Source organism: Tauraco erythrolophus, chromosome 6 (genome assembly GCF_009769465.1).
Source record: "Tauraco erythrolophus isolate bTauEry1 chromosome 6, bTauEry1.pri, whole genome shotgun sequence".
Lineage (NCBI taxonomy): Eukaryota > Metazoa > Chordata > Aves > Musophagiformes > Musophagidae > Tauraco > Tauraco erythrolophus.
This window is the reverse complement of record NC_141470.1, coordinates 62,488,327-62,614,944: the sequence shown is the minus strand read 5'-3', so window position 1 is coordinate 62,614,944 and position 126,618 is coordinate 62,488,327. Positions and strand designations below refer to the sequence as shown.

The 126,618-nt window shown below is 40.5% G+C and overlaps 3 protein-coding genes across 3 annotated transcripts; 2 read left to right on the top strand and 1 right to left on the bottom strand.

The window, feature by feature from the left end:
- Positions 1 to 22,669: 22,669 nt before the first annotated feature.
- TDRD9 (tudor domain containing 9) lies at positions 22,670 to 105,982 on the bottom strand. Its single transcript, XM_086613633.1, has 36 exons — positions 105,834 to 105,982; positions 92,267 to 92,373; positions 83,158 to 83,255; positions 82,485 to 82,706; positions 79,931 to 80,053; positions 77,546 to 77,626; positions 73,806 to 73,970; positions 67,134 to 67,237; positions 66,125 to 66,183; positions 58,506 to 58,560; positions 58,267 to 58,351; positions 57,511 to 57,568; positions 56,779 to 56,883; positions 55,253 to 55,350; positions 54,739 to 54,870; positions 54,304 to 54,466; positions 54,154 to 54,217; positions 53,585 to 53,648; positions 47,682 to 47,726; positions 46,649 to 46,702; positions 44,376 to 44,492; positions 42,676 to 42,783; positions 39,620 to 39,720; positions 38,709 to 38,882; positions 37,324 to 37,435; positions 35,739 to 35,951; positions 33,902 to 33,991; positions 31,680 to 31,940; positions 31,069 to 31,218; positions 29,738 to 29,808; positions 29,224 to 29,333; positions 28,969 to 29,065; positions 28,146 to 28,284; positions 26,954 to 27,063; positions 24,080 to 24,152; positions 22,670 to 22,768 (listed from the first exon to the last, which is right to left on the bottom strand). Exons 1-36 carry the CDS (start codon positions 105,977 to 105,979, stop codon positions 22,670 to 22,672), a joined length of 4,053 nt encoding a protein of 1,350 aa, XP_086469759.1. The 5' UTR covers positions 105,980 to 105,982.
- Positions 105,983 to 112,147: 6,165 nt separating this feature from the next.
- On the top strand, positions 112,148 to 113,594 carry RD3L (RD3 like). The gene is made up of 2 exons (XM_086614036.1): positions 112,148 to 112,446; positions 113,297 to 113,594. Exons 1-2 carry the CDS (start codon positions 112,148 to 112,150, stop codon positions 113,592 to 113,594), a joined length of 597 nt encoding a protein of 198 aa, XP_086470162.1.
- A 7,178-nt stretch (positions 113,595 to 120,772) lies between these two features.
- ATP5MJ (ATP synthase membrane subunit j) lies at positions 120,773 to 125,977 on the top strand. Its single transcript, XM_086613745.1, has 4 exons — positions 120,773 to 120,830; positions 123,091 to 123,214; positions 124,873 to 124,893; positions 125,774 to 125,977. The coding sequence occupies exons 2-4, from the start codon at positions 123,091 to 123,093 to the stop codon at positions 125,797 to 125,799; spliced, it is 171 nt and encodes a 56-aa protein (XP_086469871.1). The 5' UTR covers positions 120,773 to 120,830; the 3' UTR covers positions 125,800 to 125,977.
- The last annotated feature ends 641 nt before the right edge of the window (positions 125,978 to 126,618 follow it).

Below are 126,618 nucleotides of genomic sequence, written 5' to 3'. Positions count from 1 at the left end.
TCGCTCCTACCAGGTGTCTCCAGCACTGCCCTCCATTTCAGATTCCTAATCTAGACCCGTGGTTCATCCTAGTTTTGTCGGGAGAGAGGAAAGAGCTTGGACCTTCAGGCTGTGTATCAAGCCGATGGGGACAACTTGGTACAGTGTTGCCTGCACACAACTGTAGTAGAGAACATAAGGGTTGTGCTGGAAAGGTCTCCTTGGGCAAAGGTGAGAGCTGTGGAATAAGTAACAATCAGCAGCCTGCAAAGCCACAACCTGTCCACACTGATCTCTTGAGTTACATCAAGCATCCCTATACAGTCCTCTTGTGTAGACTATGTGGTAGTATTAGCCCACAAACTCCTTTATTTGAGCTTCTCTGTCCCTTTGAGGACTTTCACCCACAAGAATTGGTATTTCCTGGAAACCTATGACCGCAAAATGGTTCTTGATACTGCCAGATGCAATATGCGATTGTGAAAGTTAGCTTCTGTTTCTCAACAGTCTTGCCAAAAGTGCTGAGCGTAAACCGAACTAATGGTCAACAGAGATGCCCAGTTGTGCATAAGATTATACCACGTAGCTGGGACCTCTGAAAAAGAAATGAGAATAAAGAGCAGGGGGCAGCTTCCTAGCTCAGCCTCGGAAGCCCTGAATATTTGTCTGGTTATCCTCGTGATCATCTCTGCTGTTGTTGGTCGTATCTCAAAAAAAATGGTTATCACCAGGAGCTGGATACCATGATCCTGAAATGGACTTTTTCCATGCAGTAGGGATACTTTGGAGTCTTTACTGATGCAGGGAGGAACATAGAGGAAACAGGTTTAGGAAACAGTGACAAGGTATACACATCTGCCTCATTTCAGTGCTCCATGAGAAATGGCAGCAGTATTATTGCCCATAGCCCTGGTGATGGCAATGCTGTAGTAGAATTGCTCGTGTCATCAGAATAGATGGAGTAATGGTGAAATTTATATGACTTTGGAAAACAGTCATAATATCAGCAGTTTGCAGGTCGAGGGAGGTGATTCTCCTCCTCTACTCTGCTATCCTGAGACCCCACCTGGAATACTGCGTTCAGCTCTGGGGTCCCCAACACAAGAAGGACATAGAGCTGTTGGAGTGAGTCCAGAGGAGGGCCACAAAGATGATCCAAGGGCTGGAGCACTTCTGCTGTGAAGACAGGCTGAGAGAGTTGGGTTTGTTCAGTATGGAGAAGAGAAGGCTCCGAGGTGATCTTAAGCAGCCTTCCAGCACTTAAAGGGGGCCTACAGGAAAGCTGGAGAGGGACTTTTGACAAGGGCATGTAGTGATAGGACAAGGGGCAATGGCTTAAACTGAAAGAGGGCAGATTTCAGTTAGATCTAAGGAAGAAATTTTTTACATTGAGGGTGGTGAGGCACTGGAACAGGTTGCCCAGAGAAGGTGTGGCTGCCCCTTCCCTGGAAGTGTTCAAGGTCAGGTTGGATGAGGCTTTGAGCAACCTGGTGTAGTGGAGGGTGTCACTGCCCATGGCAGGGGGATTGGAACTAGATGATCTTTGAGGTCCTTTCCACCCAAACCATTTTATGATCCTTAGTACCTACAAAGTTGAACTGGTAAGAAAAGAGGTGTTATTTGTGATAAATAACATAACAGAAAGAGAGGTGAATTACCAGTTTAGGGAAAAGAACACTCATCTCCATCCTATTCTAGATTGTAGGCTTAACTGAGCTCCCGTTTATATTTCACCTGTTTGATACCAATGATGTTTTAGGTGTTTCTCAAATTTTCCTTGTAACAGTCTTCCTAACCTTTCAGGCATACAAGTCCCTCTACAACTCAAATACATCATAATAGAAGTATTAAGCTTCAAAACTAAATACAATTTTAGGGTTTAGTATCTAGGTGAAAATAATCGATACATCTGGATTAGAGGGCAGTTTTGCTGGTAACAGAAGTGGGAAGGTGTGATGGAAAAGGTGATGTTACAGGTATTTTACAGAATAAGCTACACACGTGTACCTTATAGACTAGAACTCAAATTGTGGGAAGTGGGGCAGATTAAGGCCTGCAGAAAACCAAATCATTGGTATTTAGCCCCGTATTGGCGTCTAACTCAGATACTGGTTTTACTTCCAAGAGTCTTGTTTGGAAGATATATGGTAGTTTTTTCTGAGGATCAGGTGTGAGGTCAAGTATAAGGACGCTGAAGTTGGTCTCAAGGAGATCTGGTAGGTCTTGAGATTTGTTATTACTGGCCAACTATAAAGCAAAATTAGCAAAGTACGTTGCGAAAAATCCGGGATCCAGTTACTGAGGGCAGTAGCTGCTGAGCAGCACAGTCTGCATGGGCTGGGAGCCAGCTGCCTCACAAGGGCCTGGAGGCACAGCATGTCGCCTAAGTGCCCGAGTTACTCAGTAAGCCGAAGGGAGAACATGCTTCCTGTATGGAAATGGTGGGGATTTTTGGCTCCAGGTCAAATGAACTCAGATTTTACCCTGTGCTGCAACTTCTAAATAAAATTTAACTCAATTTCAAGGTAAAAATATATATTATGGGATGGTCCAAGCAATGCCTTACGCTTCCAATTTCTATGACTTACTATTTGGTTTAAATTCTAAACCAAACTAGGAGCTCCTTAAAGAAACTGTAATTGGTCAAAAGAAAAGATATTAAAAATAAATAATAATCACAGTAGCTAATCTCATTCAGTGTATGATTTCACATGTAATGCTGACTCAGTTAAGCTCTCAGTCCTTACTGGAGCTTAAAGCAGGTAAAAATAAGTCTTTGATAGTTCCTAGCTGAATCCTATTTCCTATTATATGTCCTAACACACCTCATAGTCTGAACAAAATCCCAAGGAGATGTCTTACCAAAATTCTCTAATCAAGACATTAGGTCTTTGGACTGGAAAAAAACAAGCAACGTTCTACTTGAAATACTCAATTAAATGATTAATTTGTCATTTTAATTTTTTTTTCCGTGGACAGTCACGTGCCAAATAATACACCTCAGAGGTAGGATTCATCATCTTACTGAGTTCAGTTATCAAAAAGACAGGCATCTAGTCAACTAATTACTTTAATAATTAGTAGTTAAAAATTTAATAGTAACCAGAATTTCCTGAGAGGCATAGTATACCTCCAGAATTCACAATAGTTGATCATGAGCTAAAAAAATTACTTATTTTTTTTTAGTTTGCTTTTGGTTTTGAGTTCCGCTGTGTTTGATCTGCTGACAGAGAATACTGAGGTGAGAGTACATGCTGTGCCATCAGTTCCTCTCGGCCTGCGGCCCCACAAGTCACCCATTAGAGTGACAAGGGACACAAGGATGGGAAGCAGATGCTGTTAGTTGCATGCAAATGCTGCAGTGGTTACCAGACACTGGACTGTGCAAGTTTAGCTGCCCTTTCTTTGAGGAGTGGATGGGACCAAAACTTTCCTGTCAGAGTGGAGAGCCCACTGAGATGACAATGGCATTGAGGTGTTTCCAGGTTAAAAGATGGTGGTGGTGAATCCACAGGAGTCACGCATCTGCCATAGGTGTCAATTCTCAGAGAAACAGTCAATAATGCTAAAAGCACCAGTGCCAGTGCCAAGAAAAATCCTGTTATGACATGAAATAGTAGCAGAACTAGTAGGTGGACCAGTCTACAAGAGGGGTTGCTCGCCACTGAGATTTTTAGGCTTCAGGTTGTTAATCCTTGCCTGTCTTTTTTAGTTCTGCCAGGAAGCTGAAGGATTGGGTTCTGTGCATCGCCGATCACCGTTTTGAGAACAGGTAAATCGCATCTCAAAGCTGGCTTGTATTGGCCAAGGCAGTGGGTAGGTCTGTGGGCATTTGGCCAAGAAGCTATCCTGTCTCAGCCTTGGAAGCATACCTCTAGAAAAACCACAGATGACACAAAACATGCCAATCCAGACATGCCAAATCCAGCGCAGCCCTCAAATGCCTCAGTAAGGAGAAGTTTCTGCAGTTACCTCTCTTTCACCTGTGGGCTGTAAGTTGGGAACAGATCCTGCACCTGGTACTCAAGAGTACCAGCTGGCATGAGGCTGTAGGCGCTGGCAAGGGTGCAGGCTGAATATGGCTTTAGGCAGAGCAGGACAAGTGGTTTGGCATCGAGCTAAAATACGATTGGAAGAAGGCAGACAGGGTACATGAGCACCAAAGTGCAGCATGAGTCCCAGGCCTCACAGAGACTGCAAGCAACATGAGCTACTTTTTGACAGCTTTAGAAAATGAAACAAAATTAATAATAAAAAACAAAATGACATACAAGTGGGAAAAGGAAACAAATATTTGCCAGGATAATTTCATAAAGCATGTACGTGCCATCAGCCCCACTGAGGACATGGAGCGTGCTGTAACCAATACACCAGGTCGTTGGCAGGAGGTGAAGGCCAGGGACAAGGGCTGTGTGCTGATGAGGTTAAAACAGTTCTCCATTCTTGAGTACTGTGGCTCAAGATAAAAGTCCGAAGGGATACCCAGAGTCATAGAATGGTTTGAGTTGGAAGGGACCTTCAAGATCATCTAGTTCCAGTCACCCTGCCGTGGGCAGGGACACCTTCCACTAGATCAGACTGTAAGTCGAAGAGAAAAAACGTCTGTGAACTATAACATAGTTTTTGAATAACAAGTCAGATATACCTTTCTTATATTTTTCTTAACTGTCCTGTCGCCCAAGCTGCATGAGCAAACATACCTGCATTGAGGTGGTTTGAAAAAGATGCCACCCTCTCCAGGAGTCGTTTTTGGTCCACTGAGGTGTACAGCACTGGTCCTCTTCTGCTGATCCCACCTTCATGATTTTTGGGGTTATCTTCTATCCCCACCCCTCTCCCCCCAATACTGTAGCCTGTGGCTTGTTTCCTTGGTTCTGCAGTCTGCCCAGCCCACATTTCACCGAGTCTCATCAGCTCCATAGAGCCCTGGCTGCTGTGGCCTTGGGCATGGTGATCTCATCTTGCAGATGTTCTTCCTCCCTGCTCTGGGGAAATCACTTCCAAGGAACTGATTGAAAGGCATTGTTCCTCTTCTTCTATTCATAGTTGTCTTAATCACACCACTATCGCTTTATTTTTTCCTATGCAGTGTTCGTTATGCTGGCTCAGTAGTTTCATAGCTCATCAATTCTGCATTCTGCTCAAACTCAGTCAAAGCGCCAACATAAATGACTCAAAGTACTGGCTGAGTTTAAGTTACAATAACAATTATTAGAACAATACGACAGTCATCACACCAAGGTGTTACCACGATGAGGTTACAGCATTGATGGATAAGGGAAGAGCAACTGATATCATCTACCTGGACTTGTCCAAAGCATTTGACACTGTCCCACACGACATACTTGTCTCTAAACTGGAGAGACATAGATTTGACAGATGAACCACTCGGGGGATAAGGAATTGGCTGGATGGTCACACTCAAAGAGTTGTGGTCAACGGTTCAATGTCCAACTGGAGACCAGTGACGAGTGGTGTTCCTCAGGGGTCAGTACTGGGGCCAGTGCTATTTAACGTCTTTGTCGGCAACACGGACAGTGGGATTGAGTGCACCCTCAGCAAGTTTGCAGATGACACCAAGTTGTGTGGTGTTGTGGACAAGCTAGAGGGAAGGGATGCCAACCAGAGGGACCCTGACAGGCTGGAGAGGTGGGCTTGTGAGAACCTCATGAAGTTCAACAAGGCCAAGTGCAAGGTCCTGCACGTGGGTCAGGGCAATCCTAAGCACAAGTACAGGCTGGGCAGAGAATGGATTGAGAGCATCCTGGAGGAAAAGGACTTGGGAGTGCTGGTGGATGAGAAGCTCAACATGAGCCAGCAATGTGCACTGGCAGCCCAGAAAGCCAATCGTATCCTGGGCTGCATCAAAAGAAGCGTGGCCAGCAGGTCGAGAGAGGTGATTCTGCCCCCCTACTCTGCTCTCCTGAGACCCCATCTGGAATACTGCATTCAGCTCCGGAGTCCCCAACACAAGAAGGACATGGAGCTGCTGGAGCAAGTCCAGAGGAGGGCCATGAAGATGATCTGAGGGCTGGAGCACTTCTCCTATGAAGACAGGCTGTGAGAGTTGGGGCTGTTCAGCCTGGAGAAGAGAAGGCTCCGGGGTGATGTTATTGCAGCCTTCCAGCACTTAAAGGGGCCCTACAGGAAAGCTGGAGAGGGACTTTTGACAAGGGCATGCAGTGATAGGACAAGGAGCAATGGCTGAAACTGAAAGAGGGGAGATTTAGATTGGATATAAGGAAGAAATTTTTTACATTGAGGGTGGTGAGGCACTGGAACAGGTTGCCCAGAGAAGCTGTGGATGCCCCATTCCTGGAAGTGTTCAAGGCCAGGTTGGATGAGACTTTGGGCAACCTGGTGTAGTGGAGAGTGTCCCTGCCCATGGCAGGGGGCTTGGAACTAGATGATCTTTGAGGTCCCTTCCAACCCAAACCATTCTATGATTCTACGAACAGTGGAGGAGGGTGGGAAATGTGGAAACGCATCTTTCTCCACTTGAAGATCAGCGCAGTTTCATCTCAGTAAGTCGGTTTTCCCTTCTTGTTGCTTTAAGTTTTTGTTTGTTTAACAAGTCATTTTTCAAGTTCATTGTATCTCAGAAATTCTCTGGAACCTACTATTTTTGATGATTATGCAGTTACAAAGCATGTTTCACTAATTGTTATTGTCGTTTCTGCAAACAACACGAGGAGGCGAGAAACAGGAGTGGTGGGTTGTGAAACATTGCGTTTCCCTTTCTCTTGCCTTCCTGAGCCTGGCTTCTTTGCTGTATCCAAGGAAATAAGATCCTAAGAACTGCAATAAAAGCAACATTGTTAAATTCAAGTTCCCTTCTACTTTTATGAGAAGTAAGACCTACTGTTAAGTTCAAGTTCCCTTCTACTTTTTCGAGAAGTAATTAGTGAAGGAGAGAAATATGTGAGAGTGCCAGTTAGCGCAACCTGCGTTCTTAGCGGCTGACAGTGTCCGACGGTGTCCCAGCCTTACGCAGCATCAAAGACAGCCTTGAGCGTGCGGCCAGGTATCCTGGGGAAGCTCGCAATTCCTTCTTTTGTTGAGGGTTAGAAAGAACCATCCTACTTTTCACAGGGGCCCTTAAAGTACTGCACTTTAAAAACTAGCTGGGTTCTAGATTGGCTGGAGCTCCTAAAAATTACGTTCGGTTGCAACTGTTGGGGTACTTGCTACAGTCCTCAATATTGGGTGTGTCTAGTTGGAATTCGATCTTTTTATTAACTGATATTTACTAGCTACTGACACAATTCCGAGTTGCATGAATAGAAGACCAGAACCCTTGTTGGTGGATCCTCATATCCTTCTGTCAGATGACACACTGCTGCCCACTCCTGCTTGAATCACGAAAATTCCTGCCTCGCATCTCTGTTTCCCAACACTAAAAGGTGAAAAACCCCATGGCAGCTGCCCCTTCCTACTGTAGGCCTGTACAAATTTCCCCAAGCCTCTAAGTTTCTTTATAATAACCAAGAGAGAACAAGACAACGTCAAAGGCCGTTTTTCTGTAGATGCCTGCTAGCACTAACAGCTTCTCCAGCCCAAAAGTTGTTTTATTCCAATCCCATAAATCCCAGTGTATTTTCTACCTCCTTATCCTCAACTTCATAAATAAAATCCAAGAAATTCCTACAGGGAAGAAGAGCAGAAGAAGAGGAAGAGGTGTTACTCTCTATGTCGAAGACCAGCTGGAGTGCATGGAGCTGCACCTAGGGACGGAAGAAGAGCTGACGGAGAGCTTATGGGTCAGGATTAAAGGAAGTGCAGGGACGGGGACAGGGACATGGTAGTGAGGGTCTGATACAGATCACCTGACCTGGAGGACCGAGTGGATGAGGCCCTCTACAGACAGATAGGAGCAGCCTCATGTTCACGAGACCTGGTCCTAATGGGGGACTTCAACCACCCTGATATCTGTTGGAGGGACAACACAGCAGGGCATAGGCAATCCAGGAGGTTCCTGGAATGCATGGATGATAACTTCCTTCTCCAAGTGGTAGAGGAACCAATGAGGAGAGGTGCTTTGCTGGACCTTGTTCTCACCAACAAAGAGGGGCTGGTGGGGAATGTGATGCTCAAGGACAGCCTTGACTGCAGTGACCATGAAATAGTGGAGTTCAAGATTCTTAGGGAGGCAAGGAGAGTGCTCAGCAAGCTCACTACCGTGGATTTCAGGAGAGCAGACTTTGGCCTCTTCAGGGATCTCCTCGGTAGAGTACAATGGGATGAAGCCCTGGAGGGAAGAGGGGCCCAAGAAAGCTAGTTAATATTCAAGGATCACCTCCTCCAAGCTCAGGAGCAGTGCATCTCAAGAAAGGGGAAGTCAGGTAGGAACACCAGGAGGCCTGCATGGATGAACAAGGAGCTCCTGGACCAACTGAAACACAAAAAGGCCTACAGAGGATGGAAGCAAGGACAGGTAGCCTGGGAAGAATACAAAGAGATTGTCCGAGCAACCAGAGATCAGGTTAGGAAAGCTAAAGCCCTGATAGAGTTAAATCTGGCCAGGGACATCAAGGGCAACAAGAAAAACTTCTATAGATATGTCAGTGATAAAAAGAGATCTAGGGAAAATGTAGGCCCTCTCCAGAAAGAAACGGGGGACCTGGCCACCCAGGATATGGAGAAGGCTGAGGTTGTCAATGACTTTTCTGGCTCAGTCTTCACTGGCAAGAGCTCCAGCTGCACAGCCCAAGTCACAGAAGGCAAAGGAAGGGACTGTGAGAATGTAGAACCACCCACTGTAGGAGACGATCAGGTTCAAGACCATCTAAAGAACCTGAAGGTGGACAAGTCGATGGGACCTGATGAGGTGCATCCGTGGGTCCTGAGGGAACTGGCTGAAGAAGTTGCTAAGCCACTATGGATCATATTTCAGAAGTCGTGTCAGTCTGGTGAAGTTCCCACTGACTGGAAAAGGGGAAACATAGCCCCCATCTTTAAAAAGGGAAAAAAAGAAGACCCAGGGAACTACAGGCCAGTTAGTCTCACCTCTGTGCCTAGCAAGATCATGGAGCAGATCCTCCTGGCGACTATGCTAAGGCACATGGAAAATAAGGAGGTGATTGGTGACAGCCAACATGGCTTCACTAAGGACAAATCCTGCCTGACTAATTTGGTGGCCTTCTATGATGAGGTTACAGCATTGATGGATAAGGGAAGAGCAACTGACATCGTCTACCTGGACTTAACCAAAGCATTTGATACTGTCCCACACTATGGCAACCAGTCATTATTACCCAGCTGGACTGAGTTGAGATAATGAACTAATTACTAATCAACTCAAGGTACCGACCCTGCCTACAAGAGGCAGGCCATTTCCTCCTGGCTGTGGAAGATTTAACAGTATCCTTGGTGCTGCAGCCCAGGCTGGTGAGCAACAACTGGTGACCCCGATGTGATACATCCATGAGACCCTGGGAAGCCCTGACTCCCTTGCCTGAGCCAAAAGAGCCGGAGCCGGGAGCCTGAGTGAGAGTCCTTCGGAGAAGAAGGTAAAGCCGCAAGCCCCGACGTGGTATTCGTGGGGGGGAAGCGTGCTGGAGTTGGATGAATGGGCCGGGTCTCTGCTCACCTTAAAGCCTTTGTGAAAACAAAAAATGGTAAAACAAAAAGGGGGAATTATGGCAACCAGTCATTATTACCCAGCTGGACTGAGTTGAGATAATGAACTAATTACTAATCAACTCAAGGTACTGACCCTGCCTACAAGAGGCAGGCCATTTCCTCCTGGCTGTGGAAGATGCAACAGTGTCCTTGGTGCCGCAGCCCAGGCTGGTGAGCAACACCACACGAAATCCTTGTCTCTAAACTGGAGAGACATGGATTTGGAAGGATGGACCACTCAGTGGATAAGGAATTGGCTGGATGGTCGCGCTCAAAGAGTTGTGGTCAACGGTTCAATGTCCAACAGGAGACCAGTGACGAGTGGTGTTCCTCAGGGGTCAGTACTGGGGCCAGTGCTATTTAACGTCTTTGTCGGCAACACAGACAGTGGGATTGAGTGCACCCTCAGCAAGTTTGCAGATGACACCAAGTTATGTGGTGTTGTGGACACGCTGAAGGGAAGGGACGCCATCCAGAGGGACCTTGACAGACTGGAGAGATGGGCCTGTGAGAACCTCAAGAAGTTCAACAAGGCCAAGTGCAAGGTCCTGCACGTGGATCGGGGCAATCCCAAGCACAAGTACAGGCTGGGCAGATAATGGACTGAGAGCAGCCCTGAGGAAAAGGACTTGGGAGTGCTGGTGGATGAGAAGCTCAACATGAGCCGGCAATGTGCGCTGGCAGCCCAGAAAGCCAATCGTATCCTGGGCCGCATCCAAAGAAGGGTGGCCAGCAGGTTGAGAGACGTGATTCTGCCCCTCTACGCTGCTCTGGTGATCTTATTGCAGCCTTCCAGTACTTAAAGGGGGCCTACAGGAAAGCTGGAGAGGGACTTTTTACAACGGCGTGTAGTGATAGGACAAGGGGCAACAGATTTAAACTGAAAGAGGGCAGATTTAGGTTATATCTAAGGAAGAAATTTTTCACTCAGAGGGTGGTGAGGCACTGGAACAGGTTGCCTAGAGAGGGTGTGGCTGCCCAATCCCTGCAGGTGTTCAAGGCCAGGTTGGATGAGGCTTTGAGCAACCTGGTGTAGTGGAGGGTTTCCTTGCCCATGGCAGGGGGCTTGGAACTAGATGATCTTTGAGGTCCCTTCCAACCCAAACCATTCTATGATTCTACGAACAGTGGAGGAGGGTGGGAAATGTGGAAACGCATCTTTCTACAGTTCTAGCATCAGCACAGTTTCATCTCAGTCGGTTTTCCCTTCTTGTTGCTTTAAGTTTTTGTTTACCAAGTCATTTTTCAAGCTCGTTGTATCTCAGAAATTCTCTGGAACCTACTATTTTTGATGATTATGCAGTTACAAAGCATGTTTCACTAATTGTTATTGTCGTTTCTGCAAACAACAACACGAGGAGGCGAGAAACAGGAGTGGTGGGTTGTGAAACATTGCGTTTCCCTTTCTCTTGCCTTCCTGAGCCTGGCTTCTTTGCTGTATCCAAGGAAATAAGATCCTAAGAACTGCAATAAAAGCAACATTGTTAAATTCAAGTTCCCTTCTACTTTTCCGAGAAGTAATTAATGAAGGAGAGAAAATATGTGAGAGTGCCAGTTAGCGCAACCTGCGTTCTTAGCGGCTGACAGTGTCCGACGGTGTCCCAGCCTTACGCAGCATCAAAGACAGCCTTGAGCGTGCGGCCAGGTATCCTGGGGAAGCTCGCAATTCCTTCTTTTGTTGAGGGTTAGAAAGAACCATCCTACTTTTCACAGGGGCCCTTAAAGTACTGCACTTTAAAAACTAGCTGGGTTCTAGATTGGCTGGAGCTCCTAAAAATTACGTTCGGTTGCAACTGTTGGGGTACTTGCTACAGTCCTCAATATTGGGTGTGTCTAGTTGGAATTCGATCTTTTTATTAACTGATATTTACTAGCTACTGACACAATTCCGAGTTGCATGAATAGAAGACCAGAACCCTTGTTGGTGGATCCTCATATCCTTCTGTCAGATGACAGACTGCTGCCCACTCCTGCTCGAATCACGAAAATTCCTGCCTCGCATCTCTGTTTCCCAACGCTAAAAGGTGGAAAACCCCATGGCAGCTGCCCCTTCCTACTGTAGGCCTGTACAAATTTCCCCAAGCCTCTAAGTTTCTTTATAATAACCAAGAGAGAACAAGACAATGTCAAAGGCCGTTTTCCTGTAGATGCCTGCTAGCACTAACAGCTTCTCCAGCCCAAAAGTTGTTTTATTCCAATCCCATAAATCCCAGTGTATTATCTACCTCCTTATCTTCAACTTCATAAATAAAATCCAAGAAATACCTACAGGGGAGAAGAGCAGAAGAAGAGGAAGAGGTGTTACTCTCTATGTCGAAGACCAGCTGGAGTGCATGGAGCTGCACCTAGGGACGGAAGAAGAGCTGACGGAGAGCTTATGGGTCAGGATTAAAGGAAGTGCAGGGACGGGGACATAGTAGTGAGGGTCTGATACAGACCACCTGACCTAGAGGACCGAGTGGATGAGGCCCTCTACAGACAGATAGGAGCAGTCTCATGTTCATGAGACCTGGTCCTAATGGGGGACTTCAACCACCCCGATATCTGTTGGAGGGACAACACAGCAGGGCATAGGCAATCCAGGAGGTTCCTGGAATGCATGGATGATAACTTCCTTCTCCAAGTGGTAGAGGAACCAATGAGGAGAGGTGCTTTGCTGGACCTTGTTCTCACCAACAAAGAGGGGCTGGTGGGGAATGTGATGCTCAAGGACAGCCTTGACTGCAGTGACCATGAAATAGTGGAGTTCAAGATTCTTAGGGAGGCAAGGAGAGTGCTCAGCAAGCTCACTACCGTGGATTTCAGGAGAGCAGACTTTGGCCTCTTCAGGGATCTCCTCAGTAGAGTACAATGGGATGAAGCCCTGGAGGGAAGAGGGGCCCAAGAAAGCTAGTTAATATTCAAGGATCACCTCCTCCAAGCTCAGGAGCAGTGCATCTCAAGAAAGAGGAAGTCAGGTAGGAACACCAGGAGGCCTGCATGGATGAACAAGGAGCTCCTGGACCAACTGAAACACAAAAAGGCCTACAGAGGATGGAAGCAAGGACAGGTAGCCTGGGAAGAATACAAAGAGATTGTCCGAGCAACCAGAGATCAGGTTAGGAAAGCTAAAGCCCTGACAGAGTTAAATCTGGCCAGAGACGTCAAGGGCAACAAGAAAAACTTCTATAGATATGTCAGTGATAAAAAGAGATCTAGGGAAAATGTAGGCCCTCTCCAGAAAGAAACGGGGGACCTGGCCACCCAGGATATGGAGAAGGCTGAGGTTGTCAATGACTTTTCTGGCTCAGTCTTCACTGGCAAGAGCTCCAGCTGCACAGCCCAAGTCACAGAAGGCAAAGGAAGGGACTGTGAGAATGTAGAACCACCCACTGTAGGAGAAGATCAGGTTCAAGACCATCTAAAGAACCTGAAGGTGGACAAGTCGATGGGACCTGATGAGGTGCATCCGTGGGTCCTGAGGGAACTGGCTGAAGAAGTTGCTAAGCCACTATGGATCATATTTCAGAAGTCGTGTCAGTCTGGTGAAGTTCCCACTGACTGGAAAAGGGGAAACATAGCCCCCATCTTTAAAAAGGGAAAAAAAGAAGACCCAGGGAACTACAGGCCAGTTAGTCTCACCTCTGTGCCTGGCAAGATCATGGAGCAGATCCTCCTGGCGACTATGCTAAGGCACATGGAAAATAAGGAGGTGATTGGTGACAGCCAACATGGCTTCACTAAGGACAAATCCTGCCTGACTAATTTGGTGGCCTTCTATAATGAGGTTACAGCATTGATGGATAAGGGAAGAGCAACTGACATCGTCTACCTGGACTTATCCAAAGCATTTGATACTGTCCCACACTATGGCAACCAATCATTATTACCCAGCTGGACTGAGTTGAGATAATGAACTAATTACTAATCAACTCAAGGTACTGACCCTGCCTACAAGAGGCAGGCCATTTCCTCCTGGCTGTGGAAGATGCAACAGCGTCCTTGGTGCCGCAGCCCAGGCTGGTGAGCAACACCACACGAAATCCTTGTCTCTAAACTGGAGAGACATGGATTTGGAAGGATGGACCACTCAGTGGATAAGGAATTGGCTGGATGGTTGCGCTCAAAGAGTTGTGGTCAACGGTTCAATGTCCAACAGGAGACCAGTGACGAGTGGTGTTCCTCAGGGGTCAGTACTGGGGCCAGTGCTATTTAACGTCTTTGTCGGCAACACGGACAGTGGGATTGAGTGCACCCTCAGCAAGTTTGCAGATGACACCAAGTTATGTGGTGTTGTGGACACGCTGAAGGGAAGGGACGCCATCCAGAGGGACCTTGACAGACTGGAGAGATGGGCCTGTGAGAACCTCATTAAGTTCAACAAGGCCAAGTGCAAGGTCCTGCACGTGGATCAGGGCAATCCCAAGCACAAGTACATGCTGGGCGGAGGATGGATTGAGAGCGTCCTGGAGGAAAAGGACTTGGGAGTGCTGGTGGATGAGAAGCTCAACATGAGCCGGCAATGTGCACTGGCAGCCCAGAAAGCCAATCGTATCCTGGGCTGCATCAGAAGGGTGGCCAGCAGGTTGAGAGAGGTGATTCTGCCCCTCTACTCTGCTCTGGTGATCTTATTGCAGCCTTCCAGTACTTAAAGGGGGCCTACAGGAAAGCTGGAGAGGGACTTTTTACAACAGCGTGTAGTGATAGGACAAGGGGCAACAGATTTAAACTGAAAGAGGGCAGATTTAGGTTAGATCTAAGGAAGAAATTTTTCACTCAGAGGGTGGTGAGGCACTGGAACAGGTTGCCTAGAGAGGGTGTGGCTGCCCAATCCCTGCAGGTGTTCAAGGCCAGGTTGGATGAGGCTTTGAGCAACCTGGTGTAGTGGAGGGTTTCCCTGCCCATGGCAGGGGGCTTGGAACTAGATGATCTTTGAGGTCCCTTCCAACCCAAACCATTCTATGATTCTACGAACAGTGGAGGAGGGTGGGAAATGTGGAAACGCATCTTTCTACAGTTCTAGCATCAGCACAGTTTCATCTCAGTCGGTTTTCCCTTCTTGTTGCTTTAAGTTTTTATTTAGCAAGTAATTTTTGCAAGCTTGTTGTATCTCAGAAATTCTCTGGAACCTACTATTTTTGATGATTATGCAGTTACAAAGCATGTTTCACTAATTGTTATTGTCGTTTCTGCAAACAACAACACGAGGAGGCGAGAAACAGGAGTGGTGGGTTGTGAAACATTGCGTTTCCCTTTCTCTTGCCTTCCTGAGCCAGGCTTCTTTGCTGTATCCAAGGAAATAAGATCCTAAGAACTGCAATAAAAGCAACATTGTTAAATTCAAGTTCCCTTCTACTTTTCCGAGAAGTAATTAGTGAAGGAGAGAAAATATGTGAGAGTGCCAGTTAGCGCAACCTGCGTTCTTAGCGGCTGACAGTGTCCGACGGTGTCCCAGCCTTACGCAGCATCAAAGACAGCCTTGAGCGTGCGGCCAGGTATCCTGGGGAAGCTCGCAATTCCTTCTTTTGTTGAGGGTTAGAAAGAACCATCCTACTTTTCACAGGGGCCCTTAAAGTACTGCACTTTAAAAACTAGCTGGGTTCTAGATTGGCTGGAGCTCCTAAAAATTACGTTCGGTTGCAACTGTTGGGGTACTTGCTACAGTCCTCAATATTGGGTGTGTCTAGTTGGAATTCGATCTTTTTATTAACTGATATTTACTAGCTACTGACACAATTCCGAGTTGCATGAATAGAAGACCAGAACCCTTGTTGGTGGATCCTCATATCCTTCTGTCAGATGACAGACTGCTGCCCACTCCTGCTTGAATCACGAAAATTCCTGCCTTGCATCTCTGTTTCCCAACGCTAAAAGGTGGAAAACCCCATGGCAGCTGCCCCTTCCTACTGTAGGCCTGTACAAATTTCCCCAAGCCTCTAAGTTTCTTTATAATAACCAAGAGAGAACAAGACAACGTCAAAGGCCGTTTTTCTGTAGATGCCTGCTAGCACTAACAGCTTCTCCAGCCCAAAAGTTCTGTTCTATTCCAATCCCATAAATCACTAATCCACAAAAGGATATAATATACAACACATCCGCTATTCACCTCCAGCACTAAATAAAAGAGAATAAGAGAACAGAAGACCATGTCCAGTAGCTCAGGATACTTGGCTGTTTTGGCCAAGTCTTCCATTGTCACGTTACATGAATTGAGCAGTGGTGCATATTCTGGGATGTCATAGATAATCCTTTGTGTCTTCAGAGAGACGATAAAGAACAAAATTATATCATTTAAAAAAAAAAACTTATCGTAAACTATAGCCCTTTAGCTACTTCTTACATCAAGTAATGTGGCCCTAACTCATTATCTCCCCATGTTTCAGAACAGTTTGCGGTAGCTTTGCATTTACTGCAGACAAAAATGACTTCAGATTACATTAAAACTAGTTATTGAAATGATTCTGAGCTGGGAAAATTTTTATCAAAAAGCAGCCAGCTAAAGTTGAGTGGACAATACTCAGTGTGAGGTAAATACAAGAATTATGTAATAGCACGCGAGAAAATCTGAATTGAGATCAACTGGATTTACACTTGTCGAGCAATCACATGAGACTATATTGTAGCAGAAAAGTACAGAGGAAGAAAAAGTAAGGACTGTCTCCATTCAAATAAATTGACAAACAGTAACTTGAAATCTGGCAGCAATAAAATTAAGACAAAACCTTACGTTTTAACGTGAAAATAATACTCATAGCATTATCAGTGAATGCTTTCAGAAGCACGACACGTAGTTTTGAGTTGAACTGCTATCTTGCACGTACGCATAGAGGACGCATGCAAGAAGTCCTGTCCCTTCTGATTCTAGTCTGCAATACAAAGGTTTACAACATAGTATTACAAAACGTCCGTCTCCAGAAGCATTTTGATATCGTTCATATACCTCAGCTGAAAACATCCATTTAGCAAGCGTGAAATCTGACTTGCAGCAGCACTCGTGTATTCTCTGGAAGCTCACGAGTATGGCAGACCGTGCTTCCCTGTGTAGATTCCTCATCCCGTGGCACTGGCATCCCAAGGAGGGGTCTCTACTAATGCATCAGCTTCAGTCACTAGTCCGATTTTAGGACTTCCCATCAGCCGTGATCACGTTTTTTTCCCGCAGTGTATTTTCTACCTCCTTATCTTCTACTTCATTAATAAAATCCAATAAATACCTATCCCTTATCGAACATGTGAAGTAGTCAGATTTAAAATGTGCCTGCTCAACTCCCAACTGAACTGGTGATTGGGCAGGAGGAGTCTGTTTGCACATGACTGCAATCCAGACCAAGTAAAACTAGTTCAGGAGAGAGCTAATGTTTTAAACTAGAGAAAGCAGAGGAGCTCCCTACAACTATTTTCTGTGATGTCTTTAAATATGTGCTGTGGAAGATACTGCCCATATCAAGAATCCTAATCAAATCCTATCTACTTTCCTGTCTTTTAAATGTAGCCTTTCTGTCCTTCTTAAAGACATAGACCAGAAAAGCCCCAGAGATGTATTTGCAGCCTCTGTGCTGTGCATTTACTGATTATGCTGTCTATATTTTCACTACTAACAGACCAAAAAAAAAAGAGCTTTGTCAATGTTGAAGTATTGCTGACAGCTGTACCATTCTTTTTTAAAACACAAAAGTATTCAGGGAGAAGGTTACCCCTGGGTGTTTTATTCTCTGTTTATGAAGAAAACAAAATGAGAGAAGTGAAAGACTTAAAAATCCTCCATGGAGTGCAGGAAGACCAAATACAGGAGGGAGAGAGAAAATCATCACAGTGGTGTTTGTGGAACATCTGGGGCTTATCACTTTGACCAGCAAGGAGAGAGGAGACAGTTTTCGTAAGCCTTGAATTGTGTGAAAAGGACATGAACTCATCCACCTGTGGGAGAAGATTTGATGGCAGTTTTTTGGAAGAGAAAGCAGTCTCGGCAGTTTTTGGAGGGTAAGAGGAAATGGATACCTGCATTTGGAGCAGACTGTTTACATCAATCCTCCCCCTCAACCAAGTGACAACCCTGATTCTCTCTGTCCTCAGGTGACTCACTAGGAGGGAGGGACCACTGTACCCTCTGCTTCCCCAAGGGATTTAAGCCATAGCATCTACCAGACTAGACATTTCTGGAGCTTGAGTGAAAGCTAAATTCAGGAGCACCAGATGGAGATGAGAGAAACACCTACCCACGTGGCTGTGCGCTGTGCCAAAGAGTAATCTACCTTTCTGCAGAGTCACCAGGTAATCTCAAAGGTTGCCTCTTCCCTCAGCCATCCTTTGGATGATTAATAGATACCTTTCTGCTCCCTCAGATACATCCTCTTTGCCTCAGGTTTCTTTCATTTATTATTAGCCTCTTTGGCATTCCATCTGCTTTTCTCCAGGTTCTTTTACAGAAACTCCAAATCAAACTATACATGGATGCTGTTTTTTTTTTTTGTTGTTTATTTTTCTGTTCAATTCTATCCCTTTCTACAGGCTAAGGTAGACAAAAAGTCCCCTGTTACTACGCCCCTTGAAAATGTGCTAATTATTTTCCCAAATCAGTATAACTCCTGGCACACTCTATGCCAACACTTGTATCCTGGTTTAAACTGTGATTCTACCATTTATCCTAATCCATGTGGCCTTTTTCTAACATTTGTATGTAGAATGGTGTCTTGATCTGTTTTAAGGATTGTGGCAGAGGTACATAATCCTCAGCACGGCATGATGTTTCTGTTGGAAAGATATATGGGAGAATGGAGCCCTAAGAATAGGCTCTCTCGTGTAAAACTTAAATGGTTCAACAGTTTCAAGGACCGACCCAGAGCTACAGCTCTAAATTTATCCAGAGAGGCTCCCTTTTCTCCATCTGCATTTCAGTGAAGGCTAATTACTTCTTATTCAATAAAATAAAACTGGGGGAGGAGGAAGCCCTGAAAATCTCACTATTGATTGCACACAATGGTGTGTTTTTCCCAAGATTATACCAGATTTCGCAAGATTATACAAATTCTCCAGAAATCTGTTTTAGACAGAAGTCACACCTTTGGTAAGCAAGCTGCAGCATTTCTGTAGTTTCTCCAACGCAATTCTTTTCCCTGGACTATTATCTCTGTGACTGTTTGAACAGTCCTTTGTCTCACCAAGTTCTCATTCTGGGTGTGTCAGTTCAGCAGAAGGGAGGTGGTTAGTGTAAATAAACCTGAGACATCAGACCATGGGCTGCATCAAAAAAAGCGTGGCCAGCCGGTCAAGGGAGGTGATTCTGCCCCTCTGTTCTGTTGGTCAGACTCCACCTGGAACACTGCGTTCAGCTCTGGAGTCCCCAACACAAGAAGGACATGGAGCTGCTGGAGCGGGTCCAGAGGAGGGCCACGAAGATGATCCAAGGGCTGGAACACCTCTCCTATGAAGACAGGCTGAGAGAGTTGGGGCTGTTCAGCCTGGAGAAGAGAAGGCTCTGAGGTCATCTTACAGCAGCCTTCCAGTACTTAAAGGGGGCCTACAGGAAAGCTGGAGAGGGACTTTTTACAAAGGCATGTAGTGATAGGACAAGGAGTAATGGCTTTAAACTGGAAGAGGGCAGATTTAGGTCAGAACTTCTTCACTGTGAGGGTGGTGAGGCACTGGAACAGGTTGCCCAGAGAAGCTGGGCAAGGCCAGGTTGGATGAGGCTTTGAGCAACGTGGTGTAGAGGAGGGTGTCCCTGCCCATGGCAGAGGGCAGCAATATTCTCCACCCTTATCTGACAAAAGGAAACACTTGGGAAAGGATAAAAATAGGCATTCTTTCTGTGTATTTTCTTGAGTTCTGGAATGTGGTAGAGAGTTCAAGTTGCTTTTGAAGGATCTGCCTTCCCTGGAGTTCCAGTTCCTTTTTGTATTTCTGTATGTATTTGGTTTCTAGAATAGCCTGGTGTAATAAATAAATTCCAAAATTAATGACATGCAATAGGAAAAAAAAAATCCTTTTAGTTTGAAGCTGCTACCTGATTTCACTGTAGCTATGGGAAAAATTATGAATAATAGTGAATGCACCTGTTTTCAGTCTTGAGAAGCACCTGTCAATACAATTTGTCACTTTATCATTACTATTGGAGGCATTCAAGAGGGATAATCTGACCATTTATAGATGGAAATATTTCTACCTTGGACTCAGTGATGGAAGAAATACATAAATGTGGATGATGACTAATAAACCGTGGTAAGTGAAATCTCATTCTGCTGCATATTGGTGAGCACTTGGGGATAAAAGGAATCTTGACAAGCAGTTATGGCCTTTTTCTTATGGAAGTAACCCATAAAAGACAGAAGGTTGACTGGGATCAGCTTTAATAAGGCCAAGTGCAGAGTCCTTCACTTGGGGTATAAAAACCCCAAGCATCGCTATAGGCTCGGGGAGGAGTGGCTGGAGAGCTGCCTGGCGGAAAAGGACCTGGGGGTCTTGGTTGACTACCGGCTTGATATGAGCCAGCAGTGTGCCCAGGTGGCCAAAAAGGCCAATGGGATACTGGCGTGTATCAAGAATAGTGTGACCAGCAGGAGCAGGGAAGTGATCCTGCCCCTGTACTCGGCACTGGTGAGGCCGCACCTGGAATATTGTGTCCAGTTTTGGGCCCCTCGCTTTAAGAGAGATATTGAGCTCCTGGAGCGAGTCCAAAGAAGGGCAACTAAACTGGTCAAGGGGCTGGAAAATAAAACTTATGAGGAGCAGCTGAGGGAGTTGGGGCTGTTTAGCCTGGAGAAGAGGAGGCTGAGGGGAGACCTGATTACGGCCTATAAATACTTGAGAAAAGATGGTGGGGAGGTAGGGGAAGGGCTCTTTACATTAGTGATGGGAGGTAGAACAAGAGGAAATGGGCATAAGCTTAGTCAGGGGAGATTCAGGTTGGATGTTAGGAAGTATTTCTTCTCTGAAAGGGTTGTCAGCCACTGGAATAAGCTGCCCAGGGAAGTGGTTGAGTCCCCATCCCTGGATGTGTTTAAGAATAGGGTGGATGAGCTACTTGAGGATATGGTTTAATGGGGATTAGGGATGGTTGGACTCGATGATCTCTAAGGTCTTTTCCAACCTAGAAATCTATGAAATCAGGTCTACAGCCACACAAAGGCACTACTATTTTACAATACTTCTTTCTCCAGTGCTACATACTATTAACCTTGAAAGGAGATACTCTGAAGCTTTTTACCTTAAACTTGTTTAATCGAGTTTGCAATGCTGTTGAAACCCATATCAAACAATAAAATACAACTGCTGCTTTTTAAATTTTAGTACTACATTTTCATCTGGCAATAAACATTTCCCAGCAAGGCTAACTTGTAAGATGTTCTGTTTCCTTCAAGGATAATCTGTCATGTATCACGTCTGCAGGCGTATTGTGTACCCAGGACGAAATCAGAAGCTCTGAAGAGTTAATATACAGCTGTCATTTTCTCAATGGACCAACGGCAGGTTAGGGGTTACTGGACAGTGAGGGAGCTGGCATTGTCTACTCCTCGAATCAGAAGGACAAGAGTAGAAACCTTTCACTTTTATTAGGACATGAGGCTTTACAGAGCACCTCTTCTCTACCGAAAGCATTACAACACGCAGCGGAGGCGTGAAGGGGAAGGAGGCGCACATCAGTAACTCTCACCAGATGGCAGCACGGGCACGCAGACAGACCAGGACACGGCTGCCATAAAATTTAACAAAACAAAAAAAAAAATAATCCCAAACAAACAAAAAAGCAAGCATATGGAAAATACATCCTGTTCCTCTCAACTCTCAATTTCGGTGTTGCTGACGAGGAATCATGGTAAGTTACATTATTTATATCATGCCTTTTGGTACTACCAAGTTACCTTTTCCTACAGAAATTCCCATCATTAATCGGCAAAGAAAAGATTTGACATTCTGCCTGTTTCATTTGCCCCCAAAGGTGTTTAACTGCAACACTTCACTTGCATACGGCACTCAGCTGAGGAATACTGTTGTCTAAGCCACACGAGATGCAATTTTCTATTAAATCTCTCACTATATAAAGTATGATGGTTTATAATTCACAAGGATTAGTAAAACGGGTCTAAGGAAGTATTGCTTATAATAAGCCACCAAAATTGCCCATTATACAGTTGCCCCTCTATTTAAGTACAGCTTAAAATAATTTCTTAGTTTAAGCATTCCCTTATTTTTCCCAAATTTGCCAGTTTTTTTATGGTTACCATTGACTCTGTCTATTCTTCAGAGGATGACTGGATATTACATGATCTTCAGCTCACTGAGAGAATATTGAAAAGATTAGTACTTTTCCATATACTGTTTTTATATTGTATTTAATGAATGCAATCACATACCATTAGTAACTACATTTACCTTTTATTAAGCATGACCGCACAACGGAAGAGACAAATACATTTTATTTAACTCCTGAATTTTATTCTGAAACCACTGACCTCATTTTTAGGACTTAAGATCTCAACAGTAAAAATAAGAGGAAAGGATGGAAAAAAAGGTGCCATAAATCAGTAATTCAAAAGCATTCTTCTGCCATACAGGAAAAGAAATCATATATTTTTCTGTATGAAAAATTAATGAAAAAATTGTATCCAGTAGGCAATGTTCTATTTTGGATCAGAACATAGTCCAGATCATCAGTTTCCCTTGACTTCTAGTTTTTGGTTAGGAAAAACCTCAAACACCTTTGTTGTACAGCTTTTTGAAAAACTAATGACAAAGAAAACAGGAAAATGCAACTTGCAGTTAAAGACAAGAAATCATGCCCCATGGCTTATGAGCTTTTAGGCAGGAAGTGAACAACTAAACCTGGATTTGCTTTGTCTTTCACGTATCTTATGATAAACCTGCTCAGAAGTATTACTAAAATAGAAATTGCATCCTGCTTTAAGTCAGTTTGTTTTATGAATAAACTCGCCTGCCCTAGGGCAGCAAACCTTAGATTTTTCAAAAAACGTTAACAGATTACAAACTGTACGTACACTTACACTAATCGTACCGAACAGTCGTGCAAAACAAACATCCAAGGGTTATACAGAAGACAAAAGTACTTTTCAGACTAGTTGTTATACCTCTTCCTCTAACAATCATTCAACACAACAAGCTTATGTAGCTGATAAAGACCGTCTCGTCTTTCATGCTGCTCTTCAGACTGGTGAATGATATGTTGAGAATCCCCCTAATCAAAAGCAGCAAGATGAAAGTCAGAACATATTCTTAATACTGTTTTCCAATACAACATAGTTAAGGAAGAGTTTTGACAGCTACAAATCACACTGACATTTCAGTTCCATGCCACACATTTCAACAGAAGAGCCAGTACTACAAAACGCTGTATCTCACGGTTTGCCCGAGTCAGAATACTATTCCACAACCAATTCCAAAGCATTACAGGTGGTATTTTACACGACAATGTAAGAAAGATGTCCTGAGATTCTTCAGACTTCAGATGCAGTGAGGGAAAATCCTGATCCAAGGCCTAGACATTAACTTGTTATAAAAAGCTAAGCACCAATATAACAGAATAGGATATTATCTTCATAGTACCAAGGATAACTGAATTTGCAACATGAAAATAGGAACACTTTGGCTTAAGGCAGTGTATCAAGACACGCTCTAACCCCTCAGTGAACACCTCCTAAAAACCCGTGCCCCCTTGGTGCTCACTCACTGTTGTCAATCTCTTCAAGGAGAGACCTAAACTCCTCATTTATATGCCTCAGGGTGGGAGAGGCACAGGGAGGGTGCGTGCAGAAATCTTACTGCTGCACTCAGGAACTCCTTGCCTCCTTTTAATTAACAAAATGCATTTGTCCATCAGGAAATCTAGTGGTCTGCAGAGGCCCTTACAGAAAGCAAGGTAAGACTTCTAGCAGTAGGAAGCTAGACTTTTCAGCTGTATGAAGCCTTTTCAGATTTCGAGAAAACTGCCCTTCTATCTGATCCCACCACATTCACTCTAAAGCAAGCCGTACTGCTGTCTGCTTAAAAGGGAAAAGCCACTTGAAAGCACAGCAACCCAAAGCAAAACGAAAATGCGCTGCATTCAGATAAATACTAAACAAGGAAAACGGATCAACCTTTTTCTTTTAGGCCATGGCTGCTTAATAGAAAGAAGAACACAAAATTTTACCTTCCAACAAACGTAAAGTTGCCTTTAAAATCTCTCTCAGCTTAAAAATCATGAAGTGCTCTGTATGAAAAGGCTAAATATTTGTATACACAAAATTAAAAATCAAAACAAAACACCTAATAAACTAAATAGACTCTACAAAAATAGGATATCAACAGAGACTGATGGATACATAACAGTTCTCATACCTTAAATTTGACTCTACAGTGCTTTCAGTATCTTTAAATTCAATACTCAAAAAAGGACATCCTTCCAAAGGAAATTCTCCCTTTGATGACTCTTAACTAACTGCACTGGGATACTCTAACTACTCATTTTAAGGAAAAAAAAAATAAAAATAAATCTTTATGCTCTTACCTGATTCCATTCATATGATTTCTCATACCATTTAGGAACAATTCTATCTCGGGGTTTTGATTTGCAGATTAAACTGAAATTACATAAAAATAGCCTTAAGAAATACACTTTTATTTGATTAGTTAAAAACACAATGGAACTTTTATATGAGATACAACTAGGCATTTATGAGGTGGCTGTGCTGAAGGGAATCTTAAATTTCCTTGTTAATCTAGTCTGATTTGTTCCCTTGCCTGTACTTTGTCCCTCTAGTCTAAGAAGTCAAAATACAAATTTTCACAGGGACGTTAGTGTATCAGAATGTATTTTCTTTTAATGAATACAATGATATATTTTTTGTTTAATTTACAAAGTACTAGAATTCACAACAGTCATTGATTCCTTCAGTTTTATGCATGCTTATTCACTAGAATGTATAATACAGCTATTTTTAGAGTATTTTGTTTTGCATGACAACTCAATTACTATATATTGTCTGTCTGCTCCAGTTATTTCCTCAAGCTGTGCAAAGTACAACAGTAGTAGACATTAATTAATTCTGTCTAGATGTGTTTTTCAAACACTGATTTTAGTCTTAAGTAGTGGTGACATGTTGTAAATACAATTAGCTTTCAAAAAATGGAAAAAAGTTCTGAAAGACTGTTCAGGCTGAATTTTTACATATTTACTCTTATTAATGAAAGGTTAGGGTTTTTTTCCAACACATAAACCAAAGTACAATTGGAAAAAAAATATTCAAAACGAAGAAAGATTTTACACAGAGGACAAGAAGACATCACAACAATAAATAAAAAAAAAAAAAAGAAAAAAAGAAAAATTAGCTGTAGGATTGCTGGAACAGAGCACAAAGACTCCAAGAGACAAAACGCTACTGCAGAAAGGTATAAAATCCTAAAGAAAAATAAGCCCAGAAGGCTGCCAGCCAGTCAGCCAACTGGCTGGAGATGTCTGAACAATCAACCCCAAAAAAGGTGCCGAAACAGCAGTAAGGATTCTCATGTCTAAAGAGATAACAGTGACATTTCTGTGCTTTGAATTTAGCATGTAAGTGTTGATATCCATGCATGAGCTCCTGTCACTGTCACAGTCACCTCCAGAGAGGTTTTATGGTTCTGCTTCCTTCTGCCTATCCGCTTCCCTTGACTTCTCCCTACACTTATGGCCACATGGATCACGCAAGCCGCCTTCATTCAGCTCTGAGGTCTAAACATGGTACTGCATGGCAGAGTTCAAAGGCAATGAGGACACCCACTGGCCTGAGGTACTGGCACACAGATAGGAAATGAAATATTGCATCAGCGGGATGCTCGTCGGCTGGTATTTTACCAAGGCTTTTGCGGACGCGAAGCGCAAACGGCTTGCCAGCAGGCTGCCCTGGCGCTCCTTAAGCTGAATGCAGAAGCAGCGTGCACGCCTGAGGCACAGCCTTTGTGCAACTGTACCACCCCGTGTGCGTTCTGGAGGCACACACAGCCCCTGCAACACCTGGCTGGAAGCTGCCGTGTCTCAGCGAGAAGAGCAGCTGAGCTGCTGGCAGCACACACAACGTAGTGCCCGAAACAAAAATAATCACCTCGCTTCCTTGTCATAGCCAACATGTCTGCTGGTCAGCTAACATTAACAGGTATCTCCACATCTTCTGGCAATTGTTTATGCTTTTTAAATTTAATTGCCAGTGCCTCGAAGGTAGGGCTCTCTCCCCCCACACCTGGCAATTTATTATAAAATGCACCACACTAAATTTTCTTTCAAATTTTGGAAGTGAGAAGTATGGGCACTTGCTTTCAACTAAAGGCATTGTAATAGTCTTTTCACAGCTGGGAAAAAAATAAATCAACTGAGCAGGTACATTCAAAAACAAGAAACACCTGAAAACTCAGCATAAACAGCTGCTCTGATAATCATTTTGATAACCTTGGGTAAGGGCAGCTAAGCTTAAAAGCTTCTGATCTTTATCAGCATGAGGCTGATACACGACTGTGTTGCCTCACTTTGGTACACAGTTACTTTAGAAAAGCTCCATTCACGAAAAAGGTCACACTTCTAGCCAAGAGGCCAATAATATAACTCTTAATTCACAGCTGAGCCAGACCTCTTTGAAATCTGTCCAGTACAGAGCCAGGTAAGGATGAGAAAAATCTACTGATGACACAGAGAGCATCAAAAGGCACACAACATTTACAAACAAGGGAAGATTTTTCACAGCATGCTCAGCAGTGGCTGACATTAGAAGGAGCTGCTGCAGGGACACTTCATTGAACTGCCCCTCCTTCAACACTTCTCACACACCACAAGCTGAAAAAATTCTCAAGGCTGGCTGTACTGACTCACAAAAGTCTTTTCAGAACCACTGCTTCAGTTAGGAGAAGCAGGGAGGCCTGCTGGAAAAAAAGGCAGGTGGCTTCACTTCAATTCATAAATTAACCAGGGACTTCCAGTATTTAACTTGGCCAACACCTATCCCACACAGGTCTGTTGAGGGAGGAAAGGCAGCACACACAATTCGAATTTAATGTACAGGGAGAATGAATTCTAAATCCTTCTACGCTCTCATGCTGTCAGACTTTATTAGCTTTGTCCTGGGTGCACAAAGCAAAGACACATCAGAACTGGTATCCTGTAGAACAGGTTTTACAGTCTAAGTTTCATGACTCTTAAACGATCAGGCTTCCCTGAAGAACCAGTGCTTCCACAAGAAGTCTAAAGTTGTTGAGTATACCACTTTATAAATAAACAAAGTAAATGAAATGCATCATTAAATGAGAACATACATTATTTCCCCAAAGCCTAATATGAGCTACGCTTCAAGCAATCATTTACTTTGTTTTTGCTGAGACTATGAAACAGAAGATCTTATTTCTACAAAATTATTACCGCAGAAGTTTCTGACGAATGTTTTCCTGCAGCTGTGTCATTCTCTCTTGTCCAGAACACATGGCACATTCGCAGAGCAGCTCATTAATGGCTGTCCTTAGGTTGTTTATCTGTAAAAATACCAGTGACAAAAGATAAAGCACTCTAGACCAGCACTAGTTCTGCACTGTATTACACTGACATGGAACTGGTTGTGGCACCCACACCACCGAACTTCAGCTGGAATATTACTAACATAAGCAAAAACAACTGAAGCTTTAGAAACACTCCTTCCTCCAGATGCATTTCTGCTAGTCAAAATGTTCATGTTCAGCCACTTGATACCGCAATCTTCAAGGTTACTCGGATATACCACTTGCCTGGATTTTTTCCAGCACGGAATTCCTTCCATAAAAATGTTAAGGATTTTCTCTATTTGTCCATAATTTTCACAGGCACAACAGCTTGGTGTTACCATCCTGGCTAAGGTGTGACGAATATAGACATTACACACACCAAGTTCGTGCTTTCAGAAAACAAAAGCTACAGGTATGTGCACCAGCATGTCCACTGTGTCCTTAAAAAGCCTCCGGAAACCACTGGTTATCACCTACTCTACCTGCTCTGTACACAGAACCAGTAAGGGCATGTGAGGTCCTTCACTGTCTAAAGCACATGTCAGATCTGAAGCAGAGGTCAAATACAGCTTCCTGCACCAGAGTACGTGTACATACTTCACTCTGACAAAATCTCCGTCTACAAGTTGCAAAAAAAGCTGTAATGAGGAATACGGGGGGTTTTATTGTTTGGTTGGTTGATCTGCTCTGGGAGGAGTAGCTTGATACAGATGACTTATCAGAGCTGTAAGATCAAACTGCAGACTGCAAAGCAGTAATGCTAGGCTGATCGGTAAAAACCACAATAATCCTAAGAAGATAACTAACAAGTATTGACATCTGATGAGTGCAAAATTGATGCTTTTGTTTTGAAAAGTGAACAATGTATTGTTTGTAATATTTTGTTTTATTCAGAACGTAAGGATGGGGTAACTTTTTTCTGATAAGAATCCAAGGATATAAACAGGTAGCACACTAAAACAAAACCCAGAACCACGGACTAAAACAAGTTTTATGAACTCTAAGAGTTAACAAGCTCTGATGCATTGAATTATACTTAATTCCCACTACAGTGAAAATTCTTATACATGTTTTACCTCTGATATGTCTTCCACTCCAAAACGCACATCAAATATCAGCTCCATGTCATTTTCTGGAAACAGTGGAGCCCCACAAGTCTGATTCCAACCCAAACCACACAGAACACCAGTAAAACATTTTCCACTTTCATCAACCCTATATGAAAAAGAAAGAAAAGTCTTGCCTACAGATGGCGAGACTAAACTTACATGAAGACAGACTTAACTGAATTTGTCTAAGCTATGCCAAGCAAGATATATATGTGCTTTAAAGAAGCTAAAACAATTGAGAGGCATTCACATCTAGTCATACTGTTTTTTTAAATACAGCAATGAAACAAAACTAAAGTTCTGGTTACGAAAACACATACTTACAAAACTTAAAAATATAATCACACATATGCAAAATGAAACTCTAATCAGGGAAAGCTAGCTTCACTATGTTGAAATTATAGTCTACAGATAGCAGAATTTAAACAAAACACAACATTAATGCCACTGCCACAACTCAGCTTTTACAAAAATCACGCAAGTTCCTCTCCTCACGTAGATTTAAAGCTTGCTCAGTTCTACAGTTTATCTTCCTAGGCTTCCAGCACAATTGCAGGAACTGTATTGCCTTATCGTGAGGGTAGAGCCTGCAGCACCAATTAACAAGTACACGAAACAAGTTATCTTAGCTACATACTATACTAGAACTGACAAAAAATACAAGAATTGCACAAGCAGGAAGAGAATATATTAAATGCTGAAAGAAGAGCAAAAAAAAAGACATCTGTCACCAATTTCCAAGAGTCCTTAAAAAAAAAACCCCACACCACTTTTTAAAACGCATGAATACCTGAGTTCTATAGCAGGAGCAAACAGCATGCAGAGGAGCGCAGGCAGGCCAGGAATAGGAGGCATCAAAGATGTTTCCTCTAAAATCACAGTGGATCCTGTCACCAAAAGAAAAAAAAATTTGAAGGAATATCTAATGAAAATGAAACCTCAGAAAGATGTAACATAGAGCTACAGTGACATATTTGCTCGTAGAACTGTTCATATAAAAACAAAAGTCTACGGAAACTGTCCAAACATTTTTAATAAGCATTACCAGTTGCACTTGATGATAAAGAAGCAGCAACCAACAATTGCTGAAAGGGATCTTCTGGAGCATCATGGACAACAACAGAGTTTATGCTGTCCTTTTGTACGAAAGCACGTCTGAGGAGGAAATAACATTAAACATTTCAATATTAAAAAACCAAAACATAACAATAACATTTTCAACATTAAAAAACCAAAAACCATACAAACATGTAAAAAAATAATTATTTTGAATTCACAGTTACTGGCTGAAGATTATCTGAATACCACTTAGCAGATGTATACAATTGTTAATAAAAAATCTCTCTAAGACCTTAAAGCACCTTTAACAAAACTATTAGTAAAATTTTACATAGCAGTAGTATGCATATTAATGCAATTCAGGTTGGACTGACTACATTTTATTCAATGAATAAAAATTCTGTAAAAATCTGTAAGAGTAACTAGGATGGTTTTTGCATATTTATTGAAAATAACAGCTGAGAATGTGCTTATTCTTCACAGGAAAAGTCTTCTCATACCTGAACTGGGACACTCTAGTCATACCGTAGCATTTCGCCTCATAAGGACTGAATGGGCCAAAAATTCTGACCTTCGAAAAGAGAGAGAACACACGATATTCTAGTTAGCCAGCACCTAGATCTCTTCAAACCAAAATCCTTTATAAATTAAAACCAAAACACATTTCAGCAAGTATTGAGCAACACTGAATTGATAAATCGATAAACAGTATTTTCATAGAATCATAGAATCGTTAGGGCTGGAAGGGACCTTCAAAGGTCATCTAGTCCAACCCCCCTGCAAGGAACAGGGATATCTCCAACTAGATCAGGTTGCTCAGGGCCCCATCCAACCTGGCCTTGAACGTCTCCAGGGATGGAGCATCCACCACCTCTCTGGGCAACCTGTTCCAGGTTCCATTTCACTCATCTAAACCAAACTTTCCTTGTTGAGGCACCTAAAGAAAAATAATGTATTTTCACAGGTGCTAGGGATTCATGACTTTCCTCTGGCTTAAAAACCTCAAGTTCAGGCTTAATAGAGCACCTAACAAGATCATGTCACTTTGGTTTACATGAGCAGATCTTTAATCTTGAAAATATCTCACTTTATGAAAGTGAGCAGTTAAACGGGATTGCTCCTGCAGGTAAACGAGCATGATTAGGTCCTTGAAAGCCTGAAATTTTGTCAGGTCTGGAATTGGAAAAGAATTATAATGCAGAGGCTTAACTTGTAATCAGAACACAGAACAGGACACACATTTTCCTTTTTTATATTCCAGCTTAGTAGTGGTATCTCAAAACACGTAAGCAAGAATAATTTCTGAGTTTGGAATTGGCAGTGGATGAAACACTCCCTGTTTTATTATTATCAGCTACTGGAGTGTTCACTGCATCACCTATCCTAGCTGCTTACCTATTGCTAGCTGAGGAAAAACGAAACACTGTGTATAGCAAAAAACATATCTAAATTTTCTGGAAAACTGATAGGGCCGTAATCTTACTTTTTCATGTAGCTTGTACAATGAAGACTACCACGTATGGAAACACTGTGTTCAGTTTTTCAATTTTATCTGTGTTCTGCAGTGGTTCAAAGCACTGCCTTAGAATGCGTTAGCAGAGTTGGTTCACGCAGCTCTTAGGCTATACTTCAAAACTTTGTTAAAAGCTGCAATTAGACTAGTCTGCAGTAGCGATCGCATTACAGCTTTCTGCCAACAGAAGGAAGAATGCACTATGAAAGGCATCACGTATGGTTTGGTTACTAAAGGTACTTTCAGTCTTCATCTCCATTCCAACAACGTGAGAAGCAAGGTCATGTGATGACGTATCAAAACCACTGCTCGAGTCACCTTATCGGTTGGTGCACCGGACTTCTTGTCAGAAACCAAGTTTAACAATCGCTCAATGAGATGCTTTTCTTCCTCTCCTGGAGATACAGGCGTTCTCTCTTCTTTGTTTACTTGGTCCAAAAACGGTCCCTCCAGCAAATCATGGCTTCGCTACATGGTAACGGAAGAGCGTTAAAACCATGAAACACCTATATTTTTTAAAAATTTTACAAAAAAAAAGGTCCTAAACAAAGAACATGTGCACTCGCATATGAACACAAAGAACATTCTTATATTTCAGATTATATAAAACATAAAAGAGGAAGACGGTTAAAACTATAAAACATTTACATATTTTCCAAGTTTCAGAAAACACTGGAGCAGTTCAATTGATGCCATGATCTCCTAGGAAACTTCTCTTTCAAAAGGTGTCTCAAAGCAGCAATGCTTTTGGCCAACAGCTCAATATGAATTACCCACACACATAAAAATATCTTGTCCCATTCAAGTATTAATCTTGCCTAATTCCATGGCATCAGTCAAGACTTCAGCTCAACTTCTCAGGACTTCTGACAGCTTGAGCTGAAATAAATTAGTGCAGGAAATGTAGAAGCAGCTTACTCAATACTTACTTGTGATTTGGATGATTCTTCTGCTAGTTCAGCATAACATTCTTCAATAAGCACATCTCGAATATTGACAAGATATTTGCACCTCGAGTAACGGAAAAGGTCCACATGAAGAACACTATGCACAAGTGAATACACCTTCACGAGAAGAGTGTAGCCATCTACTAGTGAGGAAAATCTCTGGGTAGCACTGTAACTCCACTGTTCCCCACATACAAGAGATTTTGCAGATGGACGCATCTTGCATATCTTGAATTCTAAAGCCTAGAGCAAACACATTGAAAACAACACTTGCTTGAGTAGAGAATCAACACAAAAACCTTTCATTTTCTCAATAAACTGTTTGAATTAATAACTATAAATGACTTTTTAATTATTGTAGTGTCTTATGTTAATTCCTAGGACTGCTGTAAAGCCACTGGTGTAATTCCTATTCCGTCATTGCCAATGCAGCTACACATTACATCTCGCATCACTTCAATATTGTGTGTAGGTGCTAATGAATGAAAGCAAACAGAGCATAAATAAAAGATAATTCAGTATTAATTCACCATCCACATTAAAATCTTAGGAGTGTAGAGATGTCTCCTCTGGAAAAAACTTTACAATCCACAGTTCTTTTCAACTAAGGTAAGAGAAGACTTGGCAAGACCACTGGAGCTATTCAGTCCCTGGCAGGCAAGAGTAATTAAGTTCTCATTTAACCCCTTTCCATAATCACTATCTGTAATTATGTCTTCAAATGAATTTACAACAGAAACCCTATTTTTTTCTAGCCAGTCATTAAAACTGGTCATTAAAAGATTAGACCTGAAGCAGAAAAACATTTCCCTTTAATATATCTGAAGAAAACACAAAAAAGGATGCTTCTTGCCAAAATTAAGTCACTCATTTTTAAAATCAATTATAAAAGAAAACCAAACAAAATTAACCCTGTCAAGGTATAATACTAAGATAAATAAATAAAACCATACTTCTGCTGGTTCATTTCTCATTTTCATCACTAAATGCTTTGGAGAATAAAGTCTGTCAATCAGCTGAAAAAGATCTCAATGACAACCAAAAAGCTGAATTTCATCTTAAGTCTCTAGTTATTTTATTTGTAAATATAAAGCTCAAGAGAATTATTTTTCTGAAAAAGTAGCTATAAAGTCCCTCAGATTTGTTTTACAGATCACTACTTAATTATCAAGAGAGTTCTGTCTGAAAAGATCCAAGTAAAGCCAGTAGTTCAAAGAACAGCAAAGCAGCACAAAGCAAAACCAGAGACTTTTAGCTTTACGAGATTTAAATCAGGTACCTCCTGTGTATTCTGTCTTGTAACTAACAGTGGAGCAGAGCAGGAGCTTTGATAGAGCAAAAACACCCTGCACAGTAACTGTACACAAGACACTTGCCACTGCAGACAAGAACAGACACTGTGCTGCCGCTCACCTGCAGCGGGAGCAGCGAGGTTTAAGCAGAGGACAAGAGATGAAACCAGTCACGGATAGTTTCTCCTCTCCAGGCTGCTCTCTAGGCTCCATAAACCTGTCATTTGCTCAGAGGGTTCTTTAGATTAGAGCAAAGCTGCTGCTCAGCCTGTTACTCTCCTGAGCTTTGCACATAAGCAGCGATAGAGGAACCAGAACAATATTCTCCTCCCAGAGAGAAATTCTACTTCTCACAGAGCTGATGGACAGCAAAGAAACTGGTAACAAAAAGCAATAAGCAGCAAAAGGCAGCTGTTAGAGCAATTTCCTCTCTCCTGCCACTGTTTTTCTGATTATAGGTGAGAAATAGATCCTACTATGTTGTCCCCACACATACAGGACTAGTTCAAACATTCAGTTAAAAAAAAATTAATACAAAAAATGTTTTTTACATCCAGTCAGGCAGCAAGTTCAGGCTTTTTGGTTGTGGGGATTTTTGTTTATTTATTTTGTTATTTTTTCCCCTCTTCTGTTTTTTCTTTCTCTAGCAAATGCCCCTGAAAAAAAATAGGCTGGATAACATTTATCTACAATTTAATACAATGCAATTCAGTTACTCACAAGAATTACTGCTCTGTATGTACACATCTATGGAAAACCTGTTAGTGGAAGTGATTTGTAGGTACTCCCATTAGCAAAATACAAGTTACGTCATTATTATTCTGAAAAGCATTATGATTTGAAGTACACTTCTATTTGCCAGACCAGACATGAAAATATCTATTAAGCAGCAGCAAATAGCACCACCCTTACCTGGAAAGGAAGCTCTTGAAGACCTCTGGGAATCTCTTTTAATTTCTTTAAAGGCACTTTTGATCTATTGCCATAATCTACAAAAAAAACCTGGAAACAGAAATCAAGAGCATCTGCAGAGATTCTACAACATTAAAAGTGCTACTTTTAGTGGCAAGGAAAGTGACAATCGAAGTTTAATAATTACAGTACAACACAATTTTATCAAGTGGAACGGAAGCAAATACAGAGTCTAGAAAAAGTGCAAATGAAGTAATGTCAAAAATAATTGGTCAAATTTTATCACGTCTATTATTTGATCCCTTGGCTTAAATATCCATTGGTAATGCAAATAATCTGCTAAACCTAGAAAAGGCAAATTTCTCTGAAAGGCTCTAATTATCCCCCTGCAATTAAATCAATATAACCTTATGTCTTAACAGTGAGTGACACTACCTAATTGCTTTTAGATAAGCAAATGCTAACAAGGATCCAGTGACTGTTTATAAATGCAAAAGAGAGAGTCATGAGATTAGCACTTTCATTCACTAGTTTTCCATGACTTTAAACAGGTGACATGTTCAGTATTAACTCTATAGTGGTGACACCCAGCTGTGTTAAGAAGTCAAGAAATTCAAAGGAGGAATAAGCTGTGCAAAGGCCTGTCTTACAAAAATAAAAAAAAACGTCTTTAACTGCTGAAAAGTATTGGCCTGAAAAATGAATACCAATCTCGAACTGTGGCACTAATTTCCACTACTCATCTCGGCACAAAAAGCCAAAACGTTCTGATGAATTTGCTGATGACATAGAACTCAGCAACATAAACACTGATACAAAGAAAAGATCACACTGAATGGCCCTGAGAACTAAAAAAGGAACAGGGAAAACCAAATGGTATGAAGTAAAAGATCATATCCCTTGGAATTTTTAACATTTTCTACTATAAATGCTCCACTATTATTTATAAATTCTAATTAGTTGGAAATTACCAAGGAGACAGAACTGAGTAATAGATGCCAAGAGGCAGTCTATGCAAAAAAGCTATGAAAAAGCAAATGTGGCATGCACCACAGGAAGTACTTTTGAATGCAGCGGAGAAACACACTGTTGGAAGAGGAATACTAGCATCATTGCACTAGCAAAGGTGGAACTGGAAGTACGGGGGCACATATAATTCTGCATCAGAAAACTGAGGTCAAAACAAAACAGTGAGATGGAGACCAGGTGAACAGTCAATGTAGTATGTGAGATGAAAAAGAGTGCAGCTTGCTTCAATTAGCAAAACAAAGTCCGGGAAGAAAAAGATAAACAAAAACTGGAGGGGAGGGACAAGAGGAGGAAAAGAAGAAAATCTACAAAAAACAGGGGAAGAAACACTGGCAGAAGAACAAGCTTAGACGAACTGTCCATGAATGACTGAAAACTGCCAATACAGTGGAGACAAGAAACCTACTTTTCAGATGGATCTCAATATATTTATGAAAAGGAAATGATGGGGTTCCTGCCAGCAATGCAGCACTGGACTCTGGTCTAGGCATTTTCTACCGTGTTTTCAAAGTTATTAGAGGTTTTAGTCTTTATTTTGCTCCGCTCTGCCTTCAGCACACAAGATGCTTTACTGTATCAGCAGCCTCTCAATTTAATACTAAAATATTCCTGTATTCTGGAAAAAAAAACTTAATGCATCTATTCTGGTAACATTCTATTAAGGTTTTACTTTAGTTCTAGTTCTATATATTTCTTTACTGGAACATTTATAATTAACGTAGCGCTTTGTAAAAAATAAAGCACAGCTCCAAGATTGTTAACCCAATTACATCCTACCAACTCAGTATGACGTAACGGATTATTGTACCTCAGCAAAATCTCCACAAACATACAGAATACGAGCTCTATAGTATTCTCTGTTTTCCAGATCAGGGAATGGTGCCAGACAGACCAACTCTGGATGTGGAGACACTGTCAAATCCATCAGGTTCTGGTAATTAATTTCAGCAGCTAGATTCTGGAGTAGAGTCCTATTTTTTTCATCTATCCTGTAACCCCAGAAGTGTCCAGCTTCTACTATCTGCAAGTATAAAAATCAGACAATATCAGATTTCGTATTATTTTATTCTTCTACATCAAATACAAAACACATCTGAGCAAAATAAATGAAAGCATTGCTACTCCTGACACAGAGAAATGTTCTCATACTGCAATAACACAGGGAAACATTTCTCTCTCATAATTACATGGTATTTAAAATGTCTATTTGCTGTGCAACTGCAATACGCTTTTCATCTAAAAAGGCTCTGATTTAAGCATTACTAAAATACCGAAAATTAAGAAAAGACTGCTTCCATTTTTCTAAACTAAATTAAGATATAGAAAATATAAGGTATACAGTGGATTAGATACATACAGATATGGAGCATTTCTCTCATTAGTGAAAGAATACCAGTTCGCTACATCTATCAGCAGATCAGCACTGTTACTGCTATCATTAGCCATCCTTTAAGAAACTGAAAAGAACACACCACCATATAAATCAAATTGGATAAAATAAGTCATCTTTTCAAATGGCTTACTGAGGTCATATACCATTTCTGATCTTACATCAAACGCTTGGGATAAAAAAAGCATCTTTATTTACAACACATATGATCATTAAAGTTGATGTATTAAGTAGAAGTAGTACAGACAGCTAAATGATTGGGATGTGTCTTATCAAATCCATTAGCATTTTTGATTCAAGAGATTTAGTTGAAAAAAATGAAGAAAAAATTCTTTTCTGCACTTGCAAAACACGTCACTACTATCAAGAGCTGTTTTAATACTCCAGCCTATAATTTCCACTAGCTCAGTGGATTTTTTTAATTATTATTTTTATTTCAGCAGCATATACATTGCTTGCTATTACTAAATTGGTTGGAAGACAATAAATGACACAAGATTTAAAAATTCTCAGCTTCAGAATTCAGAAACATATATACATGTAATTTTCCCCTAACACATCATCTTTTAGGCATGCAGCATTCTTCCGAATGAGCACGCATGACCATTAATTCACCTCCTTTCTCACATCTACAGTTTCCGAAGGAAACTGCCAGTTAATAATAACCCGGTAAATGGCCCAAAGACCTACTGATTCTCATTTCTGTAGTGTACACAAATATTTTACGTCTCCCATCAATCTTTACACTTATGCCTACTTCCAGCTAACATCTTCTGTCAGCGAATGCCACAAATTCTGTCAAGTGACACGTGAGTACTGTTTAACACAGAACAACTGAAAACTAGACCAAGAATATTCTCCGTACCCATCACAGACATCGCTGTGCTAAAAACATTACTGGCACCCGTTCTTTTAATTTAAGCTTGTCAAATATTCACCTCTGCAAAGTTATCTAGGTATCAATTATTAGATATGACCTACTTCATATGTAGAACATTCCTACCTCTGATATCTTGATGGGCAGAAAATCATTTGGGATCATCTTCAACTGGTGTAAAGTATCAAATGAGATTTTCACAGGCTCCACTGTCTGCTTCTGACAGTCCACATTTACTCTAAATACGGAATAAAGATGCTAAATACTTCACTCACAAGGGAAAACTCAAGAGCTCAATTTTTTTTTGCTTTCATTGGCTTCCCAAGGTGTCCCTAGGGCAAATTTATGTACTCAATGGACTTTTATTTAAAAATACATGAAGTTGGTTAGAACATAAAATGACCACGCGGAACCAAAATACCACAGAGAAACTGTCTGAATTCTGTTATGACCAAACACAGGAAGATACATTCCAAGAAGCAACTGTGCCATGAATTTATTAGAAACCCAAAGAATTAAGGTTAAATAGTGAGGCTTTTTGCTATGGCATGCCTTCTAAGCTTATTTTTTTTAAATAAATTGAGTGCATTACAGTACAAAGATAAATTCAGCATGTTTTTTTATACACATATAATATTCTTTTTACTTGACAAAAGTTAAGAACTCTCATTTTAATCTTCCAGCCTAGGAGACTTCTTTCTTGAGTTCCTCAAGAATTAATTTTCACGAAGATTCTAAGGGCTGTTTTGGGCACAGTGAAACCGCTAAAATGCTTTATTAAAAACTAAGTACAATCAACTTCACCCGCATTTTAACCTTTCCAGTTGATTCCTGCCTTCTTATTTTAGATTTCTTATTTTAAAATACCAAAGTGGATACAGACCAATCAGGAGCTAGGCAGATTACCATTTCAGCAAGTCACTTGTATGACCTGAAGCTGAGAATCACAGACAGCACATAATAACAATGAAATCCACGTGCTGGATTTTTCTAGTAAAAGCAGGTGTGGATCAAAGAGACTCCCTACATTGCGTTCCTCATCAGTATTTTCTATTATGGCTCCCCACCTTATGTTGCTACATTTCCCCCTAGTTTCTGTTGTTATATGCCTCCTCCCTCCCTTTCTTGTATGTCCCCAAATGCCACTCCTTACATATTTTGGTTCTAGTAATCCCCACATTGTCTCTAGCATGAACACAAACTACTGTGTACATCCATATTTCCATATGCCAAAGGCAAATGGACGAGAATCTTTAAAAAAAACCCAACAGTGTATACTTGGAATTCTCTTAAGCAGTAAGTCACCTTTAACTATAAAGAAATATTTAAGACAATCATGTTATTTCTAGTCCTGCAAAAACATTCTGCTTACGCAAAGTTTACACATCTGGTTTTTGAACCTAAAACGTCTTCCTTGGTGACACTTCCAAGGAAATTCTCACTGAATCCTACAGACTTCGTTTCAGCTTTACACTGCAAAGAAATCCATTTTCCATATGCAATAAAATTACCTTAGAGATTTCACACTTGCAGCTCTCTCATCTCGCAATTGCCTTTCAATATGATCCGGGCAATGAACATTCAGCTCAAGAGGAATTTTCAGCTGTGACATCTTGAGTGACAGGTACACTGCAGGAAGAATCTTAAAGCCCTCCAATGGGTTACGGGCAAACTCCACGAAAGCCCTGTTCAAAACAACCCACCAAATAAAACCGCAATAAATACCTGATGAGGAATCAAAACCCAACAAAAACCCCACAACAGCCATTGTTTCTTCTCCGTGTCTTTATCTTAGCAGGCCAGTAAACAGTAAAAAGTAGGTTCCTCACAAGCTTTGCCTACTGCTGTTATGCACCTTAAAACATTAATTATGATGATGGTTATAAGAAAACTTTATAACAGTCTCATAAGCACATACCAAATATACCAAGTATATTTAATACGAATAGAAAGGATGTGAAAATATAAGTGAATAAGAAAAGAATTAAAAATTGGAAAAGGCATAAGAAGGGCTACACGAATTCAGCTTTGGGCAGCTGCAGTCCGAGGTTAGCCAGAAGATTAGCTAAACCAGACAGTCACGCATTTTGTGCAAAGCCATCTGACTGTACACATGAGCTAAATTCAGCGTACAGCTTAGAAATAAATACAGACAGATCAGCTGCAGTTAAGGTCCACTGTTAGACAACAGAAGAGACAAAACGGAAGGCGGTCTCTAACTCAGCTAGTTCATCTAATGTTATTCCAACCAATGTATATCAAAATTCAAAACCACCTTTCTTATTCTAGCCAATGCATTAAAAATAAATTACTGATTGCAAAGAGACGAGAAGAAATAAAGTCATTTTGTCAGTGCACCACTGATAAAGAACTTGATTACTACATCCATAACTGAGAATGTGTTGAAGTATTTTATACTTACTTTGATCCCTCATAGGCAATAGATTTTACTTGCCCACACTGTTTAAACAGTGACTGCAACTGTTTATGGTATAAATATCCATAGGGAGGAATTTTCTTCAGCTGTTAAGAAAAAGAAGTTAAATTTGGATGCATTCAATTATTTTAATGCATTATTAAGTTCACCTAAATAGTTGGCTTCCTCCTGGAGCTGCAATAGTGCTATACAACCTAAACCCCAACAAATTAAAAAATGCTATATACTGTATTAAATTTAAAAAATCTCAAAAGACAATAAAATCAGAGTTCTGCTGCTAATGCTGTCCTACTGCCTCAAACCAGTAGATAAATGTTTTCTTTAACTACAAACGAAGCAGCTTTGATTGTAATTAGATATATTTATTTGATATTTTCCTAGAAGCTTCTAGTATCGCTCTTTTTGCTTGCAACAGAAAAACAATGGATTGCTATGCTTCCTTGTCCATCACTGGGAACTATATCCTAGGCAGCACACGTAGCCTGGGATACACGGGGAGCTACAGACCTCCACGTCCTGGCAGAACTACCATGTACTGAATTACTGAGGTATGCTGGGACAGCTTGCACAACTGGAGAGCACTTACGGATGGATACACACTTCTTAGTTGTGACAGACAAAAACCAACCTCCTGGTCTTCCCTGTGCGGAGGAGTAGGTCAAACGTAAGGTGCTCTTAGATGAAGACGACAGTGGGACAACCCAGTTCTTGTGGGTCAGGTTAAGAAAAGAGGTCAATAAGGGTAACGCTGAGATGGGAATTTGTAACAGAGCATCAGTCGGGATGAAGCAGACAATCTTTAGGCAACTTGCAGAGGTCTCCAGATCACAGATCCCGCGTCTTAAAGGGAGTCAATAAGCTCCCTGATAACCTGCTAGAAAGACACAAGTTCCTAGATTTCTGAAGGATGTTGAAAGTAACTTCTTAACACTGGTGATGTGTCAAACAGGGCTCTTCTGGATCTGCTGTTAGCAAACAATGTAGAACTTGTTATAGAAGTGATAATCAACCACAGCCTGGGCCAGAGGAACCAGGAAAGAAGGGAGCTCAAGATCTGAGGAGTATGAGGAAGACAACTAGCAGAATACACATCCTGAAGTCTAGGACAGCACAGTTTGGTTTATTCAGGGAACTTGTAGGTGGGATCCCATGGGAAGTTGCAGAATATCCATCCTCAGAGCTTTTAAAAACCTCAAGTGGATGAAGGCCTAAGCCACACGGTCTGAATTCACTGTTAATCTTGCTTTGACTTTATCACTGGACTAGATGACTTCATGAGGTCTCTTCCAAATAGAATTATGAAGCAATTTCCTTATTCTTGGGTTTTAATCTTGAAACCACTACCAATTGCCAAAGTTTCTGGAGTTGCAACACCTTTTCAAAGGCGTTCTGTTAAGAACAACAATTTAGTTAAGTATATCAGATTGCATAATGCTAAGTATAGTGAATTCCATAGATTGTATATAGTTGAGTATTATGGATTATGACTTTACCATGTATGACCAAGGCAACAAGAGAGAGAGTCATGCATTTCACAAATTCTGTGAGCTAAACTAGCTTGAAAACTAACTCTACAAAACAACAGAATAGCTTTCTCCCACTTTAAACACCTGACTGACTCAGGCGGCAGATGAGATCCAACATAAGAAAAGGGCGTGTGCAGTCAAAAGCAAAGCAAGACTCCCGCAGCACTGGTTTACATCAGTTTAAGGCTGTAGTTCCACAACTGCTCATATGCCACTGTAGCCAGATATCTATTTCTCTACCTTTTTCTTACTCAATAATCTCTTATAGGAGATCTTGCTTTAATACAGAATTACGGAACTCCTAACTACCAAGTTCAAACTTCTGGACTTTGAACTGTTTTTCAGGGGCTATGCAACTGTCTCTTCTCTTTGGTTGTTACAACCTTAGACAGGAAAGAACACATTATGTTTAGGAAATCTTCATATGCCTTGAAGTTACAGTACTAAATCAGCTGCTGGTCAAAACCACGGTCTAGGTCAGACTGCCTCAAGACAAGATAATTTAGAGAGACCAGGGAGCGGGAGGAATAATTACCTTTTATATCTTTGACACACACCATTAGGAGCATCATATGGCTATAAGAAGAGTCTCTCAAATTGAGAGCTCGAGGAACTTGCAGCACTTGTGCCCAGGAAGATCATTCACACTGATGAAGATAGAGCAGCTACTTCTTTCTTCTTCAAGATAACAAGCAGTTGACATACGAGCCGATCAAGAGTTACATACATTAAAAGTAAGCAGCTCCCTAGATCTAACAGTTTAATCTTAATCAGTGCTGCTGTGGCAAGACTAATCTTGCCTTTATTACACAACATTGTGTTTAGTCTGTTAAGCAGGACTTTTTTTTTTTTCCTTCAATATCCTAAAACAATATGTTAAAAACTTCAAAAACACACACAAATGCGTTTGTGCACATATATTGCCATGCCAGCATCTCCTCAGTATAGAACTAGCCTCCCTTCTTGGGTAAGCAGTAAAGCACAAAAAAATTCCTTGTCAGCAAGCTTCTATGAGTTTTTCTCCTACCATTTCATCTAACTATTTTCTCTTGTGTCAATACACGTCTATTGTTTGAGGCTTACTGGTTTGTAAGTTGTTTTGTTTCAAGCGTAGCTCATAGTTATTTTGCAGTATTATACTAGTTCAGATACAACAAACATTTTCCTAGTTTAGATTGTGTACTGTTTCGCTAAATCAACAAAGCCATTTCAAACTTGCACTTACTCAATCAGATAAATCTTTTATTAGTTTAATGAAAGTTGTTTGCCTGTGCAAGACAAGCAATCAAATGCATAGGGGCAGTTCTCAGAAGGAATTCTTCCAAAATTGCCCACCCACACAATGTTTATTATATTGTTAGAAAGGGAGATGGGAGAGAAGACGACTTTCCAAGTATGGATCACAGTAGATAATTATTTCTATCTTTGCCCAAAACAGAACAAAATTTGAAAATACCGCCCGAACACTACACGTTTTTATTACTTGATTCTTTATTGTCATTCACCTTAACATACCATTACAGTTGTTTTTGGATCTTTATCAGCAAGGTCTCTCTCAGCAATTTTTTCAACACATTCTCCAAAAGTAAAGTAGTTTGGATAGAAAGCACCAGCTATTACAACCTGAAATCAAGAAAATATTTTGCAAAATACAGCAGATTATATTCAGTCTATTGAAGAGAGATACACTAGCAACTTAAAGAGATACTGACAGATCTTCATAGGAAGATCATCTTTCATCTCTTTCTAGGAATTACTGTCATTTTGGACTAAACATTAACTCATGTAAATCCTTAAAAACATACTTCTCATGAAAAGAGCTCAACTTCTGGAACAATTTTACAACATTTTAATATTTTTGTACACAGAATTGCTCTATGAAAATTGTAGTTGTTAGCTCTGATTTCAAGAAAACCTTCAATTTTAAATAAATTCACATAAAATAGCTACATGAAACTTGTTCAGTTTTCATGTTACATTTTACAGTATTTAATAATTCAGCTTTGAAAGGTTCGCTGCTTTCACAGTTAAACTAATCGCCACTGAAACAATCAATAGGTCTGTGAAAATAAAATCACTACTCATCAGTCCAAATAGGACAAGAAATGTAATCGGAAATTTGACAAAGTTACAATAGCTGAAAGGTATCTAATTTCCAGCCCCCCAATAACTAACCAAACCAGTGGTGGCCCAAATAGGGCAGTCAAAACAAGTAAAAACATCATTTTCAAAAGTATCAGTTCTTAGCCTTCCAACACAAACCATCCTACTCTAGAGTATTTTTATGACTTTAAGAAAGATTAGTCTAGATACGCAGCTTAAATAATCTCAGTATGACGCGGTTTTATTTTGATGAACTGTCAGAAGGGAAGGTGTAGATGCAAAGACGTAGTAGACTTTGTTTCCTCTTAAGATAATGAGGGGTAGCAGAGGAGACTTAAAACATTCAGTCAAGAGGACGACACATGTCCTTGTATATCTAAAACATCCTGCAAGTGTTAATGACTCCGTTAGCTGTTCATCTCTACAGGAGGAGCCAAAGCAAGGACTTCAAAGACTGATAAGGAAAACATCTTGCTATGAGGAAGGTTAATGAGATTGGAAGAATATCACAAGCATAAAGTCAGCAAGAGTCAGCAGTAACTCGGTGAAAGGTGAAGGCGGCAGGGGGAAATCACAACCACTGACTCACAGACAACCTACCCTAAACTTACCCAGACTCAAAAGGAAGGGGCAGAGGCAACGGATTGAGCACACAAGCTAATTTACATCCTAGGCGAGAGAAAACTAACCAATCATTTAAGGGAGTAACAGTGAATATGTAAATATGCTAATACATACTGGATAAATGCTCCCTGAGTCTTGGAAGGGGCATGCTCTCTTGGGACTGGCACTCATCTTTGCGCAAAAATGCAAAAAATACCTCGACTCTGTGTATATATTGGTATTTCACACACTGGGTAAACAAACCCCGGATTTGGGACAACAAATGGACAGCTGGAGGACCAACTTAGTGTCAATTCCAAACAACTAAAAATAACATTAGTTGTTTAAGTTGTCAAAAAGAATTACTTTTCTCTCCCTGCTGTAATCTCCAAATCTACAGAGAATTTTGAAAGACAAGTGTAATACTAGTCCATCAGTACTCGTATATAAAATCCAGTTATAAATTCTGTAAACGATGGCTCTCCCCTGAAGAGTCAGTGAAGCATTACCTGCAAAATGAAGAGCTGTCTGTATTCACATTCCTGATCCATAGCAGATGGTTGAGCATTAATACACATGTTAAATGCTCCGACTCGCATTTTCAACTTCTGAAATAACTCCGCCACCTGAAATGTGAACTCTAAGTTACATATGAAACAGATCAAAACCATCCGCAAACTAAAAATACCAATCTAATAGTAAAAGTCTAAATAAGCGGGCAAACTCACTTTCATTTTTAGGTGACACTAGTATGCATTTCACCTAATACATCATCTGTACTTCAGAAAATAATTTCAGTATTGACTCAAGCAGTTTTCTTGACACCTCTTTATAAAAAGTAGAATTTTGAAGTTGCAAAGCATATTATGTGCATGCGATACAGAACAAAATTAGAAAAAGAACTGAAGTAACTTTTTACAAGATGATGTACTGATTCTCCATTTAAAACATCTTGGGTTTTTATCTTAAAAAGTAAAAAAGATGCTAACATGAACCTAACTGTAGCAGTGACCACACACTGTACCCTCAGTTCAGCAGACTGTGTTGACTGAGAGAGACCAAACTCATGCCCCACAGCAGAACATGCCGTAGTAAGCTTTCAGTCCTGACCATTTCCAAGAAGCTTCCATAAGTAGCCACCGGCCCTCTGATCACACAGTGAATGCCTTCATTGTCCCAACTGATTTTGGAGCAAACGTAGAGAAGTACAGTCTGCTCAACTGCTTCATATCTACGTTTTGCTTTCTGCTGCTGGCAGTTTTAGGATACTAAAACTCCTGTTATTTTCCTCATAGAACAACTGCCATAATCAGAAACCAGCCTGTGTCACTGCCTCAGTTCTGCAAATCCACTTCCACACAAGGAATTATAAAATTAGTATCTGAAAGCATGGCAAATAAAAAACTCCAAATCTTCTTACTAAGTGTTAGCGCAGGTGTCCATTCTAAACTCCTGAACCATTATGTCGTGCACAACCTCTTCCTGAATTACCTGAAATCAGGCCAAGAGAACACCAAGTACCCAGAAGGCTATCACAAAGGACTGATACTTCAGCTCTCCATTTTTACACAATTTGCCTTTTTCTCTTCTTTTTTTCCTTCATATCAGATCTACAAGCTAAAAAACTATTGAAAACTATTGGCATTCTTAGCTGGAAGGTTGCTTACTGTGAAAAGCTTTTATTTTTCCTGTGCTTTTCGAACACAGGCCCTACATTACTCATGCCAAAGGTATGAATTGCTGTAATAATCGGCAAGGCCACGCTCTGCCAGCCAGTTATTCAGGAGTTTTACTTATTTCTGCTCTCAGTATATAACATTAAGTTTGAAACCTGTTGTTGATACAGTTTTCATTAACTGCTGCAGTAATGTCAGCAACAAAGCCCCACAAATTTTCAAGTCCAGTCCGCATTATATAACTGTATTTGCTTAAAATTGTCCTAACTATAAGATAAAAGCTATGTAACAACAAATGGCAGTCATACTCCAACCAGTGTATCTGAAGGATCTATAGAATGAGCAAATAATACTGGAGGTCTCTTAAAAAAAATGTTAAAAATACATTGAACAGTTAACAATTTAGCACCACTTTGTGGTGGAAAATTATTATTCAGTATTTGAGAGGTCTGGCTAAGAAATTTATATCCTAACAAAAGGAAAATTCCTTTTGTCTAAAGCTAGTGGTCTGTGACTGTTTCCAACCCTCATTTCTGAGCTAAAATGATACTGGATGTGCCAATCCTACAAGCTCCACCAAGAGTCATCTTCATGGTGCCAATTCTGGCTGGCAATTGACAAGTCCATCCCTCCCAGGCATGGGTATTTGCCTTATTAACATCTCAACGATTATCTGAAGTCCATTCTTCACAAGAATACACACCGGGCTTTGTTAACGTTAAAATGATTTTCCTCACTGCTTTGCTTTCTTTGAAACCGTATGTAAATGGGTTCTCTGCATCCACTGGAGAGAAAAGAGAGGAGCAGAGGGGGAAATGTTGCCCGAATGTTCCCTTCTTATGAGCATAGCTAATAAAGCTTCTGTCTGATCTGTTAAGTTGTACTTGGGAGTCCCAATATTCTCCGACAACTTTAAATACTACCATTTCTCCTCCGAAGAAGAAACAAAACCTAAAAATTCACAGTTCATTTAAAGAAAATATGCATCTATAGATATTGATAGATACCTAATAACACAGTAGGCTTATCCAAGATTTCAACATTTGTAGAAAATAAGGAAAGTTACATCATTATGCTTTTAAAAAATATTATCTATTTCATCTTACCGCTCTGATTCTACCGACATTAATACAATTTGATCGACCCCACTCAAGCTCTTCCTGGAAAAGAAAGTGAAAAACGCAAACATGAAAATTGTTAGAAACTAGTTTCTTCTACTGCTAGTAAGCTTTCTCTCATATTCTTCTGCATAGACACAAATAATATTTACACACAGCGATGGAGGAATTTGATTGGACTTCACAGCTTTCTTCGCATCCGTATCAATCGAGTATTATGACATGTATGAAAACATAAGGCAATTATATATTTGAGTAATAAACTATACTTTGGTTACCACCAGGGCAGCTGTGGGTCATCTAAATTCTTCATATAAACCCACAAGTCCAACTCTTCTGTGTTGCTACTACAGAATCTACTTTAAGATGCATGTTCCTTCCAAAAAAACCAGAACTTCTTTATCTGGATGCATAACTATCAGACAGATTCTGGCCATCTTGGCTACTCATTACAACTCATTGTATGTTCCACACTGGAGTTCATAAAGCATCTTATGCTCTGAAAGACGTAGAGAAATAAAAAGGGGTTTATCTTATTAAAAAAAAAAAAAGACTGGACAGTTATTTCAATCCTACTCTTTTTTTGTGACTAATGCACATAAAGATCTTCCATCTTTCAGGGTGGGGGTTTGTTTTTAGTTGTTTGGGTGTTGTGGTTTTTTTTTTTTTTGGGGGGGGGGGGCGGGGAGATTTGTGTTTTCTTTAAAAAGACAGAAAGAGACACTTATGCATACTAAAAATACTTTTTTCAACTACAGCTCGATTTCCATTTTCAGCTTGGATTTCAAACCCTCTAGCCACTGTTGATCCATCTGTTAAAGGGATGATACAAGGGATTGCCTTCAAATTCTCAGGACTGGATTCAAAGACTCATAAAAGCCTACACTTTTATTTACTTATGAAAAATCTTAACTATTATAAAGGAGGATTGCTAGCAAAAATTCCTTACTACAAATACAAAAAACTCCAGCACTGAAGCCACCGACCTTGAATAGAACAGCAGAAATAAAGTTTAACCAACCTTGGGATGCCTCAGCTCCCCTTTCTGTTTGCAGGTCTGCCATGCCTAACAAAGAAGCAGAGCAGTGGTCAGGCACAAACTGCAGTGCTTTAGTAATAATTACTACAAGTATTTATGTGACATTTAAAAGTATTGTTTTTTCCATACCTATACTGAAGATGATTTTTAATACCAATTTAAAAACCAGAGGTGCCCCTGAGCTAACACAGACTACAAGTCTTTGAGCACAAAAGAGTATAAGGAAATCTGAATCACAGTAATTTAGGCTGAAGGAGACTTCTTCAGATCAATTGTTCCAACATCCCACACAGCAGGGCCAACTTAGATCAGGTTTTTGAGGATCTTGTCTATAAAACCCTGAGTCACCTTGACTAACCTCATGGCTGAACCTGCTCTGAGCAGGAGACTCGACTACAGACCTCCTGAGGTCCTTTCCAGCCTTAATTATTTAATGATTCAAGTCCAATATTACGCTTGCCTGGTTGGTTCTTAAGCAGATATAAATACTTCTCACTCTTATGAATAGTCTTACTCTACCTTGTTGAGAATGGGTAAGAACTCACAGATATGAACTCACAGAATGATTCATAGAATAGAATCTATGATTCTATATGTGAGCACACAAAGTGTGTGGCTGCAAAATGTAATTCTAAGAATGCATTAACGGAAGGCTAAAAGTGTGGCAGGGTTAAAAATACTGTACCACACACACTGAAGAACAAGAATTGCTGTAGGAAGACAATTATTCTGCCTTCAGCTTAGAGGTTACGGCATGCAATGACACATCTACAGACTGAAAAGGAGTATAAGCACTATTGGATGAACTGCAGTTACACATACTGCCTCAAACCGGCCATCAGGTCCTGCAACTAAATTGCAAACACAGCATCTAGGGCACTGAATTTCTGGACATAGCTTAGAGATTCTGGATCTGGGTGTATTCCAAAACCAGACCGAGCATGTCACATTCCAAGGCTTTAAAGGAGTAAGTCCTGATTTGTGCTGGGAGAGGTACATTAGCCACCTACTAACACAGCAACATAAAACAGGCTATCCACCTAGTTTTCTGAGAGAAGATGGACTGAGTATTAAAAATAATCAACATTCATAAATAAATAGAACAACTTGGATGCTTTGATTTGATGCTGTAATAAAGCAGGCTACTTTCAGAACCCTTCTTTACTTTTGTCTCAAAGCAAGGAGAAAGTGAACTGATTCGGATGAAATTCTGACATGGATGCATCCAGAAAACAGGGTTGGAAGAGAAATTAACATACCCAGGATATGGATGAAAATAATTTTATTAGGCAACAAATCTGTGACAGATGCCTGCAGAATCAACAACTTCTAGTATGACAGCATGCCACCTCACAGTGCAATTTTCCAGCTTCCTGTGGGCACTATCAGCATAGCTAAATAGTCAGACTGCATTTCCCTACCTTGACTGAAGCTGTCTGATGTATTGATTTAAAATAATGCTTTTGACATCCACCACTTTGTGCTGGTTTTGGCTAGAGTAGAGTTAATTTTCTTCATAGCAACTAGTATGAGGCTATGTTTTGGATTTGTGATGAAGCCCATTGATAATATGGGGATGTTTTAGTTACTGCTGAGCAGTGCTTACACAGAGTCTTAAGGCCTTTTCTGCTCCTCAGGCTGCCCCACCGGTGAGAAGGCTGGGGGTGCACAAGAAGTTGGGAGGGGACACAGCTGGGACAGCTGAACCCAACTGACCAAAGGGATAGTCCATATCACGTGGCATCATGCTCAGCATATAAAGCTGGAGGAATAAGGAAGAGGAGGACGTTTGGAGTGATGGTGTTTGTCTTCCCAAGGAACCGTTAAGTGTGGTGGAGCCCTGCTTTCCTGGAGATGGCTGAACACCTGCCCACTGATGTGAAGTGGTGAATGAATTCCTTTTTCTGCTTTGCTTGCGTGTGCGGCTTTTGCTTTCCCTATTAAACTGTCTTTATCTCAACCCAGGAGTCTTCTCACTCTTACTCTTCTGATTCTCTGCTCCATCCCTCCAGGGCAGGGTGTGAGCAAGTGGCTGTGTGGTGCTTGGTTGTCAGCTGGGGTTAAACCACAAAACACTTCCATATCCAAGCCTTATAATACATCAGAAAAATAAACTCCACTTATTTGACATAATTTTTTCTTTTAAAACTTTCCCTTTTTAAAATTGTATCACTTAAACCAGGCTGATTAGGCTTTACTTCCCTGGATTCTCCTCTTTCCACTACCAAAGCTTTTGACCTTTTTAATTCCCTGCAACCTTTTCATAAGCAAGGGCTTAAAAAAAGATGTGTCAATCATTCACAGAACTTCAGCCTATCCTGAAGAAATTCTAATCTGAACCATGGAGTTTGAAAACAAGTTCTTTCCCTGTTCTTTTCTGATACTCAGCCATCCAAAATGTAAAGCTGTCATATCACTCACACATAGAGATACTGCACAGGAAGCTCTGTTTGAATGCTTGCGTTCATTCTCCAGGACAACAAACTGGTTTGTAGAAATACCACCTTCAGATTAGCAGGACACACAGGAAATACAATATACAGCAGAATAAAAGGAACTCAGAAAAGATTTCATAGATTTCATAGATTTCATAGATTTCTAGGTTGGAAAAGACCTTAGAGATCATCGAGTCCAACCATCCCTAATCCCCATTAAACCATATCCTCAAGTAGCTCATCCATCCTTTTCTTAAACACATCCAGGGATGGGGACTCAACCACCTCCCTGGGTAGCCTATTCCAGTGGCTGACAACCCTTTCAGAGAAGAAATACTTTCTAACATCCAACCTGAATCTCCCCTGACTAAGCTTATACCCATTTCCTCTTGTCCTATCACCCATCACTAATGTAAAGAGCCCTTCCCCCACCTCCTCACCATCCCTTCTCAAGTATTTGTAGGCTGTAATCAGGTCTCCCCTCAGCCTCCTCTTCTCCAGGCTAAACAGCCCCAACTCCCTCAGCCGCTCCCCATAAGTTTTATTTTCCAACCCCTTCACCAGTTTAGTCGCCCTTCTCTGGACCCGCTCCAGGAGCTCAATATCTCTCTTAAAGTGAGGGGCCCAAAACTGGACACAATATTCCAGGTGCGGCCTCACCAGTGCCGAGTACAGGGGCAGGATCACTTCCCTGCTCCTGCTGGTCACACTGTTCTTGATACACGCCAGTATCCCATTGGCCTTTTTGGCCACCTGGGCACACTGTTGGCTCATATCAAGCCGGTAGTCAACCAACACCCCCAGGTCCTTCTCCACCAGGCAGCTCTCCAGCCACTCTTCCCCGAGCCTATAGTTGGGGTTTTTATACCCCAAGTGAAGGACTCTGCACTTGGCCTTATTAAAGCTCATGCCATTGGCCTCAGCCCAACGATTCAGTCTGTTCAAATCCCTCTGAAGGGCCTCCCTACCCTCGAGCAGATCGACACAGCCTCCCAGCTTGGTGTCGTCCGCAAATTTACTGAGGGTACATTCAATCCCCTCATCCAGGTCATTGATAAAGATGTTAAACAGAACCGGACCCAGCACTGAGCCCTGGGTAACCCCACTGGTGACCGGCCTCCAGCCGGATTTAGCCCCATTTACCACCACTCTTTGGGTCCAGCCATCCAGCCAGTTTTTAACCCCACAAGATGATGCTTGATACTTAGGATCAGTGGCTACAAGTGGCATACGTGCCTGCGTAGGCTTCATAAAATTCTGACACTAGAGTACAGAAAAATGTCAGCTTTCGCCAAAGTGAAAAAAGGCCAACATACACAAAAGGGAATAAATTAAATCTGCGGCTAATGATTCTGGAGTCTCCAAAAGATTACAGAACCTGTCAAATCATCCACAGTGTGAACCATTGGATTTTGAATAGTACATTCCTCCAGCAGAAGTTTTTCCTAAGCTGCACCTGCTCCGCTTTTAGCTGCAGGGATCAACCTCTGTCCATGGCACTGGGCTCCAGAGCTGCCAAACGTACCAAAAAATCCCATTTGAACAGAATGAAATATCACAAAGTCAAAGCTATGAAGCCTGGAGAAAGGACACAAAACTCATTCTGTACCAGAATTTACCAGCTCAAACTTCCCTCAGCCAAAAGGGAGCTACCAATATCACCGTGTCTCTGGCATTTTATTTTTGATTATTACAATAAAGAGAGAAACGTCACAAAAAAGCTGTACATTTTTCAGCCCTGACTAAAGTGGATTTACGATAAACCAGAATTTCCTTTGATCATCAGTGGATTGCCTACACAAAAGTACAGTAGCAGGAAAGCCACAGCCACGTTGGAAAAGATGGCAAGTCACTGGGTCATAAATATTCACAGCCTGAGAAAAAACACCTCGGTCCTGCTTTAGGTTGACTCTAACGACCATTTACAAAGACCGCAAGCCGATGTGAATAAATAAGCTGACCTGCACCAAAACAGCATAGGTAAAAGAGGTAACTTGCTCTCACCTGTAGTGCAACTTGGTAGCTAGCAGAATGGAATGAGTTCACACCAGGACAACTCAGCGTGATTTTGTATCTATCAGTATTTGCATCAAAAATGTTCATGTGTACATCTGCTCTTATTGAGCTGAAATGGAACACTGTCCACATGACTATCATCTGGTGAAAGATGAGACTGCTCTGCAGGACAAATAAGGAACATTCTGGAAAACCTAAAACATACTCCTTACTGGAATTCTATCCCAATTACTGATAATTGCGCAAATTACAGGAGACAAGCTTACCTGTCTAGATAAATTAATAAATGCTTTATGAGATTTATTTTTTTTAAATTAATCATCTTTTAATTCAATAGTATTCAAGCACCTCCAAGGTTGATGAAAAACATCTTGCCCCCCAAAATGGTATTCTCCTAAAAAATTCTGGTTTATTAGGAAGCAGAACTCAGTGTGATTAAAGACTTTCCTGAACCACTAAAGCCTGTATGTTCTTGGTATGTGTAATTTGGAAGACAAGTGTGCAGCACATACAAATTTCTTGCTGCCCATGACAGGGGTTTTTATCTTTGCCTCCTAGAAAGGCTCGGATACAATTTGGAAAGAAGTCTTGAAGCAGCGCAGATGTAGACAAACTATTAAGACATAGGAAAATAAACCAAGCAGACCTTCAAGAGAAGCATGAGAAGGCACAGCATCAGTATTACAGCTCAGAAGACTTCAATCTCATAACAAGATTTGTAACAGCTGCAGTGGGATCCTCAGCAGCACACAAAGAGCAGACTGGCTACATTAGAAACTTCTTCAGCACCTCCAGTTACTAATTCCAGAAGCTTCATTCTGCGTACTGGTTAGCCACCACTTGTTCTGTTGGGGGCAATGAGGTATCAGTTTTATAGTAGCTGGAATGACACAGGTAAACCTTCACGGACTGGAAAGAATCTGTCGTCCCATGTAAAACAGCTCCTTTATTGAAAGGATCACAGGCAGTCAAGAGAATCTAAGCCTCTGATTCCCATCTTGTTCAAAATCTGCTCCTACTTCTAGCACACAGAAGACTGACATAAGCAGCATGCTCTCATTCTTTCTCCACTCTTTGTGCTGTTTTCCATGTGCTTAGTAGAACAAATACCTCAAAAGCCATAAGAGACTGAAAAGTAGGGAACATACCCAGAAACTGAGCCTTGCAACCCATTTTTACCCATTTCTTGCCACCTTACTTTGGTGCAAACTTGTGCAGCTCCTTCACAGTGGTAAAAATGAACTCCTCAGAACTAACAGTGTTATACAGTAGGACACAGCCTTCAAGAAGTATCACTCAGTAACTAGGAGTAATGTGAAAGTTTTCACAACTTTTAACTCCAAAGCACAAACGCTGCACTGATCCTACACAGGTGAGAAGCTCCATCTTGGTCTATCAGATTTCACTGGAAGATAAACCAGAAAAAAGACTTACCTTGAATGCATTCACAATTGCAATACAGTCACTCTTACTACTCCCAGCAAAAAACAGTTTGCTCCTAGAAATGCAAACAAAAAGAACTATCAACAGGGTTGGTTTTTTTTTCCAAATATTGAATGCATTATACAGCTCAGAATGCTCCACTACTAACACTTTCCAGGACTTCAATAAATAAGGTCAATACATTTATTGTAATTATTTGTTCTTATTCACATTTCCTTGCTGAAGGTAAACCTCTGTGAGCAGCAGAGCAAAAATTTTTTTTATTACTATTTTAAAAATGCATTTTAACAGACACTGTCACATGTTCACATCAGAAAGGCAAAGCTGAAGAATCAGGACTTGCACTCACAAAAGGATCAGTTAGCTCTGTGATACTAAAATATATTTCTATGTGAACTAACTAGTATCTCAGCTGCCCTGGAAAAGCTTTTTTTTTTTTTTGCACTGCTTGGCACTTCGACAGAAAATCAGACTCATGACATGAAACATTACATTTAGTGGTCAACTTAGTCCTCTGTCCCCAAATGTAGTCAGGAGTTGTAAAACATCTAGGGTAATACCTGTATTCATTGACACGCTGTTTGAAAGGTAATGCAAAAAAATTCCGCAAAGAGAGTGCTGCAGCTGTAACAAAAACAAATCAAAATGAAAACGTGCAAATCACTTGTTTTTGCAAAAATGTTGTTCTCACATGTTGTTCTTTCAGTTACCTATAATGAGGCATTCTTCTAAGCACCCGAAGACATGCCCAAGGACTATCAGTTTTCCAAGATGCAGATCCACTGGCAAGTGGACCAATACTCGCCCTAAGAAAGTCAGCTCACCATCATGTGGATCTTCGTCTGTTTCTGCACAAGTTGTAAGTGCTCCCAGCTAGAGAAATAAAAATTTATTCAGTTGTAAAAGTTGATGAAGTAAATATAAGACCAGTTTGTAAGAAAAGAAGACAAAAAGCAAGCAATTATCTCAAAGCAACATCAATTAGTATAAAAAAATCAAAGTTCTTAAATAAATTTTCAAAGCCTAGTATTTTGAAAGCAAAGCTTCTACTAGATATAATGGGTATAAAAGCAAGCTACTGTCCACAAATATAATTTCTCATGCACTTAATACTTTGATTTTAACACCATTAATAGAATGCCTACCTCTTTCAACTGACGTATGGCACGTTCAATGCCACTTGCGCTGGGTGGAGAAAGAGCTGTTGCCAGTAAGTCTTTTGGTCTCCCCATATCAAGCTGTTTTATTTTTAAGACTGTAGGTCCCAATGGACAACACTGAAGGGAAGACAACATTATTGTTACTTTCCTCCCCCATGGGAAGTGTGACACAGTGTTTCATAAGAAAAATAAGTTAAAGTTTACAATTTAGTAAAACCTGAAATTCATTTTGTGTAACTAAGGATATCTTTCTTTTGAACAGATTGCTTATTTCTAATCCACATCCATTTCACTGCTATAATGCATCTCTTTCTATGAAGAAAACCATGTGGAATGGTCTTTGTCAATTACTTCTCGAGTTCTATTCAGTGTTACAGTTATTAGTAACTACTAAAATTGTACACTGTCTTCAGGAAAAGTAAAGCAAAACTTCTTTTTATTGTCTCTGCTATGACCACATACACTAAAAAAACCTCCTAATGTTCCCCAGAAGTCTTACCAGTATCCCAGGTACTGACTTCTCTGGAATAAAGTCTGTCCAGAAGTCCTTGTGTACAAGCCTGTAACAATACCCTTGGGAAACACGTCCAGCACGACCTTTACACAAAAGAACAAATCGCCCATTTGTAAACTGCCCAAGTTTCAGGCTGTTCAAAACCCATCTATCTACAAGCCTTCGGAGCAGCTGAGCAGCATGCAACAGCTGATGCTGCAGGCTGACCTGTATTTTGCTCTCTTGCAGCAGACAGGCTCGGTGGAGACATTCTCTCCATCCTTCCCTACACAAGAATGAGATGAAATAATTTTCCTTTCGAAGCAGCAGCAACTAACAAAAGTTACTGAAGCATTTCACCCAAATACCTTTCACATAACTGCCCTCAAATTAGCATCCATCTTTCTCAGTTGAAAAGACATGACAAATCCTGGGCTAAAACACACTTCCTCAAAACCAGGAAAAGGCAAGTCCTACCAAATCTAAATTGAATATAGATAAATAAGGCTAAATAAAAAAGTTTTAGCATATATCCAAACTGAAGATTCTATATGCACAGTAAATATGCTTTGAGTTTGTATGCCTTTACACAATGAATATACTCAGATTTCCTATTTGACTCTATAGCTATCAAAGATCTTCTATATAATCAACTTCTAAGATACCACAATGAACAGCAAAACATCTTTATGATCCACTATTTATAGAAAACACACTGATTCAGAAAGTCTACCTTCACAAATCCAAACACCATTCACTTCGACAAACTAAAGGATACTCCACTGGAGAATTGGGCCATATTTTAAAATCATATGCATAACAAGTCCAAGTCTGCTATTCAAAATACCGGTTCTGTATTGGCTGGTTGTCATAACCTACACCGACCCAGAACCAAATAGAAATAAAGCTGTAATGGTGAAGTCCTCATAATATTTAAAAATGATGGTATTTTTATATCTAAAGAGATCGTTATTAATTTATTTAGTACTCTTTGACTGAAACAAAAATATTTTAGTATTTAATAAGAATACTGTCTTACTAGAAGAGCTGATACGAAATCTTATCCAACCTTGTGCTAGAAACTCTGGTCTACACTAGGGACACTGTCGTGAATATTTCACCTGATTTAAGAGTGACAAATAGACATGAAAGTTTCTTTTACTGCTGAAATTCACAAGCAGTTAATAAATACCTATCAGTACCTGTCTCTTTTTAAAAACAGCTCATGATAAAAAAAAATAACTAGTAAATAACAAAGAATTCTCTTAAGTTTTATGGTCAATAATTTTAATATTTTTCAAAAAAGTACAAAACATTTCTCTGGAAAAATACTTGAACAAAATAAAACAGCCAGGCATAGTTGTTTAATCACATTTTAATATCCTGACACAGTAAGGAATTATGTTTTTGTATAAACTATTCATGGCAAAAATAATCCATGCTTTTTATTGTTAATAAAATGAAAAGTAACGTAGAACTCTCCATGAAGTTTAGCTTCTAAAATTCCCTTCCATTACTTACTGTCATCTTACCTTTTCTTTGATTACAGTTTGTTTTAGGTGCCCAGCAAAGTCTCAAACTTTGGTAATTCGTTTCCTCATCACAAACCAAAGTTCTAGTCAAGCAGAAATCTATCACTGCAAGTAAGAAAAAAAACCTAGTAGTATTACCAAACAATTTATCCTCATGGCACTGGAAATAATACTGGTTGATTCTGTGTTATCACAAAAGGAAAGTTTCAATTATTTGAAAACCAATAAGGAGAACACTAGATTATTATAAGCAACCAGACCTTGGATACTCTGAATTCTAATGAGCTGTAAATAGATTTTAACATAACTATAATAAACAGCGCAGATTACAAGCATTAAAAGGCACTCATTTCTGCATTTAGGCATTCTATATCAGAATTAGATTAATCCGATGCAATTATTTCAAAATACAGTCAGAATGTGAATAAGAAGCTTAAGGTACTTGTAACATGAGGTCTGATTCTGCTCGTTACTGCATTTAAAATTATTTTCCCCCCTCCAGTAAAGATTAAAATCAACATCCCACTCAGCAGCTCTACTATTTGTTTATATATTCAGATTTAAAACTGCTCCCTATTGTGAAAAAAATAAATTCATCAACAACTGTCAAAATTAAACTTCAACAGCAATGCTCTGTAAAACAGTGACATGTTATGCAGATTTAGGCTAGCACAAGTAAGGAAAACATTACAAATGCAGTGTATAAACAACAACAAGATTTAGATGACTTACCATATTTAACGTCAGGAACTGTTACAGAGCTCTCAGCTATATTTGTAGACAGAATAACCTGAGTTTTGAAGCAAAAAAATGAGCAACAAACACATAAAGAAAAATTACTCAGATTAATGTTTCTACATGAAAACACCAACTTGCTATGAAGAAATATAAATGTAATGGCAACATAGTATTTCTGCTCTGCATATAAAGAAAGCAATACAACACAAGAAAACTTGTATTTTCTTTTCCTAAGATCAGAAAAGAAAAATAAAATAGTATAATACATGACAACGTAGAGAAAGAAAGGAAGTATTTCTTTATTCCTTTGTCATAACAAAACATCACATTATTAGCAGAGATAAAGAAAACCAAGACAGTAGCCAAAATGCGGGGGTACAAAGCAAGTGAGACTCTCCCATACTGGAGGACCACTTTGCCATGCAGTACCACGAGCAGCACACTACTGTCACGCGGATGCAAGACTCGACATGCACAAACTGCTGTGAAGGATAAAACCAGAGTTACACAAGAACTTAAGGATAACTTCCTGTTATTGCACTTCTCGAGGTTTAAACGCCAGTTAAAGCAACAGCTTGGTTAAGAAAAGCAATCAGTTTACATCTTGAAAAAACGAAAGTGCTTTGCCTTCAAACACTGGTTTGAGTTGGCACAGCTAATATTCATTTACATACATTATTATTTGCTATTATTACTCTAGCAAAAGGTTTCACACACTTAATAAAAAAGTAATGATTAAACGATATTTACTTTTCTGTAGCCAGGAGCTGTAGTCAAAAACACACTACTTTGTTCCTCTAATGACAAAGTTGAGTGAAGTGGGTACACTTGCCACCTAAAGAAAATATATTGGTGAAATATTTACTGGTGCAAGAACATAAAAATCAGTTACACCTCTGTGCTGAATCGTATTATGTACTTAGAACTCATACAGCTGAAGGATTCATGTTCAAGTTTAACTGAACTGAAACAAGTGTGGTCTAACTTACCTTTTGTTAAACATATTTGAAAGACATGAATGCATGTAGCTTATCTCACTCAAACCTATGGAGAAAAAAGTAATCAAGAGTTTGCTTTCTTTTTAGTAATCACTACCAATTTTAAAAGCGATTCTCACGTCTACTTAAATTCTTAATTGACTTTCATTACTACCTCCTTTTCACCACATAATAAAAGAGTAGAAGAGTTAAACAGTAGCTGTAATAATGAGTCATTGAAACACTAAGAGTAATTAATTTTCCAAGAGTAATTTTGCATAATTTTACAGTTACTAAAGTGGCAATATCAGATATAAAGGCCATCTGCAAGCATCCCATTATCAGCCCTTCTTTCAGTTCCTTACACCTGCCAACACTGACCACATGCTGAATATCTGGTATTTCAGAGTAAACTGGGTATTTCAGCCTGTTGTGGTTTAGGTGGCTCCGGCAATTAAACTCCACACAGCCGCTTGCTCACCCGCCCCACCCCCCCGGGATGGGGAAGAGAATTAAAGGAGAAAAAGGAGAGAGACCCGTGGGTTGAGATAAGAACAATTTAATACTACTACTACTTATATATTAATACACGCATATATGTACAATGATAAATATATACGAACGAGTGATGCACGGTGTAATTGCTCACCACTCCTTGACCAAGGCCTGTCTCATCCGGAACTACTGATCCCGAAACAGTTAAGTCCTGATACCACAATCCCAGAGGAGTGAGAGGCCCGAAAATAGAGAGCGAGAAAGACAGAGCACTCCAAGAGTCCAAGAGTGAGAGTCTCGGAAGAGCAAAGGCTTGTCGTTGGTCATACAAAATAATTCTTCTTCCAGGTCACTTGATAGAGAGGGTTAACAATGACAGAGAGGGTTAACAATCTGGCTATAATCTGGAATATGCATTCTCCAGAAACCCACACCACCTAAGAAAAGCTTGTGCTTCCTTTTTGTTGGTTGGTGGAGACAGCTGTTATTTTATTAATCACATCCATTGGAATCCGACGGCACTTGTCTTACCATTTGATTCCTAAAAAAAAAAAAATCAATCTCCCGGGTAGGTCCCTTGACCTTACTTTGTTTTATGGCAAAACCAGCTTTCAGAAGGATCTCAACTGTTTTCTCACCTTTCTTGAAAACTTCTTCTGCTGTGTTGCCCCGGACAATGATATGGAATACTTACTGGTCAGTTTGACCCTCAATCCTAAGTCTAAGTACAAATCACAAGGAGAGTCATGGACCCCCTGTCCCGGCCGTGCTCCCCCCTATCCTGTTGTGCTCCTGCACACTGGCAAGAACACGGCAGCTGAAAAGTCCTTGAGACCTCAATGCCAACTACAAACATCAGTGCGCTGTCAGCGTTCTTCTCAGAGCAAGTCCCAGACTAAAATCAAAACATGAAGCTCTTCTAGCTGCTAAAAAGAAGAGCTGACTCTGTCCCAGCTGAAACCAGGACACAGCCAAAACATGCCCTTTTCAAGAGCAGGGCCAAGGAAAAAAAAAAAAAGTTATTTCTGCCTTACCCTTACTTTGGCAGTTCCAGTGCCCATTCTTTGGGGCATGGATTTCACATCTGCCAGGGAAAATTGTACAATTAAGGGATTTTTGCTGTCTTCTTGAATACTTCCAGAAGTGTAAACCTTTCTGAGAAGCCTAGTTTACTTCTCACTGAGACTTCAACTCCAAAAGTCCCATTTTCAAAACTCTGTTCAACACTGAGCTTCCCCAGTTGGATATTAAAAATGAAATTATTCTGTAACTGCAGTACAGGATTGCTGCAATTTTCAGTGAGGCTAAATGCAGTCTGAATGCCTGGATGTGAAAATTCTTGCACTCTTTAGTTGACTATTACTTGACTTCAGAAGTGAGAAGGAAGGACGACAAATATAAGTGGAGAAAGAGAGGTATTTTCAGGAAAGATATGAGAGAAGAATAACTTAAATGAGAGGAAAGAAGGATATGTGATAGGTGGGAAGGCATGATCAAGTTAAGGTAAGCAAGGAAAAAAGGCCAGAAAGCAAGAAACTGGGGCAAGAAAAGGTGAAACAGATTCAACAAGAAATCAACATGGTAATAATACAAGGTCAGCTAGGAAAAGAAATCTCCAGAGAACGCGGAGATTATTCAACTGCTAATCAAGACTGAAACTGGAAAATGAGGGGAAGTGATTATAGGTAAGGGAAATAAAAGAAGTCAGGGTTGTTGAGAGAACAGGTGAGTTGGAGGAGTCAGAAAAAAAAAAACGCGGTGAGGCAATCAGAGGGAAATTTAAAAGTTTCAGAGATGTGTTTTGTGTGAGGCTACTACAGGGGAAAGCAATGTCATTAAACCTAAAAAAAGACAGCTAGGAAGCCTAATTTACATCACAGCTCATAATGAAGTAAGAGTACTTGAGAATGCAAATAACTGGCCAAATAACAAAATAGTGACTAGCACAATAATGAAGCAATTAACAAAGCTCGAAGTGAAACACCTTTGCACTGTAGAGAAAAACATGCAGACTGGGAAATGTAAAAACAGTACCACTTTTTAAGATTATTATAACACAGAAAAAAAAGGTGTCTGTTCATGAATTAATTGGTATGTAATTAAAGAAAGAGCGAAAACACCATGATATGGTCTGTTTGGACACGGCCTGCCAGATCTGCTCGATCCCACTAGGTGCTGGTCGACTATCTCGCTGTCTACTGCTTCATACTTGCCATACTGCCTGGTGACATATCTGAGTAAGATATCAAAGCTGTAATTCGATTTAAGTGTTAAAAACAATTAAAAGAAGCTTGACACATGGTTGGCAGAAGCTAACTCTGCATAACCAATACTAATATTATTAATCAGTCTAGTAATTATTGACTAGACACAGCAAGTAGTTATCTGCTGCCCAGTTCTAGAAGTGACAAGAGCTGATCACGTCACCTGCAGAACAAAAGGATACAACCAGGAGAAATAGATCTTGGAATGAAAAAGTAACTAGCAACTAAATCTGTTTGGCAAACCTACCAGGACAATAAGGAGAGTGGGGCATGGGGAAGTGCGAAACAAAACACAAAACAGAGATTGACACAAGTAGAACAGATAAGAGCTTAGGACAGTAACAGCAGAATCCCTTTGAAAGAAAACCCTAAAGCTTTAAGCTATGCACTTCCTGCCATCAGCAAGCCCACACCAAGCACAGAGAAATCAGGCTACCACCATCTTCTGCAAGCTCCTGAAGTGGATGACAACCTACTGTTGCTTTCATGTAGCCCGTCAGCTAGTCTGGCAGAAACACATCTTATACTTGAAGGCGTAGTTCAGTGATGATTCAGTCAACATAGTCTGACCTCTTTTTCCAATCTGTCCTTTAGAAAGTCTGAAGAATTACACATCAATGTAACACTAAGGCTGCCACATCAAGCACTCAAACAGAAAACCGCCATCATTAAGACTGGTTATGCAAACTTAATGCAGCCCACTGGGAACATATTTCTGCATAAATGTTAAAAATAAATAAATCACCGTACAGTTTAACATGGCACTTTATATCACCTAGTACCTAAGGACGGACTAGCTCTGGTATCAAAGGAGAGCTGAGTATCGAAGAATATTTCATAGAATAGTTAGGGTTGGAAGGGACCTTTAAAGATCATCTAGTCCAACCCCGCTGCAGTGAGCAGGGACACACACCTTCAACTAGACCAGGTTCCTCAGAGCCCTGTCCAACCCGACCTTGAAAACTTCCAGGGATGGAGCATCTACCACCTCTTTGGGCAACCTGTGTCAGTGTTTCACCACTCTCACTGTAAAAAATTTCTTCCTTATATCTAGTCTGAATCTACTGTCTTTCAGTTTAAAACCATTGACTCTTGGTCCTATCGCAACAGGACAGGTGCTAAAAAGTTTGTCCCCAACTTTCTTATAAGCCCCCTTTAAATACTGGAAGGCTGCTACAAGGTCTCTGTGGAGCCTTCTCTTCTCCAGGCTGAACAAACCCAACTCTCTCAGCCTGTCTTCATAGGAGAGGTGTTCCACTCCCTGATCATTTTTGTGGCCTTCCTCTGAACCTGCTCCATGTCTTTTCTGTGCTGAGAAAGCCAGAGCTGAACGCAGTATTCCAGGTGGGGTCTCACAAGAGCAGAGTAGAGGGGCAGGATCACCTCCCTTGACCTGCTGGCCACGCTTCTTTGGATGCAGCCCAGGATGCAGTTGGCTTTCTGGGCTGCAAGTGCACATTGCTGGCTCATGTCCAGCTTTTCATCCACCTGCACCCCGAAGTCCTTCTCTTCAGGGCTGCTTGCAATCCCTTCATCCCGCAGCCTGAACTGATACCAGGGATTGTCGCGACTCAGGTGCAGGACCTTGCACTTGGCCTTGTTGAACCTCATGAGGTTAACAAGGGCCCACTTCTTCAGCTTGTCCAGGTCCCTCTGGATGGCTTCCCATCCCTCAGGCATGTCAACTGGACCACTCAGCTTGGCGTCATCTGCAAACCTGCTGAGAGTACACTTGAGCCCACTGCCCATGTCATTGATGAAGATATTAAACAGTACTGGTCCCAGTATGGACCCCTGAGGAACACCATTTGTCACTGATCTTCATCTAGGCATCGAGCTGTTGACCACTACCTTCTGGACGTGACCATCCATCCAATTCCTCATCCACCAAACAGTCCATCCATCAAATCCGTATCTCTCAAATTTAGAGAGAAGGATGTTGTGGGGGACCGTGTCAAAGGCCTTACAGAAGCCCAGACAGACGACATCAGTAGCCTTTCCACTGTCCACTGATGTAGTCACTCCATCACAGAAGGCCACTAGGCTGGCCAGGCAGGACTTACCCTTGGTGAAGCCATGCTAGCTGTCTCAAACCACCTCCCTGCCCTCCAGGTGCCTTAGCGTAGTTTCTAGGAGAATCTGTCCCATGATTTTCCCAGACAGAGAGGTAAGGCTGATAGGTCGGTAGTTCCCAAGGTCGTCCTTTCTATCTTTTTTAAAAATAGGTGCAATGCTTCCCTTTTTCCCGTCACCAGAACTTCATCTGACTGCCATGACTTTTCAAATATCATGGAGAGTGTCTTGACAACTGCATCAGCCAATTCCCTTAGGACTCCAGGATGCATCTTGTCAGGTCTTAGACTGACTTAGTCATACACAGACTTAGATATGTTCAGGCTCCTCAGATCATGAACCTGATCTTCTTTTACAGTGGGAGGGACTTTGCTCTCCCAGTCTCTGCCTTTCAGTCCATCCATTCAAGAGGTCAAGGAAGAGAGGTTGTCAGCAAAGACTGAGGCAAAAAATGTTGCTGAGTACTTCAGCCTTCTCCTCATCCGTTGTTACCAGTTTGACCGTCTTGTTCATCGGGGGGAGTCCACTTTCTTTGACCTCCCTTTTCCGGCTGACATACCTACAGAAGTCCTTCTATTTATTCTTTGCATCCCTTGCCAAGTTCAGCTCCAGTCATGCCTTGGTCTCCCTGACCCCATCTCTACACAAACAGGCAGTGTCCCTGTACTCTTCTCAGAATACATGTTCCTGCTTCCACTGCCTGTGCATTTCCTTCTCGCCCTTTAGTTTGACCAGTGAGTCTTGACTCAGCCATGCAGGTCTCTTGCCTTCCTTGCCTGATTTCTTACACCCGAGGATTGAAAGCTCTTGTGCCCTACGGAAAGCATCCTTAAAGATCTGCCAGCTCTGTTCTGCTCCCTTGTCCCTGAGGGTAGCTTCCCAGGAGGTCCTATTTACTAACTCCTTGAAGAGCAGATTTTAATCCTTAAAGAATTAAACTCAGTAACAAAAAAAATTAAGCACTGAACAAGACATGCAGTTACAACAGGAAGGGAAAATATGGCATCCTACTCGAGACAGCTGCAGCTGCTCTATGGAAGTGGATTCTGCCCCATCACAGAGATCCACAAAAACAGTGGGCAAAACTCGCTTAACAGTACTCCTCAGCATGGCACTACTCTTTCTAGCTCCTGATGCCTACTCAGCTTGAAATGTCAATGGGAGTGTTATTTTGAATGTACAAAATGCTATGTAATTGTAAGCGCTCAAAAAATCCAGGCATCTCAAATCAGTGTCCTAAATGTGGAGGTTATTTTTATCCAAATCTCTGTCTCAGCTGCCCTCTTGTAAACTGAGGGCTCTCTTCTTTTTTTCTCCACTTCTGTATAAAGATTATTTGTGAAGAAAATTTCAAGAGGCGTTTGCTAATCCGGTGTTCAAGATCAGTCTTGAGTATCAAGTTATAAAACAGGCTGAGGTCAAACACTGAACAACAACAATAAAAACCCAACATGAGTACCAGCTCATTCAGAAAGCACTATCTGCACAGGCTTTCATAAATTTACTGAATGTATTTAAACAAAATTTTTTGTTTTATCAGTTGCAGTTATAAGCCATCAGGGATAGCAGCATAGTTTTAAAAAAAAATAATATTTGGGGAACTGGAAGTGTTAAAGAGTAATTTCAGTCTGAAACAAAGACTCAGAGGGCCTGAGGAAGTCTGAAAGCACACCAGATAAACACCAATACGAGAGGCCAGAGGCAACAGAGTTGGACTCCCTACTTTATTCATGGCAAACTGGAATGGGTCCTACACTGACACGATGAAGTAATTCCTTCTACCCATTGATTTCATAGAGAAGGTAACTGCAAGAAAGGCAGCACTAATGCCTTTTAGGTGGTGGGGAGCACCCACCACTGAAAGCTACCCTGCAAGTGCAGTAAATATTTGTGCTGGTATGCTGCATTTTCAGCCCTAGCACTAGCACATCTACTGCTAAGCTCAACACAACAGAGAAATACATTCATAAAGATTTTATACAGAGTTAGAAATTCCTGGTAGGGACAGACCTCACTATGCCCAAGGAAATAGCTGCTCCTGACTCCAAGGTGACTCTCCACTAGAACATGTCCAAGTCTTTTCAAAGTTTTCAACTAGCAAACTTTCAAGTCCATGAGGTCAAAGAATAAATGACAGCATCAGGTAGTAGGTTTGTGATGCTCGAGAAACCTAGGCTGCAACCTAGTTACACAAAAATTATTGTATGCTTTTGCTTTGGTATTCTTAGTTGAACCCCTTCGCTGGATTTTAGAGGCAGTGTAAGAGTGGTTTAGACATTAGGTTTACTGTTTAAAGACGACTAAAACTATGTATAACCAGTTCTCTGACCATTACACATGACGTCACCCTGTGTGCTTTTGAGCATTCTTACAACACCAATCAATGCACACGGAAACAAAAAAAAAGTGAATTTTAACTTTTACTACAAGAAACTAAATAAAATCCAGGGAAGATACTACATCACAGGCATATAAGAAAACGTCTCTAAAAGCATCCTAGGAACTTCATAAAATATTTAATAACTAATCTAAAAAAACTGAGCAACTGAATTTCTGTGGATTAACTGTAGAATTAATTTTATTACTCTAACTTCGTTTCTAAAACATATGAAGTCTTGATTTTTTACTCACTGCTCTTCCTATTATTGCCATATTTAAACAGGTTTGCAAGAAAAATACTCAAATAGACCAACATACCCCAGTTAAATATGTGTTTAGCAAATCCTTGGAAGAAGCACCAGAATAAAGTTTGTTAGATGATAAACAAGGAAGAAGAAAATTATTAAGGTATATACTCACCTGGTAAAAATACTAGCACACTTCCATGTTCTGATGTAACATTCAAGGTTTTTTTCTTCCTAACAAGCATATGCAGTTTCATTAGTTTTACAACCTCAGCCTACTTCATTATCCCAAGATATTTTATTTTGAAAGAACAAGCAAAACTGCACCTTTTTTTTAAACATGTAGTATTTAAACTTCCCGAAGAAATGGAATTTAAAACACTATTTTGCAACTATGCTTTCTGAAAAACACAGTATATAAAAATCAGAAGTAGATCATTAGGTTTAGTTTTGTCTTCAAAATTATGGCAAAACAGAAACAGTCTTATTTACCAGTGAAATTAATCAAATTTAAGTTAATAAAGATCTAAAATTAAAAGGTAGTAGACTACTGCAGAACTCTATGCAAACTTAGTCAGTAATTTCTCAAGTATATGTAATACCTCTCGCATTCTAAAAAGATCACTTGACACCTTTAACAAAAGCCTAGCATGTTTAGACCAAAGTTGTAGAAGCAACTTTACTACATTTTCAGATACTAAACATCAATTTACAAAACGCAGAGTAACAGAAACTAATAGTTACTTATTTCAAAAGACAGTATGGCATTAGTTAAACAGCCAGTAAAAATTAATCCCTAGTTTGTATTCTTTTTCATGGGTCAATGTATATTTTAGTTTACAATACAAAACGGTGTTTCTGGTTTTACTCTTCATGCAAGTAATATTCAGCTCTGGTCTGCAGCACATAATCTAGTTTCCATATGACATGGCTGGCTTGAATGGTCACTTACACTCCAGGGCATGAGGTGTATTTCAAGAACACAGGGCATTCGGTAAGACCTACAAGCAGTCTCAGTATGACTAACCTGAGTAGAAATCACATGAATATATAAAATAAAAGCAGCGGTGCCCAGAAAATTAAGTTACCACTAATAACTACAATACATGGGCTGCTGCTGTTTCTTAATTAGTTTCTAATTTCCCCAAAGAATCACTGATTCCGGATCTTGAACTGTATCTTACCTATCGCTCTTCATCTCCAACTCATCAAATGACTCAATCAAAGACACTGCTACTTCATACATTTGCCTCAGTATCACTGGTTCCTCAATTCTTTGAGAAGGAAGCTGAGCAGAGAAGAAAGTACTGAGGTTAACACAACATAAGAGGCTAAAAGATTGCAGATCATGTATGTGTGTTGCTTGGTCAAATACTTTTTGATTACAACTGATTCAGCACAAAAGCTGTACAAAGAAGTAAGTTAATCTGGAGCATTCATTACCTCCTAAACAGACATTTTCCTTCGAGCATCCTACCACGCTAATGCTGAAGAAATGCTTCCGATATTTACCTACTTAAGATAAGCACTAGCCCACGCTAGCACACATCCCCTAACGCCTGAAGGACATAGTCCTTATCCAGGACTGTTAAGCAAGTGAGACTAAGCACAACCCATGGGAACAGAATGGGAATTTGTATAAGGCAAGCCCAATCCTTCTCACAGGTCCTATAATGCAGGCCTCTATCTGATTGCCAAATAAATCATGTACCTTTCTCATTTAAATTTTCTTTGCATTTAATGGATCTTGTGTTTTCGGTCATATCCTGTCAAAGAACTATTGTTCTGTTGTACACACATAACCATGATGAGTCACATCTACACTGTTTTCTAGTATTCTGTCACAAACTCAGGGCTTTAATATTTAAGAACACAAACCATCAAGTCTTCAGAGCAAAGACAGTAACTTAATTGCATTTCAGTTTTAAAAAGAAAATGCTTAACAAACTAGAAATACCCTGAGAACGCTCTATGTTATTCCAACTTTTTTCCTTGTAGGGAAAACTGCTTTTGATCATAGCTCACCTTTCACTCTCAGGGTTTCTCCTCATTCTAGCAGAAACTCTCTACTGGACTAACCTTTGTCTCTAACTTTTCTAGAATTCTATTAGAGTGTAATCTGCCCTCCCCATACTTCACATAATTAGAAATCCCACAGTCAAACTGTGCTTCTCTCCCTCATATATGAGGGAGAGAAATTATGCCTTCGACTAATGCCTTTGAAGTTTTTTCCTTTTCTCCCTGCACTCTCAAGTGAAATATTTTATTTACTTTTATGCTGAAATCTCACAGTTTAAGCCATCCAAGATTTTCCCAAGAGAAACAATAGGCCCAAGTGATCAGCCTCTGCATTCTTTCTCTGCAGGTTGTGTGCGTATGCTTTACGAAATCCCGTATTTTCTCACCAGCTAACAAACTTCCATTTTTACATTTATGATCAACCAAGTATTTCTCCTATTCTACAAGCTGCCTTCACCTTCTGCTTGATACACTGCAATAGCATTTTAGCATTCAAATACATCCTTATTTGGGCTTGGACTTCTCACTTTTACTGTTAAGGAATGGTAGTCTAATTTAAGTGACAGTGAAAACAGAGCATTTATCCTTTAAGCCTAAGTAACACTCCATAAGAACTGGACTGCATGATGACAATAAAAATGCAGTAATCAGTAGTAACTGCTAAATACATGCAGGTAAATACCAATGTAGGACAAGATGAAGCTGTAGCCAGGGACATTTAGCAAGAATAAAAAGTGTAAGTAAAAAGCGTCTCCTGGAAAGAAATTCAAAATGGAAGCTGAATGATCAAAAGTAATACTTAAAAAGTTTCTACACACAAAACTAATATATACCAGGTTTCCCTGTAAAAAAAACCCAGAACGTATTTACCAGCTGTCCACGTTTCACAGGGCTTTGATTTTATTCAAGCACAAAATTAGGATTACACATTTATTCCAATTTAGTTATTATATAAGCAAAAGAGGATTCTGCAAAAGTTTTCAATGAGCAAAAAAAGCAATTGAAAGATATACTGGTAAAGTTGGAATGCATTGTACTGATAAGACTAGAATTCATCCAACGTGTCCTTCAATTGCCTGAAGTGAGACAAAATCCACTAAGACAATGTAAACCTATGCATCCGAGTTCATACATTTTGGATACAAGCAGATGGTGTATTGGTTGAAAATAAAGAACCACCTGGACCAGCTATTTTGGTCATAAGAAAATAGCTATCTTCCAACGTAATGCAGCTGAATCAAAGGCAAACATGACCCTAGGATGAATCAGGAAAGGTTATTCTAAGAGCACAATGTGCTAGCGACATTGTCCAAAACTGCTCCTCGCTTTCAAGTAAATCAAGTTTGCTACAGTTTTCAGCTAACAAACTTGCAGCCACCACGTTTATCAGCCCTTGAAGTAAAAGAACACTAGAAGTCAACAAGAATTCAGTCTGTGATGCTGGGGAAACTGATGGGCACTGACAATGTAGCCACAATTCTTAGCAGCTTTTAAGGGGATCAGCTGAAATTTAAACAGATGCCAATTATGACAATTCCAATGACACGAAAAATCAAGAATGGTCTAGCAAAAGGAGAATGGCAAAGACTTACCTTATGTAATAAGCAATTTTTTATTTTTATAGTATTTTTATATTATTTGTGTATTTCCTTACATAATAGCAAAGACTTACCAAAGCAGAATGAAAGACAGAAAGAGGTATTACTGCTACCTATAAACCTATCCAAGAGTAAGTAAGAATGTGAAAAGGAAAAGTTATTTTAAGCTAAAAAACCCAAACCCTCAGTGTTGGCTCTAATCTGTCACAGTCTCCTAAGGTGTTCTTGGGAGAAGAGGCAGTAGGAAGCAGAAGTGTCCATTCACTTGCTCCTCTCTCAGCTCCAGTACTGGGATTGCATATCCCCATCAAGTTCAAGGTTCAGTGTCGAGACTGTTTTAACCTGATCTGAAATCCTTTCCCTGAAACTGTACTCATGTGACCTGGTAGGGATGTTTCAGAGAGCTAAAACCACAGAAAACTGAACTACCTGAACTAACTATCAAAATGAAGTTAGTTATTTTTCTACCAGTTTCCCTTTCTGAAGCAACTCGTGATCACAAAAATCGCAAAAGCTCCACTGCTAACATTAATTTGGCAACAGTGATTTAGACCATTTTCTGCTACTGCAACCTCGGTCCTTGGCTTTCCGACCCTTTACTGGAACATCTAACTTGTAACACCACATCATGTCAACCCTAGGTCACCTTCGTGCCTGCATAAAGATTCCTTTCTGAAAACCCTGAGAAAGTTATCCTACTTTGTTCTGGTAGAAGATTGATGGGAGGATCAAAAAAAGCCATCTGTAAGAACCTGACGATACTCTTTTCACTTCTCTGACCTCCTTGAATCAACCAGCCAGGGATAATTTTCAGGTGTATGATTCTGTCAATCCCAGAGCCTTTTAACTGCATTTTACATGAACTATAGTACCGCTTTTCCAATGAAGCTTGATTAGTCCATGAGAAATCACAGACAACGTTCCAGTAGTTTTGGTACGTAGTACTTTTTTTCCCCAATATAAGTGATAAGCTAAGGAATTTCTTTTCCGGGCCACATGAACGTAAGATTTTCAGTTTTAGATTATCTCTTCTTAAGTAACTGTCAAATTTGTCTTTTCAATTTTGCTACCAATTGTACCTTTAGTGTTCTTTAACAGGACAAGGCTGCCACATCACTCCTAATAAAAGGTAACGATGTGACAAACAGCAAGTCCAAAAGCCCAGTCAGAGCTGACTGAAATCATACTACATAATCACAATAGCTTCTGACAGCAGTTCACTACCTTTCATCTGGACTCTGAATTCAGTTCTAGGGATATGAAGGAATTTTTACATTTGCAAGTCAAAACCAGGACTCTCTTTTTTTGCCTTAGGTAAGAAGCAAAGACACGGAATTTCACAGATCTACTGCCAAAGACTAACATCTAGACCCTCTAGTTGCTTACTTTTTTTAAATCTCACAGTATTAACTAATGATCCTGTTAAATATCCAGAACGATGTGCTTACATTGTTATTATGTCAAAAGAAAAAGAAACTACTTTCTCTAAACCTATACTCAAAAATTAAACAGTAGCACCTATAAACAGCCCAATATCACAGAATCACAGAATGCTGGGGATTGGAAGGGACAATATCTGGTGTTTCTCCCTTCCTTACCTCTTATTTTTATTCTTGCCTACAAATGAAGCAATTAAAGTGGAAAGCTTTATCTCTGATCCAGCTGTTTACTGCAAACAGGTATACAGAAGACAAGAATAATGACTTGCATTTCTATTTATCTTCCGAATCACAATTGGTATCAGTGGATTCCCAAATTAACCAGGTCAGAACTGCTCATGTTTTCAAGCATAGTTTTAAAATATTATCACCTACAGAAATGAGTAACATATTCCAGCCAAGAACTCTGCAGAATTCATAAAAGAATTATACATTTATAGAGTAATATTCAATTATTATAAGATTTTTTGAGACGGGACAAAGATTCATACTTCACAGCAAACAAGACAGTTACAAAGGACTAAACTGATTCCAATCAAGATGCTTTAAGGAATAAGTTAGGATTTATGTAATCTGATTTTACAGTTTCTAATTTTAAAATCAAAAGGCAACTGGGAAAAATTCTGTTTATGTAAAAAGCAAAGACTTTATTCTTTTAAATTCTGTATTCTTTTATGTGAATTTTACAGGCAAAACCCAAAATATTAAGAACTAAAGCCTTAAGCTTGTACCTCAGGCAGCTATCTAACTGATTTTGATTTTAGCATGATGAAAGATGTGCCCCTGCTTCCATATGGCAGTGTTAACGCATTAACTGCCTTAACGCTCCCACCCTGCTTTCATTTTTATTAGGATGTTACATAAATCTTCTTAGACCTTCTATATTTTTAAGTAATTTTTGAAATAAAACTACTATTCAGAGAAAATCTCCACACATTGCAGTGTAAGAAACAAAATGTAAGACCAAACATCAGTGCTTTCTAATTCAATTTCTTCTTTTTTAATACATTGAAAAAAAAAAAAAAATCAAGAGCACTTATGTGCTTCTATTTTTGCCCTAAGGTACAAATAACTTCCTGGACAATTATACTCTTCTTCTAAACAACAGAATGGCTATGGCTAGGACAATACAACATAAAGAAACAGATGAAAACTTCAAAAAAAATCAAAGCTAAATGCTTATATACACAGAGAAAATAAAAAATATAAAAAGGCTTAAGTACTGAAAGCAGTTCCTTTTGTTCGTGATCTTTGAGGTGAAAGGTGTGGCAGCTGACATTCAGCTCCAAGTGCAGCTATGACAAATGCAGCTTGACTGAAGTAGACTTCTTACTGAATTTCTTGGTTATCTTTTTGTTGTCGTCTATCATCAAAAATCTTTTACAAAAATCATATATTACATAATCCCCTCCGTATTATCTATCTGAGCTGTCATACTGATGCATAAAAACTGATGGGCCAACTGCTACATGCATTTAGTTTATTTTTTTGACTGCATTAAAACTTCAACAGCTGACAGCCTTTTATTTTAGCTTGCCTGTGTTCAAGCATAACCAATACCTGTGCTGTGTACAGCATAAGCAATTATTTTCTTCTGGGCTTCCTAGAAACTACACGTGTTTTATTTCTTTAATTTAGTTTCTGCAGAATTGAGGGATGAAATCTAAAGAATAATAGCATGTTCACGTACTGCTACTTTTTAAGTGCATCCCCTGTTTTCTTCATTGTATTAACATTGTAACAGTGTTCTGAATTATCAAAATTGACCCATCACTATTCCCACACCCCAGTTATTTTTAGAGTGGTTGTCACTATTAAAGCCTGAGTGCATTTGTTCTACTTTGCTTTAACCTGTTAATTTGCCTCAGACCACAACACTGAAAGAGTTCAGACACTCAAGTAAATTCCTACACAGCTGTTTTTCAACTGTAAACCAAACACCTATTCTAAAATCAGAGATACCAGATTAATTCAGAATTAAATTTATTCCTTCATCATCTGTTGTCTATGCAGACACATGCTATACAACAGCATGTCAGGAGCTCTACAAACAAATACACTGTGCGGTTTATAAGCTAAAGATTGGCACAGCAAATTAATTTTCAGCCATTACTACCCTCCTCAGGTATTAGAGCAGCAACTCTCCAGTGCAACCACACAGGCTGTTACACGGCCACCAGAGATTTGGTGAGTATCTGTTATACTAACACATTCTTCCTACTCAGAAGTATGTATTTGCCACAGTGGCCTATGTGGCTACAAGAGAAATATGTTCAAAAACTAATGCAGAACAGCTCTGGGACCAAAAAAAAAAAGAAAAAAGAACAAAAGAAAAGGAAGGAAAAAAGCCTCAGCTAACAGAGAAGTCATCTTGATAACATCAAACTTCTAATCACAAATGCTTCTTTTCTAATGACTCTCTTGATTTCCTAGCTCTTTTTGCCTTTGATATATAACAGCAACATGAACCAATCAAGGAAATATTCCCCGAGTTTGTCAGCTGTATTCAAAGAGATCTGTAAGCCCTCATATGTTCCTTTCTGCACAGACTTTGACATTGGTCATCTTGGATGCAAACTACCAAACAAAATGCCACACACTACTTAAAATTCCCAGTGCTTTCATTCCGTTTCTGTTACATGTAAGAAAAATGAGGCTGCTGGTAAGGAGACTCCTATTAATTCTTATCTAAATTTGTAATGTAAAATTGGTTATTTTTAATTTTATTACACAGCTTTCAATTGACTATTACAATTTCTTTCTTACTGTGTCTAAAGAAATAAAGTTATATTTACAATACCTTGAAATGAACAATGTGCTTCAAATCATCAAGATAATATTCTTTGATTGCATAAGGTTTGCCTTCCACCTTAAGTATACAGGTTGGATTCAGACCATTACAATCTGGAAGTGCAAAATAATCAGCAAATTCTTTACAGTTGATGGAAGCAGACATCAATATTACCTGTTAAAAAAAAATTGCACAGAAAACCAATAATGTTAACACAAAATGCCATGCTACACTGGAATCACCACCTATTCTTTACACTAAAATGGTCTAATTTTGGTTACTACAGGCATGTATCCTAGGCACATTTAAGATAATCAAAGCTAAACACTTAAGATTCCCTAGGTATCATGTGGAGAAGGGTAAGCACCTGTCAGAGAACAGATCAGGCCAGATGCCTAGGGCAGGCAATGTAAAAAACTTTTTCCTGTGGTAAAAGTTCAACCTAAAAACATATAATACTCCTCCTTAAGCTTATGATCTCCACATAGTCCAAAAAAGAAAAAAGTATACTTGCAGTAACTAATTATAATCCAGCCTTAAAAACATTATTATAATGATTTTGAAATATGTCAAATAAGTTTTATCTCAGTTTCAAATAATTTATGCAACTCAAAACTCTCAAGAATCACACTAAACTCCTCGCTCTCTTTGCGGACTCTGCCAAGATTCTTCATCTGTGTTCACCTAAATAGAAGAGCAGAAATCACATTTGCTACCAGGTGAAACCTTTTCTTCCAATTATTATGAAGCTGTGTTGTTTTCTCCTCAGACAGACAGCATGATATGTGCAGAAGTGAAGAAGAATGAAATAAATTAGTGGCTATGGCTATTTACACTCTAACCTCTCTATTTGGAATGTGTTCCCACTGCTCACCACAGCCAGCTGGAATAAACCAGCTTCAACTTGAAAAAGGATGAAGGAGTTATAATCAACTGTGTACCGTACAGCTTCTTTATCTTCAGGTCTCCCGAGCCACTCTAAGCAATATTTGTAAAATGGGACACAGTCAGTCCTCTTTTGCTTTCCCGACACCTTGCATGAATTCAAAAACGAATGAAATGAAAGGCATCAACACCAAAAAGAATGAAATACATGAGCATTCTCCTTCTGAAGCGACAGGCAGGCAAGATAACGCAGTGGGCATTGTACCACTGTGCTCAGCTCCAAAGCATATGTGAAGGCACGTGGAGTATGTGCAGAAGGCCAACTAAATCATGAACTCATTTACCATGATCCTGAAAGGAGAATTCTGCAAATATATGAAACCTGTCCCACTACAGCATGAACTGCCTCATGGCTCAATAGATAGTGGCTCACCTATGCTAAGAAAATAGGCTAAATGTAACCTTGCCTGAAGGCTATTGAAACAAAACCCAATATAAATTATCCTAACTGCAGTTACAGGCAAGGAATATTAAGTTACCTCTTCTTCTAGACAACCTTTGTAACTTGCACTCTGTAATCCATAAGAAGTCCTTCCAAACTAGAAGGAAAACCATAGGTTCCTAACAGAGTGCCCGAAGGATCACATTACTAAAACAAGAGTTTAGTAAGATCTACTCCCAAAGCAGAAACTCAACAAGCATGTATCACCAGCAGGGCAGAGGAACACATTGGAAAAGAGGGTAATCAAAGAAGAGAGTTCTTCAAGTCAAGATCAAGCACTCTAACAACACTTGTGTGGTGTGGATATGTCTAAAGCCCCACCATATGATACCGAAAATATGCACATTGAGAACAACTTCTCACTTCAGTTGTCCCTGAATGGCAATTGGCTAGAACCTGGAAGTACGACTATATCCTGTTCTTATTTTCCTACCTAAGCAGCTGTTGCTAGTCACTACTGGGAATTGCGCTGTTTGGTTTGACCCAATAGAGCCATTCTTATAGTCAACAACTCCACCCCAGCAAGACCAGCCTTAGAACAGTCAATCAAATGTCTGCTCTGTGATCTAAAGCAATAATCTGCACCAGCCATCTGTCAGGAAACTCAGCATAGCTGGTAGGTGAACCACAACAGGTACATCTTGTCCTCCATATGTTGGAATCACTCCTGCCATCCTGTTAGTTGATGCAACGTTGAATTACCTGCTACTTCTGCGGCCAGCAATGTCCAGGATAGGAGACAAACACCTCGCATACTTCTATCACTCTGAACTATAAATACATTTTTTTCCCCCTTAAACAGGCCCTCCTTGCACCCTTTTGTTTCATGAATCCAAGAGGGCTGGGAGGAGAATCTTGCATTTTCTGAATGAATTTGCCATATGATCAATGCTCCCTTTCGAGTGTTTCAAAAAGGGCTAAAAAGGGATGAAGTAGGAGACATTCGACTCAGTGTATAGATTCAAACTGAATTAACAGTTCCACTCTGCTAAAACCCAGCAACTGCGATCAAGAGTTCCCCCCTCTCCATCACAGAAAATTCAAAGGGACACACACATCCCTCCATAAAATGTAAGATGGTCACAGATTTATGCAATACGAAACCGTCATCTGAAGAAACAACTGCAGAGAAGGATATAAACCAGACAAAGTTTTCCCGTGACAACTTTCAGAGATTTAATCAGAATTACAGAAGTAAAAAAAAAAAAAAAATAAATCTTTCATGAACCGATAAAAGAAAAATGTTTCACAAAAGATGACAGGACCTGTAGGGATTCCTGCCATGGACAACAACCAGACAATCAGCATCAAGGGCAAGTTTTTCACAAATTGAGTATGACCAAATTACTTGGTATTCTTGGTAAGCAGAGCCAAGTGCTAAGAAAGGTTGAATAGCTCCACGGTACTGTGTCTGAATTTAAATTTAGTTTTCTTATTGGGAAGAAAAGGGATAAAAAGTAAAAGATGTGAAGTGCACAGACAAGCACGCTCTATGACACTGGAAGGGCACTTTCAGTGAGTGAGAGTATGCTTAGAGCACCTAAAGACCAAGTTATCTGAGTTTGAATCAATGCAGTGGATTGTACAGAAGAAAACTGATTCCCTTCCCACAGCAACAAAAACAGCCAGTGTAGATTCAAGTTACATCTGTTTTGAACAGAATAGTTTGCCTTAACTGAACAACTAACTGAAGCACTTAAGAGATGTACAGTCTCACAAAATTTCTGCAGCCCCAAATAGTTTCACAGAATTATACCTAGTTAGCCTAACTCCATCACCTGAATGTCATTTCTTGCAATACAAGAGTCCATTACTTTGAGACCACAAAGACTAAATAGGTCATGCTAAATCTCTGCAAACTCTGCTTTAGTACAAAGCACAGTTACCTAACAGGCAGAGAAAAATCTCAGTGGTCTTTTGCTAGCAGTTCTGCCTAGAAATTACAATACAGCATTTCTGGCTTTTGCTGCTTTTCTAAAAATGATGTCCCATTTGAAAAGCAGCTCAGTATTTCCAAGAGTTAATGCTACCGTATTTAACCAAGGATAAGCACTGCCCTCAATACCCAATACGTAATTCTAGTCAAATATGCATCTTGCATTTTTTAGCCTTAAGCAGACTTTAGTAACTAATGCATTCTAACATGAGGAAAGAAAAAGTCTCTCACAACACACTCTAGCAGCCAGGAAAAGAATGCCTTTTAGCTTGCTTATTTATGAAGAGCTGCAAACTGTATAATATTTTAATAAAAACATAACAATGTATTTTAAAGTAAGTTTTTAAAAATACGTTCTTTGTAGATCAGAAACATGTAAAAATTTATTATTGCAAGAAAAAGTAGTAAAATATACTTTGAACCTACCTTTACAGATTGCGAATTTGAACGCAACAGTTTACGGATCACCAAGAGCAAGAAATCCATTTCTTCTGTACGTTCATGCACCTGGAAGACATTATCCACAATTTAATTTTCATTAATTCATGCTCTTCTTTTGACAATCTCTTCCTTTACTACTCACTTTCATGCTTTATTTTCGTAACTCGGAACAACAATACATTTTCATAGAAGAAAACACATCTTTTAACACTATGCATGTTAATCATGTTTTAAAATCCCAACACAGCTTTTCAAATGACTACAGCAGCCTTTGGGAAAACCATACGCCACTACTAAGTCATGAAAATTGTAGAATGACTAGAAAACCAATTGTGAGCTCTAGCCAGTAGTTCTACTGGAGCTGACAATAGCAGCTGAAGTGATACTGAAGATGGATAAGGTAATTGTACTAGTAAATTCACAAACGATCCAGGCAAGGACTAAGTCAGCTTGTCTAAAAGCTAAGCAAATTGAATAGATTCCCCATATTCCCAATGGCTTCTAGCTATGATCAAAACACACAACTGTGTTCTAAAACATTCTTTTCTACCTGATTCTTTATATATCCTAGCACCTGACTTTTCTGGTTGCTCCTTGTAGTTCAATAAATACTTCTCAACATTACTGACGATGATAGTTATCACTTTCTAGAACTATTGCAGTTTAAACATATTAAGTGCAGCAGCTTTTTCCAGAGCTTAACCTTCAAAGGTCAACATTCACCCCCTGTAAGGTAATCAGCATATTCTAACATAACATAAAGATATATTCAATATTGCCCCCTTACAAAAAAGATCTGGCTACAGCAGTTTTCAGGCTGACAGCAAGATCTTGCTGTAAGAAGTCATGGTTTTCAGACAGCTTTGCTCAGCTACGTTCCTAAATGCCTGCAGTATTCTGACAGGGCCGAGATCTGCAATTAAGAATGAAGTGGAGAGCACGTGGTTGCTAAAATCATAGAATGGTTCGGGTTGGAAGGGACCATTAAAGGTCATCTAGTCCAATACCCCTGCAATGAGCAGGGACACCTTCAAAAAATGGTTACTATTGGGTCAAGATCACAGCATATGGGGGAAAAAGTGACATATTTGGAACAGCAGGAATGGGAATTTTGGCTGAGGAAGAAGCAAAAAACCCACATACAGTCTTGAAAGCTAAGAGCTGCTGAAAGAAGCGGTACAAGCTGAAATCATTAGTTCAAATTACAGCACCCAAGCAAACAAGGTTTTTAAAACCTCTGAATAAATCTGTTCTGCATAAGGGGTCACAAAACTCTACTCGTTCATTTTCGTACTTCAAAAAGGAACAATCTAATATTTCTCTGTGTAAGCAGCTGCTATTAAACTTTTGCATCTTACACGTAATCTGCATTTCCTTATTTTAGGCTTAAAAACGTTAAGATTTGCAAGAGCCTGCTGATGCATTAGATTCTTTCCCACAAAGACAACTGGTACAATTCTTTAGGATTTAGGTTTTTTGGTTATTTTTTTCTGTTTGAATGAAGTCCTAAAGTTTCTTCATACAAAAGCCTAACTATTTGCTTAATCTTTCCCAGTTTTTCAATGTGCCATCTCATGCACAGCCACAACAGCTTTTATCATTACTGTAATGGTCTAATGGTGTACCAAGTACTGCCTCCCTGCTCCCCAAATACCTATATCTGGATACAATACCATAAAGAAATAAAAATTAAAACCAACATAAAAAAGTCTTCTTCTGTGCCACCACCTCCCAAGATTTAGTCCTACACCTTACATGTGATTTATATTCATGGTTTGTGAAAGCACAATTTCACATCTGACTATATTTAACAGTCAAATACCATTTACCTCAGAAAATAAGCAGAAAACCACATAAAAATATATAAATTACAAAAAATCCCACAGGTATATTTTCTTTAGCTTTTTAGTGAAGTGACAGCAATAATTATGAATCCACACAAGTGGACTGTAAATCCACCCAGAGGACAGAGAATATTCAGACGGCTATTTTATTTTTCAGGACATCTGTGAAGGGTAAAGACTCTTTTTAAGGGCAGTCACAGCCAAGAGAGTAAAAACTAGCTGCCTCCTTCTCATAGGCCTAGTCAGAAACCTTCTTGGTATCCAGGCAGTGGATTTCAGAAAACATCTCAAGGTGTTCATATCAAAAGCTAAGCACTCTCAAACATCCCTCTCACACCCTCAGTTCTAAACTTCATTGCTCAAAGGAACATCGAGACAAGTCTATTTGAAGAAGGGTTAGCTCGGACAACTTATATGAAGCACCTCCACAAGCAAATGTCTGCATTTTTCTCTCTCTAGCATGGTAAGAGAGACAAAGAAGAAGGTTTTCTTAATACGAAATTCAAATTTATTTCCATCAACTTACTTCATCAATGAAAATGTGTGTGAATTCATCTAGACTTTTGGCACAAACTGCTTTCTGAAGAAGAACTCCAGTTGTCATGTACAGCAATCTTGTCTCCTTTGAGGAAATGTTCTCTAAACTTACCTAACACAATGAGAAAAATATAGATGTGAACACACAGTTAACGTATTTACAAGAATTATGTATCTGAAAGAACTCTAAAATGAAATACAGTGTAAACCCATGAGAATTATTAATTCAAAATTGTAAAAGTCTCTGTACAAATGCGTTTTTAAAGCTCAGAATCAGTTAATTCAGGAAGCAAAAATTTTCTTTGAGATAAACTAAAAAACCCATAAGTTTATTTTATAAAGGATCAAAATTTCTTCCTGGGGGCTATAGCCTGAGAAGAATTCTTCAAAGGTTTTCAAAGGTACACACATGGATCTTTCCACTAAGAAAGAAAAAGATTTTGTCAAAATATAATTTGCTTACTGGACAGGAGAAAAGTAAAGAGGTATAAGATATCAGTAAGACCAGGCAACTTATTCTTGAGAGGAAAGTTCTACAACCCTATGTTAAACAATAGAATTATGATTTCTAAAATACTTCTGCGACTTTAGCTATCTCAGCTGCTGCCTACCCAGGCAGGTTGGCAGAGTCATGACCATCTTGTCACTTTCTGCTTTTAAAACAGCCTAAAGCAGACAGGCCTACACTCAACTGTTGTTCTACTTCCATTTCTGCTCAGTTCACACAAGTACTTGTAAAACAAACATGGCACATCCACATCCACTGTCCTGAAGACAGTTTGGAAGCGCGCCACCGTTTAACATCTTTAAGACTCACTACCCTAATGAATGAATTTTGCCATTTTATGATTATTTAATTCAAGGTATCGAGTCATATCAAACGCTTTGTTTAGAAACTACCTCAGGGAAAAAACCCACATATATAACCCCCAGTAATTCTACAAAGCAATAACTGGAAGTTATTAGTATTGGCTTAGTTAAGATTTGAGATAATGCCAGATCATAATTCCCACATAGTTATTTAGAACGTTCACCTCTCAGAACTGAAACTTCTTTGGTAAGTGACTGAAGGTGAAGAAAATTTTTACTTCATCTTCCAATCTACCTGTGGAAAAATTAAACTTCAAAGTAGTGTTAAAAAAAAAGAAAAAGGCAGAAGTAATTTTTCCTACTACAGCATTTGCTGTACATATATAACAAGAAGCTGCCAAGATTTGACACTTAGACAAAGAACAAGCAGTATTCAGTAGGGATGACAATAAAGATCCTTTTGATGTGAAAATGAAGCTGATGTACCTGTGTAACCCTGTAATATGGTATTGTTAACACCAGTAGCAGGCCATAAGCTTTGTGCCGAGTATACCTGCCCTCGTGACTAAGGCATGTCCGTCCTGCTCTCTCTGAACCTTCCTTCACCTGCCTCTACCTGTGCTTCACTTGGTTTAGCTGTGACATCAATTTAGTGCAGCACAGAGATATACAGGCCTAGTACAGTAGTGGAGACCTTGGGAAGTAAAGACACAGGATGCGGAACAGAAGAAAGCAGACACGGGATAAGAGACGAAGGAGAAAGCTTGCCACTGTAGGCCCCATGCCAGAAACAATTCTAATGGTCTGTTAAAACCAAAACTCCTCAGGCCTGGAACTGGGCAAAACTATTTTTATGGGTAACAAAGGGAAAGCGTCTAACATACATAAACGGCACCACACGTAGTACATTCAGATGTAACCCAGAGCTGCAGACCAGTGAAGAAAAAGAAAGATGTAAATGCATTTTAGCAAACATATATGACCTTAAGTGGAAGAGGAAGACAAAACCAGCATGTATTCCTCTCAGCAAAGGATTCCAGAAGCAGACAACTCTCTGTAAACATCCTCCCACTCCAGAGAAGCTAGTCCAGAGACAGCCATTGTCATGCTACCAGTGAAACAACAATCACAGCAGTTTATTGTGTTTACTGACAAAGAGCTGATTAAAGCACCAGTATCTCTGCCAAAAGAAGAAAGTGGTATCAAGTTTATAAATGGAGCATAGAACTGAGTTTGAGGCTGTTTGACAAAATGATGGGAGGAGGTAGATTTAAGAGGAAAAAACGGTTCTTCACGTGTTAAGAAGTGACTGGACATTCATGAAACAGTCTGGTCATAAACGTGCAAAAGTTTTCACATAGCTGACAGGTAAATGTAGTTAAGTCAAACATATCAAGTATGTTAATTAAGGAGTTTAATGGAAAAGTGACAGAATATAGTTCTCCTGCAAACAATTTTCAATGATTAATAATATAGATGTTTCCAATTACCAGAACACAGACATTTAAATATTTATGTTGAAGTCTCACTAGCATTTATAGTTGTTCAACCTTAAAAGCCTAAAAATTGAATTATGAACGTTTAACAAAAGACAGCTAAAAATCTGCAATTCCACTTCAAAAGCAGATTCTCTAACATTTGTTCAGTATGCTAGAAATACTTAAAAGTAATCGAGAAAGAGAATGTAGTACTTTTTAGTGTATTTTTAAATACGTTTTGAAATGTTCTTATACCTGGTATCCTACAAGTTGACCTAGCGTACATGATCGTTCCTTGCAAATCCACCTGGCAATGCTGCTGGCACAAATTTTCCGAGGCTGGGTAACAGCAATGTTGCAGTAGATCGACTTCTCAGTGCAATAATCCAAAATATATTGTGGAATCTGCGTACTCTTACCACTGCCAGTTGCTCCTTGTACAATCACAACTGAACTGCTTTCTATCAGAGACACTATCTGAAACAATTTTTCAAGAAAACTTGTAAGTCTACAAAACAACTCAAAACAGATTTCAAAATGATTTGAAATATGTGGCTTGCAAGATATTAATATCAAAGCTCTGTAAATCATTGTGCTATATTTTCTATCATCTCCTAGGCACTTGTAGATAACTAGATTCCTAAAATGCATTAGAATATCACAGAAAAGAACATGGGCACACACTCACATATTTTACAAAAACACCTATAAACAGAGAGTATAACAGCAACGTTTCTCCCACTAAGAATTTTCATACAATGGTTTTGTATGAAAAATTTTTGTACAATGCTTAAAACAGGAACAGAAGTTTCCTTCAAAAAAAACCCAAAACTAACAAACAAAAAAACCCCCACACTACAAAAAGAAAAGAAAACAAAACATGATTTTCAGATTTATTCCATAATGAGAGAAAGTACAATGAAATTACCTCTTCCCTGTGTTTGGCTATAGGCATATCCACACATTTATAGTTAGATGCTGGTACAGAAGTCAAATCACTTGATTCACACTGAGACAATGAAGTATCTAGGCATAAAAATAACCAAGAGTGAGTTGATTCAGGAGAGAAAGGCAAAGACCAGCAGGAGAACATGATTACAGTATTTGGAAACCTAACTTCTACCAATTTTGAATCACGTACTTAGGAGTATTAATAGAATTAATGGTTTTTAATATTAATAGATTGACGGGATAGTATCTGCTTATGCAGCTGCTGTTTTACTGACAGCAGCTCTGAAAGAAATTACTTTTGCTTATAAGTCACTGTCAGTGTCAAGGATGTACACAATTCTGTAATTCTGTATGTTTTTCTCTTAATTACAAAAAATGGCATTTTTGCACAGTTTGCATTACAAGTGTCAAACCTACTCCTGTTCCCAAGATCTTTTTTGACAATATTGAAAAAATATGCCTTATTCATGTACCTATGTGTTGTTTCCCTTAGAGCCTACTGGATTCACAGTACAAAATAACTCACACTTTGTATAAAAGACCACTATATTTCTACCACTGGGGCTGTTGAGCCAGGAGAAGAGAAGGCTCTGGGGTGATCTTATAGCAGCCTTCCAGTACCTAAAGGGGGCCTACAGGAAAGCTGGAGAGGCATTTTTACAAGGGTATATAGTGATAAGACAAGGGGCAACAGCTTTTAACTGAGAGAGGGCAGATTTAGATTAGATATAAGGAAGAAATTTTTCACTCTGAGGGTGGTGAGGCACTGGAACAGGTTGCCCAGAGAAGCTGTGAATGCCCCATCCCTGGAAGTGTTCAAGGCCAAGTTGGATGAGGCTTTGAGCAACCTGGTGTAGTGGAGGGTGTCCCTGCCCATGGCAGGGGGCTTGGAACTAGATGATCTTTGAGGTCCCTTCCAACCCAAACCCTTCTATGACTCTACGATTTAAAACAAGTCTGGTTAAGCATCATGATGATCTTTCAATGCGATCAGACTACATTTTGCAGTCTCTTGGCAGGAGTTAAGTCAGTGTTAGCAATGGGAAATACAGGACAAAAATCTTACAGTGCTACCATGAATTTCTGCTCAGCAGCCTGCTGTCAGTTTGAACATCAAAAACAACTAAAAAGGTGTGGAGGCAGGTGTAGAAGGTGAAAACCAGGACAAGACTTTGTTAAGTGATGATTTTGCAAGTTACATTTAAACGATTCGGCTAAAACAACCCACTATACTGAAATCAAAAGTGGACATGCTTTCTATTTCAAATGGGTTTCACCAGGTCCTATGGTGAAATTTACTTATTTATTTGCAGAAAAATAATAAAAACTTTAAGAAATACATACAGTACAGGGAAAGAAATCTAGTATACTTTTTACAAAGGAAACAGTTTCTGTAAAATAAAGGCTATAAACTAAATAAATAACTACACAGTTACAGCTTCCCTTCTTTGGAAGGGTTACTAACAGTTTAACACAGCAGTGAAGCAGAAGCAGGCCGAATAACTTCTTTTGTCTCTGTGCCATACCTGAATCATAGAATCATAGAATGGTTTGGGTTGGAAGGGACCTCAAAGATCATCTAGTTCCAACCCCCCTGCCATGGGCAGGGAAAACCTCCACTACACCAGGTTGCCCAAAGCCTCATCCAACTTGGCCTTGAACACTTCCAGGGATAGGGCAACCACTTCTCTGGGCAACCTGTTCCACTGCCTCACCACCCTCCGAGTGAAAAATTTCTTCCTTCTATTTAATCAAAATCTGCCCTCTTTCAGTTTAAAGCCATTGTCCCTTGTCCTATCACTACACACCCTTGTAAAAAGTCCCTCTCCAGCTTTCCTGTAGGCCCCCTTTAGGTACTGGAAAGCTGCTATAAGATCACCCCGGAGCCTTCTCTTGTCCAGGCTGAACAGCCCCAACTCTCTCAGCCTGTCTTCATAGCAGAGATGCTCCGGCCCTTGGATCATCTTCGTGGCCCTCCTCTGGACTTGCTCCAGTAGCTCCATGTCCTTCTTATGTTGGGGACTCCAGAGCTCAACACAGTATTCTAGGTGGGGTCTCAACCTGCTGGCCACGCTCCTTTTGATACAGCCCAGGAAACAATTTGCTTTGTGGGCTGCCAGTGCACATTGTTGGCTCATGTTGAGCTTCTCATCCACCAGCACTCCCAAGTCCTTTTCCTCAGGGCTGCTCTCAATCCATTCTCCGCCCAGCCTGTACTTGTGCTTGGGATTGCCCCGACCCACGTGCAGGACCTTGCACTTGGCCTTGTTTTACTTCATGAGGTTCTCACAGGCCCACCCACCTCTCCAGCCTGTCAAGGTCCCTCTGGATGGATGTGCTCCAACCCCCCAAATTGTCTTCAAGTCTCAAGGAATACAAAATGAGTTATTCCCACATTGAAACAAATCCCCCAAAGCTGGACAGTTCATTAAGACAGTTCCATAAAGGACTAAAAATCAGACTTCTCCTGAAGTCACACTGGCCAACAAGAAAGGTTCTTTACCTAGATTCTGTGTAACACAGCAGTTATAGATGACCATTGCACAGTGATTTACTTAGCACTACTAAACACATATGAAACAGAATTTAATATCAGCATCCCTGGAAAACATTGTCTGTCCTCTTTAAAATACTTTTGATCAAGTTTCTAAATATATTCTCCCGGAAAACTCATATATAGTGTCCTGTCACAGCAACACTGTACAAAGGCTGACTGACTTCCCTCTGGCACAAACATGTCACTACTGAGACATCAAAAGCTCTGCATGATTTGACCACTGCTGGAAGAAATCTCAAGCTGCTAGGGAAAAGATCCCAGTGTCAGCATAACCCTGCTAAAGCAACATTGCCTTCCCACCTCTATCGGGTTTTCCACGTAACAATTGCAATTTTTAAAAATGTGTTAAAAGTATACAACAGAAGACAGCAGAGTTCTATAATAGTACTTACAAAAAAGAAGGGAGGGACAAAAAAATTTAAATGGTAGGATTCACATTATAAGCTTCTCTAACTCAGTAAAAACCCAGTGTATTAATAAATCATGAGCTTAAAATTAAATTAAGAATTTTATTTTAAAAATACAAAGGAACAAACCAGAAACAAACAAACAACGACCAGTATGCATGTACCTACTGAATAATCAGACAAATCTAATCAATTTTGAATATCTCGTTTTTCTCACTGATGAAACGTAGATTCTTTTTATATGACAATTCTATGACAGCAATATCTTACCTTCTCCTAAGCACAGAAGTTTAGAAAAAAATCCTACCAAAAGTAAATGATGATCCAATGTTAGTCACCAATGATACACAGAGTTTGAGAACTAGCAGCCATTTCACCGTTTAGTTGATGTTGCAAGTACTAAAAACTGTATGGTTTGGGTTTTTCTCTTCAAGACACGTACTCTGTGCTTAAACTGAAAGAAATATTACTGAGTTTGCCTGGGGAACTAATACCATGACAACTGTGAGACTCCTGTCTAAAGCAGACAGTACAGTCCTGGGCCTCAGAGTAAACTGGCAACTTCATATGAACACCGACATGCCCAAGCAGCCATCAAAAGCTCACTCTAACAAGCTGAGGATACAAACTTTTTCTCAAAATCCAGTATGATCATTAGCGAAAAAACAAAACTGGGACTGGGAACTTGGGCAACCATCTTAGAAGTCATTAAACTTTTGCTTCTTTTTTTTTTTTTTCAACTGAAAGGTGGTGGCCTGAACAATGAAGTCTTGCTGCAGAACAGAAATATTGAATATACACCCCTATGAAAGTTCCTGCTCATTTAAAGGTTATTTATTCTGCTCATTTAAATAACCATTCAACTGTGGACTCTGTATCACACAGTGTAATTACTTTCAAATGTTGTTTAGTTTTGGATTTTTCTTTACATCTATTTATGTAATAAATCCCAACACGAGAACTGGTCTTTAGAAAAATAGATCACTTCAGCAAATACAGAGGCATCTACAGACTAAAGGATGTACAGGATTACAGACTTATCAGCAAGAAAGGCACAAAGTTTCACTTTTTCAATTGCTTGTACTTACTGGAAAACATTATTAAGACTGGGAAAACTAACCAGTGCACACCTTTGTAAGACATCATGCTCAGACGCACACCTTGGATTCTGACAAACAGAGAATGCAGGACACTTCCAGTCTGTAAACTGAAGCAGCATGCCACTGCCCACCATGCTGTTTTACAACAAGCAAAATATTTTTCTGTATAAGAAGCATTAATGCTAATCCAGAATAAAAAGTGATATTAATTTCTCTATTCAGTGCCAGCGCATAAAGAAACCAAAAACTCAGTTAGGGGAAAGATGAATTTGCCTGCTCACTTCCTTTTCCATTATTATTAAAGATCTGTAGAGGTACATTGACTGCCATGACTAAAACAGCCTACTGCCCATGCAAACAGAAATTTTCCAACATCTCAGTTATTGTAGCTCATAGGGCAGACGTATTCCTTCTGGTACATGTCTCCTGAATTGAATTTGAAGAGATCCTTTAATATGAGATAGGTTTTTTTATTCATCGGTTCTGGGAGAAGAGACTGTACAGCTGGGTCTTGGTATCTGCCACTAATGAAATTAATGATACACATAAAAAAATACATACTTTGTAAGTACGTATTTAATAAGCACTGGTTAGGTGAGTCAAATGAGAGGCTTACTATGTCACTGACCATTCTTCCACTGAGCTACAAACACACAAAGGGACTACAGTTAGCAAGCGAGCTCAAGGGAAAGGAAAGCCATAGGAAACCACCAGGCTCCTACGCTGAGCCACAAAGTGTAAGGACTTCACAGTAAGTCATGCTACTGCAGTAACAACGCAAAGCACATGAAGTTGCTGCTAAATGAGCCCTGAAGAGCTCAATCCAGAGCCATGTCAAAGCTATGATCTTTCCCGACTGGGGAAAACAGGCTCACAGTTTTCTGTCTTGAAGTCTTGACTGCTGAAGGATGCCCCCAGGTAACATTAAAATTTCTAAGAAAACACCACAAATGATTAGTAGTTGCCTTTCATTCTCCGTTGCAACCCTCTTCAACTTGTGCATATTTTTAATATAAGAGGATTTGGGATGAACATTTGTGCTATGATTAATTTTCCTGGCATGCACCTGTTCTGAATCCAAAACATTTAAGGAACTCTGAAACTTAAGTTTTTTATATTTCAAAACCAATGTTTAAATTGCTTCTTCTCTGTAAGCAGTTACTTCACCTGGAACCTACAAGATCCACAGAAGAGATCCATTTAATGGTGTGAAAATAATGAAGCTAAAAGAGGAAAAAAACCTGCCATCCACAAAGCTGCATGAAAATAATGATACAGGCATCCTTTAAAATTAAAAAAAAAAAAAGGAATTCATTAAGGATTTTAGAAACTTTAAGAGTAAAACTCTTAGTGCATACAGTTTAGAATACCCAGATTTGGGAAAATAAAAATAAAAATCTGTTTTTCCATAGGATGCTTAAAGTGGGAAAGTGTCCCATATCCATAGCTCTGGAAGGTTTCCCTCTGCACAACATCCTGTGACCTCACTGCATTAAGTGTGTGTGACTCAGAAACAGCCAGTACTACCTGTGAAACTAGCCGGCTGTGCCAGCAAAGAACTCCTAATACTCTACTTGCTTCGGCTAACAGTTGTGACAAAGTATTTTCTTCTGCTTTTATTTAATCACTTCAACTTCCTTTTCACAGCAGTGTAATTCCTACCATGTTCTGCAGAAGTCAGAACTCTAGGTGCAGTTCCCTGACCATCTCAGTTTTCCCGACAGAGAAGCAGATTAGGCATTTATATTTGTCCTCTCAGTATAAAAGCATACGTTCTTTCAAAGCAACTGGAAAGCACAAAATTTAAACTCAACAGAACTTCGTAAAACACCAAGGCACAAGCAAACACCACAACAGTTTCAGTAACTGCAACATTTAAAATAGGCTGTCAATTTATAAGGAAGGTATCATCTACGGTTAGAGCAGCAATTCAGAAGGAAAGCAAGCAGCAACAGAAGTGGTACCAACTCCGAAACCTCCAGGGCAAATCAGCTTCTCATTTCTGTGTTGTGCTGCTTAGTTCTTGAGTACATTTGTACTCAACACAGCCAGAGTGGCAGGGCCTAGATAAATCCTTGATCATTTATGTCAATTTTTCATGTTCTTAAATAGAACATGCACTTCCAGATGTAGCTGATAGTTACATGTGGGTCTTGGAGCTCTTGAAATCTGCGTGATTAACACAGTATCATTTGAGAACAGCATTCTCATTAATGAAATACACGTTTATAAAGCATAAAATTAACATTACAAATCTCACTCTCACTCACTGAGCTTTTTTATCATACTATTTTAACATAACATCGCCAAATCTGTCTGTAAGTCAAAGTTCACAGCAATAACAAACGGGATTTTCTGAAGTTTTTGTGTTATTTTACATCTAGGTGGTATTTGGCAGCTCTGTCTCAGAATGCTGCAGGAATCTTCCAGTCCTGTTCCTATCCAGTTTGCTGAGAGTCCCACCCTGGAATGCATACAGCTGGGAGCAGAGCACTGACCAGAGGAGGCGGACATCAACTTCCCATGGAGCAGCTCCTGAAGCAGCTGAGACTCTAGACCATGACACAGACAAAGAGTAGAAAGAGAGAGAAAAAAAGGGACAGAGAAAATATCTAATAGATAAATAATAGCAGAGTACGCATATGCTACTAATAATATAGTAATATTTTAAAGGTTGTTTGCTAACTAGATGCTGTTTAAGTAAGTTACAACTAGATGGTGAGAGTAAGTATTAGAAAGTATAAATTTCAAGGACAAACATTTTAGGGTAGACCAAAAGAAAACAGGTATTTATAAAATAAAGTTCTGGGATGACTATGCAGAAATATTTCCTAATTAGCTTAAATTATAACCCTGTTTCTTTTACAGCAGGAACATTGCTAGCATCAGTTCCATTCAAAATTAAGCAGGCCACCAGTGCTGCTAAACTAAGTTGCTAGCTTACCTTAGGCAGAATTCTGATTTAGTAGCTAAAGGACATTAAATTTTATGGTATTTCCTTGAATTAATCAATACCATTATACTTTTAAAGAAACATCTAAGGAAATTCTGCTTACTGCAGCTCATTGCTGTCTTTCTTTCACTAGGAAAGCACATGAAAAAGTAGGGAACACCACATCCCTGAATTACATTCAAAGCTTCTTCCAGTCCCTTTATTCTGACCTCAGGGGTCAGTACTGGGACCAGTGCTATTTAACATTTTTGTTGGAGATATGGACAGCGGGATTGAGTGCACCCTCAGCAAGTTTGCAGATGACACCAAGTTATGTGGTGTTGTGGACACGCTGGAGAGAAGGGATGCCATCCAGAGGGACCTTGACAGGCTGGAGAGATGGGTGAGCCTGTGAGAACCTCATGAAGTAAAACAAGGCCAAGTGCAAGGTTCTGCACGTGAGTCGGGGCAATTCCAAGCACAAGTACAGGCTGGGCGGAGAATGGATTGAGAGGAGCCCTGAGGAAAAGGACTTGGGAGTGCTTGTGGATGAGAAGCTCAACATGAGCCAGCAATGTGCGCTAGCAGCCCAGAAAGCCAACCGTATCCTGGGCTGTATCAAAAGGGCCAGCAGGTTGAGGGAAGTGATTCTGCCCCTCTACTCAGCTCTCGTGAGACCCCACCTAGTATACTGTGTTGAGCTCTGGAGTCCCCAACACAAGAAGGATGTGGAGCTACTGGAACGAGTCCAGAGGAGGGCCACGAAGATGATCCAAGGGCTGGAGCACCTCTGCTATGAAGACAGGCTGAGAGAGTTGGGGCTGTTCAGCCTGGACAAGAGAAGGCTCCGGGGTGATCTTATAGCAGCTTTCCAGTACCTAAAGGGGGCCTACAGGAAAGCTGGAGAGGGACTTCTTACAAGGGCATGGAGTGATAGGACAAGGGGCAATGGATTTAAACTGAAAGAGGGCAGATTTAGGTTAGATATAAGGAAGAAATTTTTTACATTGAGGGTGGTGAGGTACTGGAACAGGTTGCCCAAAGAAGTTGTGGATGCCCCATCCCTGGAAGTGTTCAAGGCCAGGTTGGATGAGGCTTTGGGCAACCTGGTGTAGTGGAGGTTTTCCCTGCCCATGGCAGGGCGGTTGGAACTAGATGATCTTTGAGGTCCCTTCCAACCCTAACCATTCTATCATTCCTTCATTTTCACCTTTCAATACCTCCTCCTCTCCTACAAATTTTATGCAATGTCAAGTGAACAAGAGACAATATTTTGCGGTTAGGACCAGACGGTCAGATGTGCTGCACGTGCTTGACAGACCAACTGCACCTACTGCCTCTCAGCTGATTATGGACCAAACACGTGGCTTCAGAACCTACTCACGTTCCAGAGGTCATACGATTTGCAAAAGCACTGAAGGACAGTAATTTCTAGAAAATGTCTCAATTTGTCAGATTTCGGTATATCAGCAAAGGGATACAAAAGGTATTACAGAGAATGACAGACAGAACAGACAAAACACATAAATGTCCTTTTCTTGGGAAATCAGCTACATTAACAAATTTGGAAATTAAGAAGCACAGTAAGAGTTTGAAGCTGAGCTTTCCTGACAAGTGAATCAGCCTCATACTGCTTTTACCAGAGCTCCTAGGAAAGACGTGCAATCAAATTTCTCTCTAAAGGCAGTTGGAAGCAACAATCAAGTATACACAGAAATAACATGGATAGAAAAGGGGAAAACAGAATAAAGACATTAATTCGATGAGAGGTATCTTTTCCTTGCAAATATATTTCAACCATATATCTACATTTATCAACACAATAAACCAGATGTGTCCACCTATACCTGTGTAACTGCATTACACATTGTGGTTTCCAAAAGTAAGGTGTTTACTTTTTATTACCATGCCTTATACAAACAAAGAAATGCACATACAGCATTAAAAAAAAACAAACAAAACAACAAGAAATACACAGTAAGGTTTCATAGTTTTCTTTAGGGGAGGAGATAAGAGGAAAGACCACAGGGAGGAAAAAGACAGGTATATATGAGTATATATATAGGAACCAAATATATTTTTTTTTTTACCTGGTTTATAGACAAACTGATAATTTCCTACTACATCTAGCTCTTGTGCCTCTGCTTCTCTGTATTTTTCAGCATATTCAGTTCCAACATTCTCTGTGATAGGCAGCCTGAAGAAGAAAGAAATGACAAATCAATAAATGCTTCGTAATCTATCAATCATGAGTATCTCTGGGAATAACAGCATCATACAGTAAGTTCAGAGTCTCCATGTCATGCAGGAACCACTTCAATGAACAAACTTCAGAAATAAATTTTGTCTCTGCAGTTAGATACTAGCCTGAGGAAAGTGCCACATTAGATCTTTTTGTTTAGATTTAAAATGAGCTCCCAAAACAACATCCTTTAAGTTTTTAATACCTAGGAATTTCTCTCCTAATGAAAGCCTACAGTTTCTTCTGAACAAAGATGAAATACCTCTGTTTCACTAATTCTTGACCCCGTACAATTAAGAAAATACATGTTATTCTTGCATGATTCTCTAGAGACAGGGGAAGTAGACAGGAGTAAACACAATCATCTCACTGATTTAAGGAAAGAACTTTTGTCTTTGAGCCAAGAAAGCCAGAGAGGGCCTAATTTTACAAGGGCATGTACTGATAGAACAAGGGGCAATGGATTTAAACTGAAAGAGGGTACATTTAGATTAGATAAAAGGAAGAAAATCTTTACAATGAGGGTGGTGAGGCACTGGAACAGGTTGCCCAGAGAAGATGTGGATGTCCCATTCCTGGAAGTGTTCAAGGCCAGGGTGGATGAGGGTCTGAGCAACCTGATCCAGTGGAAGGCGTCCCCGCCTGTGGCCGGGGGGTTGGAACTAGAGGATCTTCCAACCTAAACCAGTCTATGATCTGACGGCAGCCAGGCAAAAAATAATTAATGTAATCGCTCAACCAGTGAATTTTACAGAAATTTTACAGAAATTTATTACACACAAGACAAAGTCTATCCATGATATAAATAGAATTAAATGGGATTAAAAAAAAATTATTCTACATAAACTGTGTGAAGAAAACCACATGGATTTCACTAGAGAATAAAGTAGCATATATACAATGACTGTATGATTATTAAATCATAAACGAATTTGAATGTAGAAGAGTTTTGGACACATCAAAAGCTCCCTCTTTTTGTCTTTTTTTTTTTTTTTTTTTTTTTAACCAAAATACAATCTGGAAGCCCAAATATGGTTTTTGCACTCTAACTTAAGCTCTGGGCCCAGTGCAACCTTTTGCTATGCAGTGCATAGCGAACCTGCTTCTCAGTAGCTATATCTTTGAGACATTTTATAAAAGGATACTGCTGCAGAAGAACCTATTTCTTAACCCATAGAATAAGCAACACTGACTCCAAAAACAATTAAGCTAAAAACAAGAGATTTTTAACATGGCACTGTGTCTCACAGTTCTCATCAGAGTAATTTACAATATCTTGATTCACCTTCTCGATTGTCACCTTCTCTGACAAGGCAAACCCTGTGTCAACTGGGCTTTGCTAACAGACTGCTCATTCAGATCAGTCATCATTTCCTCCTACAGGAAACACCCAGTATTTATCACTTACTGCTGTCAACAAACCAAGAAATGGCTTCTTACCCTATCTTAAAAATGTTTCAGGCGCAGAGCAAAGGCAATTTTTCCCTGGATCTCAAGTATCTCTTAATGCAGGGTTCAACAGGATTGCATGCATCTGCACGACGGCTATGTGCGGAACAGCTGCCTACTTTCAGCAAGCAAACTACATCACTTTCACCACTCTTAACTCTTCTGAAACAGCTGGGACAGGGAGCACTCCACAATAGGTCTGAATCCAAGCTACCATTTGGGAAAGTTCATCCTCATCACATCAGACTGCTTGTTAAGTAGGTTATTCCACTGAACATATACTAAACTCAAGTAAAACCCCAAAATACAATGAAGTTAAAGTCAAGCATTCAGTAATTGAAAATAACATAATTAAGCTTGGCCGCACAATCTCAATTCAGCAGCATTGTCTGCACATGCTATACAGATTGTAGTGATATTCTTAAATTATTTTTCATTTCTGTAGGACTGAGGCCTCACCAAGTGCGCTGGACACACATCGTCTGACAACAGAACCTGGTTCTATAGTGACTACAGCCTGCCCTTCAGTCCTCCACAAGAAAAGAAAGCCATCTGATTAGACAGTAAATGCTGTCATGGAGGGGCACCTATTACTTGACTGTCAGAGCCCTGAGCAATTGCAAGCAAATCACTTCAACAGAAAACTTCCACGGAGGCGCAGGGGCTGAGGGTGAGAAAGGCAGGAGTGTGTTCCTCATTTGCTGTAAAAACCTCACAGAAGCACCAGTATTTAAGCAGCAGCTGAAGTCAGGTAAGAAAGAGTTTTATGTAACACCAAATATATTCGACTAAATGCTTTTGGAGATGGAGGACTAAGCATTTCAAAATGAGTTCACAGAAGTATGTATGTGCCTTTAACCTTTGCCTGTACAGCTCCAGGAAAACAAAGACAGTATGACCTCAGTGATTTGTGAGAATACATTCTTTTTTTTTTTGTTGTTTGGATATCTGGATATTTTCTTTCAGGAACTAGGTTTTCTGTCTTCAGAAAACAGTATGCAGTAAATAAACCTCAGGCTACACAATGAATAAAGAAAATATTTAATAGTCATTAAGAATGAACATTGCTCACTCAATGCACTGAATCAGGCTACAGTCTAGAGGAAAATCATATGCAATTGGGAAATTGCCTATGGGCACATGAAATGAACAAATAACCTTCATTACGTCATTTCTCAATGCTGAACTTTGCAGGTTTAATAAAATTAAAAGCTTACAAAATAATGTCATTTTTTAAGCAAAATGGAAAAAAAAAATGCCCTCTGGCGCTCTCCTGAGTCATCAGAATGCCAAAATCCTTTCAAGTAATCGTTAATAAGCCATCACCAGGAGGTATCATCCTATACATACCTGGACAAACAGAAAGGGATGGAAGATTTTTCTAATGAGTTTGAACAAACATTTGCTGACAGCAGAAGAACGACAAGATTCAGAAAATTCAAACCCATTCCAGGCTAGGACAGGACAACACTAATGAATGGATTTTTCTGATTCTACTCATAAAGCATGCGTCTATCCGATACACCAGTTATGTCTTCCCCATTTCTATCTCCTCTGACACAGTGAAAACTCACATGTCAGTAACACCTGCTCCTTAGGCTTTCCAGATTCCAGTCTTGGCGCTCACCTACTTTTAGACTCCGCCAGGTCTTTTGTTCCCCCAAATACATTAAAGCATTGGCAGATGACAACTTTTCAGCTGCATATATGACACACATTCAGAATTTTACCAAATTAAGAGGCAATAAAAAGCATTTTTTTGACTCTAAAACAACTACTGAAAATTTAAAGTCATCAATTTAAGGAAAGGTAGGAGACTTCAGATGTTGTGTTTTTTCTTCCTTCCTCCTCAATTAAGAAAAGAAGGCAAGAGTTTGAGCTTACTCAAATCGAGGGCCTATTTCATCCTCTAAAGCAGCCAGATTTCTGTGGCTGAACCTGCAAACAGATGACACTACGTCCACCCTAAGTGGACAAAGGCAGACAAAATTTTAAAGCATTAAGAACATGACCAGTCAGTAACGTTACTCAACAAGAAGTAACTCTTGGTATGTCCTAGCATCTGTAAAACATAACATGTCAGCTACCTACACAGGTGTACATATCTCAAGACCTACCTATTTCAGAAAGTACTCTCAGAAGTAGCAGACATGGGAACTTTGAGCCTGACAAGCAACGGCCAGTGGGAGGCTTTCTATCCAGGTAAAAAGGCAGTACACAGGATGTTTCTTTTTGGAAGAGAATTAAAAGTTTCTTATGAGATAACGGGATACTTTCCTTATTCATCACCATGTGGTTTAACTGCCACAACATTTTTCTGAAATGTGACCAATCCTGGTACATATCATACATACCCCCTGGCTCTGTGGTGATCTTATGGCAGCCTTCCAGTACTTAAAGGGGCCTACAGGAAAGCTGGAGAGGGACTTTTTACAAGGGCATATAGTGATAGGACAAGGGGCAACGGATTTAAACTGAAAGAGGGCAGATTTAGATTAGATATAAGGAAGAAATTTTTCACTCTGAGGGTGGTGAGGCACTGGAACAGGTTGCCCAGAGACGTTGTAGATGCCCCATCCCTGGAAGCGTTCAAGGCCAGGTTGGATGAGGCTTTGAGCAACCTGGCGTAGTGGAGGGTTTCCCTGCCCAAGGTAGGGGGTTGGATCTAGATGATCTTTGAGGTCCCTTCCCACCCAAACCATTCTATGATTCTATATGACTAGTTAAACTAGTTTGGAGCATTTGATTGGGACAAAATCTTTTGAAGTATTTCTTATTTGGGTTTAAAGGAAAATTCAGTGTCATAAACATAAAATTAAACACAGCTGTCACTTCAGAGGAATTACTAGAAGGGAAACACAGTTTAACACCAGAAATTGTTGCCACATCCAACTGTAAATGCTTTCAAATACACTGAGGGTGCCTTTCGTTAAATAAATTTAGCTAGAGAAAGGTCTTCCTTTTCTTCAAGCTATAGAATAACCTCTAATAAGTCAATAAGGCCATCATAAAAGAGTACACTCGCTGAATTTTTGTATTTGAACATTTGAAATATTAACCAAAGCATTTTTGCATACACCAAGTTATCAAAAACAGAATCAATTGCCCAATCTCAACCGTAACTGTGACAGGTAAATTGTTTGGCTCTTTTAAGTGACATATACTACAACACCAATGCATACACGGAACATAGTTTATGTCTCTAGAAGCAATGCTTAAAAAACCCCAACTTTATTAAATGAATAGATACATACAGTCTTATGCTCTGAAAAAAATAACACTGCTTATGCAGCAGACTTGATTGTATAAAGAAAATACTGAAGCTTCTAACACACACAAGCTGTCCATCTAGTTAGGATATCTTTGGAGGAGAATCACTTGAAAAAACACTTAGTCTTATAGCATACAGAGCAATATTTTGCTGTACAATTTTAGTATGATATATACAGTAGACTGTTTCAAAGCTTCTTTTTTGAAACTAAAATAATGTGACACTTTACATAACTGAACATTTGCCATGACAGTAAATAACCTTCCACTGGGTTTACTGAAGGACATACTAAAAATTACTTTCCTTTTAACTGGCAGTTGGCATTCCATATTTTTAGAAGACTGGTCTTACCTGCAGACATACACTAACTTTAAAGAAATAATGTACTGTCATTCAAAAACTATAATGTTCCAGTTGCAAAACCAGAAGATTATTGACAGAATTAGGGATGAGTGAAATCTATTAAATACTAAATTACAGATTTTACAATGTGATTTTCAGATATTTTAAGAATCTAAGAATCAATAAAGTGCATGGGTTTTTTCCACCCGAGAGAGCTGTTATAAATGTAATTAGCTAGATTTAGTGATAAAGTCTTCATAAATAGGCATCTTAAAGGCTTGCATTGCTCTTCCTCACAGCAGTTATTGAGAGCTCCTGTTTTAAAAGCTTAACTGGCTGGGGAGATTGGGGGTGGGGTGGTGGGGGAGAGACGGTGCACTAAAACTACTGTGCAAAATCCTGAAAAACTCAAATGCAAGCATTTGGATTTGGATAGACTATATAAACTAAACATCTCAGAAACACTTCTTATACGTCAAACTAATAGCTCTGTAAGACCTCCCATCTTCCATTCTACCCACAGTTAAAATCCAAGAAAAACAACAACAAATGCCAGGATGAAACAGCCCAAATCCTCAAATTTACTGTCCGCTGCTCTGGGATTTTATGTCAGCAGGGGACACTGGAATGAACTGCTGGCCTTCAAAGAACTGAACTCTTCTTGGAGATGAGCTGTTGATGAGCTCCCCTTTCTGCAGCCATAGCTCAAACAGATGTTCGGAAGAGCATAGCTATTACCTGTTGTAGATGGGGACAAGCCACACAGCAACTACCTCTATACCACACGAAACAGTTAATTTTGTAAACAAATGTTGTTATAATTAGCTATTAATTATAAGTTAGATGGGTGTTCATATTTATTAACTTAAATCAAAAGCACAGTTCCTCTGTCAAACGTTGTTTCTGATCCTTTAGGAACATTCACAAAGCATCTACACTCCTTAAAACTTCAAAATTCATCCCTTCCCTCTAACCACAAAGGCAAGGAACTTGGCCAAATAGAAAAAAAAAAAAATCCCCATAAGAAGAAAATTAGAACAAAAGTATTTGATTATCAACTCGGTAAAACCCAGCTTAAATAAAACTCTGAATAAAATCCGATGCAAGTAAGAGACTGCACTGAATTAAAAAAACCCTGGGAAGACTAGTATCAAATGCAAGATCCCCTCAGTTTCACCCTGACACCTGTAACTCTGCCTATTAGTGAAGTCACCAGCACCAGAGACATTAATGCTACAGTCCAAGTGGAAGAAATCAGCTTCAAACATGTCCTGATTTTATTCATCACAGCAACAGAAGTACAATAATAGCTTACACAACCTTCTGTCAGTTAGCACTGTTAAAAGAGAATTATTACTTTTGTTAGCTGTCACAGCAAAGGACCAAACAAGGAGTCTTACCAAGAGGCCTCTCATTTAGGCTCATGGCAAGTTTCGTTCATAGCTGTTAAAAAGTGAAAGCAGTAGTCAAACGCTGTCCGAAGCGATCAGAGGAGGTAGACTCACCACCTGTCTGCAGCCCGAAACAGCTACAGCAAGTTGTTCTGTCAAATGAAATAAAAATACACTGCCAAGTTGATCAGTAAATCCAAAGAGTGGGGCTGCGTCTATAAACGGAGCAAATCAGCCGACCCTCAGCTACGGATACCTACAAAAAGAAAATCTCACTTTTCTCAGGTGACTTAGTGGTAGCATTAGTGACCTTTCTGTGTACCTGTTCTGGGGCTGGCTGGGATAACGCTCTTCAGAGAAGCTCTACTATGCTGTGCTTTGGATTTGTGACCAAAACAATATTCCTAAACCACAAATGTTTTAGTTATTGCTGAGCAGTGTTTGCACAGCACCAAGGCCTTCTCTGTTTCTCATATCGCCCCTCCCTGTGAATAAACTGGGGGGGGGGTGAGGGGTGGTGCAAGAGGTTGGGAGGGGGCATAAACAGGCAGATAATCCAAATGAGCCAAGCAGATATTCCGTCCTATATACTGTCATGCACAACAATAAAAAGGGAAAAGAGAGAGGTTTCAGTTAGGTTCGCCATCTATTGCTTGGGAACTGGCTGGGCATTGGTTTGCCCATGGTGGCGGTGCAGCATTGCCTCTGCATCACTTGTTTTGTTTTCCTTCTCTCTGCTTCCACTTCTTCACTTATTAAACAGTTTTTATCTTGACCCAAAGTTTTCTTGCTTTTGCTCTTCCATTCCTCTTCCCCCATCTCACTAGGGGTGAGCAAAGGGCTGTGTGGTGCTTAGCTGCCTACTGGGCTTAACCTACAGCAGTAAAGTATCAGCCTGTGCTGGGTTTATGGGAGGGGCTGCAGAAATGGCCCCTGTAAGTAGCTGTGAAAAGCTTTACATGATGGGGTTTGGCAGCCCGGGAGGGGCTGTGGAAATGGCCCCTGTAAGTAGCTGTGAAAAGCTTCCCCGGCTCCAAAACCAGTCGGACAGGTGAGATCCTCCTCATCCTTGGGCTGAGCCAATCAGCGCCTCTGCAAATGCCCTATTTAAGGGACGAAGGAGCCCAAAGGGAGGCTGGACCTACACTGAAGAGAGGAAAGGCGGGAGGCTGGCCCAGCGGGCAGGCGGCTGCCCACACTGGGCCAGCACTAACCGACTGGAGACGGCTGCAACAAAGAGAGGACTGAGACCTGAGAGAAACAGCCACGCAAACACCAAGGAAAGTGAAGATGGAACAGGAAGAGGTGTGCTGGAGCTGAAATTCCCCTGCAACCCATAGTGAGAAGGCAGGTGGTCCCCTTGCCGCCCGTGGAGATTAACAGTGGAGCAGAGACCCACCTGCAGTTCTTGGAGAATGCCACGCTGGAGCAGAGATGTCTGTGCCCAAAGGGAGTCTCAGAGAATGATCTCCGTGAGCTGCTGGAGACTGACAATGAGGCAGAGAGGCATCTCAAGCCCATGGAGAACTCCATGCCGGACTGGGTGGCAGCTCCTAAGAAGCCACGCCTCCATGGGGAAGAAGCCCACGCTGGAGCAATCTGATGGGTAAGGATTGCATCCTGCGGGAAGGACTCACGTTGGAGAAGTCTGTGGACTGTCCTGTGAGGAGGGGATCCACTGGAGCAGGGGAAAAGAGTGTCAGGAGTCCTCCTCCTTTAAGACGGAAGCGGCAGAAACAACATGTGATGAACTGGCCTGCAACTCCCCATTCCCCGTCCCCCTGCGCTGCTGGGGGAGGAGGTAGAGCTGGGAAGAAATGAAAGGTGGGAGGTGTTGTTTTTTAGGATCTGGCTTTGTCTCTTCTTATCAAGTAACTGTTAATAAACTGAATTGATTTTGTCTCCAATCTGAGTCTGTTTTGCCCAGGATCATGCTTGGTGGTGATCTCTCTCTGTTCTTATCTCAACCCTTAGTCCTTCTATTGCATTTTTCTCCTCCGCCTCCCTGAGGGAGAAGGGTGAGTGAGTGACCTCATGGTGGCTGAGCTGCTGGCTGGGCTAAACCACAACACAGCCCTTCACACAAAATCCAAGGCAGCAAAATGTAGCATGACTGTATTACCCACAGATGCTAACGGAGAAATATGGAACATATATCACTATGCCAATGTGTTGAAATGTTAGCTAGCTAGCAATGGTTATGACTTGCTATCAACACTTTTAGTCAAATAAGAATTATGATAATTTCTCAGTGTGCCATTATGAGCCTTATTCACCAAGACAGATATACCTGCCTCTTTCAATTGCAAGAGTCAGTAGCAACTCAGCTGATACACATGCCATAAAATCTTCCAAAGTAAAGAATAAGAAGCTTCTCCACAACCTGTTCTCACCATTTGTCACTTTTTTGCTCCATCAGCGCAATATTTGGTTAAATGGAAGCATTTTTGAAAGGCTGGTTTCATTCTTACCTCCAATCACTTGAGTGAGGCAGTTCAAAAGCACAGCCCCATGGCACAAGCGAACTAAATGCTATGCAGCACCAACAACTTCTCAAACTGGCTCTCAAAAAAAAGAGTGCTGTGCAACAGCACACTCAATCAGCTCAACTAAGTACTGAATTTGTAGTTCTTAACAGATAGGCATAACAGCAGCTTCAGGTTCAGCATGACTGCTTTTTTATTATAGGGCCTGGCTGTCAGTTTGGGAAGTTCTTTGCATACGTGATGTTAAGACACATACATTAAGACTAAAGTCTTCTAGCTCTACTCAGAGCTGCCTTGGATTTGCAGCTTTTTCTCTCCCAGAACAGTTACAGAACAATACTTGTTCACAAATGCGCCGATTCTTGCTGCCATAGAGTTATTTTTTTTCATAGCAGCTCGTATGGGGCTACATCCTGGATTTGTGATGAAAACAGTGCTGGTAATACGGCGATGTTTTAGTTACTGCTGAGCAGTGCTTACACAGAGTCAAGGCCTTTTCTGCTCCTCACACTGCCCCACCAGTGAGGAGGCTGGGGGTGCACAAGAAGTTGGGAGGGGACACAGCTGGGACAGCTGATCCCAGCTGACCAAAGGGATAGTCCATAACATATGACATCATGCTCAGCATAAAGCGGGAGGAAGAAGGAATGGGGGGACTTTGGGAGTGACGGCATTTGTCTTCTCAGATAACTGTTAGGCATGATGGAGCCCTGCTTTCCATTTACTCTTCTGATTCTCTCCTCCATCTCACTCTGAGGGAGCGAGCGAGCAGCTGTGTGGTGCTTAGTTGTCGGCTGGGGTTAAATCAAGACAACAAGAAAACACTACACTGGAAAAACAGCTGATCCCTAGACAACTTTTATTCTTTGTGAGAATTTCAGATTTTGCAAGAGTGCTAAGTTCCAAGCATATGTCTTCTGCATTCCAGCAATCTATTACAGTAGCACTGAAAGGTCATAATGAGAATGTAGAAGTTATTTAACCACACGTCATGCACATATGAGACGTTTACTGTGCTAAAGAGATTGGTTTACCTAGTTTTTTTAAAAAAAACTTTCAAGAGATTTCACAAAACATCAGACAGGATAAAATAAACATCTTCTGTCACCCTTTTTTAGCTAAGAAATATTACCTTGCTATAAACAGTCCCATCTCCTAAAGTAGCTGGTATTAAGGTCGGTTATAGATGATTTTCAAGTAAGAATCCACTTTTCTCCAATGCCACTCCTTATACTAGAGGAAGTTTTCTGTAAACATCCACAAATCAGCTCACTCTTATTCTTCAAGTACTGCTTTCAAGTTATGCTTTGCCATTGTATTAACAAAACTAAAATCCAGGTACATTCATCACCCTCGGAACATGCATCCCACGTTGACTCATTCTGTTTCCCTGTGTCAAGTTTCACCTACTTAAATCCTACAGTTGTCTGTTGTACTATACCACAAGTGTATGTAAATACTCTTACTCTATAATTGTGCTGTGCCTTCAACACAGAGCTGAGGGCTCCTAGTTGGTAACAAACAAAGCTGTAAGAGTATTGACAAGGAGCGATTCAGAGGTTTTAACTCTGACAAACTTCAAAATCAAACAAAATTTCTACTGAAGTAAACGCTAAATCTTTGCAGTCTCACACCAGTTATTTGATATCTGAATATCTTAATCGTCAAGTTCCTCCTTTCAATTGTGATGTCAAACAGAAAGAGGTAAAAGAGGAAATCCTAGAACAGATGAGACGTTTTGAGTATCAGTTCTTTTCAGGTTAAACATTAGAGCCATGAACTGAACTTCAACACCTTCACACTGAGCCACACACACGGATGAAAAATTACTTCAAAACTGAGGGTTCTCACAGCAAGAATTGGGTTTAGAGGCATCTCAAGTACAAAACATACCCAGAACATAACAACCACCACGGATGCAGTGCTGTCTTAGGAGGAATTCTTTAAAGATGACACATACTAATACTACGCCAGATTGATGCCCCTTTTCCCTCAGTCAAGTAGAGAACTAGTAACAGGCTCCCTAAATACACCTCCTACTAACCAGAACGAATCAAGCAGTAAATAAAACAGTGCCATATATTTAATTTATTTTAAGGTTGAAAGAAAGTAATAGGAGCAAAACAGAGCACATGTTCCCAGTAGGAACTATCCTGCACCTAATGCACCAAAGCATGCTCGTTATTATGACTGGTGATCCATAGAGTGAGTCATTATGAAGATCATTTTCCAAATGAGAGGTTGTGTCTATGTTTACTGAAGTCAGCAGTAGCTCCTGAATGAACTCAAACACAAAAAGGAAGTATACAGAGGGTGCACACATATGCACTTATTTATGCTCGAAGATTATATACATGTCCAATGATGAGCAAGTTCCATCCACACTCACATAAATGGCCATTTAGGATGTATATCGCCTCCTTCTCTTTCTCAGATGGGAAAGAAAAAAAAAAAGAAAAAATAAAAACACCTGTAAAAGAAACTTCTCTCTGTTAACACAACTGTCAAGCCCCACAATTAGGTTATCAGCTAAGGCTGAGTGGAAAGATGTAGCCCTCTAACCAATGATAAAGATCTGCCTTTCCCTAGGCACACATAGCTTGATGAATCTTGCTAATTTCTTCTGTATTCCTCGGTAGATTTCTATGGCTTAGTGCTTAGTTGCATTAAGAATCTCTTGTCAAACCATTCCCAAGTACTACAGAAATGTTATTGACACCCCCATAAAGGATGAGAAGTCCCAGACACGTCCTACATACCGAGTTTTGGAATTACATTCATGAACAGAGTAAATAAAAAAATTACAAAAAAAATTTAAAAGTTCTGTCCCGTCACTTCTGGAAAATTTTTACTGATTGCATAAAAACCAGTAGCTCTCAGATTCAGGGGCTGCTAATGGCAGCACTTTTACATTGGAGGATGAGAGGAGATCGCTTTTTTGATGTGTAAGTTTTGTCCTTTCCTTGAAGAAAAGACAGAAACCAAACAGTCTCTGCTGAGCTGACAGAACATCCGCTGCTAAAACGTTAGGCAAAAGCTTCGTTCTTACTCCGAAGCCAATGTACACACGTTGGGGGAGTTCCTGAAACTCAGTGACCCATGTTGCTATACATCATACAAGAAAAGAAAGGCACTCACTCTAGACTCTACTTCCAGCTAATTTTTTAAAAAAACTTTAGTATATGAAGGTGCATACAAACCAATTACCTATAGCAACCACAGACATACTAACCTATTCTGATCTAAATACTAAGACGCACTTAATACTAATATTAATAATAATAATATGGATGCTGTCTGAACTGGAAGGTTTTGTGGCAGTGCATAGAATTATTAAGTAATACTTAGTAGTATTATAATACTTAATAATACCATGCACTGCCACATAGTTCAGGCAGCTTCCAGGGGAATTTTATTTTTTTATTTCCCCCCCCCCAACATCCAAACACTAGTGAAAACCAAAGGTATCTGGCTGCTATGCAAATATACCTACAGGTCTCCTCCTTGGCTGTAAACTCTGCCACCTGAGAAAAAAGCACATTCAAGAACTGACATAGTAATATACATTGAACGAGCTTTACCCTGGAAACTTAAATGCTTCACGTAAGTGACAAGAGCAATGAACATACACGGTTAGAAAACATATTGCAGTCGATTCAGGAAAACAGACTGTTAATTGCTGCTCAGAGAAAACAAAAGTTCCTACGCAGAAACAAACAAAGATTCAGTTGGAAATAACTGAGAACATCTGCTGTAAGTCACATCAGTATTTTACCTGTTGGAAAAATTGCTGCCTGGAGAGGAACATTAAAGGAAGGAAGAATGGCTAAGAAATAAGCCAAGGTTTTACAAATTTGTACCATAACAAACTTACCAACAAAGTTATCGGGTAGGTTAACACCCACTTAGTATCAAGAATATTTGCTTTCAAACGTTGGCATAAGCCAAGGATAAATCTACTCAACACTGCTTAGTTACAAATAATGTATGAAACACTACTGGTCAGAGAAATTATGTACTGTAAAATAATCATTCAGCATTCAAGGATCAGCCACTGAGAACAATACGATAAAAGCCATTAATACTGTTAAGGGAGTACAAGGAAAAAAATAAATCAGCTCAAATCAGCAGTATTGCTCATTGATTTGATAGTTAACTGCATAAAAAACACACTCTGTGAGAGTATTATTCCCTGACAAACAAGTTTACCCCTGAATCTTATCACTTGCCACTGCCAAAATTCCTAAGCTACATGCCTGAATCAGAATGAAGCATGCCTTTTTTAACACTGTTCCACAGCTTTCCAGCACCACCTGCCACAACTGCACACCAGCAATAACGCACTCCAGAGAAAGCAAATTCTACACGTAGCGTGCCTAGCGACGATCTCTGCAGGCCTCACAGTCGGCCCTTCCCCTCGGGCCTGAGGGGCACCTCCCCTCCACCAGCAGCAGAGGCCCCGGACCCCGCACTCACCCCGCCGCCGTGCAGGGCTCCCGTGCGGCAGGGGGCCCGGGGGCGCGCAGGCGGCGCGGGGCCTCGCCCAGGAACTCGATGCCGGTCACAGGCTCGTCGATGGTGAACCAGCTGTTGATCTGCTCCAGCGTGGGCCGCCGCAGCATGATGGCGGCAGCGCGCAGCTCGCCACGCGCGCGCCGCACGAGGCCTTCCCGCCTTGCGAGCGCCGCCTCGGCGCCGCCCCGCCCCCACCACGTGACCCACGGGCGCGGCGCGTGGCTCTGCCGGAGCAAGGGAGGGCGGGATGGCGCTCTTCCTGCCGGGAAATTCCCGGGCCAGTAGTTCAGCTGCGCGGACAGCCGCCCTGCCGGCTCCCTCTCTTCCCAGCCGCGAGAGGCAGGGCAGCCAGGTGCCCCTCGCACCCACGGAACAACGGCCGGGAGCTGCTCTGGAATCGCAGGCGCCCTGTTCGGCCCGCTGCCCGGACGAGGAAGCGGCCCGCGGGCACGCCGGTGCCTCAGCTCACCTCGGTCTGACCCAGCGGGTGCCTCCCGCTCCTCCAACACACGCTACCCGCTAAGAGACGCGGTACATGAGCGGTGGCGACAGGCCCTTCCCGGCGCTGTTGCTTGCGCGGGACGCTGGCTGCGCTCCCTTCTCGGGAAGCGGGGAGGCGCGGACCCGGCACAGGACTGCGGTGAGCCGGGCCATGGCGCCGTGCGCGTATCTCCGCAGCGACACGACTCTGTGGGGGCTCCGGGGCGGCGGAGGGGCCGCAGGGCCGTCACGGGACGCGTCGGCTGAGCGGGGCCGCGTGCCCCGCGCGCTCCAGGGCGCGAGGAGGCACAGCCGCGCGCCGCTCGGGCCGGCCGGTGGCGGCCGCGGCGCGGAGAGGGCTCTCGTCCTCCGAGCCGCAGGGGGCGCTGTGCGGCGGCGGCGCCTCTCTTGGGCCGGCGGCTTCGCTCGTTGGCGAATCCTCTCCCAGCATCCCAAAAAGGAAGTCTACAGCAAGGACAGGTATCCTGGGAAGAATACAAAGAGATTGTCCGAGCAACCAAAGATAAGGGTAGGAAAGCTAAAGCCCTGATAGAGTTAAATCTGGCCAGGGACATCAAGGGCAATGAGAAAAACTTCTATAGATATCTCAGTGATAAAAAGAGATCTAGGGAAAATGTAGGCCCTCTCCGTAAGGAAACAGGGGACCTGGCTACCCGGAATATGGAGAAGGCTGAGGTTCTCAATGACTTTTCTAGCTCAGTCTTCACTGGCAAGAGCTCCAGATGCACAGCCCAAGTCACAGAAGGCAAAGGCAGGGACTGGGAGAATGCAGAACCACCCACTGTAAGAGAAGATGAGGTTCAAGACCATCTAAAGAACCTGAAGGTGCACAAGTCCATGGAACCTGATGAGGTGCATCCGTGGGTCCTGAGGGAACGGGCAGATAAAGTTGCTAAGCCACTATCCATTATATTTCAGAAGTCATGGCAATCTGGTGAAGATTCCAGTGACTGGAAAAGGGGAAACATAGCCCCCATCTTTAAAAAGGGAAAAAAGAAGACCCAGGGAACTACAGGCCAGTCAGTCTCACCTCTGTGCCTGGCAAGATCATGGAGCAGATCCTCCTGGCGACTATGCTAAGGCACATGGAAAATAAGGAGGTGATTTGTGACAGCCAACATGGCTTCACTAAGGACAAATCCTGCCTGACTAATTTGGTGGCCTTCTATGATGAGGTTACATCATTGAGGGATAGGGGAAGAGCAACTGACATCATCTACCTGGACTTGTCCAAAGCATTTGATACTGTCCCACAAGACATCCTTGTCTCTAAACTGGAGAGACATGGATTTGGAAGGATGGACCACTCAGTGGATAAGGAATTGGCTGGATGGTCGCACTCAAAAGAGTTGTGGTCAACAGCTCGATGTCCAAGTGGAGACCAGTGACAAGTGGTGTTCCTCAGGAATCAGTACTGGGGCCAGTGCTATTTAACATCTTTGTCGGCAACACGGACAGTGGGATTGAGTGCACCCTCAGCAAGTTTGCAGATGACACCAAGTTGTGTGGTGTTGTGGACACGCTGGAGGGAAGGGATGCCATCCAGAGGGACCTTGACAGGCTGGAGAGGTGGGCCTGTGAGAACCTCATGAAGTTCAACAAGGCCAAGTGCAAGGTCCTGCACATGGGTCGGGGCAATCCCAAGCACAAGTACAGGCTGGGTGGAGAATGGATTGAGAGCAGCCCTGAGGAAAAGGACTTGGGAGTGCTGGTGGATGAGAAGCTCAACATGAGCCGACAATGTGCGCTGGCAGCCCAGAAAGCCAACCGTGTCTTGGGCTGTATCAAAAGGAGCGTGGCCAGCAGGTCGAGGGAGGTGATTCTGCCCCTCTACTCAGCTCTCGTGAGACCCCGCTTGGAATACTGTGTTCAGCTCTGGAGTCCCCAACACAAGAAGGACATGGAGCTGCTGGAGCGAGTCCAGAGGAGGGCCATGAAGATGATCCGAGGGCTAGAGCACCTCTGCTATGAAGACAGGCTGAGAGAGCTCGGGCTGTTCAGCTGGAGAAGAGAAGGCTCCAGGGTGATGTTATAGCAGCCTTCCAGTACCTAAAGGGGGCCTACAGGAAAGCTGGAGAGGGACTTTTTATAAGGGTGTGTAACGATAGGACAAGGGGCAATGGCTTTAAACTGAAAGAGGGGAGATTTAGATTAGATCTAAGGAAGAAAATCATCACTGTGAGGTTGGTGAGGCACTGGAACAGGTTGCCCAGAGAAGCTGTGGATGCCCCATCCCTGCAGGTGTTCAAGGCCAGGGTGGATGAGGCTTTGAGCAACCTGATCGAGTGGAAGGTGTCCCTGCCTGTGGCAGAGGGGTTGGAACTAGATGATCTTTAAGGTCCCTTCCAACCCAAACCATTCTATGATTCTTTTAAGGCTACTGTTTTGGAATAAGGCTCTTTGCTGAGGAACCTGGGCCTGCCATAGCAAGAAAGGAAAATCACTAAAACTGTCTGAATTGACTCATGAAAGGAAATATGCACTGTGACTCCAGCAACTCTTACTCCTCCCTCAGTTGAGAACAGCATGAGAAAACAAGACTAAAATATGCTACAGGAATAGTTATCTTAAGAGAAAGCATAAGAAATGCTTATGTGAAAAGACATCCTTTCTGATCTACCTATGTAAGAGGAGATATAATTCATTACAGTTCAAAGAAAATTATTAAGTTATAGAAACAACTTGCTTTATAGATGCTTTAGGAATTCAACACATATCTTGCTTCAAAAAGTAAGAAAACAAAGTAAAGTTGAAGGAAAGTTTAAAAAATGTTCAGACACTCCCCAATTTACATTTTATATTATACATATAGAAAATCAGGGTTAATTTACAGGGGAGAAAAAATCAATTAGCAAACAACTGCTTGCTGCCGTGGCAAAGTAAATTATGGCTTATTGAAACAGATAAAATTTACTCATCATCATATAACTAATGTTATGGTCTCACTTGAGTATTAGAATGTGTTTTAGTCACTAATACCAGCAAAGAAAAATTCAGAAAAGATAAATAAAAATTATAAAAATATTATTTTTGTATGCTACAGTAAGAAAGTAAAAGTGCTAGGACGAAAAATTTATAGCCTTCCTCCCCCCCGGTTAAATCATAACAATACCTGTGGTTACCAGTAAAGACAAACTCAGTAATGCCTTCAGAGAACAGACCCACCATCAGCCGAAGTGAAGCCAAAACTTCCATCCTAACACAGCACTGCAAAACCATGAGTACTTTTAGAGATAGTAGGATGGAATTGTAACTCTCCGCCAAGTTTCCAGGATTGACCCCTGGCTAGCAACTGCATAAAATACTGCTCCACTGTGAAGTTCCAGTTCCCAAAGCCGGCCTCCCAGAGCAGCCATCTCTTCCTGAATACAGATCTAAAACACATACAAAAGTAGGAGCAACACAAATTTTCAGCTTTAACCTTCTCCTACCAACAGAAAGAGAAACATGATTCTCAGTATCCTGCCTCACAAGATTTGATGATGCAATCTAAGATTTGGTAAAAAACTTAACAAAACAATGGTTGTAGGTTTCTCATTTAATTAATTTACACACCTTCCAGTATGCATCTCCTTAATTTGCAAAGACATTAGATCGGTTTTATCCTGTACAGCAGTTCACTTTCCGATTTGATACAGTGGAAAAAGAGTGGTGAAATGTTAACTGTGCTGTAAAGGAGGTGGCAAGGAACATTTCATTTCATCTGAAAATCTGTCAGGACAGTCCTATCATCATAAAGCTAGCTCCCTTCCTTTTTCATAGTACCATATACAATGCAATGTGAAAGCCCTCCAGTTGAAGAGGATTAATACTGACATTTGAATTTTTCCAACCTATAAGTAATATCAGCTTTAATAACAGCCATACACGTCATCCTTTATGTCGTATGACATCTAGAACAAATTCACAGAACTCTTGTTCTCCCAGCAGTTCAGTACATCAGTGGAGGCAAAAAAGCAGGAATGAAAAATACTTACAAGAGCAAAGACAGTCATTAGAACAAGAAAGAGCAGAACAGAAGGCATTTCGTATACCATGCCTACTGTTTAGATTAATAGGAAGAGACCAGATAACTGGAACGGAAAATGGCTGCTTCAGCGACCTTTAGTGTGCACGATGCCATCCCTGAAAATGAATCTTAAAAATGGATATGCTCAAAATACTCATTGAGGAAAGACGGAGCAGGCAACTGACAGCCAGTTGAGAGAAAAGCAGTGTCTATGGTAAGACTTACAATTCTGGGCTTTTTACATCAGTTTGACCTCAATTTGCATCTCCTTATCATTGCGTTCCTTTAATTAGATAAACGTGTCTTTCATGGCACACCCTAGGTGTTACAGACTGGCTTCTTTAAACATGTCTGAAACATTAATTAAAAATGCTAACAGCTATGCACAGTAATGAAAAAGTGTAGTACCATGAGATTGATGAAATTTACCTGGAAGAAGTACTTAATATATCAACAAAATTCTGAGTAACTGTCAAATAGCTCTTTTCTGTCAACACTCTCTTAACAAAGGCTTTAGATGATCTTTACCAGAGAAAGACTAACAGTAGAACAGTTCGATCCCCCTCTAATGGGAGAATAGTCTTCCAGCATCTCAATGGCCTGCAAGTTTCGTTTGATGATAAAAGCAACATAGTTATTTTTAGCACTCTATGGGCATAAAAATACAGCTCTAAACTGTGACCTACAGCTATGCACAGCCAAGCATCACATCACACGACAGCCTTAACTTTAGCTAGAAGCACGTCTGTAGTTGCTTCAGACTATCATTATTCATCTCACTACCGACTATACCTTTGGACGGATTTAGCAACAAGCATTTGAAATTGTTACCATCTTATTTTAAATTGCTGCCATCGGCAAAGGTAGGAGATCTTAATGGACTTTGCAGTGTTTGAGAGACCATGTTAGGTTAAATGGATTACTACTTCTCTCTGGTACAGAGGATGAAAAAGAACCTTAAAAGCCGAAAAACTTAAACTGTCATATTCAGTAGAGACAGTAATTTTTCTAAGCACAGTTTGAGTAAATGAAAAGAAAAAAAAAAAAAAACAAACAAACTTGTTTTCTTCCAGCAGTACTAACAGCTTGGAAACAGGATATGCTAGAATAAGAGACCTTCAAGCAAACTCATCTAAAACAACACTGTTCACAGACAACTCCAAAGGTAATTTATGTTATTTTATTCCAATGAGTATGCTTGTGTCTGCATGACTTGTAGCAAACTGCAATTTAAGAGCCTATTCCACCAGATTCCTGTTTCCAGGTTATGTAAACAAGAATTTATTTGAAGTAAAAATTTATACAGAAGTTTTAAAAAGAGATCACTTCGAGTTCCAGTACTTAACTTCAATCATTCCTTAAATGTATGGGTTACTTCAAATTTGGAAGGTTTGGGGTTTCATGTTTTGTTGGGGGCTTTTTTGGTTGCTGTTTTGGGTTTTAGCCATGTATACTACCAGGATAAAAAATGAAGTATTTCCAGGATGACAGATATGCACTTTTAAATGCTGTAAACTTCACATAATCATGTTAACTCAGAAAACAGACAAGAAATATTATAAAATGTAAAGCTTGTCAGATTCAATTATGGCTTGGCGATTATTGTTATCACTACTTATATTGTACTGCAAAAATATTTAAAAATAATTAATAAAGTTTCCAGCTTAACTCAGCTGCTAAGAAGGTAGTCTACAGGTATAAATACTATCGGTCGAACAGAAATAAGCAAATTTTTTTTTTCCCCTTCTCCCCTCACAGCTTAAAAATGCCACTATTTGGCTGGATGAAATGGTCAAAAAATGATTCCTACAAACCCACAAGATATCCTGGATCAGAAATAGTTACGAAAACGCTACTGAGGGAATTGAAATGGCACCTGAAGGAGCGTGAAAGATTAGTGCAAGAGATTGAAAATGTACAAAAAGTCCAGAAGACTGGCGTGGATTACAACTGGTTGAAGAACTACCAAAACCCTCAAGCAACAATTCCAGCTACCGAGCAAAGGCAGCTCGAAGTTCTGTGCTCGCAAATCCAGCCTTGCCAAACAGGAACTGTTCTCAGCAGGTAATCGTTTCATATTATCCTAAGTAAGATATTTCTTCTACCTAATCCAAGCTTATATTTGCCTCTGATCTTCCTTCTGAAGTAACAATAACCAACAATTGGAACACATTTTTATAGGTGTTTCAGAAATTACATCTTTACTTTAATATATTGTACTTGAAGGAAATTTTTAATCAAGATTTTCCTGGTCTAATCCAAAACAAGGCAAGTCTCACATGCTTAAGCACGTGACCTCTCAATACTTTCAGTTTTTCCTGTTATTTATCCCCACTATTTATTAAATAGTAACCAAATAACCAAAGATCAAATTAAAGCATTAGTGCAATGCACTGTTATGCAGAAACCCAGCCTCACTGTCCAAAATACATGAAAGCTTCTAAAATCAGCAGGTCAGTGTCAAAAAAAAAAAAAAAATCCCATTTTTAAAAAACAAACAAAGAAAAATTCCCTCAATTTTACAAAGAAAAACCTTCTTATGCTTGTATTTTAAATACATTTTCTAGGGACACGCAGAAACGACAGAACAAGCCTATGTGCCTTTTAAAGCCCAGAATATACCTGAGGGCAAAGTCAGTTTAAATCTAGTTAACCAGATAGCCAAAAAAAAAAAAAAAAAAAGCAGCAGCAGCAAGCATAACTCATAATAGCTGGACCACATCCATGGCATTGTTAGAGCCCTTTTCCTCTTATAATCTTTTGGGGGAGGTGTGTGAGGAAATGTGGCAGCAAGGAATAAAGGACACCAGAATGCAGTCATTTCCTTCTCCTTCCTCTCCCCTCCAAAGACCAGAGAGGAAACAGAAGAGTTTTCAACACTGATGATTAGATTTCAATTCTTGTCTGTTTCTAGATTTCGTGAAGTTTTGGCAGAAAACGACGTTTTACCTTGGGAAATAGTCTACATATTCAAACAAGTTTTAAAAGATTTTCTTACCACTATTGAGAGAGAAAACCAACAAGACCAACTGGTAGATGCATGGAATACGAATTACTCTGGACATTTCAGCCTGCATGGAGACAGTTCTAACAAATCGGACAAAGATGAAATCCCCACTGTTTCAAGTTATGTCGACAAAAACACACAAAGCATGTTTCCTACCTTCTCTCACAGAATCTGGAATCTACCCTACTACTACCCATCCAGTTAAGTTTGTTTGTGTTCCTTTCAAAAAGCTACGTAGCAGTTCGCATTCCTTTGCTGTGATTGCCATCCACAAACATAGGAATAAGAAATGTGACATTCTCCCCTATTTTCCAAGTTCAGAAATTAAAATGCTTGATTATAGCTAGTATGCAGCATACAAACTTTAAATATGAACTCTCCTTTTATCTTTATAGTACCTTAAAGATGTGTTTGAAGGAACCTTTTAACCAAAAATGTAGATGTTTCTGAAAAAACTCTGAAGCATTTCGTTTTTAGCCATATGCAGCTAGAGGTATTTAAACAAGACTGCTTTCCATGTTTTGAAATAGCACCAATCCACAAAGTGTTAGGCAAAAAATTCTGTATTTGTCACATACCTTTTAGGCTCTACGGGAACTTTATACTGTGTAAGAGAAATGGCTTAATATAATATCAGTCATACTAAATAAACTGATAAATACTTTCTGGAGCTGAACAGTTATTTCTTAACTTCAAGAATAAGTTCAAAAATGAAAACAACGTTAGAAGTTAAAATATGTTGCATACACTGTTTCTGTATTTTTTCCAAACTGTACTCTGCATGCGCTGAAATACTGTGAAGATAGACAACTAAATGAAAACACTGGCTGTTTAATGGCATTTAACAACTAGCTCTCTATTATTTAAGAAGTTTATGAATTATTTTATTTCAAATAGTTGTACTTCTTCATTTGTCTTACTGGAAGTTATCCTGAAACCCAGACTGCATTAAACTTAAACACTTTCACCAAATCAGACCATGCTTTTCTAGAACAGCAGAAGAGTCAACAGATCATTTTCAAAGCAAGATGTGATCTTTTTAAATTTAAGTAAAACAAAATTTCATGTTTTTCAGTTGCCATCATCTATCACTGTGGGTTCATAATAAAGTTTTACAAGAGTGATCGGATATGTAGCAGCTACAGTCACAGCAGACAATTAGAGCAGAAAATCAATGAAAACATATGCCAGAACTCAGTTTGCTACACTTCCAATTGGGCTCTCATCACTGTATGTAACGAATTTTCACGTCTTTTATGTAACCTTTTCATCTCCAAACTTCCTTTTAATCTGTCTGCCATATCATAAAAAACGAGCAAGACTCGCATGGCCCAATTCACAAAATGCACTATTTTGCAAACATGGAGGAAAACTGCTTCCTCCGATATTTTCTTCAAACATACTGAAGACAACATTTTGATTTCCTCAAGTTGCTAACACACAACTGAAAGGTATTTCTTTACGCTTACAGTTGTATCTCCCACACAGGAAAGAATTTACTAATAATGCAACAAAAATTTGGTGAAACAAATGGCACAATATTTTCATAAAAGATAAAAATACTATTTCAAAAAACCTTCGGCAAGCTTATAATCTAGAGAACATTTCATGCAGAAAAGTGGAACACAACATACCCAGAAGGTGAAACACTCAGAACTCTTGCACACGCCTAACTGACAACGCACTAGAAGACTAGAGTAAATCAGTTCCTACAGGTTGAGAAGAATAAAAAATTGCAGCTCAATACCAAAAGTAACTAGTTCCTCCACTTTCCATAAACTAAATACACAAAATTTCACAAGCATGTGCAAACTCATACCTGCACTCAGAGCTCATGCAAACACTTTGCCTTCCTTTTGTGCAGCTGTCCGTTTGTGGATAAAGAACAGAAGAGTTGATCTTAACTTAGTCTGCCCTACTGATATAGAATAGAGTATCAGCTTCTTTTCATGTAGTTGTAAATAATCCAGACATAATCTCTGCATGACGGCAGCATGGTTTGAAACAAAGATTTTGCCTCGGTAACAAAGCTCCCAAAAGAGTAAAATTTCAAGTATCTTTTCCATAGGAAAGAGGATAACAGGTACTGAGCATATAAAAGGCATTAAGATCTGCAATGCGCGTTTCAGAAGATAATTTTTATCTGGTTAAATGTGCAAGATTCCTGCAATAGTAATTCACAGAAATTAGTTTCTTAAAATGATACCTTCACAGTTTACTTTTGGAAAACAGGTGAAAAAAACCCTAAAAATTTAGGTTCCAAGTTTTAGTTTATGGGAAATGGTAGGCCAGTAACATGCAAGGTCCACTTACCCATATGATCATCAAAAAGAGGTAGGGAAAAAAAAACAACAAACCACCTCACGAGATGCCCACAGATTCAACTTACCCATTATTCATAAATTTCACTTTAATGTAAGCAAATGCAGCTTTCTAAGTCCAGAAACAAGGCCTATCAACTACAAGATATGCTAAAAGGCAGTTGCTGAATAACAGTTAAAAAAATTATCTAGGCATTGTGGCCAATTCAATGTTAAATCTCAATGCAATGCTAAGGAAACGTGCAAAAAGGCTTACCTACTCTGTAAGCATGCTTTATTGATGAAACTGATACGAGGCTACTGCAGCCAGTTCTAGTGTCCACGCTTGGGAAGAAAGGAGAGGGAGAAACCAGACTGAGAACTCGAGAGGCTACAGGAAAAAAAATTATCCAAAGGCTGAGAAAACGCCATCCGCTAAGATGTCACTTTATCCACTTTTTTCAAAAAAAGAAATGAGAGGTAAACTTTACGGAATATGAGAGCACTTTCATCAGATGAAAGTACTATGTACTCTCTTTCCAGTCAGAAAGTAGAGAAAAGCAAAGGTGCAAGAGCAAGAAGACAGAGAGTTCATCGTGTTTTAAAGAAATCCGCTAGGTTCACCACAACATGCTACAAAGAGAATCCATACCTCAGTCCACACCAGTTTAGACAAGCTATTTTCTGGAATTTAGCTTACACTTAGATTTCAACTATATCAGACAGCAGAAACATGGCTGCAGGCCAGTCATCATTTCCCTGCTGAAGATTACTGTCTGAGAACTCAGCTGCATTTAAGCACTTTTTATTTACGGCCTACATGATTTGCACGAGGTGATCTGAAACTATGTTGTTCCTTACACTCACCTAGCTGACATTTCTGACATAGGCAGCTGACACAAACCACTCTGGTGACAGGAAGGCGAGTGGTAATAATTCCAAAGGGCAGCAATGGCTCCCACCTGGGCAAGCGTCAGGCAGAACAAATCATGCGATGCTTTTAGCCAAATATGTCGGCTATAAAAAAGAGCTAACCTGGTCAAGGCTACACCTACGAAATACAAGAAATCAAAAGGAGAATAACCACCTTTTCCACACTTAATCCATTAAGTGTTTTAATGTGAATTACAATTGTTTTGATAACAAGGAAGGACTTAAGGGTCTAAATTTCCTTCGGTTAAACATATTCAGAGGAATTAAAAAGTTAATCAACAAGCTATTTAAGGATCAAAATTCCAGTCACAATTTCTGAGAACTATTCTCTTTCCCTAACAAGCTCAATTACTCATAACTGCTATTCTACAGTAGATAACAATATAAACTTGAAGGCCTTGAAAAATGAGGCATCATTGGTAAAGGAAGAGAACACATTCTACATCTCTTTTTAAGGAGACATGAGGCTTCTAGATATCATTAGACAGTCTCAGTTAACATTTTTGTAAAATATTAGTTATTACACACACTTGTGTGCGATAACACACCTGTTAGTACTGTTACCAATTTGGTACTAATCCTACATGTTCTCACATATAAATCTAGGCAAAAGAAGTGAGAAGACAGTCTCCACCAATAATCACATATCTGGCTTGAAATAAATATAAATAAGGATTTGACAAATTTGCAATAATTTTGAGTTTGATTTTCCCAAGAAACAAAACAAGTTTTGAAGAAAATATTAAAAGGGACTATTATGCTACAAGTAGCCTCAACGAAAGGAGAAAAATTCTTTTGTTTTCAGCTCTTCAAACTCTTTCTTAACACAGTGAATAAAATCTAAGCATTTCTTACTTGAATCAAAACCCTCTCAAAATTCAAGTTTCTCTCTAAATGTAAGCACATTCTCAGAACTGTGAAACAGAAGTGTATACGGAAAAAAAAAACGCAGCTAAGCAAACCCACCTTCTTATATAGATTCTTTTAATTTTGCAGCAGCAGCACACATATGCACTTATCATCTACGCTCTAAGATTATATACATGTCCAATGATGAGCAAGTTCCATCCACACTCACATAAATGGCCATTTAGGATGTATATCGCCTCCCTCTCTTTCTCAAATGGGAAAGAAAAAAAAAAAAGAAAAAATAAAAACACCTGTAAAAAACATCTCTCTGTTAACACAACTGTCAAGCCCCGCAATTAGGTTATCAGCTAAGGCTGAGTGGAAAGATGTAGCCCTCTAACCAATGATAAAGATCTGCCTCTGCCTAGGCACACACAGCTTGATGAATCTTGCTAATTGCTTCTGTATTCCTCAGTAGATTTCAGCGGTTTAGTGCTCAGTTGCATTAAGAATCTCTTGTCAAACCATTCCCAAGTACTACAGAAATGTTATTGACACCCCCATAAAGGATGAGAAGTCCCAGACACGTCCTACATACCGAGTTTTGGAATTACATTCATGAACAGAGTAAATAAAAAAATTACCAAAAAAATTTAAAAGTTCTGTCCCGTCACTTCTGGAAAATTTTTACTACTTGCATAAAAACCAGTAGCTCTCAGATTCAGAGGCTGCTAATGGCAGCACTTTTACATTGGAGGATGAGAGGAGATCGCTTTTTTGATGTGTAAGTTTTGTCCTTTCCTTGAAGAAAAGACAGAAACCAAACAGTCTCTGCTGAGCTGACAGAACATCTGCTGCTAAAATGTTAGGCAAAAGCTTCATTCTTACTCCGAAGCCAATGTACACACTTTGAGGGAGTTCCTGAAACTCAGTGACCCATGTTGCTATACATCATACAAGAAAAGAAAGGCACTCACTCTAGACTCTACTTCCAGCTAATTTTTTAAAAAAACTTTAGTATATGAAGGTGCATACAAACCAATTACCTATAGCAACCACAGACATACTAACCTATTCTGATCTAAATACTAAAACGCACTTAATACTAATATTAATAATAATAATAAGGATGCTGTCTGAACTGGAAGGTTGTGTGGCAGTGTACAGTATTATTAAGTAATACTTAGTAGTATTATAATACTTAATAATACCATGCACTGCCACATAGTTCAGGCAGCTTCCAGGGGAATTTTATTTTTTTATTTTCCCCCCCCCAACATCCAAACACTAGTGAAAACCAAAGGTATCTGGCTGCTATGCAAATATACCTACAGGTCTCCTCCTTGGCTGTAAACTCTGCCACCTGAGAAAAAAGCACATTCAAGAACTGACATGGTAATACACATTGAATGAGCTTTACCCTGGAAACTTAAATGCTTCATGTAAGTGACAAGAGCAATGAACATACACGGTTAGAAAACATATTGCAGTCGATTCAGGAAAACAGACTGTTAATTGCTGCTCAGAGAAAACAAAAGTTCCTACGCAGAAACAAACAAAGATTCAGTTGGAAATAACTGAGAACATCTGCTGTAAGTCACATCAGTATTTTACCTGTTGGAAAAATTGCTGTCTGGAGAGGAACATTAACGGAAGGAAGAACGGCTAAGAAATAAGCCAAGGTTTTACAAATTTGTACCATAACAAACTTACCAACAAAGTTATCGGGTAGGTTAACACCCACTTAGTATCAAGAATATTTGCTTTTAAACGTTGGCATAAGCCAAGGATAAATCTACTCAACACTGCTTGGTTACAAAGAATGTATGAAACACTACTGGTCAGAGAAATTACGTACTGTAAAATAATCATTCAGCATTCAAGGATCAGCCACTGAGAACAATACGATAAAAGCCATTAATACTGTTAAGGGAGTACAAGGAAAAAAATAAATCAGCTCAAATCAGCAGTATTGCTCATTGACTTGATAGTTAACTGCATAAAAAACACACTCTGTGAGAGTATTATTCCCTGACAAACAAGTTTACCCCTGAATCTTATCACTTGCCACTGCCAAAATTCCTAAGCTACATGCCTGAATCAGAATGAAGCATGCCTTTTTTAACACTGTTCCACAGCTTTCCAGCACCACCTGCCACAACTGCACACCAGCAATAACGCACTCCAGAGAAAGCAAATTCTACACGTAGCGTGCCTAGCGACGATCTCTGCAGGCCTCACAGTCGGCCCTTCCCCTCGGGCCTGAGGGGCACCTCCCCTCCACCAGCAGCAGAGGCCCCGGACCCCGCACTCACCCCGCCGCCGTGCAGGGCTCCCGTGCGGCAGGGGGCCCGGGGGCGCGCAGGCGGCGCGGGGCCTCGCCCAGGAACTCGATGCCGGTCACAGGCTCGTCGATGGTGAACCAGCTGTTGATCTGCTCCAGCGTGGGCCGCCGCAGCATGATGGCGGCAGCGCGCAGCTCGCCACGCGCGCGCCGCACGAGGCCTTCCCGCCTTGCGAGCGCCGCCTTGGCGCCGCCCCGCCCCCACCACGTGACCCACGGGCGCGGCGCGTGGCTCTGCCGGAGCAAGGGAGGGCGGGATGGCGCTCTTCCTGCTGGGAAATTCCCGGGCCAGTAGCTCAGCTGCGCGGACAGCCGCCCTGCCGGCTCCCTCTCTTCCCAGCCGCGAGAGGCGGGGCAGCCAGGTGCCCCTCGCACCCACGGAACAACGGCCGGGAGCTGCTCTGGAATCGCAGGCGCCCTGTTCGGGCCACTGCCCGGAGGAGGAAGCGGCCCGCGGGCACGCCGGTGCCTCAGCTCACCTCGGTCTGACCCAGCGGGTGCCTCCCGCTCCTCCAACACACGCTACCCGCTAAGAGACGCGGTACATGAGCGGTGGCGACAGGCCCTTCCCGGCGCTGTTGCTTGCGCGGGACGCTGGCTGCGCTCCCTTCTCGGGAAGCGGGGAGGCGCGGACCCGGCACAGGACTGCGGTGAGCCGGGCCATGGCGCCGTGCGCGTATCTCCGCAGCGACACGACTCTGTGGGGGCTCCGGGGCGGCGGAGGGGCCGCAGGACCGTCACGGGACGCGTCGGCTGAGTGGGGCCGCGTGCCCCGCGCGCTCCAGGGCGCGAGGAGGCACAGCCGCGCGCCGCTCGGGCCGGCCGGTGGCGGCCGCGGCGCGGAGAGGGCTCTCGTCCTCCGAGCCGCAGGGGGCGCTGCGCGGCGGCGGCGCCTCTCTTGGGCCGGCGGCTTCGCTCGTTGGCGAGTCCTCTCCCAGCATCCCCTGCGGCGGCAGCGCAGCCGGTCCCCGCTCTGTGACCTTCGGTGGCGGCACGCGCGCTCCCGGCTCTCACGGTGGGTCCTGGCCTCAGCGGGGGCTGCCGGCGGGCATCGCCCGCGGCTGTCTCGGGAGGCAGCTGTGGTTCAGCCGCGGGAAGGAGGGAGGGGGAGGCGCGGCGCGGCCGGCGGGCCTCGTGTTTTGCCGTTACCCGCCTTCCGCGGCCCGCGCGCAGAGGTAGCTGCGCGGGTCAGGCCCCGGTGGCGGCGGGTTCCCCGGGCCGTAGGGCGTTCATGGCGGGGAGGTCAGTGAGGAAGCAAATTCAGCCTCGTTCCGGATAGATGTCGGAAAAAAAAGGCCTGAACAGCGTCTCGTCCGCGGCGGCCTTGGGGAAAGGTCTCCGCCGGGTTTTACCAGGGTGTGGATTGGAGACAGCGTTGTTTGTTCTCTGGGTTCTGCAGAGGTGGAAAAGTCCTTCATTTCCTTGCCACGCGGTCTCCTTGTTCGCTAGTGTGTCTTGATGTTCTACTGTAGCAGAATTCCTGCGATTATGGCGCTATTTATCTGAAACGGCAAATACTGGAAAATTTGAGGGAGGTGCAGTGTTATGAATAGTACTGGTGAGGTCACAGCAGTGTTTCAGGAAATCCCTTCACAATAATAAATTTGAATTAAATGTCTGTCCATAAACAAGTAAACGTAAGTGTGAGTTTTTCTACAGTTCTGCATTAATTACCATGAAGATGCTTTCGTTCTTTAAGACGCACCTAGATTTTTTTCCAGTTTTTTTGACACTGGCTACCCTTGCATGCTTTTCTCTTTGCTTGCCAAAGGATGCTTTACCTTTAGTAATGGCAAACAAGTAAATAAGCAGTTCTTATTTACATGAGGCATTTATTTTGGCATGTATCAAAAGCAGTGTGGCCAGCAGGAGCAGGGAAGTGATTGTCCCCCTATACTCAGAACTGGTGAGGCCACACCTGGAGTACTGTGTCCAGTTTTGGGCCCCTCACTTCAAGAAGGACGTTGAGGTGCTGGAGCGGGTTCAGAGAAGGGCAACAAAACTAGTGAAGGGTTTAGAGAACTTGTCCTGTGAGGAGCGGCTGAGGGAGCTGGGACTGTTTAGTCTGGAGAAGAGGAGGCTCAGGGGGGACCTTATCGCTGTTTACAATTACCTGAAAGGAAGCTGTAGGGAGATGGGGGTCGGTCTCTTCTCCCATGTTATGAATGACAGGACGAGAGGGAATGGCCTCAAGTTGCACCAGGGGAAATTTAGGTTAGATATCAGGAAGAATTTCTTTACAGAGAGGGTTGTGAAGTGTTGGAACAGGCTGCCCAGGGAGGTGGTGGAGTCCCCATTCCTGGAGGTGTTTAAAAGCCGTGTGGATTTGGTGTTGAGCAATATGGTTTAGGGACCCTGACAGCGCAGGGTGAATGGTTGGACTTGATGATCTTGAAGGTCTCTTCCAACCATACGATTCTATGATTCTTCATAGAAATTTAAATCAGCTTTTTTTTTCCTGGGATTCTGGTTTACCATATAGCGTCCGTATGTGTATATAGCTGACTTTATTGGGTCAGCTTTGGGTCATCATATGTGTAATAGTGTAACTAGTGACTTTATTGGGGTGAAGTGCTGTATGTAAGACAGTAGGACATACAGTATTTCAGTGCAATGTAATGCAAATTGTACCAATGTGTTTTATAGGAGTTAGAGTAAGCTTTATTTTAAAATATTTTACAGTTTTCTTTTTCTCTTAACAGCTGCATAGAAAGGAAGAAAAAACATTGATAGGCTTCTTGCTCTTGGGGCATATTTTGAAAGTACAAATATTCGTGATAAATCATGAATTCAGTAGCTTAACATTTATTTTGCTATTCTGAGTAGAAATTATCACATTGGGAGGGACATCTTAGCTGTGAGCAAGGAAGGGAAACTCACTTGGTAGTGCAAGGAAGGAGCCTCTCCAGTCCGCCTAGAATGAGGCTTTGCTCCTGAGAGTATCTGGAAACATTGAAAAAAAAGCTGTCACTGATTGGGAGAGAGGAGCCTAGCTATTGCTACTCTGTAAATGTTCTATTGAGTCATCTTTGAACCCTTTCATCAGCTGTAGTTATTATTTTTTACTGTCTTAGCCCATAAATTGTAACCTTAACTCTGAATTTTCTTTGTTTTGCTTTTGCATGTTCAGGGTTTTTTTTTAACCTGTAAACTGCTGCAGATATATATCAGGAGTATGTATATGCATAAATTTATATGTGTGTATATATTAAAAATATAGCAGGTAAGAATACAGTTGCAAAACTCACCATGGCAAAACTACTTATAATTTTCAGATGGTGCAGACCATGCTTCCAAAGTCATGGAGAGCCATGAAATTCTACTTCACTACCGTGTATCAAGAAATATGGGTTGGTGTAGCATTAACAGCTTATGTCTATTACAAAATTTCATATGGTGGTAAGTCTTCATTAGCTGTTACTTTATAGATAAGGTTTATACATGAGAATATCCTTAACAGTTAGAATTCAGTCATTGAAAATACACAGCAAGTAAGAAATTAACACTCTTACTTAATGCCAAGTCTTTTACTATAAAAATTCAGAAGTTTTGCTATGCTCAGTGTAGAAGGTTACACTAACAAAAATACTCAAATACCAGTGCAACCATGCCTACATTGTGAAAATGAGGTAACACAGTAATTGGTTTTAAAAACACACATCTAACTTGCAACATATAGCCAGAGGCTTCTCCTGTAGATTTGCCCTGAAGGAGAATGGAAGACTGTTCTGAACTAGAACTAACTTTGATGAGAAATTTTTTTCAAGTGCTTATGTTTTTGAGTTTTTGCTCAAGATCCACAACAAAAAATACAGTTTTAAAAAGGTTTTCCCATGTGAAACTTGTGAAAGTTAAAGCACTTAGTTTATTTTGGGCTGATGAACCTCAAATTGTGAGGTGCAATCACTGAAGATTACAACATGCGTTGCTTGGATTGTATTGGATCACTTTCTCAGAGGAAGAAACAGAACATCTAATGTAAAAATAATAAATTTGAGTGGGCCACGTCCCTCAAAATAGAAGGGTATAACAGAGTATGGTGTCTTAAAGATCCTGCTCTTCAATTTAGGCTATGCTGAAAAAAATTCCAAGTCAAATCCTTCACTAGCTGTCACGAACAATGAAATGTTGGAAACCACAGACAAACTTGACAGGGAAAGGAACCCCTGACTGTGGGAACAGCTGAGTGATGTTCCCTCAACGTTTCTCTAGCATTGTCCAAATAACTTGTAGGATGTCCAAAACTGTTATGCTATCCTTAAAATCCTAAGTAAATGTAAGCAGTTGAACAGCCAGAGAGAAAAAAAAAAAAATAGTTTTAACTTTTGCTTTCATTTCTTAAATTTCAAGGAGAATTCAAAACTGATGGACTATCAAGTTTGTGGTCATGCTATGCTACTTTTATTTTCATTTATGATTTAGATAATAGATGTGGTGGTTTTGAGGGCCAAAACATTGACATGGGACAACTGTATGCGAAGCATTACTTTAAAGTGAAAATAGCTTTTAATAGCTGTAGCCCTTTCTTCAGTTTGGGGAATGGTTTTGCAAATAATACGTATATTTATAGACGAGTATGTTGTAGAACAACTTAGATTGGAAGGGACTTCTTAAGCTCGCCTGGTCCAAACCACTGCTTAAAGCAGTTAGACCAGGTTGCAAAATAAGCTATTTTACTTGCAAAGGAAGATTTTAAAGCAAAATATATTCCTATCACATCAGTTTACGTCCATATGTTGTGTGTATATATATCTCCATATATTATCTAAAATAGTACGATTCTGTATACGTTTCTTTTGAATTACAGTGGGAGTCTTGATGGCTATAATTTCTAAATGCACGGAGTCTTGGTTACTTAAAAACAAACAACTTTTTAAAAATCAATGTAACACTTACTGACATGTACTACAGAAAGTACATGTTGTACACTTTTTAAATCTTGTTCAAGCTAAATTAGCAAATCATAAATAGTATAATCAAAGTTTATCTGCAAAAAATTGTTCAGAAGTATTTTTTTAACTGTCGCTGTTCACCTTGTTTTTTCTTTTTTTTTTCAGGAAAAAAAGCAGTGGCAGATAGTAAGTATTAAATATTTAATACCATATTGTACTTTTTAAATGAGTGCAGTAAAAATTATCTCAGCCTATTTTATGTGAGTTTGGGTTTAATATATTAGAAAATGTGTAAAGACTACTTCAAAACATGTAGTTTTGGTTGTATTGATGGTTTTATAACCTAGAAACATCTGTGAATCTGCACAGATGCTACCTCTGTCTTAAAATTGTACTTTGCATAGGTTTTAGGAGTAGAATGGAAGTCATGTGCCTCGATTGGAGGGGGAGGAATTAATTTAAATTATAGCAACAACCATTTAATGAATTACTTAAATCAGCACGATCTCAGGAGTAACTGCTATTTTAGCTGTCAAGAAACTAAGGTTCAAACTTGTATTTTGAATTTGTATCTTTCTATCTTCTATAAAGTAGTGGTTAGATATTTACAGACAGTTTCTTCTGGCATCACATTGGAATTTAAATTTTCATGAGCTGCTGTATATCGGTTAACTTTCTGCACCATGACAGATAGCCCATTTGTTCTCAGTTGAATTTGTGTATGCCAACACTGTTTACATTTTTAAATGTGTAATTAGTGAAAATACTGCCCAGTAGACTTAAGGATAATAGCACAAATAAACTTTAATTTAGAAAGAACCATACTGAAACTGAGGAAGAATGTATGTTTGCTGATGATAGTGCTTTAAAAGTCATGAAGATGATTTTTAGTATCGGCAAAGTTTGTGTGTGTAGTTTGAGGGTTTTGTCTATTTGACAGTGCAGCTGAATCTGCCAGTTGCCGTGCTCAGATGCAGACACAGTTGTCTGTGGTAGGTTCTGAACTACACTCCTGATTGATGTGCTCTGCAGTCTGAACAGTAAGACGACTGTACCTTTGTTTCAGAGTCTTCTGGTGCTGGCCATCACTGAAGACCTCTTCTCTTCTCCTCTCGGCGTATGAATCTGGTGGTTCGTCATCTCTACTGTGAATGAAGCATGTTACAACCGTAGGGAAGTTAACGCTGAAACTGTACCCGATCCATCTGCTGTAATTAGAGAAAGAGTAAATCCATTGAGCAACAAGGAATTAAACATGTTGGACAAAGTATGCTGGAGTGTATTGTTAACCTGATTTTTAGCATAAGAATTTTTTTTCTGCACATCTTCCAAGATCCATGTTAAAACTTTTTCAATAGTATTTTTGGAAACTACCAAATGTCTGCAACCAAACTTCTTAATAGAATTAGCCAACATTTCTTACAGTAGCACTAAGCCTTTTTTTTTCTAATGGTATCAGGGTAAGGGTAACAGAACACTGGAACAGGCTGCCCAGAGAGGTTGTGGAGTCTCCTTCTCTGGAGATGTTCAAAACCCGCCTGGATGTGTTCTTGTGTGATCAATCTAGGTGGTCCTGCTCTGGCAGGGGGATTCGACTAGATGATCCTTTGAGGTCCCTTCCAATCCCTAACTTTCTGTGATTCTGTGACTTCAAAGAATTTCCTTTTTTCCTGAAAATTTAGAAGTAATTACTAGTATTACTAGAATGGGTCATGAACGGTTTTTGCAGACAGCTGTTAAAGTAACTCTGTAGCTAGTATTATATTTTGGAGACTCTAGGAACTTATACCTATCTTAAGAAAATCAGTTTTCAGAACTGTACATACTGAATTCTGTACCAAGGATACATACTGTATAAAACCAAAATTGGACTTCATGTCATGTTTTGTTTAAATTTAGCCTAATCTGCTT

What these genes read in the sequence shown, in the direction of transcription:
- TDRD9 (XM_086613633.1), bottom strand. Translation starts at nt 105,979, where the DNA reads ATGCTGCGGCGGCCCACGCTGGAGCAGATCAACAGCTGGTTCACCATC. An exon ending in CAGCTCCTGGCTACAGAAAA is followed by an intron (nt 57,569 to 58,266) that starts GTAAATATCGTT and finishes TTCAAAACTCAG; the next exon opens with GTTATTCTGTCTACAAATAT. An exon ending in TGCCCATCAAGATATCAGAG is followed by an intron (nt 35,952 to 37,323) that starts GTAGGAATGTTC and finishes TTATACTTGCAG; the next exon opens with ATAGTAGAAGCTGGACACTT.
- ATP5MJ (XM_086613745.1), top strand. Translation starts at nt 123,091, where the DNA reads ATGGTGCAGACCATGCTTCCAAAGTCATGGAGAGCCATGAAATTCTAC. An exon ending in TTACAAAATTTCATATGGTG is followed by an intron (nt 123,215 to 124,872) that starts GTAAGTCTTCAT and finishes TTTTTTTTTCAG; the next exon opens with GAAAAAAAGCAGTGGCAGAT. An exon ending in AAAAAAAGCAGTGGCAGATA is followed by an intron (nt 124,894 to 125,773) that starts GTAAGTATTAAA and finishes CCTTTGTTTCAG; the next exon opens with AGTCTTCTGGTGCTGGCCAT.
- RD3L (XM_086614036.1), top strand. Translation starts at nt 112,148, where the DNA reads ATGCCACTATTTGGCTGGATGAAATGGTCAAAAAATGATTCCTACAAA. An exon ending in ACAGGAACTGTTCTCAGCAG is followed by an intron (nt 112,447 to 113,296) that starts GTAATCGTTTCA and finishes GTCTGTTTCTAG; the next exon opens with ATTTCGTGAAGTTTTGGCAG.